This window comes from Anomaloglossus baeobatrachus, chromosome 5 (assembly GCF_048569485.1).
Source record: "Anomaloglossus baeobatrachus isolate aAnoBae1 chromosome 5, aAnoBae1.hap1, whole genome shotgun sequence".
Lineage (NCBI taxonomy): Eukaryota > Metazoa > Chordata > Amphibia > Anura > Aromobatidae > Anomaloglossus > Anomaloglossus baeobatrachus.
Window position 1 is genome coordinate 323677322 of NC_134357.1, and position 144179 is coordinate 323821500.

The 144179-nt window shown below is 47.8% G+C and overlaps 1 protein-coding gene across 2 annotated transcripts; it reads right to left on the reverse strand.

Annotated features, from left to right (window-relative positions):
- Nucleotides 1-3893: 3893 nt before the first annotated feature.
- Nucleotides 3894-98326, reverse strand: ELMO2 (engulfment and cell motility 2). 2 transcript variants are annotated; one of them, XM_075349773.1, is made up of 22 exons: nt 98257-98326; nt 68698-68826; nt 68321-68361; nt 66947-67019; nt 66738-66788; nt 66041-66222; nt 61490-61589; nt 60302-60453; nt 60137-60215; nt 59948-59983; nt 59702-59752; nt 59197-59319; nt 56983-57117; nt 37505-37609; nt 33873-33981; nt 19620-19756; nt 15021-15184; nt 14048-14160; nt 13855-13962; nt 13696-13778; nt 13528-13605; nt 3894-4833 (listed from the first exon to the last, which is right to left on the reverse strand). In XM_075349773.1, the coding sequence occupies exons 2-22, from the start codon at nt 68773-68775 to the stop codon at nt 4633-4635; spliced, it is 2199 nt and encodes a 732-aa protein (XP_075205888.1). In that variant the 5' UTR covers nt 68776-68826; nt 98257-98326; the 3' UTR covers nt 3894-4632. The 2 variants fall into 2 exon arrangements, with proteins under 2 accessions (XP_075205888.1, XP_075205889.1); XM_075349774.1 differs by lacking the exon at nt 59948-59983.
- Nucleotides 98327-144179: the final 45853 nt, after the last annotated feature.

Genomic DNA, 144179 nt, shown 5'->3' on the forward strand with positions numbered 1-144179 from the left:
GACCATGTGTACACATGAGTATTTGGAGACTTTTTACCTCAGTATTTGTAGTCAAAACCAGGGTCGGGTAGTAAACACAGAAGTGGTGACGTGTTTCTATTATACTTTTGCTCTGTTCGTTCCACTCCTGGTTTTGGCTTACAAATACTGAGGTAAAAAACTCACCAAATACTCAAAGTGTGCACATGGCCCAAGACGTTACTGCCCCATACAGAGGCATACAGTTAAAGTATATGGTGCACGTGGGCCTGAGGTTCATGATGAAAATAGCCCATGTGCATTAGGTAACATTGGTCCGTTTTACATACGAAAAGAACGTGAACTGAAAATGTTCATGTTAATTTAGTCCAAGGCAGGTTAGTCCAAGAAGGAACCTATCAAGATGTTTGCATCAGTGTTTGGTAACAAGTCACAACTTTAGTCGTTGGCCACTTTCGAACAAAACTAGTTGTGACTAGTGCGTGTAATCTTAACCTGGTTAGCCATGCTAGGAAGCTCCAGGTCAGATTATAGAATTGTAACTTTATAAAAATCTGCAGTTACTCAATTAGACTGGTGATGTAAAGTTCTAGACAGAAGAGTTCCATCTAAAGGTGTGCCCAAAGTATCAAACATGTTTGAGAAATGACGGCAAAATGGATTTCATACATTCCTCTAATGATGCCACCTTCCCTCCCCAAAAATGTGCACTGTCCAATTACTCCGGACTTGTAAATCCACCCCGTAGAGTCATAAAGTTCTGAAATAATATTGTCGTACTCTGCACAAAGTGTTTTTTTTCTTGCCAGCATTTTTTTTTTAATTTTTACTTGTGGTTTCCATCTATTTGTTGAGAACTACAAAGTTTTTTCAAGCAAAAACGCCTAGAAAATGCTCAAAAAGATAAACATTTGGTGTCTTTGAAACCCAGAAGTGTTCAGAAGATGGTCAAACATATGGAAAGAAAATCGTCTTTACAAACAAAGGAATGGGCCAATTCTAGCGGTTTTTACACCATTTTTATGAGCGGACCCACCAGTGGGGTTTTTTTTTTTTATCCTAAAGCGTCTTTTCGGTCATCTCCTACTTCTTTCAATGTCTTTGGCAAAGAGATGGTTTTTTTTTAGTTCTTATAAAAACTAGTGGGCGACTTCCAAGTGGCAGGCGCCTGAAGAATGGTCGGATCCTTCTTTTATCTTCTTTGCATTTATTTGGAAAGACTGAATATACATAGGAAGTTGTTTTTACATTTGTGCATATGTTCATTTTTTGAGCCCTTATCGCTTTTTCAGGTGGATCACAGAGCGTACATATAAAAAATGATGTAGCATTCAATCTTCCTGAAGAAAATAAGTACCTGGAAAGCTTCAGGATAGGTCAGAAAAACACATCTGTGTCGCTGTCCGTTCTGGTATGCACAGAATGGCTACGGGTCTCCTGATGCTGTAGAGAGGAGTTTGTGAGACCCACGGCTGGTCCGGGAATTTAAGGACTGATACACAGATGTGAGGGGTCGTGGCTTTTTAGACCTCATCTGGAAGTTTATTCTGCATAACAATAGCCACAGTACAGGAGCAATCAAAGCAGACACCAAGGTTAGGGGTAACAATCATTAAATATAGGTAGTAGCGTACATGAGGTGCTAGATATCGGGCTCTTGGTTTTATAACTGTCAGGAATCAGACAATAGTGATTATTCTGATACACAAAAAACTGTCCAATTTTCATCAGTGTTTTAGATCAGATTTTCATCAGTGTTCGCTCAGATTGTTAGTTTTTACTATTCCTGATTCATCAGTTATTTTCTCGTAATAATAAAATATACAGATTTCTGAATGAGGCCTTATTTGCATTTTTTGCTAAGACTGTAACTGTATTTCATTCGGCTGAGTATTCATGTGTTTTTAATAGAGAGAGAAAGCCATACCCCTCTGTGCCCTACAGACCTCTCTGTGCCCCTCTGTGCCCTGCAGACCTTTCTGTGCTCCTCTGTGCCCTGCAGACCTCTTAATGCCCCTCTGTGCCCTGCAGACATCTCTGTGCTCTGCAGATCTCTGTGCCCTGCAGACCTCTTGTTGCCCCTCTGTGCCCTGCAGACCTCTCTGTGCCCCTCTGTGCCCTGCAGACCTCTGTGCCCTGCAGACCTCTCTGTGCCCCTCTGTGCCCTGCAGACGTCTCCGTGTCCCTCTGTGCCCTGCAGACCTCTTGTTGCCCCTCTGTGCCCTGCAGACCTCTGTGTCCCTTTGTGCCCTGCAGACCTCTGTGTCCCTCTGTGCCCTGCAGACCTCTGTGCCCCTCTGTGCCCTGCAGACCTCGCTGTGCCCCTCTGTGCCCTGCAGACCTCGCTGTGCCCCTCTGTGCCCTGCAGACCTCGCTGTGCCCCTCTGTGCCCTGCAGACCTCGCTGTGCCCCTCTGTGCCCTGCAGACCTCGTTGCCCCTCTGTGCCCTGCAGACCTCTTGTTGCCCCTCTGTGCCCTGCAGACCTCTCTGTGCTCTGCAGATCTCTGTGCCCTGCAGACCTCTTGTTGCCCCTTTGTGCCCTGCAGACCTCTCTGTGCCCCTCTGTGCCCTGCAGACCTCTGTGCCCTGCAGACCTCTCTGTGTCCCTCTGTGCCCTGCAGACTTCTCCGTGTCCCTCTGTGCCCTGCAGACCTCTTGTTGCCCCTCTGTGCCCTGCAGACCTCTGTGTCCCTCTGTGCCCTGCAGACCTCTGTGTCCCTCTGTGCCCTGCAGACCTCTGTGTCCCTCTGTGCCCTGCAGACCTCTGTGTCCCTCTGTGCCCTGCAGACCTCTGTGTCCCTCTGTGCCCTGCAGACCTCTGTGTCCCTCTGTGCCCTGCAGACCTCTTGTTGCCCCTCTGTGCCCTGCAGACCTCGCTGTGCCCCTCTGTGCCCTGCAGACCTCGCTGTGCCCTGCAGACCTCTCTGTGCCCCTCTGTGCCCTGCAGACCTCGTTGCCCCTCTGTGCCCTGCAGACCTCTTGTTGCCCCTCTGTGCCCTGAAGACCTATGTGCCCTGCAGACCTCTGTGTCCCTCTGTGCCCTGCAGACCTCTCTGTGCCCCGTAGACCTGTCTGTGCCCCTCTGCGCCCTGCAGACCTGTAGGCACTCTGTAGACCTCTCTGCACCTTGCAGATCTCTCTGCGCTTCTCTGTGCCCTGCAGATATTTCTGTGCACAGGAGACCACTGAAGACTGTTGCTGAGGCTCACGTAGAGTTTTTATTTGCTGGTACCAGGTTTGCAACTGTAAATATTCAATTAGATGGATCCATGCTTCATTGAACAAGATGTACTACAATGGGTCCAGATGGCCGTCTATGATCATATTCAGTGACCAGTTGCAATACTCCAAACATTTCGGTTTATCTCCCTCCTTCACCTACTCTATAGCTGACACTAAAGGCCCTGTGGCAGATCTGTGGTTGCAGTGAAATTGTGGACAATCAGTGCCAGGTTTGTGGCTGTGTACAAATGGAACAATATGTCCATGATTTCACTGCAACCACAGATCTGCCAAAGATTTATCTGTGTGTGTGACGGGGCCTTTAGGCCGCTCTTCTACTATACAATTACCAAGAACCAGTGTTCCTGGGATCACACATTACCTGACAATCGGGCAGTGTGAACAGGCTGCCAGTCACCTGATGAATGAGCAAAATGCTTGTTTGTCAGGTGAAATAATTTTTAAGCTTGCTTAAAAATCATCATTCTTGGCAGCACATTCCAAGGAGAAATTACAGAAATTTTCCATATCGCTTCTAGGAATATATCTTTATCTACTGTCCACATTTCCAGAACACATCTCTTCCTAAAGCAACCGATATAGTCTTATTTCTATACATAACAGTACAGGGATTTTCCCGGAAGTGTACTTCTGAGAGACTTACAACGCATCAATAACATGGAGACCCGCATGTCAGTCAATCATTTATTAGTAACTTTACATTACATATTATTTTGGATGTCAGCGTCCGGTACCTTGACATATCCCCCAACATTCAAATGCCCCTTCCCAGTGGTCATTTACAGTTTTATGGGATGAGATTCGTACCTCGTCAAGAAGGCTTTTGTACATAAATGATAAAGTCCTCCTCTTTTGCACCAACTTCTTAACAAAGAGGAAGGTATGAGAATAAAATGAAAGGCTTGCTAAAATCCTGTTACAAGACAGAATGCCTCACTGGCAAAATAAAAGAGAACCGATTGTGCTTTTATGTAGCGCGTTGTGCACAAATGCCTGTGATTGTGCCGCTCTCCATTATGGAGGGGATGGAAGGAAGCAGCAATCTGATTGGATAAGCAATTTCTAATATTAAGGCAAATATGGAATTGAACCAATTTGGACCCTATAGATCTACTGACCATGGAATAAGCAGCATCCTTCAGTACCTAGTAGGAAATGAAGCTGGAGAAAGAGGGCAGCTGGTAGGTGGGAACTGTAGCCCAGAATATCATGGAAGACCCTCACCGCTCTTCTGCAGACATCTGTCCATTAGGAGCTCTTCTGAGGACTGGGCCTGTAGCAGGGTGGTGGGCATGGATCTGTAATACATAAGCCCCCCTCCCTCAGGGCAGACCTGGTTTGTTACACAGCTTGTTAATGAGAGGTGTCTCCCCACATGGGTGTGCACGTCCTCCATGCTGTGGGCCAGATCAGCCATAGTGGTAGACAAAGTCATAACTGCTGGGCTCTTTGGGGATCGGAGGAGGCACCTCAGGAATCTGTATGTTCTCCAGATCCAGCAGACGAAGCTTCATCTCCATACTGAGCAAAGTGTCCATGTCACTGCGGGTCAGCTCACTGCTCATCTCTCTGCCCAGGAGAGCATTTACTCCATCAATCCAAATGCAGTACTAGAGAGAGCGAGAGGTAAAAGGTCATGTAAATATCACAAAACAATTCTAAAAATGGACATAAAGAGGCCAGCCTAATTGTGGGAAAAACGAGTTTCTGGACCCTAAGAGGTCCTCCATCCTGTCCGCAGATATAAAGAGAGGTGGACAAACATATGAGCACCTCTCTCCAAGTCTATGGAGGACACTGGAACAGCTAGGCATCTACAAGGGCGGCCAGCAGCAGCAGAGGAGACAAGGTGAAATGACACATTCTATGACTACTAAAAAATCAGCTGAGAAAGCCAGAAGATCTCAGGGTCTCCATCGGTTTGACATAGCTTATGAATATGGTGGAAAAATCTCATTAACTCCTTTCCTCTGTAGACTATTTTCATTTTTGCACTTTATCTCCTCCACATTAGTGATGTGCGAGCACTACTCACGACTCGAGTACCCGAGTATAATGGAAGACAATGGGAAATATGAGCATTTTTCTGGGAAAACGTAAAAAAAAAAAAATGTTTGAGTTCCCCATTGCTTCCATTATACTCATCACGACCATCTGAGCGTAACAAGTATGGAGCACCCGAGTATGGTAGTGCTGTCACATCACCACTCATCATGAGTACCAAGCACCCGAGTATGGTAGTGCTGTCACATCACCACTCATCATGAGTACCAAGCACTCGAGTATGGTAGTGTTCGCTCATCACTACTCCCCATCTTCCAAGAGCCGTAACAATTTTTTGTTGACTTAGCCGTATGAGGGCTTGATTTTGAGGGACAAAGTGTAGTTTTAAATGGCACTATTTGTTTTAACATTCAATGTACTGGAAAATGTGGAAAAAAAAAAAATTCAAGAACAGTGAAATTGTAAAAATTCAATTCCACCATATTTTTTTGCATACTGTTTTTAAGGCATGCTTTCTATATAGATTTTTTTAAAGTGGAGAAAGAAAAAGCTTTTCTGAGACCCGTATTATTTTTATGTCAATTAAGTTGTAGATGATTTTGCTTTGCGTAATGAGCTGACGGTTTTATAGTATTTTTTTAAGGCTAGATTGGTGACTGAAAAACTGCAATTCGGGAGCTGATTGGGTTAATTTATTTTTATTTTGATAAATCAGACCTATGTGTATATATTATCTATATCCCCCCCCCCTTTATATTTAATAGAGAGATAGGAGGGTGATTGGAACTTCCAGATTTAAAAAAAAAATATTTTAAAAATTTGTAGAAACTTTTTTCTCTTAAAGGGAATCTGTCACCACTTTGGTCTTTTTAAACTGTTAATATGGGCATACAGGATATAGAAAGCTGAAAGAATCCATACCTTTATGACTCATATCAGATGCCTTATTATTGATATATCATCTGTTATCACTTTATGTAAATGAGCTCTTCCAGGCTATGGGGTGAATGCTGCCTGGAAGATTACTCCGCCTCCAGAGCTTATTATAAATAAAAGGGGTGCTACCAGTGTGACAAGTACCTGACACAGAAGAATATTGTAGCACTGTCTGCCTACAAGCTGGAGGCTGAATGTGAGAGGAACCCGCAGATGTGTCAGTTAGGGTGTACTCACACAAGCGTATGACTCGTGCGAGTCTCGCATCGCATCACCTGGCGCGGCCACACACTCTCTACGAACAGGAGTGTCTCAGCTGCACAGAAATACATGCAGCTGCCCGCTGTCAGGAGAGTGTGCGGCCGCACCAGGTGACACAATGCGAGACTCGCACGAGTCATACGCTTGTGTGAGCGCACCCTTATAATCACATACAGCTCTGCAGTGAGATCAGGAGAGCATCCGTCACAAATCACACTGGTAACACCCCTTTTGTTTAAAATAAGCACTGAAGGCGGAGTTATCTTGCAGGCAGCATCCGTTCCATAGCCTGGAAGAGCTCATTCACATAATGTGATAAGAGACTTTGACATGTGATCATCCGTTCACTTATACTATATCTTGCATTACCAGAGTATTATGCTATATAGTGAAATTCGCAGTCTGGTTTGAAACTCAGGACATGGCAGGGTTTTATATGAACGGATAAAAAAAAATCTATCCCACTCTCATCCAGAAAAGAGTTATGATTTTTTCTCAGTTGTCATCTGTGTGCGGTCAGTATGCAATCTGCTTTTTACTTAGCGGCTATTAATCTTTTACAGGACCTTTTACAGTTTCCTATCTTAGGGAATTGTAATGTATCCGTAAAGATCGGATGCCATACTGATGGTCCATGTGGTATCCGATTTTATTTTTCTTGCACTGTACTGATAATGGAGTCAAATTTCAGAATTTTTATTTCTCATTCTGAATACAACTAATAAAAACTTGCAGATCTGCTCTGCCTCATTGAAAAGAAGGGAATTTTGTTACTTACCGTAAATTCCTTTTCTTCTAGCTCTTATTGGGAGACCCAGACGATTGGGTGTACAGCACTGCCTCCGGAGGCCACACAAAGCAATTACACTAAAAAGTGTAAGGCCCCTCCCCTTCTGGCTATACACCCCCTAAGGGATCACTGGCTCACCAGTTTTAGTGCAAAAGCAAGAAGGAGGAAAGCCAATAACTGGTTTAAACAAATTCTCTCCGAGTAACATCGGAGAACTGAAAACCGTTCAACATGAACAACATGTGTACCCGCAAACAAACCAAAAATCCCGAAGGACAACAGGGCGGGTGCTGGGTCTCCCAATAAGAGCTAGAAGAAAAGGAATTTACGGTAAGTAACAAAATTCCCTTCTTCTTCGGCGCTCTATTGGGAGACCCAGACGATTGGGACGTCCAAAAGCTGTCCCTGGGTGGGTAAAGAAATACCTCATGTTAGAGCTGCAAGACAGCCCTCCCCTACGGGGAGGCAACTGCCGCCTGCAGGACTCTTCTACCTAGGCTGGCGTCCGCCGAAGCATAGGTATGCACCTGATAATGTTTGGTGAAAGTGTGCAGACTCGACCAGGTAGCTGCCTGGCACACCTGTTGAGCCGTAGCCTGGTGTCGTAATGCCCAAGATGCACCCACGGCTCTGGTAGAATGGGCCTTCAGCCCAGATGGAACCGGAAGCCCAGCAGAACGGTAGGCTTCAAGAATTGGTTCTTTGATCCATCGAGCCAGGGTGGCCTTAGAAGCCTGCGACCCCTTGCGCTTACCAGCGACAAGGACAAAGAGTGCATCCGAACGGCGCAAAGGCGCCGTGCGGGAAATGTAGATTCTGAGTGCTCTCACCAGATCTAACAAATGTAAATCCTTCTCATACCGATGAACTGCATGAGGACAAAACGAAGGCAAAGAGATATCCTGATTAAGATGAAAAGAGGATACCACCTTCGGGAGAAACTCCTGAATGGGGCGCAGCACAACCTTGTCCTGGTGGAAGACCAGGAAGGGAGCCTTGGATGATAGTGCTGCCAGCTCAGACACTCTCCGAAGAGATGTGATCGCTACCAGAAAAGCCACTTTCTGTGATAGTCTAGAAAGTGAAACCTCCCTCAGAGGCTCGAAGGGCGGCTTCTGGAGGGCAACTAGTACCCTGTTCAGATCCCATGGATCTAACGGCCGCTTGTACGGGGGTACGATATGGCAAACCCCCTGTAGGAACGTGCGCACCTTAGGAAGGCGTGCCAAACGCCTCTGAAAAAAGACGGATAGCGCCGAGACCTGACCTTTAAGGGAGCCGAGCGACAAACCTTTTTCTAACCCAGATTGCAGGAAAGAAAGAAAGGTAGGCAATGCAAATGGCCAGGGAGACACTCCCTGAGCAGAGGACCAGGATAAGAATATCTTCCACGTTCTGTGGTAGATCTTAGCGGACGTGGGCTTCCTAGCCTGTCTCATGGTAGCAACGACCCCTTGGGACAATCCTGAAGACGCTAGGATCCAGGACTCAATGGCCACACAGTCAGGTTCAGGGCCGCAGAATTCCGATGGAAAAACGGCCCTTGGGACAGTAAGTCTGGTCGGTCTGGGAGTGCCCACGGTTGGCCGACCGTGAGCTGCCACAGATCCGGATACCACGCCCTCCTCGGCCAGTCTGGGGCGACAAGTATGACGCGGCTGCAATCGGATCTGATCTTGCGTAGCACTCTGGGCAAGAGTGCCAGAGGTGGAAACACATAAGGGAGCCGGAACTGCGACCAATCTTGCACTAGGGCGTCTGCCGCCAGCGCTCTTTGATCGCGAGACCGTGCCATGAAGGTTGGGACCTTGTTGTTGTGCCGTGATGCCATTAGGTCGACGTCCGGCACCCCCCAGCGGCGACAGATTTCCTGAAACACGTCTGGGTGAAGGGACCATTCCCCTGCGTCCATGCCCTGGCGACTGAGGAAGTCTGCTTCCCAGTTTTCTACGCCGGGGATGTGAACTGCGGATATGGTGGAGGCTGTGGCTTCCACCCACATCAGAATCCGCTGGACTTCCTGGAAGGCTTGCCGACTGCGTGTCCCCCCTTGGTGGTTGATGTATGCCACCGCTGTGGAGTTGTCCGACTGAATTCGGATCTGCCTTCCTTCCAGCCACTGCTGGAAGGCTAGTAGGGCAAGATACACTGCTCTGATTTCCAGAACATTGATCTGAAGGGTGGACTCCTGCTGAGTCCACGTACCCTGAGCCCTGTGGTGGAGAAAGACTGCTCCCCACCCTGACAGACTCGCGTCTGTCGTGACCACCGCCCAAGACGGTGGTAGGAAGGCTCTTCCCTGTGATAATGAGGTGGGAAGAAGCCACCACTGCAGAGAGTCTTTGGCCCTCTGTGAAAGGGAGACTTTCCTGTCCAGGGATGTTGACTTCCCGTCCCATTGGCGGAGAATGTCCCATTGAAGTGGACGCAGATGAAACTGCGCAAACGGAACCGCCTCTATTGCCGCCACCATCTTCCCGAGGAAGTGCATGAGGCGTCTTAAGGAGTGCGACTGACTGTGAAGGAGAGCCTGCACCCCAGTCTGTAGTGACCTCTGCTTGTCCAGCGGAAGCTTCACTATCGCTGAGAGAGTATTAAACTCCATGCCAAGATACGTTAGTGATTGGGTCGGTGACAGATTTGACTTTGGGAAGTTGATGATCCACCCGAACGCCTGGAGAGTCTCCAGTGCAACACTCAGGCTGAGTTGGCATGCCTCTTGAGAGGGTGCCTTGACCAGTAGATCGTCCAAGTAAGGGATCACAGAGTGTCCGTGAGAGTGCAAGACTGCTACCACTGCTGCCATGACCTTGGTGAACACCCGAGGGGCTGTCGCCAGACCAAATGGCAGAGCTACGAACTGAAGATGGTCGTCTCCTATCACGAAGCGTAGAAAGCGTTGGTGCTCTGTAGCAATCGGCACGTGGAGATAAGCATCTTTGATGTCTATTGATGCTAGAAAATCTCCTTGAGACATTGAGGCAATGACTGAGCGGAGGGATTCCATCCGGAACCGCCTGGCGTTCACATGCTTGTTGAGCAGTTTTAGGTCCAGAACAGGACGGAAGGAGCCGTCCTTTTTTGGAACCACAAAGAGATTGGAGTAAAATCCTCGCCCCCGTTCCTGAGGGGGGACAGGGATCACGACTCCTTCTGCTCTTAGAGAGTCCACCGCCTGCAGCAGGGCATCTGCTCGGTTGGGGTGTGGGGAGGTTCTGAAGAACCGAAGTGGAGGCCGAGAACTGAACTCGATTCTGTACCCGCGAGACAAAATGTCTGTTACCCACCGGTCTTTGACCTGTGACAGCCAAATGTCGCAAAAGCGGGAGAGCCTGCCTCCGACCGAGGATGCGGAGGGAGGAGGCCGAAAGTCATGAGGTAGCCGCTTTGGAAGCGGTTCCTCCATTTGCTTTCCTGGGGCGTGAGTGAGCCCGCCAGGAATCTGAGCTCCCTTGTTCTTTCTGAGTCCTTTTGGACGAGGAGAATTGGGCCTTGCCCGAGCCTCGAAAGGACCGAAACCTCGACTGCCACTTTTTCTGTTGAGGTTTACTTGCTCTGGGCTGTGGTAAGGAAGAGTCCTTACCCTTGGACTGTTTTATGATTTCAGCCAATGGCTCACCAAACAGTCTGTCTCTAGATAATGGCAAGCTGGTTAAGCATTTTTTGGAACCAGCATCTGCTTTCCAGTCCTTTAACCACAAGGCTCTGCGCAAAACAACAGAATTGGCGGACGCCATAGCGGTACGGCTCGTAGATTCTAGGACAGCATTGATAGCATAGGTCGCAAACGCAGACATTTGCGAAGTTAGGGACGCCACTTGCGGTACTGCTGGATGTATGATAGCATCCACCTGTGCTAAACCAGCTGAAATAGCTTGGAGTGCCCACACGGCCGCGAATGCTGGAGCAAACGACGCGCCGATAGCTTCATAGACAGATTTCAACCAAAGGTCCATCTGTCTGTCGTTGGCATCTTTAAGTGAAGCGCCATCCTCTACTGCGACTATGGATCTAGCCGCAAGCTTGGAAATTGGGGGATCCACCTTTGGACACTGGGTCCAGCGTTTGGCCACGTCAGAGGGAAAAGGATAACGGGTATCCTTAGAACGTTTAGAGAAACGCTTGTCTGGATGAGCGTCGTGTTTCTGGATCGATTCTCTGAAGTCAGAGTGGTCCAAAAAAGCACTTAATTTACGCTTGGGATACAGGAAATGGAACTTCTCCTGCTGTGCAGCTGCCTCCTCTGCAGAAGGGGCTGGGGGAGAAATATCCAACAGTCTATTAATTGCCGATATAAGGTCATTAACCATGGCGTCCCCATCAGGAGCATCCAGATTGAGAGGGGCCTCAGGATTAGAATCCTGATCACCGTCCTCAGTCTCATCACAGAGAGACTCTTCTCGCTGAGACCCTGAGCAGTGTGATGACGTGGAGGGTCTTTCCCAGCGAGCACGCTTAGGCTGCCTGGGACTGTCATCTGAGTCAGAGACGTCAGCCTGTGATGCTTGAGACCCCCTTGAAGTACGGATTAGTTCCAACTGAGGGGGACCGGAGAGCATAGACACAGCAGTGTCCACGGTCTGAATAGCTGGCCTGGACTGCAAGGTCTCCAGGATTTTAGTCATAGTCACAGACATTTTATCAGCAAAAACTGCAAAGTCTGTCCCCGTCACCGGGGCAGGGTTCACAGGCGTCTCTGCCTGGGCCACTACCACCATAGGCTCTGGCTGCCGAAGTGCCACTGGGACTGAACATTGCACACAATGTGAGTCATTGGAGCCTGCCGGTAGATTAGCCCCACATGCAGTACAAGCAGTGTACACAGCCTTTGCCTTGGCACCCTTGCGTTTTGCGGATGACATGTTGCTGCCTCCTCAGAGCAGTACAGGGTGTCCAGCCAAGAAGCGACCTTACAGTGCAACTATATATATATATGGTACCAAGAAAAAAGTACACTAATATAACACTGAGGCACAAGTGGGGCCAGCACTAAAGTGCAGCTTACCGCCCGCTTAGGAGCGGGTGTGTGGTCGCCGAAATCCCTTTAGTCTGGGTCTCCCAGAGCCTGCTGCCTTTCCCCAGCCAGACCGCATGTGTAATGGCTGCCGGCGTCCTTGTGGAGAGGGGGGGCGGGCCCTGGGCGTATACAGACGAAAAGCGGGAAGCCTGCTTCCCACTGTGCCTAGTGAGAGGGCTGGAGCATGTAAATAAAGCTCCAGCCCTCGGCGCTGCCAATTGAGCAGCGTCTCTCCCCTACCCTGATTGACAGGGTGGGGGCGGGAACGAAGCGGCGCTAGGCCGCAGAAGCCGGGGGCTAAAGTTAGAAGCGCCGCCGCCGTAAAAGCGCGGTCGGCGCAAAGTCCCCGGCGCACCACAAGTCGCAGCTGCGCCGCCGCTCCAGTAGCGGTCGGCGCAGTAGTTCCCAACATATAACGTCACTCAGCAAAGCTGCAGTGACCTAACCCCAGCGCACAGCGCTACTGTCCCCGGCGCACTATAACGCTCAGCAAGCCTTGAGAGTGTCCGTGCCTGCCGGGGACACAGAGTACCTGAGAGTTGCAGGGCCTTGTCCCTGAACGGCACTCCCGCTCCCAATCCAGCAGGTTCTCTGGGTCTGTGGATGGAGCCCGGCCTCAGGGCTTGGAGGCCGGCAAGATCCCACTTCCACAGAGCCCCTCAGGGGGATGTGGAAGGAAAACAGCATGTGGGCTCCAGCCTCTGTACCAGCAATAGGTACCTCAACCTTACAAGCACCACCACGGGTGAGAAGGGAGCATGCTGGGGGCCCCATATGGGCCCTCTTTTCTTCCATCCGATATAGCCAGCAGCTACTGCTGACTACAAACAGTGGAGCTATGCGTGGATGTCTGACCTCCTTCGCACAAAGCAGAAAACTGGTGAGCCAGTGATCCCACTGGGGGTGTATAGCCAGAAGGGGAGGGGCCTTACACTTTTTAGTGTAATTGCTTTGTGTGGCCTCCGGAGGCAGTGCTGTACACCCAATCGTCTGGGTCTCCCAATAGAGCGCCGAAGAAACATTGGTCTGAGTGTAATCCCTTTTTCTTGTTGTATTGTATATGTCCGATTTATACGCTCATGTGAGCGCACCACATAGCGAAGCTGCAGAGGAGGACCAAGATGGCAGTGACCGGGACCTTTAGCCAACAGCCAACTGTCACAGTATCTCACTGGTACCAATGGGAGTCAGTACGCACAAGCACCGATATGTGTTCCATTGAAATGCCACAGTCAGAAACTGAAATGTGATATTACGCTATTGGATTAATAGAATAGTCAAGACACAGCTAATTACCTCATATTTATTTGGTGCAATGAAGTTTAAGGTCTCGTCCGGATCGTACAATATGGAGAAGGCCAATTCCAACACCTCCTACATAAAGGGAATAAAGTGACGTAGCAAAAATGTGTGAGAACGTGAAAGCAAGAAAGTAGAAATATCTGAATGTACATGAACAGCCACCTTATTCTGCTTCAGGGCACTCTTTTCCTTCATGTGCGGGCAGTCCTTTCCAGTGAGCACAGCCTTAATATCCGCGACTGGGACTGCAAGGAAAACCGTATTAGTGAGCACATGATGTGTACCTCTGATGTCAGCTCACCAGCCGTCAGGTATACTTACTCTTCTCCTGCAGGGATTCATATGGCACCTCGCCTTGTGCATTCTCCTCCAAGTCTCCGTAGTGCAGAACCTTATGATTTAAGGCCAAACGGCAGAACCAAAACCTCTCTGGAAGAAAAGAAGCCATTAGCTAATTGCCCCAAAACCCTTCAAATATGGCCGTAATAAATCCGGATTTGACACTTTCAATCACCTTGCCTCCGGCGGTTGCCAATTTTGCGGAAGCTGCTTCCTTCACATAAACGGTTTAGTCGCTGCTGTTTGATTAATTCCAGAATTTCTGGTTGGATTTTCTCCCGTAACTCACTAAATGAGGAAAGAGAAATTTGGATCCCGTCCCTGAGTAACTCTGGAGATATGCGGAATTACATTTGTTGCATTGTGCTTGAGTTAAAGGGGTTGTCCATCACTGCTCACTCCACATTGGAGGGGCACTGGTAACATTGTACCTGCATAACCCCACCAGGATAAATGTACAGTATGGTGCATGTGCCCTTATAGGCATCAGCATTACAGAACAGGACAGCGGACGCCAGGTCACATCACCAATGCATTACAGGACGTGGATTATGAGTGTGCGCATTTTGGTTAAAATATTGACCAATACCTACATCTATTTCATTGCATATTTTTCCATTTCTATGCAGGAAGCAGTCAGGACCTTCAGTGTGGGCTTGGGGAATTGAGGTGTCTGTTCCTATAGGGAGCACTTATACAGTGCTGGGCACTAACCAGATACTGTGCACTATATCTGAGTGTCTGGCGCCCTATACAAGCCTTATCTGTACTCATTTATACTACTAGGCGACCACCTCCTACCATGAATGGTAGGTTGTGAGTGGTTATTTCATCAGTATTTTGCAGCCGTGCTGTCCCCGCCTTTATCATGGAGGCCTGCTGTGCTTTGGTATTGTGACCTGGTGTTGTAAGGCTGCCTTTATTCTGTGATTTTTTTATTTGATGTCCTTTTTGGGGAGTCTATAGGTAGGAGTAGATGCAACATTACCAATGCCAGTAACCCCCTATAATGTCTGTAATGTAGTCAAAGCTGCATTCCCAATTCTACAGGCTTCACAGATGAGATCTGCCAACAGTCTGTGATCTGCTAATCAGATTGGAATACCTGTGAACTGGTAGGAGAACAGCAGAAGTGATCTGTTACTCACATGATGGGTGGAGACTGGAAGTCATCCTGGCTCAGCCGCTCAGACTGGCGTAGGCGAAGAATTTCAGTGTAACTCAAGCCACGAAGCTTGTTTTTCAGTTGCTCCAAAGAGTTGGGTTTTGAGGGCAGAGCACGGGTTATCTGCTCCCTTACTACCTGCATCACCTGAAACAAGCAGTGGGTGTTATCAGACTGTAGTAACGAGGGTTTAAGGTTACCCACTTAAAGGGAATCGGTCAGCAGGTTTTTGCTATGTAAGCCTGCTGCAAGGGTTAACCCAGAGAATTCAGGGAAGCCTGTATTGTCAAGGACCGATCTGTTGTTTACTTAATATATTTATTTAAGCAGCAGGACTCATCATTCCTCGACTGCAATGTCATGCGCACGGCATTCCAACATGCACCTTCTGCTCCTGCTTCTCTATAGAAAGCCTGGTGTGGGTGGGGACAGCACTCCCAGCTATGCTACATGGTTAATGCTAAAAATGCAGTTTGTGTCAGAACAGCTGCACCCAGTAATCTAAGTGATAAAACGTTGGATTTAGGGTCTCTTTGCCTACAACATGCTACTCTCAGATGAGATAGCAAAAAGCTGCTGACAGATTCCCTTTAATTACCAGGAGACGGACAATGACTAATTTCAAATAGGACAACGGTTTCTAAAGAGTGAAAATAAAGCGTGCACTTTTACCCGTTCATTGGCATTTTAGAGCATTTAATCAGCGCTACTGTACCGCTACTTCAACTTTGGCGTTACATAGTACACATCTTTATATTCAAGGAAATTGTCCAAATTTTTACTTAGAGCAAGTTATATATTAAAAGGGAACCTGTCACCAGATTTGGGGCCTATAAGCTGCGGCCACCACCAGTGGGCTCTTATATACATTACTAGAAGGTGGCCCGATTCTACGCATCGGGTATTCTAGAATTTACGTATTGTGTAGTTAATGTATGATTTTTGTTATATATATATATATATATATATATATATATATATATATATATATAGATAGATAGATGTTGTTGTGTGTAGTTACCAAGTGTTTGTGTAGGGCGCTGTACATGTTCTGGGTGTTGTCTGGGTGTGACGGGGGGTGAGAGCGGTGTTGTATGTGTGTTGCGTGTGTTGCGTTGTTTGTGGAGCGCTGTGTGTCTGTAGCGTTGTGTGTGTGTGTTGCGCGGTTTGTGTGGGTGTGGTGTGTTTTGGGGGGAGGTATGTTTTGTGCAATGTGTGTGTGTTGCGTGGTATGTGCGTATATTTATGTATGCCGCGGTGTTTGTGTGTTGGGTGTTGTGTGTGTGCAGCGTTGTCTGTGTGTGTGGGTGTCTGTGTACGGCAGTGTTTGTGGTTCCCAGTGTGTGTGTGTGGTGTGTTGTGTGTGTGTGTGTGTTGGGGGGAGGTGTGCACCTCCCATCGTGCTCCATCCCCCATGCTGCGCACCCCCCATCGTGCTCCATCCGCCATGCTGCGCACTCCCAAACGTGCTCCATCCGCCATGCTGCGCACTCCCAAACGTGCTCCATCCGCCATGCTGCGCACTCCCAAATGTGCTCCATCCGCCATGCTGCGCACTCCCAAACGTGCTCCATCCGCCATGCTGCGCACTCCCAAACGTGCTCCATCCGCCATGCTGCGCACTCCCAAATGTGCTCCATCCGCCATGCTGCGCACTCCCAAACATGCTCCATCCGCCATGCTGCGCACTCCCAAACGTGCTCCATCCGCCATGCTGCGCACTCCCAAACGTGCTCCATCCGCCATGCTGCGCACTCCCAAACATGTTCCATCCGCCATGCTGCGCACTCCCAAACGTGGTCCATCCGCCATGCTGCGCAGTCCCAAACGTGTTCCATCCGTCATGCTGCGCACTCCCAAACGTGCTCCATCCGCCATGCTGCGCACTCCCAAACGTGCTCCATCCGCCATGCTGCGCACTCCCAAACGTGCTCCATCCGCCATGCTGCGCACTCCCAAACATGCTCCATCCGCCATGCTGCGCACTCCCAAACGTGGTCCATCCGCCATGCTGCGCAGTCCCAAATGTGCTCCATCCGCCATGCTGCGCACTCCCAAACGTGCTCCATCCCCCATGCTGCGCACCCCCCATCGTGCTCCCAGCCTCCCCCAGCATCAGCCTCCCCCTCCCAGCCTCCCCCAGCATCAACCTCCCCCAGCATCAGCCTCTCTCCTCCCAGCCTCCCCCAGCATCAGCCTCCCCCAGCATCAGCCTCTCTCCTCCCAGCCTCCCCCAGCATCAGCCTCCCCCAGCATCAGCCTCCCCCAGCATCAGCCTCTCTCCTTCCAGCCTCCCCCAGCATCAGCCTCCCCCAGCATCAGCCTCTCTCCTCCCAGCCTCCCCCAGCATCAGCCTCCCCCTCCCAGCCTCCCCCAGCATCAGCCTCCCCCAGCAGCAGCCTCTCTCCTCCAAGCCTCCCCCAGCATCAGCCTCTCTCCTTCCAGCCTCCCCCAGCATCAGCCTCCCCCTCCCAGCCTTCCCCAGGATCAGCCTCTCTCCTCCCAGCCTCCCTCCTCCCAGCCTCCCTCAGCATCAGCCTTCCCCTCCCAGCCTCCCTCAGCATCAGCCTTCCCCAGCATCAGCCTCTCTCCTCCCAGCCTCCCCCAGCATCAGCCTCTCTCCTTCCAGCCTCCCCCAGCATCAGCCTCCCCCTCCCAGCCTTCCCCAGGATCAGCCTCTCTCCTACCAGCCTCCCCCTCCCAGCCTTCCTCAGCATCAGCCTTCCCCTCCCAGTCTCCCCCAGCATCAGCCTCCCCCTCCCAGCCTTCCCCAAGATCAGCCTCTCTCCTCCCAGCCTCCTCCAGCACGCCGTTCTCCTCTGCCGACACTCACAGATCCGATCGCATACACTCACACACACCCAATCGCATACACTCACACACACCCGATCGCATACACTCACACACACCCAATCGCATACACTCACACACACCCAATCGCATACACTCACACACACACACACACTGACGATATCGCACATCCACGCTCACACTCACAACATCCGGAGATACCACATGCTTCTGGCCATGTGATCCTCCGGCAGGTCCTGGAAGGTCACAACAGCACAGTATCGAGGCCGAGAAGCAAGCGATATCTCCGGATGCTGTGAGTATGTGGATGCGATGTGATGTGTGTGTGAGGTGTGTGTGAGAGTGAGTGTGAGCCGGTGTACACTGGTAACTATGATACACATCGGGTAACCAAGGGACCTTAGTTACCCGATGTGTATAATGTTTACCAGCGTTCACGGCCTCCGTCAAGATCCCAGCATCGCAAGGTTATGTCTGGCGCTGCTGGGATCGTGACGGAGCCGGTGTACACTGGTAACTATGATACACATCGGGTAACCAAGGGACCTTAGTTACCCGATGTGTATAATGGTTACCAGCGTTCACGGGCTCCGTCAAGATCCCAGCATCGCAAGGTTATGTCTGCGATATCCCAGGATGTTGTGAGTGTGTGGATGTGATGTGTGAGGTGTGTGTGAGAGTGAGTGTGAGAGTGAGTGTGATCTGATGTGTGTGTGTGTGTGTACTCACCTGGGAGTCGGAGCTCCGTGTCAGTTGGGCCAGAGCGAGCGTGCATTGCGTGAGGGGGGCGGGGCCTGCAGAGAGCCAGGGCGAGAGGCCAATCCGTGTGGGGGGGCGGGGCCATGGCGAGCCCAGCGGCCAATCAGCTTTGTGTCACCGCAAGGACACAATTTTGGAGCATGACAGACAGACAGACAGACAGAATAAGGCAATTATATATATAGATATACAGCATTCTAACATGCTGTATATAAGAGCCCAGGCCACTGTGTAGAATGGAAAAATGACTTTATAATACTTACCTAAACGGTCGTTTGGTGCTGACGAATCAAATGGGTGTCTCCGTTCTCCGGGTGCGGCGCCTCCTCTTTCAGCCATCTTGCTCTTCCTTCTTCTGAAGCTGGGGTGCATGACGCGCCCTACGTGATCCACAAGTTCCGGCATTAAGGTCCTGCGCAAGCGCAGTACAATGCTTTGACATGCTGTGCTCAGGGCAGATCAAAATGCGCCTGTGCAGGACCTCAATGCTGGAACTTGTGAATGACATAGTACGCGTCATGCACCCCGGCTTGAGAAGAAGAAAGACCAAGATGGCTCAAAGAGAAGGCGCCGGCACCGAAGAACGGAGACACCCATCTGACTCGTCAGCACCAAACAACCATTTAAGTATTATACTGTAAAGTGATTGTTCTATTCTACACAGCGGCCTGGGCTCTTATATACAGCATGTTAGAGTGCTGTATATAAGAGCCCACTGGTGGTGGCCGCAGCTTATAGGCCCCAAATCTGATGACAGGTTCCCTTTAAAAACTGTTAATGAAGTTGTGATCCAAGACAAGTAACACAAGAAATGAGCTGGATTGACTGGCCCAACTATATGATTATTGTGGTTGATCTAATATTACTTCTGTACATCACACGTCTTATAAAGACCTGCTTTCCTCTAAAAGTAAGAAAACAGCCTCTCCAGGTCACCACCCTGTACCTCAATATCTGACCCACTAATTAGCCTTAACATGACTGGAGATAAGAGCTGCACAGGGCACCCTACCTTATTGAAGTCCTCCGCGGTGGCTCTCATCTCCTTCCAGGTCTTGTTAAGTAACTGAATGCAGATACAGAAAAACTCCTCAAATGCCCTCTCATGTGTAAAGAACATGGGGTGATAATCATTACGGCCTTCATTGGCTGTATAACAAAGAAAAAAGAATAAGGCAAAAGAGTTAAGGATATATTGTGCATAGCCACACATATCAATGATATAACCACATTCAGCTGCTGAGCTTGTAAATCCTGGAAAGAACATGAGGGCGGCTAGATACAGGCAGTCATACACTTATATACATGCAACATACGTATGACCCCCTAGTTACAAATGTTGGATGTTAAAAAAAAACAAAAAAAAAAAATAAAAGCTCACCTCACCGGCTGCCAAATTTGGTCCTATTCTTCCCACCATGGAGTCTCCTGCCTCTTGACTACGGGCCAGGACTCCCAGCAGCGTCTAGGCTGGAACTCAGTGCACGATGGAAAGAAGAGGACCGGACGGTGAGGTGAGCAAAACAAAAACCTAACAAACTCACCTCACCGCTGCCCTCTCTGGCTGCCATCTGGTACTATTCTTTTCGCCATTGTGTGCTGCGTCTCCTGCCTTTTGACTATAGGCCTGGACTCCGGGCCGCAGGTAGGCCGGAGCTCACTGCACGACGACGGAAAAAAAGAGGACCAGACGGTGAGGTGAACATTGGTTTACAAAAACCTAATAAACTCACCTCACCACTGACCTCACTGCCTGCTGTCCGGTACTATTATTTCTGCATTTGTGCGCTACGTCTCCTGCCTATTGAGTATAGGCCAGGACTATGTGATATGTCTAGGCCTGCACAACGGAAAGAAGAGGACCGGACGGTGAGGTGAACATTGGTTTTCAGACTGTATGTCTGCGAAAACTTAACAGTGACATGTCTGCTCTTTTTTCTTAACCATAGAACAAGATAACCCATAAAGTCTATGGGTCTGTGAAAATCATGGAGAACACAAACAGTAGTGATGGCATCCATGTACATTCTGTGTACGGTCCATGATTACCATTGTAATGTATAGGAGAAGCTTTGCAGTGTTTTTTGTTTGCATACAAGAAAATCACTGACACACTGACCTTATGAAAAAAATCACATAAGTGGAAAAAAAGGAAAGTCTGAATGAAGCCCTAGATACACAGTTATCCATCATCATTACCAAGGGTGATCCAAAAACATCCAACCTCTCATATCAAACTTGTCTAATGGGAAAACTTGCCTTGCTGCTTTTAACAGTCATTCGTGGGTCAGTTTTATTTTGGTCCTTAAAAAACTAAAAAATAAAGTAAAAATACAAAAAAAAAGTTTTAAAAATGTTAAAATAAAAATATTGTACAAGTTCAAGTCACCCTACTTTTCCCAATAAAAAAAAGAAAGAAATCTATGAAAATATACCATTTTTTAATCAGAATGCTAAACTCTAAAAACAAAAAAAAAACAAAACACAAAATTAGTCTTTAAATTGAAATGCCAGAATTGCTGATCTTTAGATGCTACATTTACCCCAGAAGAATGCAATAAAAAGTGATCAAGATGTTAACTGTACCCGAAAATGGCACAATAAAAACAACAGCTCACTACTTAGATAATCAGCTCTCACACAGCTGGATCGACGAAAAAAAAAGATCAGGTCTCAGAAAATGGGGACGAAACAATATTTTACAATGCTCTGAATTGTATTTAATTGCTTATTTATTTATTTTATATATATATATATATATATATATATATATATATATATATATATATACTAGAAGGTGGCCCGATTCTACGCATCGGGTATTCTAGAATTTACGTATTGTGTAGTTAATGTATGATTTTTGTTTTATATATATATATATATATATATATATATATGTTGTTGTGTGTAGTTACCAAGTGTTTGTGTAGGGCGCTGTACATGTTCTGGGTGTTGTCTGGGTGTGACGGGGGGTGAGAGCGGTGTTGTATGTGTGTTGCGTGTTTGTGGAGCGTTGTGTGTGTGTTGCGCGGTTTGTGTGGGTGTGGTGTGTTTTGGGGGGAGGTATGTTTTGTGCAATGTGTGTGTTGTGCGGTATGTGCGTATATTTATGTATGCCGCGGTGTTCGTGTGTTGGGTGTTGTGTGTGTGTAGCGATGTCTGTGTGTGTGGGTGTCTGTGTATGGCAGTGTTTGTGGTTCCCAGTGTGTGTGTGGTGTGTTGTGTGTGTGTGTGTGTGTTGGGGGGAGGTGTGCACCTCCCATCGTGCTCCATCTCCCATGCTGCGCACCCCCCATCATGCCCCATCCCCCATGCTGTGCACCCCCCATTGTGCCCCATCCCCCATGCTGCGCACTCCCCATCGTGCTACATCCCCCATGCTGCGCACTCCCCATCGTGCTACATCCCCCATGCTGCGCACCCCCCATCGTGCTACATCCCCCATGCTGCGCACCCCCCATCGTGCTACATCCCCCCATCGTGCTCCATCCGCCATGCTGCGCACTCCCCATCGTGCTCCATCCGCCATGCTGCGCACCCGCCATCGTGCTCCATCCGCCATGCTGCGCACTCCCCATCGTGCTCCATCCCCCATGCTGCGCACATCCCCATCGTGCTACATCCCCCATGCTGCGCACTCCCCATCGTGCTCCATCCGCCATGCTGCGCACTCCCCATCGTGCTACATCCCCCATGCTGCGCACTCCCCATCGTGCTACATCCCCCATGCTGCGCACTCCCCATCGTGCTACATCCCCCATGCTGCGCACTCTCCATCGTGCTACATCCCCTATGCTGCGCACTTCCCATCGTGCTACATCCCCCATGCTGCGCACTCCCCATCGTGCTACATCCCCCATGCTGCGCACTCCCCATCGTGCTACATCCCCCATGCTGCGCACTCCCCATCGTGCTACATCCCCCATCCTGCGCACTCCCCATCGTGCTACATCCCCCATGCTGCGCACTCCCCATCGTGCTACATCCCCCATGCTGCGCACTCCCCATCGTGCTACATCCCCCATGCTGCGCACTCCCCATCGTGCTACATCCCCCATGCTGCGCACCCCCCATCGTGCTACATCTCCCATGCTATAATAGTTCTCCTATTATACTCAGAGAGGAGTATAATAGGAGGACTGTAATAGGAGGAGTAGTCCTGGGGGGAGAGGAGTATAATGCCGGCTCCCTGCACATGTGTACCGGGAGCCGGTGTACGCTGGTAACTATGATACACATCGGGTAACTAAGGGACCTTAGTTACCCGATGTGTATAATGTTACCAGCGTTCACCGGCTCCGTCACGATCCCAGCATCGCAAGTTTATGTCTGGCGAGGCGTGCGGAGGGCCGGGGCGAGCAGCCAATCCATGCGGAGGGCGGGGCCAGGTCGAGGTGAGCGACCAATCCGTGGGGGGGGGCGGAGCCGAGGTGAGGCGAGCAGCCAATCCATGCGGGGGGGGCGGGGCCATGGCGAGCCAAGCGGCCAATCAGCTTTGTGTCACCGTAAGGACACAATTTTGGAGCAAGACAGACAGACTCCTTCGTCCCAGCCTCCCCCAGCATCAGCCTCCCCCTCCCAGCCTCCCCCAGCATCAGCCTCTCTCCTCCCAGCATCAGCCTCTCTCATCCCAGCATCAGCCTCTCTCCTCCCAGCATCAGCCTCTCCTCTCTGTCCCCAACATCAGCCTCTCTCCTCCCAGCCTTCCCCAGCATCAGCCTCTCTCCTCCCAGCCTTCCCCAGCATCAGCCTCTCTCATCCCAGCCTTCCCCAGCATCAGCCTCTCTCATCCCAGCCTATCTCCTCCCAGCCTCCCCCAGCATCAGCCTCCCCCAGCATCAGCCTCTCTCCTTCCAGCCTCCCCCAGCATCAGCCTCCCCCAGCATCAGCCTCTCTCCTTCCAGCCTCCCCCATCATCAGCCTCTCTCCTTCCAGCCTCCCTCAGCATCAGCCTCCCTATCCCAGCCTTCCCCAGGATCAGCCTCTCTCCTCCCAGCCTCCGTCCTCCCAGCCTTCCCCAGCATCAGCTTTCCCCTTCCAGCCTCCCTCAGCATCAGCCTTCCCCAGCATCAGCCTCTCTCCTCCCAGCCTCAGCCTCTCTCCTTCCAGCCTCCCCCAGCATCAGCCTCTCTCCTTCCAGTCTCCCTCAGCATCAGCCTCCCTCAGCATCAGCCTTCCCCAGCATCAGCCTCTCTCCTCCCAGCCTCAGCCTCTCTCCTTCCAGCCTCCCCCAGCATCAGCCTCTCTCCTTCCAGCCTCCCTCAGCATCAGCCTCCACTTCCAAGCCTTCCCCAGGATCAGCCTCTCTCCTCCCAGCCTCCTTCCTCCCAGCCTCCCCCTCTCAGCCTCCCTCAGCATCAGCCTTCCCCTCCCAGTCTCCCCCAGCATCAGCGTCACCTCCCAGCCTTCCCCAAGATCAGCCTCTCTGCTCCGTGCCTCCTCCAGCACGCCGTGCTCCTCTGCCGACACTCACACACCCGATCCCGACACTCACACACACCCGACCGATCGCATACACTCACACACACCCGACCGATCGCATACACTCACACACACCCGATCGCATACACTCACACACACAGACACTGACGATATCGCACACACGCGCTCACAGTCACAACATCCGGAGATATCACATGCTTCTGGCCATGTGATCCTCCGTCAGGTCCTGGAAGGTCACAACAGCACAGTATCGAGGCCGAGAAGCAAGCGATATCGCCGGATGCTGTGTGTGGATGCGATGTGATGTGTGTGTGAGGTGTGTGTGTGTGAGAGTGAGTGTGATCTGATGTGTGTGTCTGTGTGTGCTGTTATGTGTGTGCGTGTGTGTATTTTCCGCCGCTGCAGGACCTTGATGTGTGGATGCGATGTGATGTGTGTGTGAGGTGTGTATGAGAGTGAGTGTGAGCCGGTGTACACTGGTAACTATGATACACATCGGGTAACTAAGGGACCTTAGTTACCCGATGTGTATAATGGTTACCAGCTTTCACGGCCTCCGTCAAGATCCCAGCATCGCAAGGTTATGTCTGGCGCTGCTGGGATCCTGATGGAGCCGGTGTAGAAGCAAGCGATATCCCAGGATGTTGTGAGTGTGTGGATGTGATGTGTGAGGTGTGTGTGAGAGTGAGTGTGATCTGATGTGTGTGTGTGTACTCACCTGGGAGTCGCAGCTCCGTGTCAGTTGGGCCAGAGCGAGCGTGCATTGCGTGAGGGGGGCGGGGCCTGCAGAGAGCCGGGGCGAGAGGCCAATCCGTGTGGGGGGGCGGGGCCATGGCGAGCCCAGCGGCCAATCAGCTTTGTGTCACCGTAAGGACACAATTTCGGAGCATGACAGACAGACAGACAGACAGAATAAGGCAATTATATATATAGATATATAGACAGACACACACACACCCCATATTTTTTGGACTATAAGACGCACCCTAGTTTTAGAGAAGGAGAATAGGAAAATAAAATTGTAAGAAAAAAATGTGGTCATGACACACTTATGGGGTGAGGATCTGCTGCTGACACTTTTTATGGGGGTAATGTCCCCAAATTCTCTACTAAGGTACCCCATCCTGGTAATGATCCTCCTGCCTTGTATATATATGTCCCTCATCCTGGTATAGCCCCCATCCTGCTATATACTGCCATCTCAGTATGTGCTCCCATACTGCTATATACCCCATCCTGGTATATGGCAGCATCCTGCTATATACCCCATCCTGGTGTATGGCCGCATCCTGTGGCACACAAAAGAAGGGAATTTTGTTTACTTACCGTAAATTCCTTTTCTTCTAGCTCCAATTGGGAGACCCAGACAATTGGGTGTATAGCTACTGCCTCCGGAGGCCACACAAAGTATTACACTTAAAAGTGTAGACCCCTCCCCTCTGCTATACACCCTCCCGTGCATCACGGGCTCCTCAGTTTTGGTGCAAAAGCAGGAAGGAGGAAACTTATAAATTGGTCTAAGGTAAATTCAATCCGAAGGATGTTCGGAGAACTGAAACCATGACCAAGAACAATTCAATCTGAACAACATGTGTACACAAAGAAATAACAGCCCGAAGGGAACAGGGGCGGGTGCTGGGTCTCCCAATTGGAGCTAGAAGAAAAGGAATTTACGGTAAGTAAACAAAATTCCCTTCTTCTTTGTCGCTCCATTGGGAGACCCAGACAATTGGGACGTCCAAAAGCAGTCCCTGGGTGGGTAAAAGAATACCTCGGTAAAAGAGCCGTAAAACGGCTCCTTCCTACAGGTGGGCAACCGCCGCCTGAAGGACTCGCCTACCTAAGCTGGCATCTGCCGAGCGTAGGTATGCACTAGATAGTGCTCCGTGAAAGCGTGCAGACTCAACCAGGTAGTCGCCTGACACACCTGCTGAGCCGTAGCCTGGTGCAGCAACGCCCAGGACGCACCCACGGCTCTGGGAGAATGGGCCTTCAGCCTTGAAGGAACCGGAAGCCCAGCAGAACGGTAGGCTTCAAGAATTGGTTCCTTGATATGTGGAGTCGGTAAGCCAAACCTTCGACTCCGACTCCGACTCCTCAAATTCTCTTGCACCGACTCCGACTCCGGCTCCGACTCCGGCTCCGACTCCGACTCCTACATATATTGCTTATAGTTAGGTGAAAAATTTATTGTAGTACATGAATATGTGTATGTGAACATCAGACATTTAATAATTTTTATGATACAATAATCAAGATATTTGGATAGAACATAAAATATATTTATTGGAATACAACTTTAGAACACAAAAAACTGTAATAAATTGTAAATATGTAATACACTATGTAATATACAGTAGATTACATATATATCTTGTGTGTGTGTATATACACTGTATATATATATATTATATATATTACATATTTACAATTTATTAGTTTTTTTGTGTTCTAAAGTTGTATTCCAATAAATATTTTATGTTCTATCCAAATATCTTGATTATTGTATCATAAAAACAATTAAATGTCTGATGTTCACATTGTACTACAATAAATTTTTCACTTAAATATAAGCATTATACTAAATGTTGTTATTTAGTAAAATATTCAGCACATTCTGCATTGCACTCCTGTCCCCAATTTATTATATATTTTAGGAGTCGGAGTCGGTGCATTTTATACCGACTCCGACTCCGACTCCACCAAAATGAGCTCCGACTCCGACTCCACGACTCCGACTCCGACTCCACAGCCCTGCTTGATACACCGAGCCAAGTTGACTTGGGAGCTTGCGACCCTTTACGCTGGTCAGCGACAAGGACAAAGAGCGCATCCGAGCGGCGCAGGGGCGCCGTACGAGAAATGTAGAGTCTGAGTGCTCTCACCAGACTTAACAAGTGCAAATCCTTTTCACGTTGGTGAACCGGATGAGACAAAAAGAAGGTAAGAAGATATCCTGATTGAGATGAACAGAGGATACCACCTTCGGGAGAAATTCCAGAACCGAACGCAGAACCAGCTTGTCCTGGTGAAACACCAGGAAGGGGGACTTTACATGACAGCGCTGCTATGTCAGACACTCTGCGGAGTGACGTGACTGCCACTAGGAAGACCACCCTCTGCGAAAGGCGTGAAAGAGAATATCCCTCATTGGCTCGAAGGGTGGTTTCTGAAGAGCCGGTATCACCCTGTTCCGATCCCAGGGTTCTAGCCGACGCTTGTAAGGAGTGACTATGTGGCAAACCCCCTGCAGGAACGTGCGTACCTGAGGGAGTTTGGCTAGACGCTTCTGAAAAAAAAAACACAGAAAGCGCCGAAACTTGTCCCTTAAGGGAACCGAGAGACAACCCCTTTTCCATTCCGGATTGAAGGAAGGACAGAAAGTGGGCAAGGTGAATGGCCAGAGAGTAAAACTCTGATCAGAGCACCAGGATAAGAAGATCTTCCACGTCCTGTGGTAGATCTTGTTGGACGTTGGTTTCCTGGCCTGTCTCATAGTGGCAATGACCTCTTGAGATAACCCTGAAGACGCTAGGATCCAGGACTCAATGGCTACGCAGTCAAGTTGAGGGCCGCAGAATTCAGATGGAAAAAACGACCCTTGAGACAGCAAGTCTGGCCGGTCTGGTAGTGTCCACGTTTGGCCTACCGTGAGATGCCACAGATCCGGGTACCACGACCTCCTCGGCCAGTCTGGAGCGACGAGGATGGCGCGGTGGCAGTCGGATCTGATCCTGCGTAACACTCTGGGCAGCAGTGCCAGAGGAGGAATACGTGAGGCAGTGGAAACTGCGACCAATCCTGAACTAATGCGTCTGCCGCCAGAGCTCTGTGATCTTGAGAACGTGCCATGAATGCCGGGACCTTGTTGTTGTGCCGGGACGCCAATAGGTCGACGTCCGGCTTCCCCCAGCGGCAACAAATCTCTTGAAACACGTCCGGTCGAAGAGACCATTCCCCTGCGTCCATGTCGACAAGAGTGGGAAGAAGCCACCACTGAAGGGAGGCCATGGCTGCCCGAGAAGGAGCAACGTTCTTGTCGAGGGACGTCGATTTGCTGTCCCATTTGCGGAGAAAGTCCCATTAAAGTGGGCGCAGATGAATCTGCGCAAACGGAGCTGCCTCTATTGCTGCCACCAACTTCTCTAGGAAGTGCATGAGGCGCCTCAAAGGGTGTGACTGGGCTCGAAGGAACGATTGCACCCCTGTCTGTAGTGAACGCTGTTTGTCCAGCGGAAGCTTCACTATCGCTGAGAGAGTATGAAACTCCATTGTCAGTGATTGGGCCGGTGTCAATTTTGACTTTAGGAAAAATTGATGAACCACCCGAATCTCTGGAGAGTCTCTAGAGCAATGTTCAGGCTGTGTTGGCATGCCACCCGAGAGGGGGCCTTGACCAGCAGATTGCCTGAGAGAGTAGGACCACTACCACCGTTGTCATGACCTTGGTGAAGGCCCGTAGGGCTGTCACCAGGCCGAAAGTTAGTGCCACGAACTGAAGGTGTTCGCCTATGGCGAAGCGCAGGAAGCGCTGATATTCTGGTACAATCGGCACGTGGAGATACGCATCCCTGATGTCGATTGATGCTAGGAAGCCTCCTTGGGCCATCAAAGGCGATGGCAAGCGGAGAGATTCCATCCGGAACCGTCAGGTTCTCTGTCCCTTGAGCCGTGTGAAGTCCAGAACGGGGCGGAGTGATCCGTCCTATCTGGTACCACGAACAAGCTGGAGTAAAAAGCCGCGACTACGTTCTTGAAGGGGAACGAGGATCGCAACTCCTCCTGCCTTCGGAGTGTTCACCGACTGGACACGTGCATCGGCTCGCTCGGGGGACGGAGATGCTGTGAAGCAACGAGTCGGAGGACGAGAACTGAGCTCTATCCTGTGACCGTAAGACAGAATGTCTCCTACATCGGTCTTGGACATGTGGGGACCACTCCCCTGACCTGGACCGCCATGCAGAAAAGGTTCTCTGTGCACGGCGGAGGATGAAAATACCACCGCCTGAGACGTCAAAGACGCTAATTGCGGAGCACAGGATGATCGCATTGATCTGAGACAGAGCAGCTGAGATAGCCTGGAGTGCCCACCCCTGCAAAGGCTGGGGCAACGGACGCGCCTATGGCTTCATAGATGGATCCCATTAGGAGTTCTATCTGTCTGTCCGTGGCATTCTTGAGCGTGGACCCGCCAGCCACTGCTGCTACTGATCTAGCCGCCAGTCCGAGACTGGAGGGCACCTTATGACACTGAGCCGAAACCTTAACAACGTCAGAGGGGAAGGGACAACGTGTGTTATAAGGCGTTCAGTAAAACGCTTGTCCGGGAAGGTGTGCTTCTGGACAGAATCTGTGAAGCCTTGAGAGCCACGTCTGGACAGAGTCCTGGGTTGCGACCTCCGCCCCATCCTCTAGAGGGTCCTCAAGCTGAGACCCTTGAAGAAGTCGGGGAAGATTCCAAGCAAGGCTGCTTAGCCGGACTGGGACTGCGGTTCGTGCTGGAGTTTACCACGTAATAACTAGAGGCCACCCCAGGAACACGCTTCGTCGCAGACCGATAGGGGCCTGGGGCGATCCCGCAGTGCCCGGGGCCTGTGTAAGGGGCCGGTCTGGACTGCAAACTCCTAGTCTCTTAGCCGACCATTTGTCCATAGCCTGAGACATGGATAGTGAAAATGACCCAGAGAGTTTCTCAGCAAAGCTGTAACTCTGTCCCTGCCGCCTGGACAGGGAACGCCGGCGAAGCTCAACCAGTGCCCCCGTCACCGGCTGAGCGAGTATGTTCGCAGTGATCACTGAGGATACATATGTACAGCCAAACTGTGAAACTGCATACAAACATTATATAGCCATATATACAGTGTATCACATATACAGTTCCTCACTCTAGGGGGCCCAGCATCGAGAAGAAGCCCCCTGGTGTACCGACCCTGAAGCAGTATGTGCTGCTGAAAACATGGCTGTCGGCGTGTACAGTGGAGGGGGGAGCCGTGGGCGTAACCCCAAAAGTGCGGGAATCTGGTGCCCTGAGTGAAACGTGAGGGAGGCGGAGGACAGCCAAGTGTGCTCCGGCCGTCACTGATAGCCTCCGACTGACCGTCCCGCCCTTCCCCCTGACTGGCAGGGCCAGGGGCGGGAGTTTAAGGCGCTAGGCCGCAAAAGCCGGGAGCTAAAGTTACAGACCGCGGCCGGCAAGCAGGCGCGGTCGGCGCGGTAGTCGCCAAGTCTGAGGCGAAGCTGCTCTCTGCACCGTCCCCAAGGGGACACTGAGTACCTTGAGGGGATCAGTTCCGTAGCGTGATTAGTGAGGGGGGCGGAGGACAGCGAAGTGTGCTCCGGCCCTCACTGTCGGCGTCAGCCCGACTGTCCCGCCCTTCCCCCTGACTGGCAGGTCCGGGGGTGGTATAATGATTGAACAGTGCCCGGGGCTGGACTGTAAGGCTTCTCCAGGAGTAGCCAAAAATCAACAGTGCGACCATACAAACAAGCATATATATATATATATGAACACTTCGGCACTCAGTGGGGCCAGCACCTCAGGTGCTGCTTACCGACCGCTCACAGCGGTTGTGTGATCACCAGAATCCGTGCCCGGGCCTCCTTGATGTTGTCTCTCCTCTCCAGCGTCAGAAGTGCTGACAGGAATGGCTGCCGGCGTTCTGTGGGGAGGAGGGGGCCGTGGGCGTGCCCTAGAAATTGCGGGAATCTAGTGCCCCACTGTGCTGAGTGAGGGGGGAGGAGGATACAGAGTATGCTCCAGCCCTCAGTGCTGCCGTCCTGTGCAGCGTCCCGCTCTTCCCCTGACTGGCAGGCCTGTGGGCGGGAATAAGCGAAACTAGGCCGCAAAAGCCGGGGACTAAAGTTATAAGCGAGGCCGGCAAATAAGCACGGCCGGCGCGGTAGTCCCCGGCGCACTAACACACCCAGCAGTGCTGCAGTGTGTATGGCACAAGCGCTCTATGCGCGGTCCCCACGGGGACACAGAGTACCTCACAGTAGCAGGGCCTTGTCCCTGACGATACTCGGCTCCTATCCGGCAGATTCCCCAGGGGCTGCGGAGGGAGCACGGTCCCAGTGCCTGGAGACCGATTAGGATCCCACTTCACCCAGAGCCCTAAAGGGATGGGGAAGGAAAACAGCATGTGGCTCCTGCCTATGTACCCGCAATGGGTACCTCAACCTTAACAACACCGCCGACCAGAGTGGGGTGAGAAGGGAGCATGCTGGGGGCCCTGATATGGGCCCTCTTTTCTTCCATCCGACCTAGTCAGCAGCTGCTGCTAACTAAGATGTGGAGCTATGCGTGGATGTCAGCCTCCTTCGCACAAAGCATAAAAACTGAGGAGCCCGTGATGCACGGGAGGGTGTATAGCAGAGGGGAGGGGTTTACACTTTTAAGTGTAATACTTTGTGTGGCCTCCGGAGGCAGTAGCTATACACCCAATTGTCTGGGTCTCCCAATGGAGCGACAAAGAAATATAAACATTCATACTCACCTTTCCTCACTGCCAGCAGCATCACTCCTCCTCCCGTCTGCACCAGCAGCAGCGCCGCTGACCTGTGTGAAGCCGGCCACGATCCCTGCAGCATCGCAATGTCCTCCTGTCTATGCCGGCCACGGCTGTGTGTGGACACGTGCGCACAGCGATGACGTCATCACTGTGTGCACCGCTAATCTCCACACACAGCCGCGGCCGGCAGAAAGGAGGACATCGCGATGCTGCAGGGATCATGGCCGGTGAGTATACTGATTCACTGCACCCGCACTGATAATGATGGGCGTGCATATGAAATGAGCAGGCCCACGTGGTCACAGTAGGCGCTGCTGCAGCCTGCTCGTGCCCCCGATGACCCGCGCCACCGCAGCACCCTCATTCCCCGCAGCCATGCCCTACATTCAGACTAGAAGATACACCCCCCACTTTACCCCAACAAAAAAAGTGCTTCTTATAGTCTGAAAAATATGGTGTATATATATATATATATATATATATATATATAATTACTGTGATCTAGCTGTAATCATACCGATTTTGAGATTCATACTGTCGTTATTTTTACCTCACAATGAACGTCGTAAAAATAAACCCCCAAAATAGTAATCATGTAATTGCACTTTTATTTAACCTTTTCACAAGTACATTGTATAGTAACTGTCACATAGCCGCATGTATTAACGGGAATCCATCAGCAGTTGTTTCCTGTTTATAGAGCAGTGTTACATCGTCTGAGCTCCCCCCAGGGCACTGACGTTCTCGTGGTCACCCACTCATCTTCCGGCCTGTCCTGCAGTCCCAGGGTATCATCCTGCCCCCGTCGGCACCCCCATTTTCCGTGTGTCAGAGGCACCGACGCTCTGTCACCATGGCTCTCTACATGCCAGTCCCATCCTCTGGCTCCCGAGGCCTATGCATGTACAACAGGGCTGTCAGGAGCGTGCTTACGGGGCTTCCACGCTGCTGTTCCTTTCTTTAAAGGGCAGTGCGACCTAACTCAGAAGTGCCTCAGCCTGTGGCTGAGAGGCACTGTGTACATAAGGCATCCTCCCTCATTGGGAGGTGCCTGTTCAACGTATCCCTGGAGTTAGTCTGCTCATGCTAGTTGTTAGATCCCTGTGTCTATATTGTCTTGTGACTCTATTTCTGTTTCTGCCTGGTATTGATGGTGAACCTGCCGATACCCCTTCTGTGTGCGCCAGTCCCTGCAAGCATTCATCCTCCTGCTGATGTCCTCTAGAACCAGCCTGCACCGGTCCACACCATCACCAACCTTAGCCATACCGTTCTATGGTCCCCGTCCTGTGGTGCCAGCTAGCGAGAAACCGGAACCACCCGGGGCTGTCTCCTGGCGGTTACCTACTAGCGTTCTATTTGCTTCCACCTCTTGTGGTTGTGGTGAAGTCTCAGTCCCCGCTCAGATCCGCTAGTCCGGGTCAGTGAACGGTATCTTGGACCAGCGGATCCACTTCCTCCTCGTCCGGTTTGCCGCGTGTGACAAGTAGCATGATTCAGGAGCAGGGATCCTCATTACAGTGATGTCACTTAATTGGCTGCTCGTTATAGTTTCAATAAAATCAGTGTTTTATCAGCAGGAGATTTTAACTACAGGACTAGGCATCTCGTGCCATGTAGTCCTCTTTCTATATATAACCCCGCCCCTACTAATAATTGGCAGCTTTCTGGCAACTTACAATATAAAAAGAAACCTGCCAATCGGTGGAGTTATACAGAGCTCAGCATTTAGAGAGCTGCTAAATCTGCAGTAGATAAAACATTATACTGATCTCTGATTACATAGCAAAAAAAAAAAAAAACCTGCAAAGGAAAATGTTCCAGGCAGCACTCAATTGTTGGTCGACTCCAGGGAAGGCATCCACAGAATATAGCAAATATAGCAGAAAAACGGACCGGCACTCCATATCTTCAAATATGGGAAATTTATTCCATAAATTCATGGAACAAAGCACAAATAAGCGTTTCGGCTAATGTGCCCTGAGATGTGTTGAAAAAGACTCATTAGCCGAAACACGTATTTGTGCTTTGTTCTGCGAATCCATGGAATACATTTCTCATATTTGAAGATTTGTTGTGCCGTTCCGTTTTCTGCTATAGCAAAAAACCTGGTGATGAATTCCCTATAAATATTGTTATGTCCCCATCAATTTGTCTTCTCCTTTGTAACCCGGCCATTAAACGAGCACCAATTGACTTGTACATAGATAATCAAGTCTTGTTAATGGACAAAATCAGTCGATGTAAATGGCGCTTACCAAAGGAGAGACCGTGCAGAGAAAAAAATGCTCCAGAATTGTTATTTTACTTACGTAGTTCTCCAACCTGCAGAATTTCACATAACATTTTGGTCAGTTCTATGGCGCTGCGTCCAAATGGGCACTCATGCTTATCTTCTCTACTGCTGTTCTCCAGGACTATCTGCACAATACAGAATAGGATAATATGACTAAGTATATGTAGAAAAGAAAGTTAGACAACAGTATGAAATACAACAAAATGTGTAAAGCTCAAGAGTCCACAATGTTTGCCCCTCGATATGTTCTTTCCCTTCTCATTTGTCTGAATGGTCCTTAAACAAATTGGACCTGGTCAGAGCTGTGCTCCTCTATTGGTTTAGGACAGGGTCTTGCTGCCTCTAAGGCTACTATTGCCTGTTGGATCCGCTCTGTGATTCTGGAGGCATAGCAGGCAAAAGACAGAGGTCCCATTTGGGGTATAACACACTCCACCCGTGCACTGGGGTTCCTCCAGGGCCTTTGTGGACTGCTTTGGGACGTTCCTTCGTTTCCTGTGTCCCCCAATGAAGCGTTAGAGATAAGAAGATTTCGGGTACTCACCATAAAATCATCACTTTCTCAGAGCCTTCATTCGGGACACATCACCCGCCCTTATTTGCTCCTGAGTTGGGCCACTCTGTGGTTATTTTAGGTTGCTTCTACTGCTCTCTCATTAACGGATTCAAGGGAGCTAATCACGAGGATTTTCGTATATAAGCTAAACCCGGTGCTATACTGGCACTATCAGGCTGATTCTATACATACCTGTAGTGGTCAGCTAGACGTTTAGGTTTTGAAATCTAAGAAAGTGAAGTTTGTAAAATGAGCAGCTTCTTGAGTGACAGCTGCACTGGAGCAGATCATATATTCATAGTTATCCCCTCCTCCTGTTAGAATTAGCATAAGCATTATTATACAAGCGACTCACTTTGTCTAGCAGGACCTGTGTGAGGTCATACCCATGTGATCAGAAGGGGCGGGGCCTCAGCCACCAAAGCTGGATACCAGGTCCCATGGGTATGACCTCACACAGGTCCTGCAAGAGACAAAGTGAATTGTTTGTATAATGCTTATGCTAATTCTAACAGGGGGAGGGGATAACTATGAATATATTATCTGCTCCTTTGCTGCTGCCACTCATCAAGCAGATAATTTTATAAACTTTACTTTTTTGGATTTCAAAACCCAAACATCCGAGCTGACCACTGCAGGTATGCATAGAAACAGCCTGATAGTGCCAGTATAGCAGTGGGTTTAGGTTATATACGAAAATGCTGTTGATTAGTTCCCTTTAACTTGGTTCCAGTTGGCGGGTGAATCCTACTAGGGAGGAGCTAACTTTTGTGCATAGTGTCAGCCTCCTATAGCCAGCAGCAAACACCCATGGTTTCCTGTGTCCCCCATTGAATCAATAGAGAAAAGGGTTTGCTGGTGTATACATTTCCTCTAGGTTCTGGCTGAAGCCTTATTCAGATGTCCATGTTACACTTATGTGTTATATGTTTTTCCACTGATATAACACGTACCCATTATAATCTATGCTGCTATTCACGTCACCTTTTCATGGAACCCTGTGTCTGTGCAAAAATACATGGACACGTCTAGAATTTTTTCCGGCAGCATGGATAAAAAGTGTCAATACAAGTCGGTGAAAACCGCGTACAGCACACGAATGGCACCATTGTACGGTCCATATTTAACATTGCAGTTAATAAGGAAGTTTCATAAATTAATTTATTCATAAATGAAAACCACTGACGAAAGACGGCGACACACTGAATGAGGCCTTAGGCTATGTGCCCACAGGACTATGTACCCGCGGATATATCCGCAGGTACGTCCGCAGGTTTCCCGCAGCTGATCCCCGGAATCCGCAGCTATATATACAGTACAGACCACAAGTTTTGACACACCTCATTCAAAGAGTTTTCTTTATTTTCATGACTCTGGAAATTGTAGATTCACATTGAAGGCTTCAAAACTATGAATTAACACATGTGGAATTAAGTATTTAACAAAAAAAGTGTGAAACAACTGAAAATATTTTTTATATTCTAGGTTCTTCAAAGTAGCCACCTTTTGCTTTGATTACTGCTTTGCACACTCTTGGCATTCTCTTGATGAGCTTAAAGAGGTAGTTACTGGAAATGGTCTTCCAACAGTCTTGGAGGAGTTCCCCTGAGATGCTTAGAACTTGTTGGCCCTTTTGCCTTCACTCTGCGGTCCAGCTCACCCCAAACCATCTCGATTGGGTTCAGGTCTGGTGACTGTGGAGGCCAGATCATCTGGTGTAGCACCCCATCACTCTCCTTCTTAGTCAAATAGCCCTTACATAGCCTGGAGGTGTGTTTGGGGTCTTTGTCCTGTTGAAAAATAAATGATGGTCCAACTAAACACAAACCAAATGGAATAGCATGCCGCTGCAAGATGCTGTGGTAGCCATGCTGGTTTAGTATGCCTTCAATTTTGACTAAATCCCCAACAGTGTAACCAGCAAAGCACCCCCACATCACACCTCATCCTCCATGCTTAACCGTGGGAACCAGGCATGTAGAGTCCATCCGTTCACCTTTTCTGCATCGCACAAAGACATGGTGGTTGGATCCAAAGATCTTAAGTTTGGATTCATCAGACCATCAGATTTCCACTGGTGTAATGTCAATTCCTTCTGTTCTTTAGCCCAAACAAGTCTCTTCTGCTTGTTGCCTGTCCTTAGCAGTGGCTTCCTAGCAGCTATTTTACCATGAAGGCCTGCTGCACAAAGTCTCCTCTTAACAGTTGTTCTAGAGAAGTGTCTGCTGCTAGAGCTCTGTGTGGCATTGACCTGGTCTCTAATCTGAGCTGCTGTTAACCTGCGATTTCTGAGGCTGGTGACTCGGATAAACTTATCCTCCGCAGCAGAGGTGACCCTTGGTCTCGCTTTCCTGGGGTGGTCCTCATGTGAGCCAGTTTCTTTGTAGCGTTTCATGGTTTTTGCCACTGCACTTGGGGATGCTTTCATTTCTTAAAGTAATGATGGTCACTCGTTTTTCTTTACTTAGCTGCTTTTTTCTTGCCATAATACAAATTCTAACAGTCTATTCGGTAGGACTATTAGCTGTGTATCCACCAGATGTCTGCACAACACAACTGATGGTCCCAACCCCATGTATAAGGCAAGAAATCCCACTTATTAAACCTGACAGGGCACACCTGTGAAGTGAAAACCATTTCCGGTGACTACTTCTTGAAGCTCATCAAGAGAATGCCAAGAGTGTGCAAAGCAGTAATCAAAGCAAAAGGTGGCTACTTTGAAGAACCTAAAATATAAGACATATTTTCAGTTGTTTCACATTTTTTTAAGTATTTCATTCCACATGTGTTAATTCATAGTTTTGATGCCTTCAATGTGAATCTACAATTTTCAGAGTCATGTAAATAAAGAAAACTCTTTGAATGAGAAGGTGTGTCCAAACTTTTGGTCTGTACTGTACATATATGCGTGTGTGTGAGTGAATGCACAAACGTTTATGGCATATTAGAAAACTAATAAGTAATTGGTAAGTGAGCTTCCTCTTCAATGCATTCAAGGTTTACGGCATACTGGAAATTTGCTGGAAAAGTAGTCAACCTCTTTGGTGACCATCTTTCCACTATGCTGGGGTTTTCTCAAAGAGGGAACTTACCCTAACATAGGTGTCCTGATGAAACTTTGCCAGATAGCGCATGTTGTCCAGGGCCAGCATGCCAGGGGGCGTCTGAATGAAATCCATGGCTGGGTTGACGTGATTCTGAAATAACAGCATTTATATATCTCAGAAAGTTAACATTTGAGAACACAAAATATGCAATGTTGATCTGAACTAGGCCTCATTAAAATGGAAATCAGCCAGTGCCATTTCACTCCAAGAAGCAAAACTAAATTATACTTTCAAATCACCTGACAAAATAGTCTGCTATTCTGAGGACGTCTTGTCTGCACGATCCGGAGCGTGGAAACAGCGCAGAATACTAAATGGTCTCAAGAATCTGGGAGAAGAACTAATCAAGGGGTGTCTAGCTCTGGACAATTAAAGTTGTGTTATAAATGAGATAAGAGGATATCCTGCTGCAGGGACCCCCAGAAATCCGTTGTGAACTGTGGGGAAAATGTCATGAATACTGGAATACATTAAGGGGAGTTGTGGAAGAAGTGTGAAGGATAAATCATGTAGAAAGTAAATGCTCAGGAGGACCCATAGCGCACAAAGAAGTAGTGAAGAACACGGAAGGACAAGGTGCAGGGCTGAATGCACCCATCAGTGACAATTATGTGGAATAACTGGAAAGTTGTGTATAGTACTTATATCGGGCTTAACAAAACTGATTGAAGGTTGTGATAGCTTGATTCATCTAAAACTGTATTTTTGAGATGGATCTCACATGGTTTTTACATATTGCAAATTCTAGTAAAGAAAATATGACTGTGTATATCCTGATCAACAGTCTCCAACTCTAGGACATGGCCAGCAAGTGAGGATCAGGTCTCTGGTGGCAGAGCAATCTCAAAAGCACATGAGCAACTAGCTAGAGACAGTGTGGGCAATACGGGGGGCTGGGAGATAGCATCTTGTTAAAACTTTGAAGTCAGTTTTGATATAAAGGTATTGAGAATCTCCTTGGAGGAGGAGGTCCAAGTGTGGATCCACGAAAGGGACTAAAAGGATGGGCCTCAAATCCAATTCCCATTTAGTAATGTATAGGAGCAGAAAAAAGAGTGAATTATGCGAGCGTCACTCGAGACGAGCGATTGTGCGATGCATCGTCGGGTTCACGGTTTTCGTGACGCACATCCAGCATCGTTTGCGACGTCGTTTCGTGTGACACCTCTGAGCGACGCTGAATCGGTCACAAATAGTGAGTCGTGTACACGTCGCTTATTTTTAAAAAATTGTTTATTTTTCATGGCACCGGTTGTTCATCGTAACCGGGGCAGCACACATCGCTCCGTGTGACACCCCGAGAACGATGAACAGATCTTACCTGCATCCCGCGGCACCCGCCGGCTGTGCGGAAGGAAGGAGGTGGGCGGGATGTTTATGTCCAGCTCATCTCCGCCCCTCCGCTTCTATTGGCCGGCGGCTGTGTGACGTCGCTGTGACATCGAACGTCCCTCCCCCTTCAGGAAGAGGATGTTTGCCGCCCACAGCGAGGTCGCTCAGCAGGTAAGTACGTGTGACGGCGGTTTAACGACTTTGTGCGACACGGGCAGCGATTTGCCCGTGACGCACAAACGAAGGGGGCGGGTACGATCGTACCGTGTGACGCCCGCATTAGGCAGGAATACATCTATACAAGACCTGGGGAGCAGGGGAATGATCTGAATCAGTGTGTACGTAATTGAGGTTTGGAAGTCAAATGACATGGAGGTTATATTGAAAGGTTCCTGGGAAAAAAAAGACTTTTTAATACCAGCTGTGGTCAGGAGGTGGTAGAGCTTGGTTCTACCCACCATAGACCATTTCTGAGAAGCTGATGGATTCTTGATACCAAAGGAAACAGCAGGTTGATAATTAAGAATGCAATGCACCCTGCTGCTCCACTCAGAGGACAAAAAAAGTGATCAGTAAACGTCTGACAGGTTGGACCGCCACCAGAATAGTTCATGGCCGAGAACATCTTCGGTTCCTCTTCAATCCTAGGAAATGAGCGCTGCCAAAACAAAACTGCAACTAGAAGAACCCTAGACTTTACTCAGCCAAGAGTACTGAAATTTCCCCCAGCTTTCAAAACTTGTTGTTATTAGAAGAGGAGATAGCTAGCTCCGTACAAGGACGAACAGAAGAGGTGGGACTGAGACAGTCAGGGGTTCCAAGGCAAATATAACAAGAGAGGTAAAAGCAGGTATCCCTCTGGATTTCAAAATGAGTGGAAAACTCAAGGTGGACTGGTAAGGAATGAAAGAAAAGAATGACCTAAAAGAGAACTGAATGCCCTCCTAATGTCCTGTAATTGATGGGGTGGATGGGCAGCCTGCCTGGTCTGGACGGGTCATAACCATCTTGGTCTTTGCGCAATAAGATCCTCACACATTAGATCAGATTTTAGGGATTTTTTTTGTTTCAGAAAACCCTTCCCCCACTGCAGTTTAAAAAAGCACTATCCCTCCATCGCTGATCTTTTGCTGTTTGCAGTGCTGAAGTCATGATAGCAGTGTTGCAGCCAAAAACGAACACAGCGGCTCTGCGTGAGCTGAAGGTATTAGCAGTTGAGCTGACTGACTGGCTGCAGCGCTGTTGGCGTGATGTCAGCACCACAAGCAATAATGACCAACGATCTATCACTTAGTTTATTGGGTGCAGTGATTCTGACACATAGTTTTTAGATATAACAATGCAGTAGTGCTGAGAAAGCTGAACCCGCCCACACCAGGCTCTTAATATACAGAGTCTATAGGCAGTGAGCTGCTAATCACAGCAGGTGGCGAGCCACACTAGCTGACCTAGTCTGGCAATGATAATCTCCTGAAGCGAAAATAAACATTGCAGGTAAACAATAGCATAATAGTGTGATAAGAGACATCACTGAAATCTATGTTCTAAAGGCCACTTTACACGCAACAACATCGCTAACGAGATGTCGTTGGGGGTCACGGAATTCGTGACGCACATCCGGCCTCGTTAGCGACGTCGTTGCGTGTGAAACACACGAACGACCATTAATGATCAAAATTACCTACCTTATTGTTGATCGTTGACGCGTTGTTCTAATCCCAATTATCGTTGCTGTTGCAGGACGCAGGTTGTTCGTCGTTCCTGCGGCAGCACACATCGCTACGTGTGACACCGCAGGAACGAGAAAAATCACTGTCGCTGCGGCCGCCCGCAATGAGGAAGGAAGAAGGTGGGCGGGATGTTACACCCGCTCATCTCCGCCCCATCACTTCTATTGGGCGGCCGCTTAGTGACGACGCTGTGATGCCGCATGAACCGTCCTCTAAGAAAGAAGACGGTTCGCCGGCCACAGCGACGTCGCTAGGCAGGTAAGTAGTGTGACCGTTGCTAGCAATGTTGTGCGCCACGGGCAGCGATTTGCCAGTGACGGGGGCGGGTGCTTTCTCCAGTGACATCACTAGCGATGTTGCTGTGTGTAAAGTGGCCTTTACACCTGCAGCATGAGGTCTTCAAATCACATAGCAAAAACCTGCAGACAGCTTCCCTGTAATGACACAAGGGGAGATCCCGCTGTTCCCCTGAAGGAATGCGTTTGCACTTTTTAGAAAGGTTTGCATTGTCGTACTGCGTATATTTATGTCTATATCAGCTACATTTCTGCTGGAAGTAACCATAGAAACTGTGTTAGAATGACGGAAGCAATCTGACATTTTCAATATATGGCAGCAAAAATAGGAAGTTACAGGGCACAAGATAATTAATCCATAGAGATATATAACCATATTGACAAGTGATAAGTGGAAAGAAGGGAATTTTGTTTACTTACCGTAAATTCCTTTTCTTCTAGCTCCTATTGGGAGACCCAGACAATTGGGTGTATAGCTTCTGCCTCCGGAGGCCACACAAAGTATTACACTTAAAAGTGTAAACCCCTCCCCTCTGCCTATACACCCCCCCGTGCATCACGGGCTCCTCAGTTTTGGTGCAAAAGCAGGAAGGAGGAAACTTATAAATTGGTCTAAGGTAAATTCAATCCGAAGGATGTTCGGAGAACTGAAAACCATGAACCAAGAACAATTCAACATGAACAACATGTGTACACAAAAGAACAACAGCCCGAAGGGAACAGGGGCGGGTGCTGGGTCTCCCAATAGGAGCTAGAAGAAAAGGAATTTACGGTAAGTAAACAAAATTCCCTTCTTCTTTGTCGCTCCATTGGGAGACCCAGACAATTGGGACGTCCAAAAGCAGTCCCTGGGTGGGTAAAGAATACCTCGGTAAAAGAGCCGTAAAACGGCCCCTTCCTACAGGTGGGCAACCGCCGCCTGAAGGACTCGCCTACCTAGGCTGGCATCTGCCGAAGCGTAGGTATGCACCTGATAGTGTTTCGTGAAAGTGTGCAGACTCGACCAGGTAGCCGCCTGACACACCTGCTGAGCCGTAGCCTGGTGCCGCAATGCCCAGGACGCACCCACGGCTCTGGTAGAATGGGCTTTCAGCCCTGAAGGAACCGGAAGCCCAGAAGAACGGTAGGCTTCAAGAATTGGTTCCTTGATCCACCGAGCCAAGGTTGACTTGGAAGCCTGCGACCCTTTACGCTGGCCAGCGACAAGGACAAAGAGAGCATCCGAGCGGCGCAGGGGCGCCGTACGAGAAATGTAGAGCCTGAGTGCTCTCACAAGATCTAACAAGTGCAAATCCTTTTCACATTGGTGAACTGGATGAGGACAAAAAGAAGGTAAGGAGATATCCTGATTGAGATGAAAAGGGGATACCACCTTAGGGAGAAATTCCGGAACCGGACGCAGAACCACCTTGTCCTGGTGAAACACCAGGAAGGGGGCTTTGCATGACAGCGCTGCTAGCTCAGACACTCTCCGAAGTGATGTGACTGCCACTAGGAAGACCACCTTCTGCGAAAGGCGTGAAAGAGAAATATCCCTCATTGGCTCGAAAGGTGGTTTCTGAAGAGCCGTTAGCACCCTGTTCAGATCCCAGGGTTCTAGCGGACGCTTGTAAGGAGGGACTATGTGGCAAACCCCCTGCAGGAACGTGCGTACCTGTGGAAGCCTGGCTAGACGCTTTTGAAAAAACACAGAGAGCGCCGAGACTTGTCCCTTAAGGGAGCCGAGAGACAAACCCTTTTCCATTCCGGATTGAAGGAAGGACAGAAAAGTGGGCAAGGCAAATGGCCAGGGAGTAAAACCCTGATCAGAGCACCAGGATAAGAAGATCTTCCATGTCCTGTGGTAGATCTTGGCGGACGTTGGTTTCCTGGCCTGTCTCATAGTGGCAATGACCTCTTGAGATAACCCTGAAGACGCTAGGATCCAGGACTCAATGGCCACACAGTCAGGTTGAGGGCAGCAGAATTCAGATGGAAAAATGGCCCTTGAGACAGCAGGTCTGGTCGGTCTGGTAGTGCCCACGGTTGGCCCACCGTGAGATGCCACAGATCCGGGTACCACGACCTCCTCGGCCAGTCTGGAGCGACGAGGATGGCGCGGCGGCAGTCGGACCTGATCTTGCGTAACACTCTGGGCAGCAGTGCCAGAGGAGGAAATACATAAGGCAGTCGAAACTGCGACCAATCCTGAACTAATGCGTCTGCCGCCAGAGCCCTGTGATCTTGAGACCGTGCCATGAATGCCGGGACCTTGTTGTTGTGCCGTGACGCCATTAGGTCGACGTCCGGCTTCCCCCAGCGGCAACAGATCTCTTGAAACACGTCCGGGTGAAGAGACCATTCCCCTGCGTCCATGCCCTGGCGACTGAGAAAGTCTGCTTCCCAGTTTTCTACGCCCGGGATGTGAACTGCGGAGATGGTGGAGGCTGTGGCTTCCACCCACAGCAGAATCCGCCGAACTTCCTGGAAGGCTTGCCGACTGCGTGTGCCGCCTTGGTGGTTGATGTATGCCACCGCCGTGGCGTTGTCCGACTGAATTCGGATCTGCCTGCCTTCCAGCCACGGCTGGAACGCCTTTAGGGCTAGATACACTGCCCTTATCTCCAGAACATTGATCTGAAGGGAGGACTCTGGCTGAGTCCAGGTACCCTGAGCCCTGTGGTGGAGGAAGACCGCTCCCCACCCTGACAGACTCGCGTCCGTCGTGACCACAGCCCAGGATGGGGGCAGGAAGGATTTCCCCTTCGACAAAGAAGTGGGAAGGAGCCACCACTGAAGGGAGGCCTTGGCTGCCCGAGAAAGGGAGACGTTCCTGTCGAGGGACGTCGACTTCCTGTCCCATTTGCGGAGAATGTCCCATTGAAGTGGACGCAGATGAAACTGCGCAAATGGAACTGCCTCCATTGCTGCCACCATCTTCCCTAGGAAGTGCATGAGGCGCCTCAAGGGGTGCGACTGGGCTCGAAGGAGAGATTGCACCCCTGTCTGTAGTGAACGCTGTTTGTCCAGCGGAAGTTTCACTATCGCTGAGAGAGTATGAAACTCCATGCCGAGATATGTCAGCGATTGGGTCGGTGTCAATTTTGACTTTGGGAAATTGATGATCCACCCGAATCTCTGGAGAGTCTCCAGAGCAATGTTCAGGCTGTGTTGGCATGCCACCCGAGAGGGGGCCTTGACAAGAAGATCGTCTAAGTAAGGGATCACCGAGTGTCCCGGAGAGTGTAGGACTGCTACCACTGTTGCCATGACCTTGGTGAAGACCCGTGGGGCTGTCGCCAGGCCGAAAGGCAGTGCCACGAACTGAAGATGTTCGTCCCCGATGGCGAAACGCAGGAAGCGCTGATGCTCTGGTGCAATCGGCACGTGGAGATAAGCATACCTGATGTCGATAGATGCTAGGAAGTCTCCTTGGGACATCGAGGCGATGACGGAGCGGAGAGATTCCATCCGGAACCGCCTGGTTTTCACGTGTCTGTTGAGCAGTTTGAGGTCCAGAACGGGACGAAAAGATCCGTCCTTTTTTGGCACCACAAACAAGTTGGAGTAAAAACCGTGACCCCATTGCTGAAGGGGAACAGGGATCACCACTCCTTCTGCCTTCAGAGTGCTCACCGCCTGAAGAAGAGCATCGGCTCGCTCGGGGGGCGGAGATGTTCTGAAGAAACGAGTCGGAGGACGAGAGCTGAACTCTATCCTGTAACCGTGAGACAGAATGTCTCTCACCCATCGGTCTTGGACATGTGGCAACCAGGCGTCGCAAAAGCGGGAGAGCCTGCCACCGACCGAGGATGCGGTTTGGGGAGGCCGAAAGTCATGAGGAGGCCGCTTTGGGAGCGGTTCCTCCGGCGGTCTTTTTAGGACGTGACTTAGACCGCCATGAATCAGAGTTCCTCTGACCCTTCTGTGGCCTGTTGGACGAGGAGAATTGAGACCTGGCTGAGGGCCGAAAGGACCGAAACCTCGATTGTACCTTCCGTTGTTGAGGTCTGTTTGGTTTGGACTGGGGTAAGGACGAGTCCTTTCCCTTGGATTGTTTAATGATTTCATCCAATTTCTCGCCAAACAGGCGGTCGCCATAAAATGGCAAACCGGTTAAGAACTTTTTGGAAGCAGAGTCTGCCTTCCATTCACGAAGCCACATGGCCCTGCGGACTGCCACTGAATTGGCGGATGCTACCGCCGTACGGCTCGCAGAGTCCAGGACAGCATTCATGGCGTAGGACGCAAAAGCCGACGCCTGAGAGGTTAAAGACACAACCTGCGGAGTAGAGGCACGTGTGACTGCATTAATCTCAGACTGACAAGCTGAGATAGCTTGGAGTGCCCATACGGCTGCGAATGCCGGAGCAAAAGACGCGCCTATAGCTTCATAGATGGATTTCATCAGGAGCTCTATCTGCCTGTCAGTGGCATCCTTGAGTGATGCACCATCTGCCACTGCAACTATGGATCTAGCAGCCAGTCTGGAGACTGGAGGATCCACCTTGGGACACTGAGCCCAACCCTTGACTACGTCAGGGGGGAAGGGATAACGTGTGTCATTAAGGCGCTTAGTAAAGCGCTTATCCGGAAAAGCTCGGTGTTTCTGGACTGTATCTCTGAAGTTGGAGTGATCAAGAAACGCACTCCGTGTACGTTTGGGAAACCTAAATTGGAATTTCTCCTGCTGAGAAGCTGACTCCTCAATCGGAGGAGTTGGAGGAGAAAGTTCTAACACCTGATTGATGGACGCTATAAGGTCGTTTACTATGGCGTCCCCTTCAGGTGTATCAAGGTTGAGCGCGGCGTCAGGCTCAGAGCCCTGATCTGCCACCTCCGCTTCATCCTCCAGAGAGTCCTCATGCTGAGACCCTGAGCAGTGTGATGAAGTCGAGGGAAGCTCCCAGCGGGCCCGCTTAGCCGGTCTGGGACTGCGGTCCGTGTCGGAGTCCTCACCGTGGGACCTATGAGTCGCCCCAGGAGCACTTTGCTGCTCCAACCGAGGGGGGCCTGGGGACAATGATTCAACAGTGCCCGGGGCCTGTGTTACCGGTCTGGACTGCAAAGCTTCTAGTATCTTAGCAGACCATCTATCCATAGACTCAGAAAGTTTGTCAGCGAATACTGCAAACTCTGTCCCTGTCACCTGGACAGTGGCAGCAGGTGGTTCCACTGGGGCCAAGGGTCCCACCAGTGGCTGAGGCTCCGGCTGAGTGAGTGTCACAGGGGCCGAGCATTGCACACAATGAGGGTAGGTGGAACCTGCAGGTAGCATAGCCGCACATGAGGTACAGGTTGCAAAATAAGCCTGTGCCTTGGCACCCTTGCTTTTTGCGGACGACATGCTGTTGTCTCCTCTTAGAGCAATCAGTGAGGGTATATAGCCAAAAGCAAATAGTGCGGCCGTACAGAGTAAATGTATACAATATAAGCATATAAATATACACTTCGGCACCCAGGGGGGCCAGCACCTAGTAACAGGTGCGGCTTACCGACCGCCCGCAGCGGTTGTGTGACCACCAGATTCCCTGCCTGGGCCTCCCAGAGCTGTGGAGCTCGGTGTTGTCTCCCCTCTGAAGTTCTCCAGCGTCAGAAGTGCTGATAGGAATGGCTGCCAGCGTTCTGAGAGGAGGAGGGAGCCGTGGGCGTGCCTCAGAAAGTGCGGGAATCTGGTGCCCCGCAGTGCTCAGTGAGGGGGGAGGAGGATACCTCCGTATGCTCCAGCCCTCACCGCTGACATGCAGTCTAGCGTCCCGCCCTCACCCCTGACTGGCAGGCCCGGGGGCGGGAGTTTGCGGTACTAGGCCGCAAAAGCCGGGGACTAAATTTATTAGCGCGGCCGGCAAACAAGCGCGGTCGGCGCGGTAGTCCCGGCGACGCAAAACACCCAGCTGGTGCTGCAGCGTCCGTTACACAGGCGCTCTATGCGCCGTCCCCAAGGGGACACAGAGTACCTCAGAGGAGCAGGGCCTGTCCCTGACGATACCCGGTCTCCTGTCCAGCAGATTCCCCCAGGGGCTGCGGAGGGAGCGCGGTCCCATGCATGGTGACCGGTTAGGATCCCACTTCACCCAGAGCCCCTAAGGGATGGGGAAGGAAAACAGCATGTGGCTCCAGCCTTTGTACCCGCAATGGGTACCTCAACCTTAACAGCACCGCCGACCAGAGTGGGGTGAGAAGGGAGCATGCCGGGGGCCCTGTTATGGGCCCTCTTTTCTTCCATCCGATATAGTCAGCAGCTGCTGCTGACTAAATTGTGGAGCTTGCGTGCATGTGTGCCTCCTTCAACACAAAGCATAAAAACTGAGGAGCCCGTGATGCACGGGAGGGTGTATAGTCAGAGGGGAGGGGTGACACTTTTTAAAGTGTAATACTTTGTGTGGCCTCCGGAGGCAGAAGCTATACACCCAATTGTCTGGGTCTCCCAATGGAGCGACAAAGAAAAGACTACGGCTGGCCGAATATGAAAGGATCTAATAGTAAACACAGTCGCCCACATTTTCCAAGAGGTTTACACCCGTTTGACAAAAAACGCAGCTCCAAAAAGTCACAATTTGGGCAAAAACTTGAAAAGTACACACAATTTTAGATATCCGCACTAAACCATAAGGTGAAAAAGTGACCACGGAAAAACAGGGGGGTACGGACAACAACCTTTAGACAATCATTGGTGTGGAATAACAGGGGGGTTCGGCCAACAACCTTTAGACAATCATTGGTGTGGAATAACAGGGGGGTGCGGGCCAACAACCTTTAGACAATCACTGGTGTGAAATAACAGGGGGGTGCGGCCAACAACCTTTAGACAATCACTGGTGTGGAATAACAGGGGGGTGCGGCCAACAACCTTTAGACAATCACTGGTGTGGAATAACAGGGGGGTGCGGCCAACAACCTTTAGACAATCATTGGTGTGGAACAACAGGGGGGTGCGGCCAACAACCTATAGACAATCATTGGTGTGGAATAATATGGGGATGCGGCCAACAACCTTTAGACAATCATTGGTGTGGAATAATATGGGGATGCGGCCAACAACCTTTAGACAATCACTGGTGTGAAATAACAGGGGGGTGCGGCCAACAACCTTTAGACAATAATTAGTGTGGAATAACAGGGGGGTGCGGCCAACAACCTTTAGACAATCATTAGTGTGGAATAACAGGAGGGTGCGGCCAACAACCTTTAGACAATCACTGGTGTGGAATAACAGGGGGGTGCGGCCAACAACCTTTAGACAATCATTGGTGTGGAATAACAGGGGGGTGCGGGCCAACAACCTTTAGACAATCACTGGTGTGAAATAACAGGGGGGTGCGGCCAACAACCTTTAGACAATCACTGGTGTGGAATAACAGGGGGGTGCGGCCAACAACCTTTAGACAATCACTGGTGTGGAATAACAGGGGGGTGCGGCCAACAACCTTTAGACAATCATTGGTGTGGAACAACAGGGGGGTGCGGCCAACAACCTATAGACAATCATTGGTGTGGAATAATATGGGGATGCGGCCAACAACCTTTAGACAATCATTGGTGTGGAATAATATGGGGATGCGGCCAACAACCTTTAGACAATCACTGGTGTGGAATAACAGGGGGGTGCGGCCAACAACCTTTAGACAATCATTAGTGTGGAATAACAGGGAGGTGCGGCCAACAACCTTTAGACAATCATTAGTGTGGAATAACAGGGGGGTGCGGCCAACAACCTTTAGACAATCACTGGTGTGGAATAACAGGGGGGTGCAGCCAACAACCTTTAGACAATCATTGGTGTGGAATAACAGGGGGGTGCGGCCAACTACCTTTAGACAATCATTAGTGTGGAATAACAGGGGGGTGCGGCCAACAACCTTTAGACAATCATTGGTGTGGAATAACAGGGGGGTGCAGCCAACAACCTTTAGACAATCATTGGTGTGGAATAACAGGGGGGTGCGGCCAACAACCTTTAGACAATCACTGGTGTGGAATAACAGGGGGGTGCGGCCAACAACCTTTAGACAATCATTGGTGTGGAATAACGGGGTGTGTGGACCAACAACCTTTAGACAATTATTGGTGTGGAATAACAGGGGGGTGCGGGCCAACAACCTTTAGACAATCATTGGTGTGGAATAACAGGGGGGTTCGGCCAACAACCTTTAGACAATCAATGGTGTGGAATAACAGGGGGGTGCGGCCAACAACCTTTAGACAATCATTGGTGTGGAATAACAGGGGGGTGCGGCCAACAACCTTTAGACAATCAATGGTGTGAAATAACAGGGGGGTGCGGACAACAACCTTTAGACAATCATTGGTGTGGAATAACAGGGGGGTGCGGCCAACAACCTTTAGACAATCACTGCTGTGGAATAACAGGGGGGTGCGGCCAACAACCTTTAGACAATCATTGGTGTGGAATAACAGGGGGGTGCGGCCAACAACCTTTAGACAATCATTGGTGTGGAATAATATGGGGATGCGGCCAACAACCTTTAGACAATCATTGGTGTGGAATAACAAGGGGGTGCGGCCAACAACCTTTAGACAATCATTGGTGTGAAATAACAGGGGGGTGCGGCCAACAACCTTTAGACAATCATTGGTGTGGAATAACAGGGGGGTGCGGCCAACAACCTTTAGACAATCACTGGTGTGGAATAACAGGGGGGTGCGGCCAACAACCTTTAGACAATCATTGGTGTGGAATAATATGGGGATGCGGCCAACAACCTTTAGACAATCATTGGTGTGGAATAACAGGGGGGTTCGGCCAACAACCTTTAGACAATCAATGGTGTGGAATAACAGGGGGGTGCGGCCAACAACCTTTAGACAATCACTGGTGTGAAATAACAGGGGGGTGTGGCCAACAACCTTTAGACAATCACTGGTGTGGAATAACAGGGGGGTGCGGCCAATAACCTTTGCACAATCATTGGTGTGGAATAACAGGGGGGTGCGGCCAACAACCTTTAGACAATCATTGGTGTGGAATAACAGAGGGGTGCGGCCAACAACCTTTAGACAATCATTGGTGTGGAATAACAGGGGGGTGTGGCCAACAACCTTTAGACAATCATTGGTGTGGAATAATATGGGGATGCGGCCAACAACCTTTAGACAATCATTGGTGTGGAATAACAAGGGGGTGCGGCCAACAACCTTTAGACAATCATTGGTGTGAAATAACAGGGGGGTGCGGCCAACAACCTTTAGACAATCATTGGTGTGGAATAACAGAGGGGTGCGGCCAACAACCTTTAGACAATCATTGGTGTGGAATAACAGGGGGGTGCGGCCAATAACCTTTAGACAATCATTGGTGTGGAATAACAGGGGGGTGCGGCCAACAACCTTTAGACAATCATTGGTGTGGAATAACAGAGGGGTGCGGCCAACAACCTTTAGACAATCATTGGTGTGGAATAACAGGGGGGTGCGGCCAATAACCTTTAGACAATCATTGGTGTGGAATAACAGGGGGGTGCGGCCAACAACCTTTAGACAATCAATGGTGTGGAATAACAGGGGGGTGCGGCCAACAACCTTTAGACAATCATTGGTGTGGAATAACAGGGGATGCGGCCAACAACCTTTAGACAATCATTGGTGTGCAATAATGGGGTGTGTGGACCAACAACCTTTAGACAATTATTGGTGTGGAATAACAGGGGGGTGCGGCCAATAACCTTTAGACAATCATTGGTGTGGAATAACAGGGGGGTGCGGCCAACAACCTTTAGACAATCAATGGTGTGGAATAACAGGGGGGTGCGGCCAACAACCTTTAGACAATCATTGGTGTGGAATAACAGGGGATGCGGCCAACAACCTTTAGACAATCATTGGTGTGGAATAATGGGGTGTGTGGACCAACAACCTTTAGACAATTATTGGTGTGGAATAACAGGGGGGTGCGGCCAATAACCTTTACACAATCATTGGTGTGGAATAACAGGGGGGTGCGGCCAACAACCTTTAGACAATCATTGGTGTGGAATAACAGGGGGTGCGGCCAACAACCTTTAGACAATCATTGGTGTGGAATAACAGAGGGGTGCGGCCAACAACCTTTAGACAATCATTGGTGTGGAATAACAGGGGGGTGCGGCCAATAACCTTTACACAATCATTGGTGTGGAATAACAGGGGGGTGCGGCCAACAACCTTTAGACAATCATTGGTGTGGAATAACAGGGGGTGCGGCCAACAACCTTTAGACAATCATTGGTGTGGAATAACAGAGGGGTGCGGCCAACAACCTTTAGACAATCATTGGTGTGAAATAACAGGGGGGTGCGGCCAACAACCTTTAGACAATCATTGGTGTGGAATAACAGGGGGGTGCGGCCAACAACCTTTAGACAATCGTTGGTGTGGAATAACAGGGGGGTTCGGCCAACAACCTTTAGACAATCAATGGTGTGGAATAACAGGGGGGTGCGGCCAACAACCTTTAGACAATCACTGGTGTGAAATAACAAGGGGGTGTGGCCAACAACCTTTAGACAATCACTGGTGTGGAATAACAGGGGGGTGCGGCCAATAACCTTTGCCCAATCATTGGTGTGGAATAACAGGGGGGTGCGGCCAACAACCTTTAGACAATCATTGGTGTGGAATAACAGGGGGTGCGGCCAACAACCTTTAGACAATCATTGGTGTGGAATAACAGAGGGGTGCGGCCAACAACCTTTAGACAATCATTGGTGTGGAATAACAGGGGGGTGTGGCCAACAACCTTTAGACAATCATTGGTGTGGAATAATATGGGGATGCGGCCAACAACCTTTAGACAATCATTGGTGTGGAATAACAAGGGGGTGCGGCCAACAACCTTTAGACAATCATTGGTGTGAAATAACAGGGGGGTGCGGCCAACAACCTTTAGACAATCATTGGTGTGGAATAACAGAGGGGTGCGGCCAACAACCTTTAGACAATCATTGGTGTGGAATAACAGGGGGGTGCGGCCAATAACCTTTAGACAATCATTGGTGTGGAATAACAGGGGGGTGCGGCCAACAACCTTTAGACAATCATTGGTGTGGAATAACAGAGGTGTGCGGCCAACAACCTTTAGACAATCATTGGTGTGGAATAACAGGGGGGTGCGGCCAATAACCTTTAGACAATCATTGGTGTGGAATAACAGGGGGGTGCGGCCAACAACCTTTAGACAATCAATGGTGTGGAATAACAGGGGGGTGCGGCCAACAACCTTTAGACAATCATTGGTGTGGAATAACAGGGGATGCGGCCAACAACCTTTAGACAATCATTGGTGTGCAATAATGGGGTGTGTGGACCAACAACCTTTAGACAATTATTGGTGTGGAATAACAGGGGGGTGCAGCCAACAACCTTTAGACAATCATTGGTGTGGAATAACAGGGGGGTGCGGCCAACAACCTTTAGACAATCAATGGTGTGGAATAACAGGGGGGTGCGGCCAACAACCTTTAGACAATCATTGGTGTGGAATAACAGGGGATGCGGCCAACAACCTTTAGACAATCATTGGTGTGGAATAATGGGGTGTGTGGACCAACAACCTTTAGACAATTATTGGTGTGGAATAACAGGGGGGTGCGGCCAATAACCTTTACACAATCATTGGTGTGGAATAACAGGGGGGTGCGGCCAACAACCTTTAGACAATCATTGGTGTGGAATAACAGGGGGTGCGGCCAACAACCTTTAGACAATCATTGGTGTGGAATAACAGAGGGGTGCGGCCAACAACCTTTAGACAATCATTGGTGTGGAATAACAGGGGGGTGCGGCCAATAACCTTTACACAATCATTGGTGTGGAATAACAGGGGGGTGCGGCCAACAACCTTTAGACAATCATTGGTGTGGAATAACAGGGGGTGCGGCCAACAACCTTTAGACAATCATTGGTGTGGAATAACAGAGGGGTGCGGCCAACAACCTTTAGACAATCATTGGTGTGAAATAACAGGGGGGTGCGGCCAACAACCTTTAGACAATCATTGGTGTGGAATAACAGGGGGGTGCGGCCAACAACCTTTAGACAATCGTTGGTGTGGAATAACAGGGGGGTTCGGCCAACAACCTTTAGACAATCAATGGTGTGGAATAACAGGGGGGTGCGGCCAACAACCTTTAGACAATCACTGGTGTGAAATAACAGGGGGGTGTGGCCAACAACCTTTAGACAATCACTGGTGTGGAATAACAGGGGGGTGCGGCCAATAACCTTTGCACAATCATTGGTGTGGAATAACAGGGGGGTGCGGCCAACAACCTTTAGACAATCATTGGTGTGGAATAACAGGGGGTGCGGCCAACAACCTTTAGACAATCATTGGTGTGGAATAACAGAGGGGTGCGGCCAACAACCTTTAGACAATCATTGGTGTGGAATAACAGGGGGGTGTGGCCAACAACCTTTAGACAATCATTGGTGTGGAATAATATGGGGATGCGGCCAACAACCTTTAGACAATCATTGGTGTGGAATAACAAGGGGGTGCGGCCAACAACCTTTAGACAATCATTGGTGTGAAATAACAGGGGGGTGCGGCCAACAACCTTTAGACAATCATTGGTGTGGAATAACAGAGGGGTGCGGCCAACAACCTTTAGACAATCATTGGTGTGGAATAACAGGGGGGTGCGGCCAATAACCTTTAGACAATCATTGGTGTGGAATAACAGGGGGGTGCGGCCAACAACCTTTAGACAATCATTGGTGTGGAATAACAGAGGGGTGCGGCCAACAACCTTTAGACAATCATTGGTGTGGAATAACAGGGGGGTGCGGCCAATAACCTTTAGACAATCATTGGTGTGGAATAACAGGGGGGTGCGGCCAACAACCTTTAGACAATCAATGGTGTGGAATAACAGGGGGGTGCGGCCAACAACCTTTAGACAATCATTGGTGTGGAATAACAGGGGATGCGGCCAACAACCTTTAGACAATCATTGGTGTGCAATAATGGGGTGTGTGGACCAACAACCTTTAGACAATTATTGGTGTGGAATAACAGGGGGGTGCGGCCAATAACCTTTAGACAATCATTGGTGTGGAATAACAGGGGGGTGCGGCCAACAACCTTTAGACAATCAATGGTGTGGAATAACAGGGGGGTGCGGCCAACAACCTTTAGACAATCATTGGTGTGGAATAACAGGGGATGCGGCCAACAACCTTTAGACAATCATTGGTGTGGAATAATGGGGTGTGTGGACCAACAACCTTTAGACAATTATTGGTGTGGAATAACAGGGGGGTGCGGCCAATAACCTTTACACAATCATTGGTGTGGAATAACAGGGGGTGCGGCCAACAACCTTTAGACAATCATTGGTGTGGAATAACAGAGGGGTGCGGCCAACAACCTTTAGACAATCATTGGTGTGGAATAACAGGGGGGTGCGGCCAATAACCTTTACACAATCATTGGTGTGGAATAACAGGGGGGTGCGGCCAACAACCTTTAGACAATCATTGGTGTGGAATAACAGGGGGGTGCGGCCAACAACCTTTAGACAATCATTGGTGTGGAATAACAGGGGGTGCGGCCAACAACCTTTAGACAATCATTGGTGTGGAATAACAGAGGGGTGCGGCCAACAACCTTTAGACAATCATTGGTGTGGAATAACAGGGGGGTGCGGCCAATAACCTTTAGACAATCATTGGTGTGGAATAACAGGGGGGTGCGGCCAACAACCTATAGACAATCACTGGTGTGGAATAATATGGGGATGCGGCCAACAACCTTTAGACAATCATTGGTGTGGAATAACAGGGGGTGCGGCCAACAACCTTTAGACAATCATTGGTGTGGAATAACAGAGGGGTGCGGCCAACAACCTTTAGACAATCATTGGTGTGGCATAACAGGGGGGTGCAGCCAATAACCTTTAGACAATCATTGGTGTGGAATAACAGGGGGGTGCGGCCAACAACCTTTAGACAATCATTGGTGTGGAATAACAGGGGGGTGCGGCCAATAACCTTTAGACAATCATTGGTGTGGAATAATGGGGTGTGTGGACCAACAACCTTTAGACAATTATTGGTGTGGAATAACAGGGGGGTGCGGCCAACAACCTTTAGAATGTTATTGGTGTGGAATAATGGGGGTGTGGCCAAAAACCTTTAGACTGTTATTGGTGTGGAATAATAGGAGGGGGCGTGGCCAACAACTTTAAGCCTTATTAGGCATTACGCCAGAAAATGTTTCAAGTATTGGTGTGCACTTCTTTTTCTGACGTTAGGACAGTCTGAAACGAAACCCGATTTATTGAGTAATTTGGCACAATTTACTCTACTGAGCTTGATAAATCTGCTCCACTATTTTTCTAATGCACAAATTTGTTAAAAAGTAACACTTTTTTTATTAGAAAGAAACTTACTCTGGTTCCTTTTTGTAATAGAGGTAATTACACTACTTTACTGCCTTTGTGCAGAAAATAACTGCTGAAGTGTGCTTTACCAAGTGCATAGATCTGTATTCCATATCTTGTGTACAGATCTGCAAACTACGAGTGTGGAGGAAGCCTACACAATGTGCACCCTGTCTCCTTGTATGCAAGTCACAGGAAGGGCGGGCAGGAGCTGGGTCTGCTCAGCGCGTTTTCCCTATATACAGCCTTGTATAGGAGAGAACACGCTACAATCACGCTGCTCACCAGGGCCAGAGACTGCTGGTCTGCCTTTCCTATAACGACACCCAAAACAGGGCTCTGACTGTGGTGATGCAGCCACAGTGAGAGAACCGTGGAAGAGTCCTATAGAGATTGTGGGGGAAGTAGACATGTAATCCATAGTCCTGGTTGTTAGCACTACTATAGCGCATTTTCTCCTATACAAGTCTGTATAGATGGAGAACATGCAGCAGTCACACATGCCTTAGAGGAGATCTCATTTGTTATGTATAAATACAGCTAGCTGTACTACACGGCTTCGCCCGGGTTAATACTGTTGTTAACAAAATAGAATGTATTAACGCCCGGGATAGTAACTGTCTCTCTGTTTCTCTCCCATTCTCTGTCTGTCTCACCCGCTGTATATATCTCTCTGTCTCTCTCTCTTTGTCTGTCTGTCTCTTTCCCTGCCTGTCTTTTTCCCTCTCTTTCCCTGTCTGTCTCTTTCCCTGTGTCTGTCACTTTGTCTGTCTTTGTCTGTCTCTTTCCCGGTCTGTTTCCCTGTGTCTGTCTCTTTGTCGGTGTCTGTCTCTTTACCTGTCTGTGTCTGTCTCTTAACCTGTCTCTCTCTTTCCCTGTCTGTCTCTTTCCCTGTCAGTCTGTCTCTTTGTCTGTCTCTGTCTCTTACCCTGTCTATGTCTGTTTCTTACCCTGTGTGTGCCTCTTTCCCGGTCTGTGTTTGTCTCCTTCCCTGGCTGCATTGTGACACGCCAACATCCATATAAGGGCGTGGCTGCGCATTCTTCTGAAGTTCTGAAGGCTGCACTGTGGCTCCCAGCTCCATTTGCTTTAATGAAGGCAGGTTTTTTGGTGAATAACTGTAAAGCACGGGGTTAAAATTTCCCCTCAAAACATAGCCTATGACGCTCTCGAGGTCCAGAAGTGTGAGTATGCAAAATTTTGTGGCTGTAGCTGCGACGGTGCAGATGCCAATCCCGGACACACACACACACACACACACACATACACACAGCTTTATATATTAGAATGTCTGGTCAATACAGAGGACTGGCAATTGATTTATTCCTTACAAAAAAAAAAAAACCAGGAGACATTCACTGTATGTGGCACACAGGCAATTCCAGCAGCTATACAGGAAAGGGTTCTTTACAGCTGCAGCAGTCAATTTACAGAAAGCCCGACTGCAAGAAGTAGTATTTTATGCATAAATGTAGCAAAACAGGATAATTACCTCTATTACAAAATGTATCCAAGTTACATTTCCAGTTTAGGAAAAAAATAAATTTTTTTTTTTTTTTTTACAAAACCAGTATATTTGTAATTAAGCAGTCCCCTTGTATATTTCTAGATTTACATGTAAGACGACACTATAAATTCAGGGATTACAATAGTAAACCCTACCGCAGAATGGCCAATTCCATCACTTTATATGGTGGCAATGGCCAAGGCCTTCAGTAACAAACACATTGACAGATTATACTCACAGTGAAGCCCAGCATCTTGTAGTCCTTACTGTACATAGCTTTGCGTTTTTCCGTACCGGTGCCAGACACCCCACTCCCATCGGATTCTGCATCAAACGCAATTCGTCTCAGCTCAAATATTATGTCTCTCTGAGCCTAAAGAAATAGGTCAGAAACCATTATTATATAAGTAACCTCAGGCGTGGCCCTTCGTTAAATATATTTTTGCATCAATTTACAATACATTAAAGCACAATATACAATACAACTAAAGCCAGTGCTAAATTGGCACTATCATGCTGATTCTATATATACCTTTATTTGTGAGATCAGATGTATAGTTTCTGAAATATAGGCAAGTAAAGTTTGTGAAATATACTGTTATTTGTTTGATAGCAGCTACAGACTGTCTACTAGGTGAGTCGGGCTTTGCTAGTTATTCCAGCCCCTGTCTGCTGCCTGTCCTTCCTCCCCCTGTCCTTCCTCCCCTTTAATAGTAGAGACAGGGGGAGGAAAGGCAGGCAGACAGGGGAATAACTAGCCAATCTCGACCCACCTATTAGATATTCTGTAGCTGCTATCAATCAAATAACAGTGCATGTCACAAACTTTACTTGCCTATATTTTAGAAAGTATACATGCAATCTCACAACTAATTGTATGTATAGAATCAGCATCTTAGCGCCAGGTTAGCACTGGCTTTAGTTTATATATGAAAGTCCTGGTGGTTGGCACTCTTTAAGAAAAAAAATTACACAGATTGGGAAAATGGCAGAATATTGCTGCTAAGATGCTTCTCATCTCCGGATACAGTGCCCGTACAGATGTAAGTCATGTCTTATTAATATGCTTACAAGGAATCAGGCAAGATACAGTGTCAATCCAGCTGGGAAGGGGGTTAGTGCCATAATATTTTCTTAAACTGGGGGTCGGGCAACGTACAGTGCTAATCCAGCTCTGAGAGTTACTGAGGATCAGGTAAGATGCAGTGCCACGCCACATGGGGGAGGCGAGGGGAGTTAGTGCCATATTTTATTAATCCGGGGATTGGGCAAGATACAGTGCTAATCCAGGTCTGAGAGTTACTGAGGATCAGGTAAGATGCAGTGCCAAGCCACATGGGGAAAGGAGGGGGGGGTCAGTGCTGTATTCTATTAATCTGGGGGATCAGGCAAGGTGTAGTGCTAATCCAGATCTGAGAGTTACTGAGGATCCGGTAAGATGCAGTGCTAAGCCAGGTGTGATAGACTTGTCTTCTAGGTTTGTGCGTTTTTTTAATACTTAATTCAGGATTACTTCTGTACATCAGAGAGCTCAAAGTTGTCTTGATCCTGTGTGGGCAAAAATTATATAGGAACTTTTTGGTAAAAAAAAAAAATAAATAAAATTGCTGCAGTAGGAGTTGATAAATACAGAATTTTAGATCATTTTGATGTTTGTTCCTTGAGTTTAATGGCCAGTCGACCTCAGTGATTGACAGATATCATTCTATGCATGCCTGCATGGGGGGCTATAAGAATAAAAAAAGAGTCAGGTTCAATGCTGCGCTAGAAACCATATGAATCCAAGGATGTGTATTAAAAACCTTTTCTTTATTTCTGCAGGTCAACGCGTTTCAAAGACATATCCGTCTTCTTCATCAGGACACAAGAAACAAAGGTATTCTTTCTTGTGTCCTGATGAAGAAGACGGATATGTCTTTGAAACGCGTTGACCTGCAGAAATAAATACACATCCTTGGATTCATGTGGTTTCTAGCGCAGCATTGAACCTGATTCTTTTTTTATCCTTATTTTTCACCATTTTTTTCTGGGCTGCTGCTGACCACTTTTGATATATGTGCTTCAAGGAGTTGTGCCTGTCACAACTTCAGCAGGTGAGTGTGCCTTTGGCACCTTATTTGTAAAATCTCATACCTGGTAAGACCCTATGTGTGCTTTCTTTTCCACAGACAAATACATTTGCATGGGGGGGGGGGGCTGTCAGTCACTGAGCGGCTCCACCCACTGGACTCATGCCCACAATGAGCAGTTATTTCAGCCGATAAATTACAAGTTATGCTTCATCACAAAATCTATATAAACCTACGGAGCGCCTTTTGCTCTAGAACATGGTACCCTTAAGTTTGTCCACACAATTAAACAGACAGGTTCCCGATTAGGATCCCAGAGTGGATTGCTTGCTCCAAACATTCAAGTGTAATGGCAAGGTAGAAATGGGTGTCATTTGCGTCACCTGGTCATTGGGGTCCATTTTAGTCATCATCCGTTCCTCCAGAAGGTTAAAGGTTAGCACCTGCAGCACATAAAGCTGATGTGCCATCTCGGTTTTGATTGGTCGATTTCCTCGGATAATATGCTGGATGAAGCAAAAAATATATATATTATTGAGCCAGAGGCTCGTGCTGGCAATGCCCGATATTCCGATCTGCCACAATAGGTACAATCTCAAGAACAATTCTTCATTCACCCCTGCGCTTGTAAGATCATTGTAAATTGATACTGGACATTTATATCCCCATTCATGGCAAAGGTGGACACTAAGAAAGAAGACAGAAGAACAAGCCAGTTGGTCAGGTGTCCTAATGGGATGTGAATGAAGAAGAGGTCCTTGTTAATGAAGTTGGTAACCAGCACTGGAAGAATGGACATCAGGATGTCCATTTTTGCTCTGCGGTCCTCACTGATCTATTCTGGGTCAGCATTCATCCTACACATGGCTGTAGTTTCCTATTACTTACATTAAGAATAATAGATCGGAGGTGCTTCTGTACAAAGACGTTTGCCATTTCCTAAACAAGAAAAAAAAAGGAAAAACAATTATCTAAGTGTCACACTTGCTCAGACAAAAAAAGTTAAAAAAAAGTGTCACGAGGAAGAGAATAAAGCTTGGAATAACTGAGGAACATCACTAACAGTAAAGATGGAAGGAGTATCCATGGGTGAGGAACAGGAGGACAACAGAAACTCCCACGCGTGGTACTCACACTAACGGGAACTTCCATGAGATTCTGGGGCTTCTCCTGAGTGCACCACGCACACAAACAGAAGCAGAGATGGGAGTTAAGAGCAGACAGCAACCAAAAGGACGCCACGGGATCATTACACGAGAAACATACAAGCACATAGAGCGCCGCTTGTCACATGCTTGCAGAAAGTGAGCAGCGGACACCCACCTGCCGCTTCTCCTCCGGTGCCTTCAGAAACAGAGCATTGATGAGTGCAATGGCGTACGTCTGGATTTCCTGGTTACAGCTGCACAAAAGATAAAAAAGGTCGAATATAAAGCTGCACATGCTTTTTATGAGAAGGCCATGCCAGGGCACAGGTGTAACACTTACACTTGCAAGTGGCATATAAGTTGGCCCACGGTGATTTCCTCTGCGATTTTATGGTACAGAGCCTGGCTGTTTAACACCATACTCTCTAATATAGCTAAAGACCGCTGAAGAATAGAGACATCCACAGACTGCTGGGATACATAGCCACAAATCTGGAGAAATAGGAAATGAATGAATACAGGCCCAAATAGACAGAACACAATATTCCTTTATTAAATTAGACCTATGATCTCCATGGTAACAGACTACAAACCTTGTGTAGTCTGAGGCTGCAGTTACATCGGTAGGATTTGGAGACAGATGTTGTATGACTGCAGGATTAGACTAGAATAGGTCTGCAAACTCTACAATTTGTTTTTTTCCAGGCCGATGTCCAGCCCAAAGTTTAAGCGGGCTTTACACGCTACGAGATCGCTACAGCGATCTCGGTGGGGTCACGGATTTTGTGACGCACATCCGGCCGCTGTAGCGATCTCGTTGTGTGTGACTCCTAGGAGCGATTTTGGATCGTTGCAAAAACGAAACGTCCAAAATCGCTCCTCGTTGACATGGGGGTCCTCTCCCAATTATCGCTGCTGTCGCTTGGGCGAAGTTGATCCTCGTCCCAGCGGCAGCACACATCGCTACGTGTGACGCCGCAGGAACGAGGAACCTCTCCTTACCTGTCACACGCCAGCAATGAGGAAGGAAGGAGGTTGACGGGATTTTCGTCCCGACTGATTGGGCGGCTGCTTAGTGACAACGCCGTGACGCCGAACGAACTGCCCTCTTAGAAAGGAAGCGGTTCGCCGGTCACAGTGACGTCGCCGAGCAGGTAAGTACGTGTGACGCTTCACATATCAGCATAACGATAGGGGCGGGTGCTATCACGCTCGCCATCACTAGCATCGGCTAGCGATGTCACAGCGTGTAAAGCCACCCTTAGTCAACAATGGTTCAGCAGGATTAGTCATTTGCCATCTGGCTAACACCGCCCCTTCTCGATCACAGTAACAGTGTCTAACATAATATTACTGGTCTACAATACAGAGAGGTAATTCCTATATAAAAGATGTAGCTACAAGGCACTCAGCTCAATACATAGCACGTAGTGCCTCGTATAAATAAACAGGAGACATCTCCAATCTAAAGAGTATAAATCTTTTCATTTCCGTTCACTAAAATCTGCTATTCTAGCATTAGACTCACCTGTTTTATAAAGATTAGAGAGACCATGTCCCATGACACTATGCCATGATCCATCAACTCCAAGAAAGCGGTCAATGTGAAGGCCAACATCTCACTGTAACTGAGAGGAGAGAGTGGTCACACCAGGTGCACAGAAATTGCACAACATACATATATAAAGTACATCAACCAGGGGTCAGCAGGGATGCATTAAAAACACTATGGTTCAGAAGTCTATCATACATCTTTTATAACCATGGAGATATCCTAAAGGTACAGTGGTCGTCCCTCAAAATCTATGAAGTACGTTACTAACCTAACTGTGGACAGATGTGTCCTGCCTTTTTAAAATATACCTCCATTAAAGAGGCTGTCCACTACTTTTACAGTGATGGCCTATTCTTAAGATAGGTCATCAATGTCTGATTGGCCGGGGTCCGACACCCCACACCCCCTCCGATGAGCTGTTCCCGATGCCGGCGGCAGGAAAGGCTCAGACCAGAGCTGCCCCGTCTTCTGAAAGTGGCCACAGCCTCCTTTTGCATGTTCGCCTCCTATTAATTAGAATGGGAGGTGGACGTACCGTACCAGGCTGCGGCCGCTATAAGTTGACAGGGCAGCTCTGGAACACAGCATTTCCTGCCGCCGGCACCGAGAACAGCTGATCGGCAGGGGTGCCCGGTGTCGTGCCCCAGCCAATCAGATATTGATAACCTATCCTAAGGATAGAAAAAAAAAAAAAAATTGAAAGAAATCCAGCACTCAAAGCATTCAACTGAAATTGTTTTATATTTTATTCATTGATCTGTGTAATTATTAAAGACGTTTCGGTCATCCGACCTTCATCAGTTTACACTACAATAAAAAGATACATGAAAAATTTTTTAGTGTACAGAAATAATGGCATTATACAATCATGGTAACAAAAAAGGGCAGAAATATTCACCACATTATAATGCATGAACCATAAACTATGATATACAAAAAATGTCAACAAAAAGACAAAAATGAAGAATCTGTCAGTTGAGCCGCTTCACTAGCAGATATACTGTCCACCTAAAGATATAATTGAAATACAGATAAAATGTAGCATAATAGAACCATTATACAACAAAAAAAAGGGGAACCAAACAGGAAACCCAAAATTTTATCCAAAAAATGTATATCTTGCTAATATGGAAGGACAAAGAGCCTAAGCACCAGCACTGAGACACTATTCTAATCTAATAAAACAGACAATACACAGAAATGCCATGTAATGAACACTCACCAGAAAGGGCTCTGTAGAAATATATGGAAAAGCTGGACCAGAGGAAAAAGCTGCCCATCCGGGTCTGCAGTCAATGTAATCTGACAGTCCAATGTCCAGATTTAAATAGACCGCTCAATTAGCTCATTAACAAGTTACAGAGCGTCACTTCCGGTCCGAAGACCGGAAGTGACGTCACGGAGCGTCACTTCCGGTCCGAAAACCGGAAGTGACGTCACCGGCTGGCAAAGTGTAAATCCTGATGGTTGGCAACTGTAGACATACACAGACAGCCACTCCTCACCGCAGGACGTCACTCCCGGTCCGCAAACCGGAAGTGACAATCCTGGTTGGCAAAATGTAAACCAGATGGTTGGCAATTTAAAGACAAATTACCTAAAAGATCAAATAAAAGAAAAAATAGAAGAAATAAGACAAGAGGACTAAGGGAATGGTGTATTTATTCAGAATCAATTTAATGATTCTTTAATTTTTTATCAACTATAATCAACCCTAGTAAAAAAAGGAAAAAAAGAAAAAAAAGAAAAAAAGAAAAGAGAAAAAAGAAAAACTAAGAGGGATATACGTCAGGAAATGAAGGGGGGGGGGGAAGGGGGGAAGGGAAGGGAAAGGAAAAGGGGGTGGGCATTGGGAAGGGAAGAGGGGGGGGGGAGGGTAAAGGGAAAGGAGAGACTATGGAAAAAAGGGAACAAGGGAAAATGAGTAATGCGTAGAAAAAACTAAAACTAGGGAAAAAGCAGAAAAAAGGATTATGTTAAGAAAGAAACAGGAGGTGATAGGGTTAAAAAATTGAAACAAAGGGAGGCGTATTGGATTTTTACTCTTCAGACTTTGGAGCCCAAAGGCCTTAATCGTGATTTCGATACTTCTAGTTTCTTATAGCTTTTCATTCATTTATGCCTACTTATTATTATCTTTTTCAGAGGAGTTGATCACTGATTTGATGATGGCCGGTCCCTTTAGGTATTGTCTTATAATCTTTTTCCTGTTTCTTTCTTAACATAATCCTTTTTTCTGCTTTTTCCCTAGTTTTAGTTTTTTCTACGCATTACTCATTTTCCCTTGTTCCCTTTTTTCCATAGTCTCTCCTTTCCCTTTCCCCTCCCCCCCCCCCTCTTCCCTTCCCAATGCCCACCCCCTTTTCCTTTCCCTTCCCTTCCCCCCTTCCCCCCCCCCCCTTCATTTCCTGACGTATATCCCTCTTAGTTTTTCTTTTTTCTCTTTTCTTTTTTTCCTTTTTTTACTAGGGTTGATTATAGTTGATAAAAAATTAAAGAATCATTAAATTGATTCTGAATAAATACACCATTCCCTTAGTCCTCTTGTCTTATTTCTTCTATTTTTTCTTTTATTTGATCTTTTAGGTAATTTGTCTTTAAATTGCCAACCATCTGGTTTACATTTTGCCAACCAGGATTGTCACTTCCGGTTTGCGGACCGGGAGTGACGTCCTGCGGTGAGGAGTGGCTGTCTGTGTATGTCTACAGTTGCCAACCATCAGGATTTACACTTTGCCAGCCGGTGACGTCACTTCCGGTTTTCGGACCGGAAGTGACGCTCTGTAACTTGTTAATGAGCTAATTGAGCGGTCTATTTAAATCTGGACATTGGACTGTCAGATTACATTGACTGCAGACCCGGATGGGCAGCTTTTTCCTCTGGTCCAGCTTTTCCATATATTTCTACAGAGCCCTTTCTGGTGAGTGTTCATTACATGGCATTTCTGTGTATTGTCTGTTTTATTAGATTAGAATAGTGTCTCAGTGCTGGTGCTTAGGCTCTTTGTCCTTCCATATTAGCAAGATATACATTTTTTGGATAAATTTTTGGGTTTCCTGTTTGGTTCCCCTTTTTTTTGTTGTATAATGGTTCTATTATGCTACATTTTATCTGTATTTCAATTATATCTTTAGGTGGACAGTATATCTGCTAGTGAAGCGGCTCAACTGACAGATTCTTCATTTTTGTCTTTTTGTTGACATTTTTTGTATATCATAGTTTATGGTTCATGCATTATAATGTGGTGAATATTTCTGCCCTTTTTTGTTACCATGATTGTATAATGCCATTATTTCTGTACACTAAAAAATTTTTCATGTATCTTTTTATTGTAGTGTAAACTGATGAAGGTCGGATGACCGAAACGTCTTTAATAATTACACAGATCAATGAATAAAATATAAAACAATTTCAGTTGAATGCTTTGAGTGCTGGATTTCTTTCAATTTTTTGATCTGGGGTGGGACCCTATCCAAGCACCAGCGACTATAGAAGGAGTGCCACATTTCTATATTCTATATAGTCTATCCTAAGGATAGGCCATCAATATAAAAGTAGTGGACAACCTCTCTAATGGAGCTATACTTTAAAAAGGCAGGACACATCAGTCCAGAGTTAGCTTAGTAACGTACTAACAGATTTTGGTACCTACAGGAGATCCCCATGCTTATTAAAAATGTATAATAGAATTCTGAACCATAGGATTTTGTAATGCATCACTGCCAACCACCGCTAGATAGAAAAGTACAAATGTAGATATTTATTTGCACAATTAATAATCATGTAGTCCTTTGTATAATTCATTTACTGTTTTCCAGCCTACGTTTTCATTAATGATGAATATCACAACAAGTAACCGTGATGCATATGCCTGAATACAGGGTGACGTGTGCCTGAAGCCTAAGCTGACTTACCCGCCTCCAGTAAACTTGGCACCGTTATGTGCAGCAGCAAGATCCTCCAATAAGAGGAATCAATAGCCGAGAAAGGATTTACGAAGCCAATGCGTCTACGGCTATGTGAACAGTGTTGTAATATTCTGAACACTTTGACATTTCTCCTAAGGTGCCCAAAATGTATGACTGCTGCCTTCCTGATCTCCAGGGGTCCCTAAAGCCAGACCAGTGGAGATCATTTCATGGCTGGGGCAGCGTCAATCTCAGGTAGAGCTGTCGGCACAGGTAGAAGAATACATTATATTCTTCTATTTCCATCACTGTAGGATTAAACTTTATTTATAATAATATTTGTCTTTTTTCCCCTGTTTCACTGAACCTTTATAACAATTCTTGGGTATTTGAAGCCAAAGGCTAAAAGGTATATATTTTTTTATTTATTTATTTTTTTGCAAATCTAGGTGTTGTGCATAAGGATAATGGTATAAGTGATTAACATTGTTAAGTGTAGAGAATGTTTATTAGAGCTGAAGCCTTAATTCAGTGGCAGGAAGCCCAGAAAGCCGAATGTGAAGATCATGTGTATGACTTCGTAAGAAAGCTAGAGCCATTATACAAGGTACTGACTGTGACAAGAGCTTTGTGCCTCCTTCAACCAGTCGGGTGAGAACAGTCACTCCATCCATATTAATGAACTCCGTAGCAAAAGTAGTGTCTGCAGATAGCTTAGCCAGTTCCTTCATCGCATCTAGCCTGGAATCCATGCTGGAGCACTGTATCCTCTCCAAAAGCTGGCGGGCTGCACGGGACTGATAAAAAGAGGAACCGTTTGAGTAATAGCAATATGGAAGAAAATACAGTATATGTGTATATGTAGGGGCAGACATCCTGATTCCAGTGATGTATCATTTCCTGGTCTGCTTGTTGCAGTTTTGAAACAATCACTGTAATATTTGCTGTAGATTTACCAGTTCTCTGAATGCTGAGCTCTGTATAACACCATCCAAACCACTAATTGACAGCTTTCTGTGTACTGTGCATTGGCAGAAAGCTGCCAATCAGTGATGGGGACAGGTTTATACCAATCAGTGATCAGGACAGGGTTATAGAACACCCAGGACTACATGGCAGCAGTGTTAATAGTCCTCTAATGATAATCTCCTGCTGATAAAACAGATTTTATCAAAACTACACTAAGCAGTCCAGTAAGTGACACATCACTGATATCTGGGTCTCTGTCTCTACATTAAGCTGCTCTCAGCTTAGATGGCAAAATCTGATTCCCTTTAATCAATCTAAGTTCACGAGTTCATATATTACTCACCGGTGACACAGCCAGGCGTAAAATGGTTCCATTCTTTATGTCTCCACGTGTCTGAAATACTACAGAGAGTCAATACAGAGAAATGGCGCAGAACACAATGACACAAAGAGGTACAACAGAGTCAGATCTGTCAGAGTCCCCCACCTGTGCCATTATTTATCTAGGGTCTTCTTTTTTCAGAGGTTTCGTGGTAGTGCACAGCGACTCACCTGCTCAGTGATGTACAGCTGGGGTCCATCCGCATAGCGGAAGGCGTAAAATTCTGGATTTGGCAAGGACCACCTGAAAAGAAATGAAAACCAAGAAGGTTAGTATAGTGACGTATACATCTAAATAATAGTCATTTATTATGATTTGTAGCCTTACTGTGCTCTACCTTTTAAAATCATTGCTTCTCATTTGTAATGGATCTATGTATAAAGCTGCTGCTTTATGGTATCAGCCACTCCAGACTGGGCCTCTACGTATAGACAGATTCCACTGTCTTTCACCTTTGTGACCGGCTGTCATTTTGCTAGGTTACTGAGCCACCACCACAGAACTCACCCACCTCCCTCCCTGCTTTTCTCATTCATCCCTCTTTCCACTCTTCTCGTACAACTCTGCTGTGTCAGTCCCTCTTTTGCCAAATACCTAGTGAATTCATTTCAAGACCCTGATAAGACTTATAAAACCTGGCACCTCCATTCATTCCTTCGCTGTTGCTCAAACACTTGTCTTCTGCTCTCATCAGCAGTTTCTATTCATGATTCTTTTAAAGCCAGCCCAAGAAACTGTCCGCAACTCTAGCTGCAGCCTGCTGTAAAAGCTCCGTTCTTCACATTTGCTGCATTATTACCCAATCAGACAAGGTGCACAGTTTCCACCACTTCTGATTTGTACCACAGATGCCTTAGATTCTATATTCTTTGCTACGCTGTATAGCTAAGCAGCGGCATAAGGCCGGGGCCACACGGGGCACTAGTGCGATGCTCGCATGACAGGCTGGCAGCACAGCAGGAGCAGACTGTCATGTGACTGTCACTGCGACTGCGATCCGACTGTGCGTGCGGACCTCAGCTGCGGGGGGTGGCCCGGTTGTCCAGAGGGGCGGGTTGGCACTGAGGAGCGGAGGGAGGGATTTCTCTCCCTCTCTCCTCCGTAGCCGGCTATTGTGATTCTCGCTCTGCATGCGTGGTACATTTTTCTCTCGCACCATTCACTTGAATGGGTGCGAGAGAAATGAGTCTCGCATTACAATCGCCGCATGCTGCAATTGTTTTCTCGGTCCGATTAGGGCTGAGAAAATAATCGCTCATGTGTGCTGACACACAGGCTAATATTGGTCCGAGTGGAATGCGATGTTTTATCGCACTCCACTCGCACCTATTTTCTCGCCGTGTGGCTTAGGCCTAAGACAGAGCCTTCTGTCAGAGGTGTATGTCAGGATTTATGAAGTATTCCTGACGTCTAAGTCCGATGTAATGTCGCGCGTGTGTGTGTGTGTGTGTGTGTGTGTGTGTGTGTGTGTGTGTGTGTGTGTGTGTGTGTGTGTGAAGTATTTGCAACATCAAACCAATGTGAATATTAAGCGCAGTACTAACCCGTCACACACCTCCTTGATAATTGATGCCAAAGGCCGTTTCTGAAAGAGAAATATCAATCAGGTGAAGCAAAAAAAAATCATCCGACTTGTGGTTACTACTATGGAGTGATCACCATTGGTGTCTCTTTCACTGACTATGTAATAGTAATCAAAGGCCACAACTAAACAAATATGGCCGCCCACAGCTGAGCACCAGTAGATGCCTCCACTGGGCCCCAACGGAAGAACTGATCACCAGCAGGTCCTCATTCATAGTAGGTGATGTCTGGGTGTGTATATCTAGGAGTAGGGGGAAGACTATTCTCCTTGCGTAGACCTGACAAACCAGTCTAGTTGCCAGAGAGGGCAGAGGAGGGGATCATTTGTGTTTCTTACCTGATCTATTTCAATCAGCTGGGCATTTGCTCCAGGCCACTCAATGGCTACCTTTACTATATCCGGAGGTGGAGGCATATTGCCTGGTGGCTTTGCTGGCCAGCCTTCCGCTGGAGCTCTCACTCAGCTCTGAAAAAGAAAAGAAAGAAAAAATACAATAAAAGTCACACAACTGGGGAAGCCATGAAATGAAGCTTCTAAAAAAGTCTGACAAAAGCCAGCTCATCACAGACGGCTGTAGATGAAATGGCTGAGGAGAGGATTGAAGGACATTGCTGCTCATCCTCATGCCAGGAATTAACAGATGCCAGGAGAGAGACAGCTGCCAAACCTCATGGAGTCATCCCTACTGATTCCCTGTTACTAGTGATGAGCGAGCACTACCATGCTCAGGTGCTCAGTATTCGTTAAGAGCAGTTGGGCGCAACTCGAGCACCTGAGTATAATGGAAGTCAATGGGGAACTTGAGCATTTTTCTGGGAAATCTTTCGGAAAAATGCTTTAGTCCCCCACTGACTTCCATTACACTCCGGTGCTTGAGTCGCGCCCATCCAAGCATCCAACTGCTCTTAAAGCGTACTAAACACCCGAGCATGGTAGTGCCCACTCATCACTACCTGCTAATAGAAGAATCCTGCAGTCAAGGTAATAGTCACTCTATTATCCCACTCCATCTCAAACTAGATGTGGCAGTGGTAATGGCAACAATATTACTCATCAAGTTGTCCTTAAAAGACAGAAACCAAAGAAAACCTGCAAAGAGGTCTCATGAGGATGACGTCAGATCATGTACCCACTTAGCACATATGGACATCATATAAAGGGCGATAACCCACTCAGGCCTACTCTCTATAACCCACAATGGGTATGTCAAGATTGGTCACATCAATGGGTTACAAGGTGGATACCTTCCCTCCACCGTGTCTGCCTTTAACTTTTCTTTCTCTACCGCCACACGGTGTTCTCTCGTTTCTTTTTTATCTTTTCTTTCTCTACCTCCACACAGTGTTCTCTAGTTTCTTTTTTATCTTTTCTTTCTCTACCTCCACCGGTGTTCTCTCGTTTCTTTTTTATCTTTTCTTTCTCTACCTCCACACGGTGTTCTCTCGTTTCTTTTTTATCTTTTCTTTCTCTACCTCCACACGGTGTTCTCTCGTTTCTTTTTTATCTTTTCTTTCTCTACCTCCACACAGTGTTCTCTAGTTTCTTTTTTATCTTTTCTTTCTCTACCTCCACCGGTGTTCTCTCGTTTCTTTTTTAGCTTATCTTTCTCCATCTCCACACGGTGTTCTCTCGTTTCTTTTTTATCTTTTCTTTCTGTACCTCCACCGGTGTTCTCTCGTTTCTTTTTTATCTTTTCTTTCTCTACCTCCACACGGTGTTCTCTCGTTTCTTTTTTATCTTTTCTTTCTCTACCTCCACACGGTGTTCTCTCGTTTCTTTTTTATCTTTTCTTTCTCTACCTCCACACGGTGTTCTCTCGTTTCTTTTTTATCTTTTCTTTCTCTACCTCCACCGGTGTTTTCTCGTTTCTTTTTTAGCTTATCTTTCTCCATCTCCACACGGTGTTCTCTCGTTTCTTTTTTATCTTTTCTTTCTCTACCTCCACACGGTGTTCTCTCGTTTCTTTTTTATCTTTTCTTTCTCTACCGCCACACGGTGTTCTCTAGTTTCTTTTTTATCTTTTCTTTCTCTACCTCCACCGGTGTTTTCTCGTTTCTTTTTTAGCTTATCTTTCTCCATCTCCACACGGTGTTCTCTCGTTTCTTTTTTATCTTTTCTTTCTGTACCTCCACCGGTGTTCTCTCGTTTCTTTTTTATCTTTTCTTTCTCTACCTCCACACGGTGTTCTCTCGTTTCTTTTTTATCTTTTCTTTCTCTACCGCCACACGGTGTTCTCTAGTTTCTTTTTTATCTTTTCTTTCTCTACCTCCACACGGTGTTCTCTCGTTTCTTTTTTATCTTTTCTTTCTCTACCGCCACACGGTGTTCTCTAGTTTCTTTTTTATCTTTTCTTTCTCTACCTCCACCGGTGTTTTCTCGTTTCTTTTTTAGCTTATCTTTCTCCATCTCCACACGGTGTTCTCTCGTTTCTTTTTTATCTTTTCTTTCTGTACCTCCACCGGTGTTCTCTCGTTTCTTTTTTATCTTTTCTTTCTCTACCTTCAGACGGTTTTCTCTCGTTTCTTTTTCCATTTTTTCCCCTCCTTTCAAATATATAGGATATATCAAGAGAAAGACCTTTTCTCTAACACCACGTACAGGTGTCACCACTATAGATGAGTATCGCTGTGGAAGTTCTGGTTCTGCGGGTTCAGCCGCACTTCAGATAAAGTTCTGTTTTGGACCTGACCCCCATTGGAAGTCACTAATTGGGCAGTTCGGCTCTCCTTCCACATAGAGCCAGCCATAAACAGATCACTTCCAGGGAAAGGAGGGAGTTTTTTTTTGTACACACTACATCTCATGCTGTTGATACCTCCAGTGCGAGGCGTGCAAACACTGCAGGTGGCTCACACTGGGCCGAGCACCGAGTGTACCTGAGCACAGCGATGTTTGCTCTAGTGGTCAGGATATGTAAAAGCACCCAAACGCCAAATTTTTTTTTTTTAATTTAAAGTCTGTATTCAATATGATCCGCTCATCTCTAGTCCCCACCCAGCTTTCCAGGTTTCTGACAAACTTCCTGTGTATACAGTGGTACATATACCTCCGCCGCACAGGTATAGCCAGATTAATAGCCATAAATGTCATAATAATGGTTACTTCCTGAATAACCTGTTTATTGCCGGCCCTAGCCAGCTCAGCCAGGACGGAGCATGTTAAAGCCTCCCAGTCCAATTCATCATAATATGACCCACAAAAGTGGCACAAATTATTCCACAAAAGGACGTAAGCCCCTGGCAGGAGTAAGATCTCTGATGGAGGCACACCCCAATTGTAAGATGAGCCAAATTCATTAAAAGTGTGTCTATCAATTATATTCCTGCACTTTTTAACAACATTGGGATGCTAAATTAATTGGGGGGGGGCTAGGTGTTTAATTTGACAAAAGAGGACAAGTTAAGGACTATCTCATATTACTTTGGTGAAACATGATGTAAAATATAAAATGTGATAAGTAAATATAAAAAAAAAAAAAATTCAACTCCTCAAAAAGGCTTTTCAGGTATGGGATGTTGCAGAATAGCTGTGCCACACCTGTGCCAGGCGAGGTGCGGCCCAGCTCAGAGTGCCACCGAACACACTTCCCCTGAAATAAACAAGACTGCGGTGCTGATGAGAGAGAATGTCGCCCACACGCTGCTCCTTCCTCACACACTTCCCGTACATCCACACAAAGGGGAGTATGACTATGGAGACGCTTACACTGTAGTCATGTATGTGCAGGGCACATATGGGCGCTGATTAGGAGCTATGGGATACAGACTGCTGTTACTATGGCGATTCTCACGGACCATATCAATCAGTATAAAGCCAGCAACCGGAGTCACCGCCATACAACAAAACCTTCCCATCCTCCAGTTACACGATAACTTAATATCTATAGAAAACCCGTCTAGACCCAAACACCATTCTCTACACTTTGGCACAGATTCCTCATTTATATTTTTCTCTTTTAGCACTTTTCTTTATCTTGTGTCATTTTTGGGTGACATTCTTCAAAATAGTACATATGGTTCATTAATTTTGCGCACAGTAGAAGAAAAGGGTCTTTACGGTGGCTCAGTGGTTAGCACTGCTGTCTTGCAGCGCTGGGGTCCTGGGTTCAAATCCCACCAAGGACACCACCTGCAAGGAGTTTGTATTTTCTCCCCGTGTTTGCGTGGGTTTCCTCCGGGTTCTCCGGTTTCCTCCCATACTCGAAAGACATACAGAAAGGGACCTTAGATTGTGAGCCCCAATGGGGACAGAGTTGACAATGTATGTAAAGCGCTGTGAAATAACCAGCTCTATATAAATTAATAATAATATTATTATATTAATCTTTAACCTTTTGTGACTTTTTAGTGGGAAAAAAATGGCATATTTTCCAAAAAATTCCCTCAAAAATTGCTCTTTGGCATCCATAGAATCAGTCTGAAGGGAACTCGCGTACATGTGTGTCAAATTACATTTCGACAAATCACAAGTGATGGATCAGGTAAAAATGTATGGAAACCCTAAACGCTACCTACAGAGGCAAAAAAAAACAAAAAACACAAAACAAAACCTTTATAAAAAAAAAGGGCACAATTGGGAAGTTGATTATAGCACAAACAACAAAAAAAACAAAGAAAACAGGCACAAATGCAACGATGAATTGGGCACTTTATTAATAATTTTCCCAGCTGTGAAGCTGCATAACAAAAAAGTACAGTGGTAATTGGAAGTTTGTGAACCCTTCAGCATTTTTTTATATTTTTCCATACATTTGACCTAAAACTACATTAGATTTTCACACAAGTCCTAAAAGTAAAGCGAACCATATCAAACAGATGAGTCAAAGATATTAGACTTTGTTATTTTTTTATTGACGAAAATGATACAGATGTCTGAGAGTGGAAAAGTATATGAACCTTTAGGATTGGAAGATACGTTGAAGGAGAAATTAGAGTCTATTTCTTTCAATCAATGGGATGATAATCCGATGTGAGTGGGCGACCTGTTTTATGTCAAGAACAGAGATTTATCAAAGTCTGGCACAAACAAAAGAGATATCTGAGGACAATAAGAAGAGATGTTCATGCTCATCAGGCTGGAAAAGGCTACAATATCATCTCTAAAGAGTTTGGACTCCACCGATCCACAGTCTGATAATTATGTAGAAAGAAGACCATTACTACCCTCCTTGAAGTGGTGTACCAGCAAAGATCCCTCCAAAGAAGGGAATTTTGTTACTTACCGTAAATTCCTTTTCTTCTAGCTCCTATTGGGAGACCCAGACGATTGGGTGTATAGCTACTGCCTCCGGAGGCCACACAAAGCATTACACTAAAAAGTGTAAGGCCCCTCCCCTTCTGGCTATACACCCCCAGTGGGATCACTGGCTCACCAGTTTTAGTGCAAAAGCAAGAAGGAGGAAAGCCAATAACTGGTTTAAACAAATTCACTCCGAAGTAACGTCGGAGAATTGAAAACCGTTCAACATGAACAACATGTGTACCCGAAAAACAACCAAAAATCCCGAAGGACAACAGGGCGGGTGCTGGGTCTCCCAATAGGAGCTAGAAGAAAAGGAATTTACGGTAAGTAACAAAATTCCCTTCTTCTTCGGCGCTCCATTGGGAGACCCAGACGATTGGGACGTCCAAAAGCTGTCCCTGGGTGGGTAAAGAATACCTCATGTTAGAGCTGCAAGACAGCCCTCCCCTATAGGGAGGCAACTGCCGCCTGCAGGACTCTTCTACCTAGGCTGGCGTCCGCCGAAGCATAGGTATGCACCTGATAATGTTTGGTGAAAGTGTGCAGACTCGACCAGGTAGCTGCCTGGCACACCTGTTGAGCCGTAGCCTGGTGTCGCAATGCCCAGGACGCACCCACGGCTCTGGTAGAATGGGCCTTCAGCCCTGATGGAACCGGAAGCCCAGCAGAACGGTAGGCTTCAAGAATTGGTTCTTTGATCCATCGAGCCAGGGTGGCCTTAGAAGCCTGCGACCCTTTGCGCTTACCAGCGACAAGGACAAAGAGTGCATCCGAACGGCGCAAGGGCGCCGTGCGGGAAATGTAGATTCTGAGTGCTCTCACCAGATCTAACAAATGTAAATCCTTCTCATACCGATGAACTGCATGAGGACAAAACGAAGGCAAAGAGATATCCTGATTAAGATGAAAAGAGGATACCACCTTCGGGAGAAACTCCTGAATGGGGCGCAGCACTACCTTGTCCTGGTGGAAGACCAGGAAGGGAGCCTTGGATGACAGCGCTGCCAGCTCAGACACTCTCCGAAGAGATGTGATCGCTACCAGAAAAGCCACTTTCTGTGATAGTCTAGAAAGTGAAACCTCCCTCAGAGGCTCGAAGGGCGGCTTCTGGAGGGCAACTAGTACCCTGTTCAGATCCCATGGATCTAACGGCCGTTTGTACGGGGGTACGATATGGCAAACCCCCTGTAGGAACGTGCGCACCTTAGGGAGGCGTGCCAAACGCCTCTGAAAAAAGACGGATAGCGCCGAGACCTGACCTTTAAGGGAGCCGAGCGACAAACCTTTTTCTAACCCAGCTTGCAGGAAAGAAAGAAAGGTAGGCAATGCAAATGGCCAGGGAGACACTCCCTGAGCAGAGCACCAGGATAAGAATATCCTCCACGTTCTGTGGTAGATCTTAGCGGACGTGGGCTTCCTAGCCTGTCTCATGGTGGCAACGACCCCTTGGGATAATCCTGAAGACGCTAGGATCCAGGACTCAATGGCCACACAGTCAGGTTCAGGGCCGCAGAATTCCGATGGAAAAACGGCCCTTGGGACAGTAAGTCTGGTCGGTCTGGTAGTGCCCACGGTTGGCCGACCGTGAGTTGCCACAGATCCGGATACCACGCCCTCCTCGGCCAGTCTGGGGCGACGAGTATGACGCGGCTGCAGTCGGATCTGATCTTGCGTAGCACTCTGGGCAAGAGTGCCAGAGGTGGAAACACATAAGGGAGCCGGAACTGCGACCAATCTTGCACTAAGGCGTCTGCCGCCAGAGCTCTGTGATCGCGAGACCGTGCTATGAAGGTTGTTGTGCCTGGACGCCATTAGGTCGACGTCCGGCCTTCCCCAGCGGCTACAGATTTCCTGAAACCCGTCCGGGTGAAGGGACCATTCCCCTGCGTCCATGCCCTGGCGGCTGAGGAAGTCTGCTTCCCAGTTTTCTACGCCGGGGATGTGAACTGCGGATACGGTGGAGGCCGTGGCTTCCACCCACATCAGAATCCGCCGGACTTCCTGGAAGGCTTGCCGACTGCGTGTCCCTCCTTGGTGATTGATGTATGCCACCGCTGTGGAGTTGTCCGACTGAATTCGGATCTGCTTTCCTTCCAGCCACTGCTGGAAGGCTAGTAGGGCAAGATACACTGCTCTGATTTCCAGAACATGGATCTGAAGGGTGGACTCCTGCTGAGTCCACGTACCCTGAGCCCTGTGGTGGAGAAAAACTGCTCCCCACCCTGACAGACTCGCGTCTGTCGTGACTACCGCCCAAGACGGTGGTAGGAAGGATCTTCCCTGTGATAATGAGGTGGGAAGAAGCCACCATTGCAGAGAGTCCTTGGCCGTCTGTGAAAGGGATACTTTCCTGTTCAGGGATGTTGACTTCCCGTCCCATTGGCGGAGAATGTCCCAATAAAGAGGACGCAGATGAAACTGCGCAAACGGAACCGCCTCCATTGCCGCCACCATCTTCCCGAGGAAGTGCATGAGGCGTCTTAAGGAGTGCGACTGACCTTGACGGAGAGTCTGCACCCCAGTCTGTAGTGACCGCTGCTTGTCCAGCAGAAGCTTCACTAGCGCTGAGAGGGTATGAAACTCCATGCCAAGATACGTTAGTGATTGGGTCGGTGACAGGTTTGACTTTGAGAAGTTGATGATCCACCCGAACGTCTGGAGAGTCTCCAGCGCAACATTCAGGCTGAGTTGGCATGCCTCTTGAGAGGGTGCCTTGACAAGTAGATCGTCCAAGTAAGGGATCACAGAGTGTCCCTGTGAGTGCAAGACTGCTACCACTGCCGCCATGACCTTGGTGAACACCCGTGGGGCTGTCGCCAGACCGAATGGCAGAGCTACGAACTGAAGATGGTCGTCTCCCATCACGAAACGTAGAAAACATTGGTGCTCTGTAGCAATCGGCACGTGGAGATAAGCATCTTTGATGTCTATTGATGCTAGGAAATATCCTTGAGACCTTGAGGCAATGACGGAGCGGAGGGTTTCATCCGGAACCGCCTGGCCTCCACGTGCTTGTTGAGCAGTTTTAGGTCCAGAACGGAACGGAAAGAGCCATCCTTTTTTGGCACCACAACCAGATTGGAGGAAAACCGTGTCTTGTTCCTGAAGAGGAACAGGGATTACCACTCCTTCTGCCTGCAGAAGAGCATCGGCTCGGTGGGGAAGTGGGGACGTTCTGAAGAATCGAGTCGGAGGACGAGAACAGAACTCTGTCCTGTGCACGTGGGCACAATGTCCCTCACCCACCGGTCTGTGACCTGTGGCAGCTAAATGTCGCCAAAGGCGAGCGAGTCTGCCATCAACCGCGGATGCGGAGAGATGAGAGAGATGAGAGTCATGAGGAGACCGCCTTGGTAGCGGTTCCTCCGGCTGCCTTCCTTGGGCGTGATTGAGCCCCCGGAAGCTGAGCCCCTCTGAGGCTTTTCAGCTCTTTTGGACGAGGACAATTGGGACCTGCCCGAGCTTGGGAAGGACCGAAACCTCGACTGTCCTTCCAGGACAGCATTAATAGGGTAAGTCGCAATGCAGACATTGCGAGGTTACGGACGCCCCTGCGGCACAAATGTACATATGCTCAAGACCAGCTGTGCAAGAACAGCTGAAAAGCTTAGGGTGCCCATACGGCTGTAAATGCCGGAGCAACCGACACGCCGATAGCCTCATAGACAGATTTCAACCAGAGTCCATCTGTCTGGCATCTTTAAGTGAAGTCCCATCTCCACTGCAACTATGGCTCTAGCCGCAAGCCTGGAGATTGGAGAATCCACCTTTGGACCCTGGGTCCCGCGCTTGACCACGTCAGGGGAAAAAGGATAACGTGTATCCTTAATACGTTTGGAGAAAACGCTTATCTGGTAAGCGTGGTGTTCCTGGACTGCTTCTCTGAAGTCAGCGTGGCCAGAAAAATACTCAATATACGTTTGAGCTACTGAAATGGGACTTCTCCTGCTGTGAAGCTGACTCCTCCGCTGGGGGAGCTGAGGGAGAAAGATCCAACATTCCATTGATGGACGCTATAGGATCATTCCTTATGGCGTCACCATCCGGTGTATCCGGATTGAGAGCGGTGTCAGGATCAAAGTCCTGATGAGCTACGTCTGCCTCATCAAACAGAGAGCCTTCTGGGACCCCCCCGGAGCACCGATTTTATTCCCAATGAGGGTGGCCAGGGAGCAATGATCCAGATTGCCCATGGCCTGTCCGGACTGCAAGTCTCTATCCCATTGCAACTCCAACCCTGTCCTTGGACAGGGTTGACAGGTGGCTCCTTTGGCCACGTCTAGTAGAGACCCCGGCTGACCAAGTGCTACAGGGGAGCATTGCACACAATGGGGTTCAGTGCTGTGGAACAGTATCACATGCAGTAAAAACAGCATCGAAAGCCTGTGTTGCTTATATGCTGCTGCCGACTAGCCATCTAGGATATAGAGCCAAGAATGGCGACCGTACAGTGCAATGTATAGCATACAAGCATAAAGTACAAATGAACACTGCAGCACATGCAATACAAGCAGCATAGAAAGCCTGTGCCTTGGCACCCCTGCTTTTCTGCTGCTGTAGACTAGCCATCTAGGGGAATATAGCCCAGAATATCGACCATACAGTGCAATGTATAGGATACAAGCATAAGTACAAATGAACACTGCAACCCCTGCAATACAAGCAGCATAGAAAAAACCTGTGCCTCAGCACCCTTGCTTTTCTGCTGCTGTAGTCTAGTCATTCTAGGCGAAAATAGCCCAGACTAGCGACCGTACAGTGCAGTGTATAGCATACAAGCATAAATACACATGAACACTTCAGTACATGCAATACAAGCAGCATAGAAAGCCTGTGCCTTAGCACCCCTGCTTTCCTGCTGCTGATGTGTCGCCATCTAAGAGGGCATATAGCCAAAAATAGCGACCTATGCAGTGTAAGCATAAAAATACAAATGGACAACTGCGGTATTTAGTGGGGTCAGCACTTCAGGTGCCGCTTACCGCCCGCCTATAAGCGGGTGTGTGGTCCCCTAGTCCTGTGCCTGGTTGCCCAGAGTCCGATCTCTCAGCTCGGACTGCAGGAATGGCTGCCGGCGTCCTTCTCCAGCTCGTGTGAGTAGGGGCGGGCCGTGGGCGTGCCCCCAAGTCAGAGCGGGAAACCGGCGTCCCACAGTGTCCAGTGAGAGGGCTGGAGCATGTAAATAAGGCTCCAGCCCTCGGCGCTGCTGATTGTACAGCGTCTCTCCCCTACCCTGATTGACAGGGTGGGGGCGGGAACGAAGCGGAGCTAGGCCGCAAAAGCCGGGGACTGGATTTATAAGCGCCGCCGCCGTAAAAGCGCGGTCGGCGCTAAGTCCCCGGCGCACTACAAGTCCCAGCCGCGCCGCCGCTCCCGGAGCGTCCGGCGCGGTAGTTCCCCATACATAAAGTCACTCAGCTAGGCTGCAGTGACTGTAACCCTTTACTGTCCCCGGCGCACTAGCACACCCAGCAAGTCTGGAGTGTGCTGTGCCTGTGTGTACGGGGACACAGAGTACCTGAATGGTGCAGGGCCATGTCCCTGAACGGTACCCAGCTCCGTATCCAGCAGGTTCAATGGGTCTGTGGATGGAGCCCGGCCTCAGGGCTTTGGGGCCGGTAAGATCCCACTTCCTCAGAGCCCCTCAGGGGGATGGGGAAGGAAAACAGCATGTGGGCTCCAGCCGCCGTACCAGCAATAGGTACCTCAACCTTACAAACCACAAGCGGGGTGAGAAGGGAGCATGCTGGGGGCCCTATATGGGCCCTCTTTTCTTCCATCCGATATAGTCAGCAGCTACTGCTGACTAAACAGTGGAGCTATGCGTGGATGTCTGACCTCCTTCGCACAAAGCAGAAAACTGGTGAGCCAGTGATCCCACTGGGGGTGTATAGCCAGAAGGGGAGGGGCCTTACACTTTTTAGTGTAATGCTTTGTGTGGCCTCCGGAGGCAGTAGCTATACACCCAATCGTCTGGGTCTCCCAATGGAGCGCCGAAGAAATGAAGGTGTATAATAGTTTGTGATGAAATAAAGGAGCCCAAGGTACCCTTCAAGCAACTAAAGGCCTCTCACACATTAGCTAAATGTTCATGATACCACCTTCAGGCTAGTGGACAATAGTGTGCAAGGCAGGATTGCAAGGAGATAGCCAATGCTGCCTACCATTATTGAAGGAATAATTAATTCTGAGTTATATCAGCAAATTCTAAAGGAAACTGTCAGCACATCTGTCCATGAGCCGAATCTCAAGAGCACGAGTCATTAAAAAAATGACAGTCTAACATTGATGAATCATTTGGTTCCTTATATGGTATCTACTTTTATGACTTTTGTGAAAAACAAGTTCTAATTTATGCAAAAATATGGAGAATTCTGAAGGGTTCACAAACTTTCAAGTACTACTGTAGCTGTCAGCTTTCCTTTGTACCACATTCTGGAATTGTAATGCCTATGTAATACTGGTAGCAGCCATCAACTTTCTTCCATATTTGAAGGTTGCAGAAGGAATAAGGACTTCCGATTGGAGACATTTTAATAAATCAGTGGGATATGCCATTAATGATAATAGGTTTTCATAACTCCATAGACTACATAGTCGCATGCGGTGCAACCTCTTTATTAACAATGGGGGACCTGATTGTCCAGTTCTTTTTGGTCTTGGCGATTAGACCACCATGGTACAGCAGATGAGAACAATTCTTGAATTTAGAAATGATAGGTCAGAGAAACCAGATTACATATGTCATGCGCAATACAGGTTACATAAAATGGAAGCAATCAGCTAGTATTGTAAAGTGACCACCATGATATATGACTAATACGAAGATGTAAAAAGGCCAGGAGATTTTTCCAGTCACCAAAATCCCCAAGCCATTATAAAGGGTTTGGGAGCTCTATAGATTGCTGCAGACTTCATTTAAAAAAATAGGCAGGGGTCTGATAGGCTGGGGTCAGACGGCCATAAGTGAGGAGCAGATGGAGGGCTTAGGTTCTCCATCGTCTGTGTCGGAATAAATCGGACTGTAAGCTGGAGTCAGACGGCCAGAAGTGAGGAGCTAATGGAGGACTTAGGTTCTCCATCGTCAGTAGGCTGGGGTAAGACGTCCATAAGTGAGGAGCAGATGGAGGGCTTAGGTTCTCCACTGTCTGTGTCAGCATAAATCGGACTGTAGGCTGTGGTAAGACAGCCATAAGTGAGAAGCAGATGGAGGGCTTAGGTTCTCCACTGTAGGTGTCAGCATAAATTGGACTGTAGGCTGGGGTCAGACGGCCATAAGTGAGGAGCAGATGGAGGGCTTAGGTTCTCCATCGTCTGTGTCGGAATAAATCGGACTGTAAGCTGGAGTCAGACGGCCAGAAGTGAGGAGCTAATGGAGGACTTAGGTTCTCCATCGTCAGTAGGCTGGGGTAAGACGTCCATAAGTGAGGAGCAGATGGAGGGCTTAGGTTCTCCACTGTCTGTGTCAGCATAAATCGGACTGTAGGCTGGGGTAAGACAGCCATAAGTGAGAAGCAGATGGAGGGCTTAGGTTCTCCACTGTCTGTGTCAGCATAAATTGGACTGTAGGCTGGGGTAAGACGTCCATAAGTGAGGAGCAGATGGAGGGCTTAGGTTCTCCACTGTCTGTGTCAGCATAAATCGGACTGTAGGCTGGGGTAAGACAGCCATAAGTGAGGAGCAGATGGAGGGCTTAGGCTACTTTCACACATCCGGCTTGAGCTCTGCGGCTCAATCCGGCTGTGGAAGCTATGCAACGGATGCGGTGAAAACACCGCATCCTTTGCATAAGTTTTTCCTTTGCGGCCAGTCCGGTTTTTGCCGCTTGCGGCATGCTACTGAGCATGCGCAGTGGCAAAAAACGCATGCAGCGGCCGGATGCGGTTTTTGCCGCATCGCGCCGCATCCGGCCGCCATAGGCATGCATTGAAAAATGCGCCGCATCGGCCGAATGCGGCGCAATGCGGTTTTTTTTGCCGCACGAAAAAACGTGCCAGGCAACGTTCCATCCGGCCGCCGCATCGGCTAAATCTGCCGCATTCGGCAAAAACCGGATGGAACGCAAGGCCATGCGGCACAATGCGGCACTAATTAAAGTCTATGCAGGAAAATCGCAACCGGCAGCAAAAAAAAAACGGTTGCGATTTTCCTGCAAAGTGCCGGATTGTGCCGCAGAAGAAAAACCGGATGTGTGAAAGCAGCCTTAGGTTCTCCATCATGTGTGTCGGCGTCAATCGGACTGCACTCGGATGTCATCAATGCAATCCAATGTTTTCCCGGTCTAATATGCACTGCCATTCACAGCATGCTGCCATTTTTTCTCATGCCGTATCAGCATTAGAAAAAAACATTGATCGGCACTACCCCATAATATAACATTGGGCTGAGGGCCATCCGATAAAACATCGCATAGCACCCCGCCATGTTATACGCCAGTGTGAGCGAGTCCGCATAGATCATCACAATGAAACCTATTTGTGTTACTATTAATGTTATTTTCCGTGGTTTTGTGGTGAAGTTAATAGTCATTATGTGTGTGAGAAGCTGCATAAAGACAGACGCTGACAAGCAATGCATTCAGATGTCCGGTTTTTATTACTATGCCCACACGCCCGCCTGGATAGGGAGACGGTGCTGACCGTGCTGACTATGAAGCTGTGGCTTCAGGCCAAATTCAAGAGCGGACTCATCAAAGTACAAGATCCTGGCAGGAATAATCTGCTCTGCACCAGCGTCTGTCACATCAGTGTCCTCTGGCTGCTGGGACACGACAAGTCCTGCGGTGACAGCCACCGAGTGCTGCAAACCAGCTATGACAATCACACTTTACTTTCACAGATGTCTGAATTGGGCTGAAGGCCTTATGCAGACGTCCCTTTTCCCCAGGACCGAGCGCAGTGTGATTGTAGAGACGTTTTTTAATAAAATGGCGCTGGTTTCGGAGCATGCCCAGATCGAGATTTGTTTAATAGAGGTCATTGCGCTTAAATCCCAGTCTGCGCATGCGCCGCGTTCGGCGCCATTTTATTGAAGACCACCCTCAGAATCACACTGTCTACCGCAATCATGGCGGTGGCATGGAATTTCAAAAATGAGAAAGAGGCGCCGGTGGGGGGTGGGGGTTTGAGAAGAAGACCCTAGTCCCAAGTCCCACCACGATGTACAGATGATGTCAACATGAAAACTTTAGAGGAAGACTATTCAGCAACCACAGATTGGATTCCTTCACTGCAGGTATCCATTTACTCAGCATTACAGCGTCATTATAGCCATGGCTTAGTGGTAGAAAACAAAGAGTGGTTATTAATGGCGCATACTCAGATTGGGCCAGGGTTACTAGTGGGGTGCCACAGGGGTCTGTATTGGGCCCCCTACTATTTAATATATTTATTAATGATCTGGTGGATGGTTTACAGAGTAAAATATCAGTATTTGCAGATGATACAAAACTATGTAAGGTAGTTAACACAAAGGAGGACAGTTTGCAACTACAGATGGATTTGAGTAAATTGGAGAATTGGGCTGAAAAATGGCAAATGAGGTTTAACACAGATAAGTGTAAGGTTATGCACATGGGAAGGAGAAACAGATGCTACGATTACTTACTAAATGGGAAACTGCTGGGGAAATCAGACATGGAAAAAGACTTAGGCATCTTAGTCAATAAGAATCTAAATTGGAGTGCCCAGTGTCAGGCAGCTGCCACCAAAGCAAATATGGTGATGGGATGCATTAGAAGAGGTCTGGGGGCACGAGATGAAAACATCATTCTCCCTCTGTACAAATCACTCGTCAGACCACACTTGGAGTATTGTGTGCAATTTTGGGTGCCGGTGCTCAAGAAAGACATTACTGAACTTGAACGGGTTCAGAGGCGGGCTACTAAAATAATAAATGGAATGGGTGCATTACAATACACGGAAAGGTTATCAAAATTAGGTCTATTTACTCCAGAAAAGAGAAGACTTAGGGGAGACCTAATAAATATGTACAAATATATCAGAGGGCCATATAGAGATCTCTCCCATGATCTGTTTGTACCAAGGACTATGACAAGAACAAGGGGGCATTCTCTTCGATTGGAGGAAAGAAAATTCCTACATCAGCATAGAAGAGGGTTCTTCACGGTAAGAGCAGTGAGGCTCTGGAACTCTCTTCCTGAGGAAGTGGTGATGGCCAACTCACGGAATGAATTTGAGAGGAATGATGCTTTTCTTGATAGCAAAAGTATAGAAGGTTATAAATAGCATAATCTTACAGGTAGATAGAAGAGCGACCAAGATTATTAGAGGAATGGGGGGGGCTGCAATACCAAGACAGGTTATTAAACTTGGGGTTATTTAGTTTGGAAAAACAAAGGCTTAGGGGGATCTGATCATAATGTATAAATATATGAGGGGACAGTACAGAGACCTTTCCAAAGATCTCTTTACACCTAGGCCTGCGACTGGAACACGGGGGCATCCGCTACGTCTCGAGGAAAGAAGGTTTAATCATAACCACAGACGAGGATTCTTTACTGTACGAGCAGTGAGACTATGGAACTCTCTGCCGCATGATGTTGTAATGAGTGATTCACTACTAACATTTAAGCAGAGCCTGGACGCCTTTCTTGAAAAATATAATATTACCAGTTATGTATATTAGGTTTTATGACAGGGTGTTGATCCAGGGAACTAGTCTGATTGCCGTATGTGGAGTCAGAAAGGAATTTTTTTCCCCATTGGAGCTGTTTGACACATTGGGTTTTTTGCCTTCCTCTGGATCAACATGTTAGGCTACGGGTTGAACTAGATGGACTTAAGGCCCCGTGACACTAAGCAACATCGCTAGCAACATCGCTGCTAATGAACAACTTTTGTGACGTAACAGCGATGTTGCTAGCGATGTTGCTGTGTGTGACATCCAGCAACAACCTGGCCCCTGCTGTGAGGTCGTTGGTTGTTGCTGAATGTCCTGGGCCATTTTTTAGTTGTTGCTGTCTTGCTGTGAAGCGCACATCGCTGTGTGTGACAGCGAGACAGCAACAACTAAATGTGCAGGCAGCAGGAGCCGGCTTCTGCGGAGGCTGGTAACCAATGTAAACATCGGGTAACCAAGAAGCCCTGTCCTTGGTTACCCGATATTTACCTTTGTTACCAGCCTCCGCCGCTCTCACTGTCAGTGCCGGCTCCTGCTCTGTGCACATGTAGCTGCACGACACATCGGGTTAATTAACCCGATGTGTGCTGTAGCTAGGAGAGCAGGGAGCCAGCGCTAAGCATTGTGCGCTGCTCCCTGCTCTGTGCACATTTAGCTGCAGCACACATCGGGTAATTAACCCGATGTGTGCTGTAACTAGGAGAGCAGGGAGCCAGCGCTAAGCATTGTGCGCTGCTCCCTGCACGTGTAGCTGCAGCACACATCGGGTAATTAACCCAATGTGTGCTGTAACTAGGAGAGCAAGGAGCCAGCGCTAAGCGGTGTGCGCTGCTCCCTGCTCTCTGCACGTGTAGCTGCGTGCGCTGGTAACCAAGGTAAATATCGGGTTGGTTACCCGATATTTACCTTAGTTACCAAGCGCAGCATCTTCCACGTGGCGCTGGGGGCTGGTCACTGGTTGCTGGTGATCTCACCAGCAACTCGTGTAGCGACGCTCCAGCGATCCCTGCCAGGTCAGGTTGCTGGTTGGATCGCTGGAGCGTCGCAGTGTGACATCTCACCAGCAACCTCCTAGCAACTTACCAGCGATCTCTATCGTTGTTGGGATCGCTGGTAAGTTGTTTAGTGTGACTGGACCTTTAGAGTCTCCCTTCAACCTTAAAAACTATGAAACTATGACTTTACTTTATAGTACTAAATCCTGCTGACGGGTTCTCTTTATAGGTCCGTAAATAATCACATACAGCACACCTATCATTTGTTTAATGTTGCAATGAGAAGGAATTTGCAATTATTATTTATTTTTTTTTTTTAAAATGACACTTTGATGGTAAAAATGGACTTTGACCAAATACGGATGGATCTCAGATGCAGGACAGTGATGGAGAAAAGTCACCGAGGTCTGAAGTGTGTGTGCCTGACATGGCGGCATTTCCTAAAAATGATATCACTTCTATATATGTGTTCCTTCCTACTTTTCAGACCCGTTTCTCTCTCCACTGCCCGGATCATGCACTGTGTGAAACCGACTTCTCTTCTTCATTACAGTAGGAAGCGAAAGTCCATGGTGTGGAGCCGAAATCGCCTCTTTTCTCTATAGGTCTGCAAACTTCAGACATCTCTTGTTTAGTCGTTTCCTAAGTGTTTTCCAACCTCTTTTCCAGCATTTTCTGGATGCTTTTTTAAATCAGTTACTCAATGAAGAAAACACTAGCATTTATTAAAGCAAAAAAAAACTTGCCAAAACACTCAAACTGCATTTTAGCCATCCCCTTGACTTGTAAAGTGTTGAGCGTCTTCTTTATAGACGACACCAGAAGAAGGGACGTGTCACTCCTTTTTGTCGCTTGTCATCTTTCGAATATGGAAGAGTTTGAAAGGTGTTCAAAAGCCTGACAATATGAACACCAAGTGGGTTTTCCACTGAAACCAATAGCTACAATCTGCTGAGTGTTTTTAGAATGGAAAAGATGCAGTGTGAACTAAGACCACACTCACATCAGCGGTATTTTGCCGCAAAACTGGATCCGTCACAAATGCGTTTCAGTTCCATTCATTTCCAATGGAATCGCGGCAAGATGCGGTCACATGTGGTTGCATCCGGTTTTATGGCAAAATATCACTGATGTGAGCGCGGCCTAACCCTTAAGCCCCCAACACACGCTTCAATATAGCTCACAATCCGTCGTTGGGGTCAAGTTGTAAGTGACGCACATCCGGCATCGTTTGTGAGGTATCTGCGTGTGACATCTACGTGCGATCAGGATTGAACGCAAAACCGTTGATCGCAAACACATCGTATCTGTGTCTAGAATTGAGCGTTTTGTTGCACGAACCTAGTCAATTGAAACGTGTGACATCCCTCATACGATTTTGGTGTCTGATGCAATGTGCGCAGGTGTGCGCTCTGCACCGCAGCTTAAAAAAGGTCCGCTTCAGAGCGCAGCTGAAAAGCTGCGTTCTGAAGCGCCTCACAATGTCTGTCATTCACTAATCTCTGTCAGTCGGTCACTATCTCTGTCCCTCACTCTCTGTCCATGTCAGTCTATCCCCCTCTCTCATATACTCACCGATCCCCGATGCGGCGCTGCACGGCGTTCACACTGCTCCGGCGGCTTTTACTGTTTTGAAAAAGCCGGCCGCTCATTAAACAATCTCGTATTCCCTGCTTTCCCCGCCCACCGGCGACTATGATTGGTTACAGTGAGACACGCCCCCACGCTGAGTGACAGCTGTCTCACTGCACCCAATCACAGCAGCCGGTGGGCATGTCTATACTGTGTAGTGAAATAAATAATTAAATAATTTAAAAAAAAGGCGTGCGGGACCCCCCAATTTTAAAACCAGCCAGATAAAGCCATACGGCTGAAGGCTGGTATTCTCAGGATGGGGAGCTCCACGTTATGGGGAGCCCCCCAGCCTAACAATATCAGCCAACAGCCGCCCAGAATTGCCGCATACATTATATGCGACAGTTCTGGGACTGTACCCGGCTCTTCCCGATTTGCCCTGGTGCGTTGGCAAATCGGGGTAATAAGGAGTTATTGGCAGCCCATAGCTGCCAATAAGTCCTAGATTAATCATGTCAGGCATCTATGAGACACCTGCCATGATTAATCTGTAAATTACAGTAAATAAACACAAAGCCCTCCATGTCCGGCGGAATCCAGGATGATCCAGCGTCGCTTCCAGCGCTGCTGCATGGAGGTGCCCGGAGCTGCAGCAGGCACAGCCGGGTACAGTCCCAGAACTGTCGCATCTAATGTATGCGGCAATTCTGGGCGGCTGCTGACTGATATTGTTAGGCTGGGGGGCTCCCCATAACGTGGAGCTCCCCATCCTGAGAATACCAGCCTTCAGCCGTATGGCTTTATCTGGCTGGTTTTAAAATTGGGGGGACCGCACGCCGGTTTTTTAAATTATTTAATTATTTATTTCACTACACAGTATAGACACGCCCACCGGCTGCTGTGATTGGGTGCAGTGTGACACCTGTCACTCAGCGTGGGGGCGTGTCTCACTGTAACCAATCATAGGCGCCGGTGGGCGGGGAAAGCAGGGAATACAAGATTGTTTAATGGGCGGCCGGCTTTTTCAAAATAGTAAAAGCCGCCGGAGCAGTGTGAATGCCGTGCAGCGCCGGAGATCGGGGATCGGTGAGTATATGAAAGAGGGCTGCTCAATTCAGTTACTCAGGAGTTTAGCGGTCACCGGTGGGTCCTTCACCGGTGACCGCTAATCAGGACGCGGCACAGACAGAGCCACAGCATGACAATGAAGTCGGGGGAAGTTCACCCGAGTTCATTCTGACAGTGCGGCTCTGTCTGTGTCTGCTGTCATCTGCCATTCAGCTCTGCTACATGGCTGTCTGTGGCTGCTGTCAGCGGCCATGTAGCAGAGCTGAATGGCAGATGACATAGTAAAAACGCATCCCTACACATTACACACGCTTGTCAAGTCAATAAATAAAAAAAAAAAAGGTGCCCAATGCATACGTCACAGAACACATGATCTAAAGGATCACACACAAAATTGATCAATTTAACATAGACTACTAACGCTCGTGTGACAGCAAATGAACGACCTACGTGCAATCTCATAAGATCCCGTATGCAACCTGGGCGTGTCACATCGCACATGCGATTGTACAACTAATTGCAACGTGTAAAGCAGGCTTTAGGCCTCGACCCACGAGTGTATAAATCTGATTTTTATGGAAAACCACACTGAGCCCTGTTATTCAATAAGGTAGTGTAGATGACTGATTTTATTCAGTGAATCCGCCTGTGAAAAATCACAACATGCTGCGATCTGGCTCTGAAATCGGATGAAACTCACCCATTCAAGTCTATGGGTGCGAGAAAAAAAAATAAAAATGGATGTCACAGTATAGCATCTGATTTTTACAGATACATTATAATTCTGGTACATAGGAAACTAAATGGTCCTGTAACAGATTAATAAATGCTACAATAAAAAACAAAAAAACATTACATATGGACTATAAGAGCAAAAAAACATCCCGCTTTTTTGGATGAAACAGAGTCTTTATACTGTAATGTGAACCTGGACTTAGGGTATTTTAGATGCTAGCGTACCCCCTACAGAAGATGCTGCAAGAACACACCGGTTGTGCTATTCCTGGAGAGTCGTCCTTGGCTGCTCCTTGACCACTTATGCAGTGGCTTTGCCGCCAGTGTTATTTTTTGGTGTTTTTTATCTGTATATACTAACTAGTGAGCAGGTTTCAAATGGAAGGTGCCTGAAGAACAGACAGGTCACTTCGTTACAAAGTTGCACAGCTTTCTAAGCCTTAAAGGGGTTGTCCACTACTAGGACAACCCCTTCTGATTCCATGTTTCCTATACTCATCACCCACACCGGCGCTGTTCCAGTGGTTGCCGGGGCTCACGTGACGTTATGTGAACCCTGCGTCCAATCAGCACTGACTTCCGTGTCCCCACCTTTGGATACAGGAGCAATCAACAGGAAGTGGGCGGCAGCTGCAGCACTCACTTACTGTTGACTAACATGTTTGCTCCGAAGGCGGGAAGAAGGAAGCTGGCACTGATTGGACGGGAGGCTCACGTGACGTCACATGAGCCCCTGCACCGCCAACCCAGACAACTACTGGAGGGGCGCAGGTAGGGGAGGTAAGTATAGGCTTTATTATTTTATCTCCGTGGAATCAGACAGGGTTGTCCTAGTAGAGGACAACCCCTTTAAGTGTTTAAAAGAAGCTCAAAAACACTAACCATGAGCAAAGTAAGTCAATTTGGTGTTTCAGTCAGTATGTTCATACTTTTTTGCATTTTTTTATAAACGTACCCTAAGGGTCCACTATCACAATGATAGGACTGGCGTCAGATACCGTACATTAGGGCTGATATTAGGTTGACACCCCAATGTCCCCTCATGCACCTCCTCACACGGCCTGTCATGGATTGTCTAAACCTCAGGCATGTATACAGGCTCCATTTTACCCAATTCGGTATTACTAATGAAATTCCCCTCCAAAAAAAAGAGAAATAAGCGTGCCACAGTGATAAGAAAGTGTGGCCGTACATGTGACGGGCTATCGGAAGCCATTGTGGGTTACAGATAATGACCCACAAGCAGATAAGCCGTCATCTCTTCTGCTGCTGCTCACATTTGGTGCCGGTCCAGGTTCTTGCTCTTATCAGAGTGTGTCACATTTGATTGCTCACATGTACCAGCCCGCAGTCACAAAATCTGAGCCGTCTAATTAGCTAAATGTCTCATACGGGGAGCACAGATGAACAATCTGCTCCCTGCACAATGGGATCTGTTTCCTTCTTACAAAAAGACGTTTTTAGATGCACATTTAACCATTTAATCTCTCGTGGCATCAGTGCCAGTGACACTATCCATAGTACGAGCCTGGCATGGCCGAAGTGAGCCCTCAGGTCTCCACTGGGGAAGGCTCTGAGAAGGATTTTTCTCGAGAAATTTCACTTGCGGTCAAAAAACGCACCAATAACGCACCGAAAACCGCATGTGTTTTTATCACGGTTTTGGTGCGTTTTTTTCACAGGTTGGTCCCTGCGTTATTTTATCATTATCTATGGCAAAAAACGCAGATACCTGCAGAAAAGAAGTGACATGCACATTCTTTTTCTCAAGAAATTCTGCAGAAAGAATGTTGGAGAAAAAAAACGAAGTGTGCGCAGAGCTATTTTTTTTCCATTGGTTTTGGTGGGGAATGTCTGCAGAAAGGTTACAACCATTTTCTCAAGAAATTTCTGCAGCAATAACGCAAAAAAAAAACAAAACGTAGGTAAAAACAGAGTGTGAACAAGGCCTAAGTCTGTTGAAGCGTTCTCCATTAGGGAATTTTTGTTGAGTTTTTCTTCTGAATAGTTAGGCTAAGTTCACACAGGACATCTTTTGCTGCGCTTTTGAGGTCACAAAGATGCATGTATTTCCTTCTCCCAGCAAAGTCTATGAGATTTCTATTTTGCTGTCCACACTGGGCATCTTTTTTTTTGGCTGCGTTTTTGAAGATGTAGCATGTCAATTCTTTTTACGCTTTTGCCAGTGTTTTTGAGCCTTCCAGTCTATAGATTTGACTTAAAAACTCATTGGGCAAAACTTAGTAAAAACGCATCAAAAACAATGCTTTTTTGCAGCAGTGCATTTTTAGTGCGTTTTTTGGGACAAAGACGTTGCATCTTTGTGGTAAAAAAAAAGATGCCACGTGTGAACATACCCTTAGAAAAACACTTTTTTTTTTTTACCTGATGCTTTTTGTGCCTAGCTCAAGATCTGCACTTTTCACAACCTCTTCAAATATTTTAAAAAAATCTTAATATGAACAGGCTTCCCATAAGAATGAATAGGAAGAGTCTTCCAACTGATTTTAGGGGATGTGCTCTTAAAGCAGAAACTCTCCAAGTCCTCCTCCAAATCTCAAAACTTTGACTTTTCACTCAATGGCTATTTGCATACGGAGTATTTAGAGCGAAAACTGAGGACACACTACAAATCCTTCTCAAAAAAGCAAACTTCCTTAACACTGAGGCCAGAGTCACACTTGCGAGTGCCTCGTGTGTAACTCGAGCGAGTCTCTCATTCAATCACCCGGCACGGACTCGCACTCTCCGGACACGAGCGTCTCAGCTGCCTAGACATACATGCAACCGACCCGCTCCTGTCAGGAGAGTGCGAGTCCATGCCGGGTGATTGAATGAGAGACTCGCGCGAGATAGACGCGAGGCACTCGCAAGTGTGACTCTGGCCTTAAAGGGGAGGTTCACTATTTACTTTTGCAAGCCACATTGATATTATGTTGAGAAACAAGGTTTCCCTCAAATACCTTGTGTTGCCAGTAGTGCCTGTGAGCTACGCTATTGTGCTCTGTTCATCCACTTCTTGTGACTCCAGGCTCCGTGACCTCTGAGATCCGGTGATGTCATGTAAACTTCCAGTTGACCTGACGTCACCGTGGCCGGTCCCAGTCTTCCTCAGTGACTGGGCTGTGGGTGGAGTTTCACCGCTCATCACAGCCCAGTGTCTATCATACTTGCGGCACTCTGCAGTGAAGGAGAGAACATGCGAGACGCTGGGTTGTGATGAGGGGTGAAACGCCACCAACAGCCCAGTCACTCAGGAAGACTGACGTCAGGTCAATTGGAAGTTTACGTGACGTCAACGGACATCACAGGTCACAGACCCCTGGGGGTCATGAGTGGGGCTGAACGGTCTGCAATAGCGCCGCTCACAGGCACTATTGGAAACACAAGGTATCTGAGAGAAGTCTTGTTTCTCAACATTATATCCATGTGGCTTGGAAAAATAAGTAGTGAACCTCCCCTTTAACACTAGAACTACTGAACTCGTGACACCTATATAGAAATACATAGTGCAAAGTAGTCAAAATGACTACCTCAGTAGTTCTAGTGTTAAGAGATTCTACTTTGTTTCCTCTCAAAAACTCGGCAAAAAACATACAGAGGTGCTGGTAATCTCTGCTCTGAAAACTTTGGATAAAGATCTCAGGCCCAAAAAGCTTTCAAGCAAAAAAAGCTTCGAAAAGTCGCAAAATGTATTCACAATGTGGGGTTGAGCCTAAATTTTGTAAGTTTAGCATTTTACCACCAGTTGTGACAATGTGAGCGGAGCTGGGGTGGGACCGGGGCACCGCTGCACGTCTAGTTCATGAGGAGATGGCGTCCGCTCACCATTATCACCGTACCGGACTGCAGTGATATCTCTGGAGTGGAGCACAGAGGCATCGACCACTCATTCATGACTCTACAAAACCCCATCAGCAAGACTGGCGAGAACAAGACCAGTATGGAGAAATACGGCCCTTCATGTGTACCCTTAAAAAGTGATTATTTAGGGGAATTTTGGAGCGGACCCACTACAAAAAAAAAAAAAAAAAAAAAAAAAAAAAGATGGGCTAAGGTTAATTCCCACAATAATTATTTTATGTTTTTTCTGCTGTGCATTTCCATACAGAAACCGCAGTTTCTTACGGTTTCACCAAAGTATATGGAATCTCAGGCCCACTGAGTTGGTTTTTTTTGTTTTTTTACATAAATGCTGCAAAAAACTGCAATGCAATTTTGAAAGATGCAATATGTCCATTTCTCTTGTCGTGAATGTGGGGTTTTTTTTTGGGGGGGGGGGATTTTCCTTATAGACTTGAATGAAAAAAACACATACACTGTGTGCAGGATTATTAGGCAAATGAGTATTTTGATCACATGATACTTTTTATACATGTTGTCCTACTCCAAGCTGTATAGGCTTGAGAGCCAACTACCAATTAAGTAAAGCAGGTGATGTGCATCTCTGTAATGAGGAGGGGTGCGGTGTAATGACATCAACACCCTATATAAGGTGTGCTTAATTATTAGGCAACTTCCTTTCCTTTGGCAAAATGGGTCAGAAGAGAGATTTGACGGGCTCTGAAAAGTCCAAAATTGTGAGATGTTTTGCAGAGGGATGCAGCAGTCTTGAAATTGCCAAACTTTTGAAGCGTGATTACCGAACAATCAAGCGTTTCATGGCAAATAGCCAACAGGGTAACAAGAAGTGTGTTGGGCAAAAAGGCGCAAAATAACTGCCCATGAATTTAGGAAAATCAAGCGTGAAGCTGCAAGATGCCATTTGCCACCAGTTTGGCCATATTTCAGAGCTGCAACGTTACTGGAGTATCAAAAAGCACAAGCTGTGCCATACTCTGGGACATGGCCAAGGTAAGGAAGGTTGAAAAACATCCACCTCTGAACAAGAAAAATAAGATAAAACGTCAAGACTGGGCCAAGAAATATCTTAAGACTGATTTTTCAAAGGTTTTATGGACTGATGAAATGAGAGTGACTCTTGATGGGCCAGAGGCTGGATCAGTAAAGGGCAGAGAGCTCCACTCCAACTCAGATGTCAGCAAGGTGGAGGTGGGGTACTGGTATGGGCTGGTATCATCAAAGATGAACTTGTGGGACCTTTTCGGGTTGAGGATGGAGTGAAGCTCAACTCCCAGACCTACTGCCAGTTTCTGGAAGACAACTTCTTCAAGCAGTGGTACAGGAAGAAGTCGGTATCGTTCAAGAAAAACGTGATTTTCATGCAAGACAATGCTCCATCACATGCATCCAACTACTCCACAGCGTGGCTGGCCAGTAAAGGTCTAAAATATGAAAAAATAATGACATGGCCCCCTTGTTCACCTGATCTGAACCCCATAGAGAACCTGTGGTCCCTCATAAAAAGAGGGATCTACAGGGAGGGAAAACAGTGCACCTCTCGGAACAGTATCTGGAGGCTGTGATGGCAGCTGCACGCAATGTTGATCGTAAACAGATCAAGCAACTGACAGAATCTATGGATGGTAGGCTGTTGAGTGTCATCAGAAAGAAAGGTGGCTATATTGGTCACTAATTTTTTTGGGTTTTGTTTTTGCATGTCAGAAATGAATATTTTCTAAATTTTGTGCGGTTATATTGGTTTACCTGCTGAAAATAAACAAGTGAGATGGGAATATATTTGGTTTTTAGTAAGTTGCCTAATAATTCTGCACAGTAATAGTTACCTGCAAAACAGATATCCTCCTTAAGATAGTCAAATCTAAAAAACCCACTCCAACTTCCAAAAATATTAAGCTTTGATATTTATGAGTCTTTTGGGTTGATTGAGAACATAGTTGTTGATCAAAAATAAAAATCCTCTAAAATACAACTTGCCTAATAATTCTGCACACGGTGTATATACATTTTTATTGAGTTAACATGCAGAGATGATGTCAAAGCCATCATTCATGGCTGCTGCAGCCGATTGTAGTACCGGTGTAGGGGGGACCGTCAGAGTTCTAGCACTGCCGCGTAGCTTCTGGTTATTAGAACACACTTCCTTTTCTAAGTCTGGTTCAAAAACAAAAGTGCAACTCAGCAATCAAAAGCAGAAACTTATCTGCCCAGGCTGGTTTCACACTGTTTTTTTTAACATGCATCATGAACGTTTTTTTAACGCAAAAACGGATCCAGTGCAAATGCTTTTACATTTCAATGCATTTGCAATGGACTCGCGTTCACATGCGTTTGCGTGCGTTATAGTGAGGATCCAGCGACTTGCAGTGTTTTAACTTTTTTCAAAAACGCTATTTGTAGCGTTTTTGAGCTGTGTCCAAATACTGCAAATTGCTGGATCCTGACTATACTGCACGCAAACGCATGTGAACGCTGGCATGCTGATAGACAGGATCCTGCTTGCTCTACTGAGCATGCACAGAAACCAGCCTCGGGTGATCAGTCTCTCTCTCCCCCTCCCTCTCTCCACCTCCCTCCTCCCTCCTCCCTCTCTCTCTCACCCCCTCCCTCTCTCTCCCCCCCGCCTGAGAGCGGAGAACGCTCGTAACCAAGGTAAATATTAGGTAACCGTGGGCTTAGTTACCCGATGTTTACCTTGGTTACGTGTGCAGGGAACCCAGCTCCTAGCAGCTGCAGACGCTCGTAACCAAGGTAAATATCGGGTATCCAAGCAAGTTACCCGATGTTTACCTTGGTTACGAGCCTCCGCAGCTGTCAGATGTTGGCTCCCAGTCTATCACGTTCATTTCCCCGCACTCCCGATGACATGACTCCAATGCCCGCCCATAAACTTAAAGTGACAGGATCCTGCAAAATAACACATGCGTTTTTCTTTGCAAAAACAGGATCCGCTTTTGCAGCAAAAAAAGTTCATGACTCATGCTAAAAAAACGTAGTGTGAAAGCAGCCTCAGCGCTACACTCCAGGTATACTACTACCATACGGCTGTGATCTCTGTGGTATCCATCGCCAATAACCGTGACTGACACCGGACTACTCTGTTATGGCCTCTCCTCAGGAGCTGCGTGGTTCAGTGTCCCCCAACGCTAATGGAGGACAGGTCACAATTAGGACCAGTACTGGGGACCAAGACCCTCTGACCCAGAGGACCACTCAAGAATTAGGCAGTGGATTAACAGGAACTGGAAGGAGATTGCAGAATTCCAATTCCCTTAATCCGTGATCAGGTCTGTGCGCCTCTATGAGCTTCTCAGGAGCAGACAGGAGGAAGCACTGACAAAAAAACACTCAAGGGGAAAATCTCAATCTCTGCACAAAATCAGAAGCAAAGTCAGTCATGCCAGAACCGTTTCCCCTCCCCCTCCATATCATGCACTGACACCACCGGATCAATCTATTGACCACTACACGTCCAGCCACCAGTGACAATACGCTGGCACGCAACGTCTATACATGAGATCATTGCCCCCGTCTGATCTGCAAACAGTTTCTACACTACATTTCTCAGAACTGCACGTGTGATTTCAAGAAAAAAGCCTAGTCTCTGGTGTAAAACAAGCGTCCGGTGACTGGCTGCAGCGCTCACACTTCCCTTGGGCGCAACTCTGATATCTGGCGAAGTTGTGACCACTGCAGCCCCCGATTTATGGCTATACTGGAGCGGAGCATGGGTATACGGGATCTTTATTCTACATGGAGGGCTACAACTTACAAATAGAGGGTCCCCGAGTAGTGGACAGCCAATTTTATTGTACCCACGTATACTGGAACAGAGCATGGGTATAGGGGGTCTTCATTCTACATGGAGGGCTACAGTTTTTAATTAGGGGTTCCCTGAGTGGTGTACAGTCCCTTTACAGTGCCCCAGATACACTGGAGTATGGGTATAGGGGGTCTTCATTCTCTATGGAGGGCTACAGCTTATAATTAGGGGGTCCCCGAGTGGTGGGCAGCCCCTTTACTGTGCCCAGGATACACTGGAGTGGAGCATGAGTATAGGGGGTCTTCATTCTCCATGGAGGACTAAAGGTTATAGATAGGGGTCCACAAGTTGTGTGCAGCCCCTTTACTGTGCCCCAGGGTGAGTATAGGGGGTCTTCATTCTACATGGAGGGCTACAGCTTATAGATAAGGGGTCCACAAGTTGTGTGCAGCCCCTTTACTGTGCCCCAGGGTGAGTATAGGGGGTCTTCATTCTACATGGAGGGCTACAGCTTATAGATAAGGGGTCGCTGAGTGGTGGGCAGCCCTTTTAATGTTCCCCGGGTATACTGGAGCAGAGCATGGGTATAGGGGGGTCTTCTTTCTACATGGCGGGCTACAGCTTATAGATAGGGGGTCGCTGAGTGGTGTGCAGCCCCTTTAATGTTCCCCGGGTATTCTGGAGCAGAGCATGGGTATGGGTATGGGGGGGGATCTTCATTCTCTATGGAGGGCTACAGCTTATAGATAGGGGGTCACTGAGTGGTGTGCAGCCCCTTTAATGCTCCCCTGGTATTCTGGAGCAGAGCATGGGTATAGGGGGTCTTCATTCTACATGGAGGGCTACAGCTTATAGATAAGGGGTCGCTGAGTGGTGGGCAGCCCCTTTAATGTTCCCCTGGTACACTGGAGCAGAGCATGGGTAGGGGGGTCTTCTTTCTACATGGAGGGCTACAGCTTATAGATAGGGGGTCATTGAGTGGTGGCCAGCCCCTTTAATGTTCCCCGGGTATACTGGAGCAGAGCATGGGTATAGGGGGGTCTTCTTTCTACATGCAAGGCTACAGCTTATAGATAGGGGGTCGCTGAGTGGTTTGCAGCCCCTTTAATGTTCCCCTGGTACACTGGAGCAGAGCATGAGTATAGGGGGGAGGTCTTCTTTCTACATGGAGGGCTACAGCTTATACCGTAGATAGGGTCCCTGAGTGGTGGGCAGCCCCTTTAATGTTCCCCTGGTATACTGGAGCAGAGCATGGGTATAGGGGGTCTTCATTCTACATGGAGGGCTACAGCTTATAGATAGGGGGTCATTGAGTGGTGGCCGGCCCCTTTAATGTTCCCCGGGTATTCTGGAGCAGAGCATGGGTATAGGGGGTCTTCATTCTACATGGAGGGCTACAGCTTATAGATAGGGGGTCATTGAGTGGTGGCCGGCCCCTTTAATGTTCCCCGGGTATTCTGGAGCAGAGCATGGGTATAGGGGGGGGGGGTCTTCTTTCTACATGGAGGGCTACAGCTTATACCGTAGATAGGGTCGCTGAGTGGTGGGCAGCCCCTTTAATGTTCCCCTGGTACACTGGCGCAGAGCATGGGTAGGGGGGTCTTCTTTCTACATGGAGGGCTACTATAGATCGGGTCCCTGAGTATTGTGCTCTTCCCTGGCAGAGCACAGTGACAGCCGGCGGCCATTACCCTGGTGGCCAGGGGTCGCCCGGGGACCGGTCCTCTGCACAGACTTTCCTACACTTCCTATGTGCTCGTCTGTTAACCCTTGCACTGCCCCGCCGTACCTGCGCCCGGTCACTCCGCGGATACGGAGCCCTAGTACCGCAGACTGCGCTAATCATAGAGCGGACACCACACGACTCGTCCTGGCCATGCTCCATCCTCGCAGCCCGCACCTGGAGGCCGGCCTCCTCTCCCCCGCCCGCCAGGACATCTGTGCCCCAGTATGCCGCTGCACCCCAGTAAGTGACCCGGATTTAACCCGTTCCTGCATCCCCAGGCCCTCTCTCACCTCTTCCCGGCTCCGCCGCTCCCTTCAGTCTTGTTGCCTTGGTAACGCCCAGGGGGCGGGCTTTCCCAGATCGAGTGTTCATTGATGCGATGAATCTGTCACTCAAGATGTAAAGCTGGGAAGCTCCTGGCAGATGGGGCGTGGCTAGTCATGTTCTCAGCGCCTGATTGGCTAATTTCACTGTCACACACAGAACGAGTTGTCCCGTTCTCTGACTTTTATTAGTGGTAGAGCGGAGTTGTCCCATAATGCAAAGCGAGAGTGACCCTGCCGGGGTGGGCTACAGGGGGCTGGAGTGGTGGCAGGACGTGTGCCAGCTCCACTCAGTGCGAGTGCGGTCCGGAGCCTGTATGGACTGGGCACTGCCAGGGCCTGCAGCTTCATGTGGGTATCAGGGCTCCTACCAGGACACCAGAGGACCTGGGACCACCCGGGCCCACCGCACAGGGACACATGGCCGAGAGACTGCGGCTGATTATTGGTTTCTTATTGGTCAAATAAAATTCTGGTTTTTTTTACAGGTTTAACAACAAAAGTCTGAATGATAAAATACAATGTAGCGAGGCGCCTGATGTGTATACACTGAGCAGCAGCTACAAGAAGGGTAAAGTGGGCATCGTTATTGAAAGGGTTAAACGACCTTGGGCCACTGAACTCACATCACCAATACACAGATGCCCCGCATGATACACAGGTCACTCCAGCCTGGCCCAAACAGGTCCTGGGCATCAGAGCTGGCATCAAAGTGGGCAAATAGCACTTTTCACCCTATATTTTCCGGGGTTAAATGACCTTGGGCCACTGATCTCGCACCACCATTACATGACTGCAATAGCTCTTTCCGGTAAGTTTCACCTCACTGGGATCCCCTGCTCCCCACATTCTTGTATGACCTTGTATACACTGCATATGTCCTGGACACAGCAAGTGCTCTCCTGAGGGGCAGTGAGTGCTGTCCGCAGGAGCCCGCAGCGGCCCGTGCCCACGATCAGGGTTCAGCCGCTGCGGTCTTTTGCTCTGTTCTCCCTGCGAACGCTCGCAGCTCCGCAGCAATAAAGTGACATACTGCAACTCGAGAAGCCGCACCGCAGGTCAGTTTACGCTGCAGGAAAAACAAGCACAGTGGGCAGGAGATTTCTAGAAATACATCCACTGTGCTTGTATTGCACAATGCAGCGTTTTGGACACAGCAACATACTCTGCGTCATGTGCATGCAGCCTAATAAGACTAGTCTGCATCATCTAAGTGTGCATCATACAAGTGTACTGCAATGAGTTAGACCAGAAAGTACAGTCATATGAAAAAGTTTGGGCACCCCTATTAATGTTAACCTTTTTCTAACAATTTGGGTATTTGCAACAGCTATTTCAGTTTCATATATCTAATAACTGATGGACTCAGTAATATTTCTGGATTGAAATGAGGTTTATTGTACTAACAGAAAATGTGCAATCCGCATTTAAACAAAATTTGACCGGTGCAAAAGTATGGGCACCCTTATCAATTTCTTGATTTGAACACTCCTAACTACTTTTTACTGACTTACTAAAGCACTAAAAATCTACCAATATCTCACAATGTCTGTCTGCTACAGGGGGCTGCTGATAAGTCTTTGGCTTTGTGATCTTTTTTGTTTCTATGGTAACAAATGTTACATCACATAAAAGCCTTATGTGTCTAATATGTTTTCAAAATTTTGTGTTTGTTGCTTATGGCAACAGTGTTCTACGCAGGCGGGAAAACAAAATGGCGGAGTCTAATGCAATATTCACAGCAACTGAGAGCAGAGGAGTGATAAAATTCTTGTTTCTGCAAGGAAAGTCCATGAAGGATATTCATGGTGATATGTCGCAGACATTGGGGGATCAATGCCCTTCATTTTACACAGTTAAGAACTAAGTTGCCAAATTTAAACCGGACCACTTCAGCACCAATGATGAGGAACGTCCTGGACGACAGAGAGTGGTTGTTGTTCCGGAGCTCGTCGATGCTGTGCACAACCTCATACTGGAGAATCAATGAATTTCAGCCAAAACGATAGCAGACATCATGGGGATTTCCTGTGATCGTGTTTGTGTCATTATCCATGAACATTTGGACATGAGGAAGCTATCTGCAAAGTGGGTCCCCAAATGTTTGACAACAGATTAGAGAAGCATGCAAGTGAAAACTTCCCAATCCATTTGTCATAGTTTCCAGACTGATAAGAACTTCCTGGATCGACTGGTCACTATGGATGAGACTTGGATTTATTTATATCACCCTCAAAACAAGGAGGAGTCAAAAGAGTGGCGGCACAGTGGTTCTCCTCATCCAAAGAAGTTCAGGGTGCAAAAATCAGCCACAAAGCTGATGGCATCTGTGTTTTGGGATAAGGAGGGCGTGCTGCTAGTGGACTACCTTAAAAAAGGTTCCACCATCTATGCAAGGTATTGAATTGAACTTTTGGACCAATTGAAGGCAGCTCTGAAGGCCAAAAGGTGCAGCAAGCTGTCCAAAGGAATCTTGTTCCTCCAAGACAACGCCTCCGCTCACACTGCACAAGCGACCACGGTAAAACTGTCAGAGCGGGGCTTCCAGCTGGTTGACCACCCACCTTATTCACCAGATCTAGCTCCCTCAGACTGTCATCTGTTTCCAAACCAGAAGAAACACCTCAAGGGTACCAAATTTCACACCATTTCTGATGCCATGGCTGCTACAGATGCCTGGTTTGAGGCACAACTGAAATCCTTCTTTATGCTAGGCTTACAGAACTTGGAATACCAATGTAAGAAGTGTGCTAACATCAGTGGACAGTATGTGGAATAAATGTAAAGTTTCATCATCCTGTCTCGTTTCTTTCTGGGTAAAGCCAAAGACTTATCAGCAGCCCCTCATATTTCATCCTTCTTTTCTGCTCGATTTCTAAAAATGAACATACACAAAAAACAATTCATCATCTTTCCCCATCTTAAGGCTACTTTACACACTGCGATATCGGTCCCGATATCGCTAGTGTGCGTACCCGCCCCCATCTGTTGCGCGACACGGGCATATCGCTGCCCGTGCCGCACAACATCGCCCAGAGCCGTCACACATACTTACCTGTCCGGCGACGTCGCTGTGACCGGCGAACCGCCTCCTTTCTAAGGGGGCGGTCCGTGCGACGTCACAGCGACGTCACTGAACCGCCGCCCAATCGCAGCGGAGGGGCGGAGATGAGCGGGACGTAACATCCCGCCCACCTCCTTCCTTCCGCATAGCGGGCGGGAGGCAGGTAGGGAGACGTTCCTCGCTCCTGCGGCGTCACACGCAGCGATGTGTGATGCCGCAGGAACGAGGAACAACCTCGTTACTGCTGAAGTAACGATAATTGGGAATGGACCCCCGTGTCGCCGATTAGCGATTTTTCACTGTTTTGCAACGATGCAAAATCGCTAATCGATGTCACACGCAACGGCATCGCTAATGCGGCCGGATGTGCGTCACGAATTCCGTGACCCCAACGACTCCGCATTAGCGATGTCGTAGCGTGTAAAGCCCGCTTTACTCTACCACTCCACCTAATATAGCCATCAAAGTCAATGGCAGCTCACTCTCCCCAGTCCCACACCCTCACAGCCTGAGGGTAACCCTCGACTCTGCTCTCTCCTTCAAGCCACATATCCAAGCCCTTTCCACTTCTTGACAACTCCAACTCAAAAATGTTTCCCCTCATCATCTCCTGCCTCAACCATTGTAACATCCTTCTTTCTGGCCTCCCTTCTAAGGCTAAGTACACACTTCCGTCGTTTTGCATCAGTCACAATCCGTCACCTAGAGGAATTACGGTATCCTGCAAAATATTTTGCAGGAATCCTGTTTTTCCCCATAGACTTCTATTAGTGACGGATTGTGACTGTTGATGCTGCGTTGCATCCGCTGCGTCGCGGTCAGTCATTTTTTAACTGACCGCCGGGCGGGAGCAACGCAGCCTGTAACGTTTATTGAGCAGCGCGATCCGTAGGATTTTGCTGCGCATGCTCTCTCTGGCTCCCTGCCCCCGTAACTAGGATAAACACCAGGTAACCAAGCAATGCGCTTTGGTTAGTTACCCGATATTTACAGTGGTTATGGGTGCAGGGAGCCAGCGCTAAGCGGTGTATGCTGGTAACCAACATAAATATCGGGTAACCAAGCAAAAAGTGCTTTGCTTTTAGTTACCCGATATTTACCCTCGATACAGTGTGCAAGGAGGCCGACACTTCACCACTCGGCTCCGCCCCCTCCCGCACTCCGCATGTGTACACACACACACACTCACTTGCCCCCAGCCCTGCAGTCCCCGCGGCACTGACGTCCTCAGCTCCACTGCCCCGCTCGGCTCCGCCCCCCGCGCTCCGCCCCCTCCCGCACTCCGCATGTACACACGCATGTAGACACACACACACACACTCACTCACCTGTCCCCAGCCATGCAGACCGCGGCACTGACATCCTCAGCTCCGCGCCCCGAACTCCTCCCCCCGAACTCCGCCCCCCGCACTCCGCTCCCCGCACACAACGGAGTCTGACAATGAAATTCTTTTCTTTGTCATCCGTTGTCATCCGTTGTACAACGCATCAGTCACATGCGTCAAGCAACGCATGTGACTGATGCAAAACAACGGAAATGTGAACTTAGCCTAACACTTTCGAACCTCCTACAATCTGTTTTAAACTCTGCTGCCAGACTAATCCACCTCCCCCCTGCTATTCCTCGGCCTCTCTGCTCTGCCAATCTCTTCACTGGCTTCCCATTGTCCAAAGACTGTTTCAAAACACTTACCATGACATACAAAGCCATCCACAACCTATCTCCTCCATACATCTATGACCTAGTTTCCTGGTACCTACCTGTACACAACCTCCGATTGTCACTAGATCTCCTTGTAAACTCTCCCTTTATCTCCCCTTCTCACAATCGCATACAAGATTTCTCCTGCGCCTCACCCATACTCTGGAACTTTCGGCCCAACATATCAGACTCTCCCTGCCGTGGAAACCTTCAAAAGGAATCTGAAGACCCACCTCTTCCGACAAGCCTACAACCTCCAGTAACCCGCAGTCGACTGCACCACCACATGGCCAGCTCTGTCCTCACCTACTGTCCCCTCACCTATCCCCTGTAGACTGTGAGCCCTCACTCACGAGCAGAGTCCTTTTTCCTCCTGTATCAGTCTGTGCCTTGTATTGTTTATGATTATTGTACTTGTCTATGTATGCCCCTTTTCAAATGTAAAGCGCCGTTGAATAAATGGCGCTACAATAATACTAAATAATAATAGTGATGCCCCACATCAAATTGAGGTCACTTCAGCCTGGGACAAATGGATTCTGGGCATCAAAACAGACATCTAAGTGGGCAAATAGCTTGGGCACCAGTTTGTTTGGGTTTTTTTTTCAGGCTGACAAAGTGATTATTCATTACTCATGAGAAAAGCTGGCATAAAAGTGAGCAAATTGCAGTTTTGGACTGCTTTAAATAAGTTACTAATTTGTTTTAAGGGTAAAAGGGGTTGTCCTGTCTTCTTCTACAGACTTGTCATGGTCATGTGAGGTCAGTTGCCCAAAGTCACATACTTGCGGTCACGCCTGCCGCTCCTAGCACCGGAGAATGCTCACAGCGCACAGTGTCTGCGATGTGAGGAATCACAGGTCTGCAGTTACATAGAGTGACATATACAGTGACTGTAGACTTGTAGCTTAAGTTCAGACAACCCATTTAACCCTTAAAACAAACCAGTAACTAAATCAAATCAGTATAAAGTTGCGACTTGTTCACTTTGATAACAGCTTTTTTGATCGGTAACCACTAACCAGTCGGTCAACCTGGAAAAGAATCTAATTTTGATGTGGATCTTCCTGTTTTCAGCTGGTGCTGTAAGATCATTACCCAATGTTATTTAACCCTTTAAAGCACCAGCTACTTCTTTGCTCACTTTGATTCCAGTTCTGATGTGCAGAATCCATATGGGCCAAGCTGGACTGACCTGAAAAACTGTAGGTGTGGTGCATCACCATCTCTTTGTCTGCATTGTGATATCAGTGATCCAAAGTCATTTAACCCTTTCAATATTGCACTTCTGTGCCCGCTTCGATGCCCATTTTTGTGCCGGTTTTATAATTTTTGTAGCTGCTTTTAACTGTATTCACATCAGGGCACCGCACTGCATTTTATTAATCTGATTTTTTTGCTGTTAAACCTAAAAAACACAGAAAAAAACTTTGTCGATTAAGAAACCAATTTCAGCCCCAAATAAGAAACTGGACGCTTACTGGACATTATTAATACATATATCCTCTTTTATGGCCCCACTCAGTTGTAATATCTGTGTGCTCAAATGCAATAGTAATGCCCCCTCTCTACTGGTAACAATACAAAAGTAACATTTAACATCATAATACACTATTCCATCTGCCTTGTAGGTGGAAATGGGCACCCTTAATTCTTGGGCCCCTATGGGGCTGGACAAGTTGCACCAATAATATGTCCACCCCCGGAATAGTGTCTACCTTTTATACCTCAATACAGTTGGAATGTCCCATTTTGTGGCTCCATAATGTTAAGGCAGTGTCCTAGCTTACGGCACAAGTCTGTAGTCTCTCTATGTGACTATAGACTTGTAAATCTTCACAATGCGCACAGTGTGTGCTGTCAGGATTCTATGTTGCCGGAGCTAGAGGACGCATTACCATAAATATGCGACTTGCATAAATGCTGTCCTGTGATGAATAGATGTGTGCTACCCCACTCAATACAAGTAAATTGGCAAGGCCTGATACATCTAGTTGGAATACGGCCTGAAGTATGCAAATCATAGATTTGTGGTAACATGACGCACAAACACACACACACACACACACATATTATGCTCACCTTACCTTCCGTTCCCTCGCCAGCCACCTGGTTCTTGTAGTCCGGCAGTACAGGATGTGTATCGGCTAATCATTGCAACCGATGCCGGAGCTTCCGCTGCCAGCGTGCTGACATCAAAGGCAGGAGCCTCTTGCCTCTGATTGGTCAGTGCACTGCCTTTGAGAAGCAGCTGACATCGGAAGTTCCTCCATCGTCGCGATGGTTACCCGATACATATCCTGTACCGGCGAACTACAAGAACCAGGAGGCCGGCGAGGGAACGGAAGGTAAGGTGAGCATAATATGTGTGTGTGCGTGTGTGTTTTTGCGTGTTTGTGTGTGTTTGATGGTCAGAGCGCGGAGAAAGTACGGAACCGGAGGTGTGTGCGGTGAGTATTTGCTCATACAGCAAAGCTTGCTCGCAAACCGAGTTACAAATTTACAGCAAGGTTTGTTCGTATAGCGAAATACTCGCAAACGGGTTACTCGTAAAGCGAGGTTCCACTGTATTTTCATCTTTTACACTTATAAAACAAAAAAAAAGGTCCAATGCAAAGGTTTAGGCACCCCGCATGGTTAGTACCTAGTAGCACCCCCTTTGGCAAGTATCACAGCTTGTAAATTCTTTTTGTAGCCAACCAGGAGTTTTTCAACTCTTGTTTGAGGAATTTATATCCATTCTTCCTTGGAAAAGTCTTCCAGTCTATGAGATTCCTGGGTCGTCTTACATGCACTGCTCTTTTGAGGTCTAGCCACAGATTTTCAATGATGCTCAGATCAGGGGACTGTGAGGGCCATTGTAAAACCTTCAGTTTACGCCTTTTGAGGTAGTCTACTATGGATTTTGCGATCATTATCCATTTTATAAGCCATCCTCTTTTGCACTTCAGCTTTTTTACAGACAGTGTTATGTTTGCATCAATAATTTGTTGACATTTCACTGAATCCATTCTTTCCTCTACTTGTGAAATGTTCCTTGCACCATTGGCTGCAGTACAACCCCAAAGCATGATTGATCCACTCCCATTCATAGTGGTTGGCGAGATATTCTTTTCCTTCTGTGCCCTTTTTTCTCCACACATACCTCTGATTATTGTGGCCAAAGAGTTCTATTTTAGTCTCATCAGCCGACAGGACTTGTTTCCAAAATACGTCAGGCTTGTTTAGATGTTCTTTTGCGTACTGCTGGCGTTGAATTTTATGGTGAAGACGCAGGAGAGGTTTTCTTCTGATGACTCTTCCATGAAGGCTATATTTGTGCAGTTGTCTCTGAACAGTAGAACAATGTACGACAACTCCAGAGTCTGCTAAATATTCCTGAAGGTCTTTTGCAGTCAAGCTCTGATTTGCCTTTTTAGCAACCCTATGAGTAGCTCTCGCAGAAATAGCTTCTTCAAAAGGATAATGATCCTAAACACATGTCAAAATGCACACTAGACTACCTCAAAAGATGCAAGCTGAAGGTTTTACATTGGTTCTCATAGTAATTTTTAAGTCCAAGTGGGCGTTGTCAGACAGTTATCACTCTGGGCGTGTTCTTCTTCCTCCTGTATGATGCTGACCAATCATAAACAGGCAAAAGTATTTGAAAAAAAAATCACATCCCCACCTTAGCTTAGAGCCGGTTTCTCAGTATATGATATGTAAGGATCCAGTCTGAGCTCCTGAACTTCCTGCATTCAGGATCTCTTACGGCTATGTGGATGGAAGAATCACAAAAATATGTCTCTGGGAAGGAGAAGAGTAAAAAACCAAAAGCACAAAAATGAACAAGAGGTTAAAGGGGATCTGACAGGAGGATCACCACTCCTAGGGTTGCTTTCACACTTGCGTTGTGAGGCATCCGTCACAGTGCGTTGTGTGAGGCATGTGACGGATGCGTTGCAAATAGTGTGCTAATAAAGGTAACGGATTCCTGTGAAAGAATGTTTTGCGTTGTTTTTTTTGTTTTTTTGTTTTTTTAATGTTTTGCTGGGAAAGGAGATTTGCGGTCGGGAGGAGAGAGAGGTGACCGCAAATCCCCTGAGTGACCGCAGTGAGCCACGCGATCAGCGGTGCCATCACTCAGGTGACCCGCGGCCACAGCTAAAGTCCTCCACCTGAGAGCGGTGGCCGCGGGTAACCTGAATGAGGGCACAGCTGATCACGCGGCTCATTTCAGTTTCTGCGTGGAGCTGATAGAGAGCAGTCGTGTTCTACGGCCGCTCCTGTCAGCGTCATGTAGCAGAGCTGGATGCGTCGTGAGACATCTTGTGGATTACGCCAGACCTGGAGGGGTATTTGGGGATTAATAAAGTGGTGAAAGAGGGTGTTTTTTTTTTGTCTTTTATTCTAAATAAAGGATTTTTTCGGGTGTTTGTGTTTATTTACTTTCACTTACAGGTTAATCATGGGGGGTTGTCTCATAGACGCCTGTCATGATCAACCTAGGACTTAGTGGCAGCTATGGGCTGCTGCCACTAACTCCTTATTACCCCGAATGCCAACGCACCAGGGCAATTTGGGATGAGCCGGGTAGAGTCCCAGGTCTGTCGCATCTAATGGATGCATCCAGTGTGTGTGCAGTGATAATGGGGGCGGTAATGTCAGTGTGTGTGCAGTGATGATGGGGGTGGTAATGTCAGTGTATGTGCGGTGATGATGGGGGCGGTAGTGCCGGTGAGTGTGCGGTAATGATGGGGGCGGTAGTGCCGGTGTGTGTGCGTTGATGATGGGGGCGGTAGTGCCGGTGTGTGTGCGGTGATGATGGGGGCGGTAGTGCCGGTGTGTGTGCGGTGATGATGGGGGCGGTAGTGCCGGTGTGTGTGCCGTGATGATGGGGGCGGTAGTGCCGGTGTGTGTGCCATGATGATGGGGGCGGTAGTGCCGGTGTGTGTGCCGTGATGATGGGGGCGGTAGTGCCGGTGTGTGTGCCATGATGATGGGGGCGGTAGTGCTGGTGTGTGTGCCATGATGATGGGGGCGGTAGTGCCGGCGTGTGTGCCATGATGATGGGGCGGTAGTGCCAGTGTGTGTGCGCGGTAATGATGGGGGAGGTAGTGCCGGTGTGTGTGCGGTGATGATGGGGGCGGTAGTGCCTGTGTGTGTGGTGATGATGGGGGCTCTCTCTCTCTCCTTTGCCAGGTAACGGATTAGTCCCATCAGGTGTACCACAATCTGTAACGCATCAGTCACATCAGTCACAAAACTAATGCAAAACAACGGAAGTGTGAACTTAGCCTAAAAGAGCGATCACGTGGCCGAGCCTGTTACTTCATTCCGCAGCCAGTAATATACAGTGCACAGAGGCAAACAATGCAAAATTTCTAATGAAACCCAATTGCAAAACTGACTTATTACATGTATTTAAATAAGAAAAAAAAATATCCCCAAAGGTAAACAACCCCTTTAAGATTGCCGAGCATGGATATCTGGGCCCAGAGCTTGAAAATTGATCTCCAGTCTTGAAGATTGTAGCTTCTTGACCAAGTCAGAAAGAATTCCAACTTTTTGCACACAGACAAAATCTGTGGCTTTGTGATGTGGGTATTGACAAGACATTCTGAAATGTACGGAAATGTGTTTTGCCTATAAATAACACATGGTTAATAGCAGCACAAACCTCGTAAAACTTATTCGGTCATAATATGTGCTTCTTAGAGACTTGGTACACTACCACAACATGGAACCCAGCCGTAAAAAGCCCTGCACACAGAAAAGTAAAAAGAAACATACGCAGAGATCTGTTGCTTTTGTCACGGCAAGGAATGGAGGTAAGGCTGCTTTCACACTTGCGTTGAATGGCATCCGTTGCTATCCGCCGCCTTGAGGAATTACGGTAACAGTTGCAGGAAACCGTTTATTCCTCATAGGCTTCTATTAAGGGCGGATTGCAACGGATGGTCTTGCATTGCATACGTCTTGGGGCACATCAGTTGTTTTGTCGGTGACCGTCAGTGACCGTCAGGCGGAAGGAACGCTGAATGTAGCGTTTTTTGTTGCTGTAAAAAAACGCACTCCACAGGATTCCGTTGGGATCCGTTAGGAGGCATAATGAATGTTTATAGTGCTGGATTCCGTCGCCATGTGTTTGGCGACGGATTCCAGTGCAGGATTCCGTCACGTTGTACTGAGCATGCTCAGTATGTCCAGCAGGACGTCTAAATCATTTAAAAGCACTCCTGGTCTCTCTCTCTGTCTGTCGGTCAGTCTCTCTCTGTCTCTATCTCTCTCTGTCGGTCTATCTCTCTCTGTCAATGTCGGTCTTTCTCTCTCTCTGTTGGTCTGTCTCTCCCTCTCTCCCCCTTTCTCATACTCACCGATCACTGACCGATCATCGGCCCAGCACTGCATAGCTGTCACACTGCTCTGGCGGCTTCTCCTCTTTTGATAATGCCGGCCACTCATTATTCCATCTCGTATTCCCTGCTTCCCCCGACCACCGGCGCCTATGATTAGTTGCAGTCAGACGCGCCCCCACGGTGAGTGACAGCTGTCTCACTGCAACCAATCACAGCTGCCAGTGGGCGGGTCTATATCGTGCAGTACAATAAAAAAATAATTAAAAAAAAACAACATGCGGTCCTTTCCAAACTGGATACCAGCCAAGATAAAGTCACACGGCTGAAGGCTGGTATTCTCAGGATGGGGAGCCCCACGTTATGGGGAGCCCCTCAGCCTAAACATAGCCAGTAGCCGCCCGTAATTGCCGCATCAATTAGATGCGACAGTCCTGGGACTCTACCCGACTCATCCCGAATTACCCTGGTGCAGTGGCAATCGGGGTAATAAGAAGTTAATGGCAGCACATAGCTGCCACTAAGTCCTAGGTTAAACATGGCAGGTGTCTATGAGACACCCCCAATGAGTAACCTGTATGTGAAAGTAAATAAAACACATACACCCCAAAAAATATTTTATTTGGAATAAAAGACAAAACCCCACCCTCTTTCACCACTTCATTAATCCCCAAATACCCCTCCAGGTCCGACGTAATCCAAACATGGTCCCACGACGCTTTCAGCTCTGCTACATCGGAAGCTGACAGGAGCGGCCGTGGAACACCACCGCTCTTGTGAGCTCCACGCAGAAACTGAAGTGAGTCTCACGGTCAGCGGGGATGTCACTGAGGTAGTGCCGGTGTGTGTGCGGTGATGATGAGTGTGGTAGTGCCGGTGTGTGTGCAGTGATGATGGGTGCGGTAGTGCCAGTGTATGTGCGGTGATGATGGGGGCGGTAGTGCCGGTGTGTGTGCGGTGATGATGAGTGTGGTAGTGCCTGCGTATGTGCAGTGATGATGGGTGCGGTAGTGCCAGTGTGTGCAGTGATGATGGGTGCGGTAGTGCCTGCGTGTGTGGGTGATGATGGGTGCGGTAGTGCCTGCGATGATGATAGGGGGGATAGTGCCTGGGTGTGTGCGGTGATGATGGGTGCAGTAGTGCCGATGTGTGCGCGGTTATGATGGGGGCGGTAGTGTCGGGGGGTGTGCGGTGATGATGGGTGCAGTAGTGCCGGTGTGTGCAGTGATGATGATGGAGGCGGTAGTGCCGGTGTGTGCAGTGATGATGATGGGGGCGGTAGTGCAGGTGTATGCGGTGATGATGGGGGAGGTAGTGCCGGGGTATGTGCGGTGATGATGGGGGCTCGATCTCTCTCTCTCAGCTATAACGCAACACGTTAATTCACAGGAATCCATTACCTTTATTATGACATTATTTACAACACATCAGTCACATGCGTAACACAACGCATTGTGACGGATGCCGTTCAATGCAAGTGTGAAAGTAGCCTAACCGGGGAATAAGGGCTCCTGGACTGACCCTCAGGCTAGGGGGGCCCTAGCTATCCCTGATCCTAGAATTACCTCTGAAGGCGTATGGGCCGCCACACTAATCAGCCCTGATCTAGTACCCCTTCTCCCCCCACCAAAAGGGGAGTATCGGGATCAGAGAGGTAACCCCACAGTGAATAAACAAACGGGGGGGGGATCAAAACGTAGTCACGCTGCAACAAAACACAGACGTATAAGACAAGGAATGGTAAAGGGGGAAACCAAAGCAGGGAAGATAATACAAGACAAGAGGTAACTACACAACAGTATCAAGCATACAGCAAGACTTGTACCAGCAGCTGCAAACCAACTCCCTCTCTCCACAGCAGAACTTGGTAGAGTGTGACTCTATCAACTGCAACGAAGAGGTGGCTGATGGGTCTTTTTAAGGAGGAGGGGAGTAGCCACAAAAGGTTACAGCTGAGCCCCAATTAAGCAACTTGCAGCAAGGGAAAACTGACATTTTACCCTTGCTGCACCAACAGAAAGTAACATACATTTAATATAGACTCCAGCGTAGGGAGAAAGCTCAAAAAACAAAATCATCATAAATCTCTCAATGCCAAGAGATAAACATGACAGCCAGTAGCTAATGTCGGAGTAAGTGGGTGCACATGACAGTGACATCATGCGCTGCTTACACGCTTGGGTCAGTTGACGGCATGACAGTATCGGAGAACACTAAGGATGCAGAGGGAAGGTGAGTATAATAGTTTCTTTTTTTACTGTGTACGGTGTGATGGCGGATCATATGTACCAGGATGCGGCCGGATGGGGCCATGATGGGGACATATACCAAAATGGAGACATATACCAGGATGGAGCTATAATGTGGACAAAAATACCAAGATGGGGCTATGATGGGGAGATATACCAGGATGGAGCCAGAATGTGGACATATATACCAGGACGGGGCCATGATAAGGACATATATACCAGGATGGGGAAATATATACCAGGATGGGGCCAGGATGGGGACATACAGTGCCTACAAGTAGTATTCAACCCCCTGCAGATTTAGCAGGTTTACACATTCGGAATTAACTTGGCATTGTGACATTTGGATTGTAGATCAGCCTGGAAGTGTGAAATGTACTGCAGCAAAAAAGAATGTTATTTCCTTTTTTTTTTTTTTTTTTAAATTGTGAAAAGTTTATTCAGAGTGTCATTTATTATTCATCCCCTCAATCTACCAGAATTCTGTTTGGCTCCCCTAAAGTATTAAGAAGTATTTCAGGCACAAAGAACAATGAGCTTCACATGTTTGGATTAATTATCTCTTTTTCCAGCCTTTTCTGACTAATTAAGACCCTCCTCAAACTTGTGAACAGCACTCATACTTGGTCAACATGGGAAAGACAAAGGAGCATTCCAAGGCCATCGGAGACAAGATCGTGGAGGGTCACAAGGCTGGCAAGGGGTAAAAAACCCTTTCCAAGGAGTTGGGCCTACCTGTCTCCACTGTTGGGAGCATCATCCGGAAGTGGAAGGCTTATGGAACTACTGTTAGCCTTCCACGGCCTGGACAGCCTTTGAAAGTTTCCACCCGTGCCGAGGCCAGGCTTGTCCGAAGAGTCAAGGCTAACCCAAGGACAACAAGGAAGGATCTCCGGGAATATCTTATGGCAGTGGGGACATTGGTTTCAGTCAATACCATAAGTAACGCACTCCACCGCAATGGTCTCCGTTCCAGACGAGCCCGTAAGGTACCTTTACTTTCAAAGCGTCATGTCAAGGCTCGTCTACAGTTTGCTCATGATCACTTGGAGGACTCTGAGACAGACTGGTTCAAGGTTCTCTGGTCTGATGAGACCATGATCGAGATCTTTGGTGCCAACCACACACGTGACGTTTGGAGACTGGATGGCACTGCATACGACCCCAAGAATACCATCCCTACAGTCAAGCATGGTGGTGGCAGCATCATGCTGTGGGGCTGTTTCTCAGCCAAGGGGCCTGGCCATCTGGTCCGCATCCATGGGAAGATGGATAGCACGGCCTACCTGGAGATTTTGGCCAAGAACCTTCGCTCCTCCATCAAGGATCTTAAGATGGGTCGTCATTTCATCTTCCAACAAGACAACGACCCAAAGCACACAGCCAAGAAAACCAAGGCCTGGTTCAAGAGGGAAAAAATCAAGGTGTTGCAGTGGCCTAGTCAGTCTCCTGACCTTAACCCAATTGAAAACTTGTGGAAGGAGCTCAAGATTAAAGTCCACATGAGACACCCAAAGAACCTAGATAACTTGGAGAAGATCTGCATGGAGGAGTGGGCCAAGATAACTCCAGAGACCTGTGCCGGCCTGATCAGGTCTTATAAAAGACGATAATTAGCTGTAATTGCAAACAAGGGTTATTCCACAAAATATTAAACCTAGGGGTTGAATAATAATTGACCCACACTTTTATGTTGAAAATTTATTAAAATTTAACTGAGCAACATAACTTGTTGGTTTGTAAGATTTATGCATCTGTTAATAAATCCTGCTCTTGTTTGAAGTTTGCAGGCTCTAACTTATTTGCATCTTATCAAACCTGCTAAATCTGCAGGGGGTTGAATACTACTTGTAGGCACTGTATATAGCAGTATGGGGCCATATATACCAGCATATAGCCATGATGGGGGTCATACAGTAGGATGGGGCTATATACTAGGATAGGACCATGATGGGACATATATAGCAGAATGGGGTCATGATTGGCACATAAAGATGGGGCCATATTTACCAGGATGGGTGATATATTTACCAGGCAGTGGCCCAGGATGGGGGACATTAGTACAGGATGGGGGTTATTAGTACACAATGAAGAGGGAGGGGGGCATGTCTTTTTAGAATGATGCAATGGCCCATACATCTGACCAAACTGCAGGGGGAGGCCTGGCTCAAACTTTGCACTGGAACCCATCAGACTCTACTTATGCCACTAATTCTACTCTCTAAAGAAACTATCTTCACCAAAGTCTGAAACAAACTACTATAGCAAAGTCAAGTGGCAATAACTTTTATCCTTCTAGATCTCGTGGGAGCATTTTACACCATAGATCAGTGTTTCCCAGACTTCAGTCTTCATGGCCTCCAACAGATTATGTTTTCAGGATTCCTTAGTATTGCACAGGTGATGGGAGTATTACCAAGGAATAAGAAATTGACACAGGTTCTCTCACCAGTACAATACTAGGAGGATCCTGGAAACATAATGTATTGCTGGTTTTTTAGTATAGAGGTTGAGGAACATTGTAGATAGATTACCAGCTTCTACAAAGCATGCTCCACTCGCTTGGCCATATAGGAGTTTCAATCATTAAAGAAGGCATACTTTGCCTTAGAGTACTCTCTCCACCCAAAGACTGCAACTTTTAACTATGCAGGACTGGAAGAGTTGATGATTGGACAATCAGTGGCCAAAGAGGTCAGATGATTGGTGGTCATGATGTTATCTTCTTGGCAAAGCAAAATCTATTTCTTGCTTTCTTTACCTTGCTGTCTTGATCCCCAGGGTTCAGTCTTAAGTCACATTCCCTTTTCTCTCAGCATAGTCCCTATTGGGTAAACTGTTTGCAGATGACAGCTGATAATATACTTCTTGTGACGTAATTTCTATACTACTAGAAGACATCAGTGATTGTCAGTCGGCTGTCTCTAAAATCTGTAATGCCGGCATCAGAATGCCTGCGTGGTTCCTCTCTCTCCATGCAGCAGGGATGCTGACTCACCACCGTTCTGCACAGCTCTCTCCTGTGCCCCGTCTGTAGCTTCCCCTCCCGGAACCTGCGCATGCCATACTGGTCTCCTGGGAGCACGCTAGGTGCTCCCCGCCTCGCCTCTTACAGGGACAGCACGCTTAATCTGGAAGTGCCTCCAAGCTATGGCTGAGAGGCTCTAGGTACTAAAGGCATCCTGCCCCTTAGGTAGGTGCCTGAGCAACACGTGCAGAATAGCTAATCAGCTTTTCTGCATGTACTGTTAGTTGTCACGTCCCCGTTATCCTATACCTGTCCCGTGAACCTGAACCCATGATCCAGTGCCAGAACCAGTCTTACAAACCCATTCCAATTTATACCTGCGGTCCTATCTGATACTATGAGGACGAACCTACATTCCTGACCCCTGGGGTCAGCTACTGCAGAGTCAGGGACTGCCCTGAAGTGGTACCTGGGGGCTACCTACAGCACAAGCCTAACCACGCCATCATTGGTGCTAGTGAAGAACCAGCTAGTCACTTAATCACGCCCCTCTAAGGTAAGCCAAGCCCTGGGGCACAGTAGGTCCACACCCACCAGCGTGACTACATCATACCTCACCTCCTTCTATCCGAACTTACAAAAGCTGAGCCTTTTGTGTTCCCTTATTCTATGTTTGACTCTGATCTTTCCTTTATTCTCTATATATAAACACATGCTCATTCATGTCACCTGCACTCAAAAACATATCAAGTTACCATACGAAGTAAAAAAAACTCTTCGGGTCCTCTCACACAGGTGTATAAAACAGACAATTGCAATGTGACAAAATATTTATTTGCACTCGAACCAATGTTAGTCAATGAGGCAGAGGAGATATGCGAGTCTCAAATCAGACTGAAGAAAATAATGGCAGCATGCTGCGATTACACTCAACTATCAGACACGACTTGTCAATGCATGCAAGAAAAAAATCGGACATTACACGCATGTTAATGTGACGTCTGTTTTTTATGCATACATTACCATTCTGTAGCACAGAACACTGTAAATGGTCGTGTAAATGACTGTGGAATAAATCGTGATGAGAAAAAAAAGACGCATGTAATACAGATGCTAGGCGAGAAAAAAACTTGCACACTTACATTACATATGGAATACCAAACGGACTTCACTCGGCCCACTTTTCTGGGTGAGAATGTGACTGATTTTTTATATGCCAGTTTGAGAGTACCCTAAAGGCGGCTTTGCACACTACGACATCGCAGGTGCGATGTCGGTGGGGTCAAATCGAAAGTGACGCACATCCGGCGTCACTTGCGATGTCATAGTGTGTAAATCCTAGATGATACGATTAACGAGCGCAAAAGCGTCGTTATCGTATCATCGGTGCAGGCTCCGACATTTCCATAATGCCGGTGCTGCGACAGGTACGATGTTGTTCCTCGTTCCTGCGGTAGCACACATCGCTGTGTGAGAAGCCACAGGAGCGAGGAACATCTCCTACCTGGCGCCGGCCACAATGCGGAAGGAAGGAGGTGGGCGGGATGTTTACATCCTGCTCATCTCCGCCCCTCCGTCGCTATTGGCCGCCTGCCGTGTGACTTCGCTATGACGCCGCACGACCCGCCCCCTTAGGAAGGAGGCGGGTCGCCGGCCAGAGCGACGGTCGCAGGGCAGGTGAGTGCATGTGAAGCTGGTGTAGCGATAATTTTCGCTACGCCAGCTATCACAAGATATCGTACCTGCGACAGGGGTGGGGACTATTGCGTGCGACATCGCAGCATCGGCTTGCGATGTCGCAACGTGCAAAGCCCGCCTAACTGTCGCTCACATTCATTCTCACTTTTGCAAGTACTACTCACAGACTAAAGGGGGCTTTACACGCTGCGACATCACTAATGCGGAGTCGTTGGGGTCACGGAATTTGTGACGCACATCCGGCCGCATTAGCGATGTTGCTGCGTGTGACACCGATGAGCGATTTTGCATTGTTGCAAAAACATGCAAAATCGCTCATCGGTGACATGGGGGTCCATTCTCGATTATCGTTACTGCAGCAGTAACGATGTAGTTCGTCGCTCCTGCGGCAGCACACATCGCTATGTGTGACGCCGCAGGAACGAGGACCCTCTCCTTACCTGCCTCCCGGCCGCTATGAGGAAGTAAGGAGGTGGGCGGGATGTTCCGGCCACTCATCTCCGCCCCTCCACTTCTATTGGGCGGCCGCTCAGTGACGTCGCTGTGACGCCGCACGGACCGCCCCCTTAGAAAGGAGGCGGTTCGCCGGTCACAGCGACGTCGCCGGGCAGGTAAGTATGTGTGACGGGTCTGCGCGATGTTGTGCGGCACGGGCAGCGATTTGCCCGTGTCGCACAACAGATGGGGGCGGGTACCCACGCTAGCGATATCGGGACCGATATCGCAGCGTGTAAAGTAGCCTTAAGCTCACCGAACTCACTGCACTGTCCCCTCCATCCGGAATGCAGCACTCAGATACATATTTCTGTCCAACCATTACTCTGATGCCCCCAACCTGTTCCAGTCAAATCACTGGTTGCCCAGGCAAAACAGAATACATCATTAACTTATCACATTTACCCACAAAGCTCCTCATATCTCTGCATTGCCAGCATCGCCTCCATCTTTTCTGTCTACCACCCTAACCATGCCCACCATTTTGCTAAAGATATAAGACTAACATCCTCCATAGTCTGAACATCCCACTCCCATTTCCAAGACTTTTCTCATGCTGCACAATTTCTCTGGAATGCTCTATACAAGACAATCTGGTAAATTACCAACATCATGTAGACAGGAGTCTGATGGAGATCAATGCTGTCAAGTTCATGTGCAATCAGCAGGAGCTTGATAAAGGGTTTGTCTTCTGTATGCCAAAATGTCTTGTCTATATGATACACATTTCTGTCTGGATAACTAAGTACAGTAAAGAGCATTAGAACTGTAATGATGTATTTGCCTTACAATATTGGTTAGTTTGGCTACTCAGATTCGCAGTAAACCAGGGTTTACACGCTGCGACATCGCTATGTCGAGTGCGATAGCACCCGCCCCCGTCGTACGTGCGATATTGTGTGATCGCTGCCGTAGCGAACATTATAGCTACGGCAGCGTCACACGCACATACCTGTCCTGCGACGTCGCTCTGGCCGGCGAACCGGTTCATGCGGCGTCATAGTGACGACACACGGCAGGCGTCCAATAGAAGCGGAGGGGCGGAGATGAGCGGGACGTAACATCCCGCCCACCTACTTCCTTCTGCATTGCCAGTGGAGGCAGGTAAGGAGATGTTCGTCACTCCTGCGGCTTCACACACAGCGATGTGTTGTGCCGCAGGAACGAGGAACAACATCGCTAATAAGCATTAAACGATTTTTTGTTTCAGGAAACCTCTCCGTGGCAAATGGTTTTGACCGCTTTTGCGAAGGTCGTTCAAAAGTGTCACACGCTGCGATATCGTTAATGAAGCCGGATGTGCGTCACTAACGACGTGACCCCGACGATAATTCATTAACGATATTGTAGCATGTAAACCCCGCTTAAGACACAGATTTGTATCAGTAACTTGGGTGCGGAAATTATCCCGTATTACATAATACGAACATAAAGGGATGGCTCTTTTTGAATTAGGGTATCATCATATTACTATGGGTCTATAAAAAATGTTTCAAGAGTTTAAATGATCCTGAGAACAGAGCTATGGATCCCTGGAACTAGGATCTACAGAGCCACATCTTAAAGTCTTGAATGGAGAAATAGTGTGCATGCTCAACCTCAACTTTCTTCATTATCTGTGGGACTATGAGAGAAACCAAATTTGGCACTCAGCTATTTCTGTTTGACTGGTTTCCCCCAGCAATCGGTGGATTATATGCATAGAAGATTGCTATTCATTCTCGGAATAACCCTTAAATATGAAAAATGATCACCTCCCCTGCACCATGATTGCTTTACTGACCAGGTAGCAGAGCTCAAGTGATCCCCTAAGATATGCGATAACTTTATTATCATTACGGATCTGATTGTCAACGCGATTCTCTTCTCCCACTCTTGACAGACCAAGAGCAATACTGCAGAAGAAATGCTACCACAGGCCTCCTGTATCCGTTGTTTTAGGTGCCCCACATCCTGTATCCGGGATCCACGGTATTGCTCTTGGTGTGTCAAGAGTGTAAGAAGAGAATCGTGTTGACAATTCAACACAATGGGCAGCACTTTGAACACATCCTTTAGTGGGTTATTGTCGTTATTCCATGTCACAAGCGTGTCAATAACTCGATAATGAATAAAGCTACTTAAAAATGAGCACACCATTGTTTTTCTTGTGCAATTCTCTATGTGTTTGATGTGTCACATGACCCCCTTCCCATTGAAAAAAATTAAAGTTGAATTCAAAATGGCGGCTTTGCAGATGGCCGCCGTGGGCGTCATCCGGCCTCAGATGTTTGGCCCCTCCCATGTACTAATATGCCACAAACGGTAAGGTGATATCAGCAACCACTTCCATTTTATCAGGGTGTATCCATACTTATGGCACACCTTGTATAGTGTCTGCAAGTAAACGTACCGCCCCCACGTCAGCAGCCGGGCTGCTCGGATCCAGATCCGCGGTGGCTTGAGGGGACGTCCGGACCCGGGTGGAGGTATCGTGCAAGCCCTTCAATAAAAAGGGGTATATTTACAGGGGATGGTGTAATGAATAGTTTGTGACGCCACCCGTAGTGCGTGGTAAAGTGGAGTACCACCGCTGCAGCTGGGAGTACCCTGTGGCGATGGAGTGGGCAGCTAGGTGTTTAACCCCTCCACGGGTAGGGGGAATGCCCCGGGACTCAGTTATGGTGAGGGAGATGCCGTTGGGGAGGTATGGGCCACTTGCGTACTCACTCAGTCCAATTACGCTGACACCGACAACTTTAGTAAACCAAAGTTCTGGACACCGCTGCCGCTGAGAGGGAGCATGTCTGGGTCCTGTTTCCATTGGTGTTGCCTGTTGATCTGTGACCTTTCCCTTGGCACCTTGTTTCTCTCTGGTTGGTCCCTGTAGCCTGAAACTAGTCGGGTCCCGCTCCCCAGTATGGCTACCTGAGGGAGCTTGCGCTCACGGTTCACGCTTGGGATTTTCTGGACCGTATGTGTGGAAAGTCCTATCCCCCTCGTTACGCTAGTACCCCGATTTTGGAGCGAGTGGAGAGCGGATCTTGAAGGCTCCGTTCTCATCGGGTAAATTGTCAGGTTGCCTGAAGCTACTCCCTGACCTAGGGTCCACGTACCCCGTCGTGCCCTGGCCCCTGCCCGGTGATGGTACAAGGCTGCCGGCTTTCCTTCACGAAAATACCGTGCCCCTTGTCACGATCCCCTGCGACCGGGGTTACAGCTCCTACCAGGCCCAGACCAACGTCTGCTACCTAGTAGTTCCAAGGAGCCCAGCTCCTGACCTCCTCTCACTTCCAACTCCAACACTACACTCTCCCTGACTCCAACCGACTGTCTCCTGACCTCCCCTTCACCAACCCCCCAAGTGGGTAACCCTATTCCAATCAGGCCGTCCACTGGTGTGTCTGGTGGGTGTGGTGCAGAGTGTTCCTAGGATTTTGACTAGCTGGTTTGGCAACACCATTTAGTTAGGGACCGATAACCAAGGAGGAGGTGGATATTGCACAGAAGGGCAGATTGCACAATATCCTGTGACGACCTGATAGGCCAGGTCGTCACAGAAATGTCGCCATCTAGTGGCCGGACATTATAAGTGTCACGCTCCCCGGGTCCGGCGCCATCTGTCACTCACCGCTCCGGTTCCTGGTCCTTCTGCCCGCGGCTGCCCCCTCACTCTCCCTCCTCTGCATCCTCCGTGCCTCCTGCCCGCCGGTCCCGGCGTCTCCCTGCGACCCAGGACACTCTGTCTGGTCCCCCTGCATCTCCTGCACCGCTTCCTGCTCTGGTCTCTGGCACACGAGCCTCGCGCGTGCGCATTAGGGCGCGTGCGCGTTCACTCACCTCTTCTTAAAGGGCCAGCATCCCGGAAACAGGATATGGTAAATTACAGGTACAGGGTATATTAGGACTTCCTTTTCATGTGGGCGGTGCCTGATCAACGTGTTTCCATAGCTAGGTGTTCAGGTTCCTTTGTGCCTCTTCTCCCTATTAACACTGTCTCCTCCGTAGAGTCCGTTTGCGCCCTGACCTGGTCCTGACTGCTGGTTCCCCAGGAAGTGTCCCGGTGACTGTCTGCTGAGGATCCTGCCATCTTCTGTCAGCCTGTACCTGTCACCGATCCCTGACTCTATCTGGTATCATCAGCCTGCACGTCTCGCTGGACCCGGACCCCGTGTGCTGTTCCTACCTGGCACTTGAACCCGGTTCCAGTCATCCGTCCTGCCTACGGTGCTCTTGGACTCAGAGACATTCCTGTGCAGATCCCTGAAGGACTCGTACCCCGCACCCCTAGTGTTCCGGCTACCGTGCATCTAGGCCCTCTGGTGGGGTGACCGGACAGTCCCTGTATAGGGGTTAGCTCCGGGTTACCTCTCTGGGGGAGTCCGGTGCACGGCCCAGTGAATCCAACACCAGAACGTTACAATAAGCATGTAGGTAAAACGTTATGTAGGATGTTTTGGTAAGTAACTGACTGCAGGGCAAGAAACAGTTAAGCTGTGGGACTAGCCCACAGGTGGACGAGCCATTCCCTAGGGAAAGGACAGACTCCATCTTAGAATTCAGATAGAGAATGTCTAGTGAGTAGGATGGACGTACAGTCTTTCGTGTTGTGTTTTGGTCGGATTCTGTGGGTGACTTGTGGAGGCTGAAAATTTGAAACCAAACAAAAATAGCGTGAGAGAATGAACAGACACTGGATGGAGGTTGTAGCCCAGAACAGAGATCAGCAACTAAACCGAAAGCGGCTCCTATGGGTAGGGTCTAGAGATGGATGCTTAGTAGTAGGCACTGAGTATCTTTTAGCTGAGAAGTAACAGACCGGATCTGTGTTGGACACAAAATGATAATGCAGTCCTGGGCAGGAGATCTGAGAGGGTTGTTACTCCCTGTTGCTGGGAGGACACAGAACCACAGGTGGACAAGCATGACTTTCTCATGCCTTTCTATTATGCTAAGCTGGGTGGTGATAGAAGGTCAACCAGGACAGTAAGGCTATGCGCCCACGGGGACAGTGTCCTGCGGATATATCTGCAGGACATTCCGCAGGAGCTCCCAGAAAACCGCAGCACAACTTTGTCTGTTTACATGCTGCGGTTTTATTGCGGAATGTCCTGCGGATATGGTGCAGGCATTCTGCATTGAGGATACAGTGCCATGGCTTCGGCACTGCATCCTCAATGTAGAACATGTGCTGCAGTGATCGGGAGTTCATACTCACCTCCATCACGCAGCACCTCGCTTTCCGGCGGCCGGGTCACTCTGTCAGCGTCTGCAGGAGAAGGTGGGCGGGCCTGAACTAGCTCCGGCTGTCACATGACCGGAGCTCGTGCAGGCCCCGCCCACCTCTTCCTTCCTGTACCTGGATCTACCGCGCTGCTGTACACCGGACGGAGAAAGTGACTCGGATGTCTGCTATGGCAGATGGAGAAATCCGCAGGAATAATTGACATGCTGCTGATTTTTCCGTAGGGAAATCCGCATTATTTCCACTGCGGAAAAATCCGCAGCGTGGGCACAGCAGTTCCCAAATGTCATAGAAATGGCTGGGGAGTAGCTGTGTTGCAGATTTATGAAAAATCCGCGGAATTTCCGCGAAAAATCCGCGGCAAATTCCGCGCATTTTCTGCAGCGTGGGCACATAGCCTAACAACTGAGGTGAACTTGGAAGAAGTGTGTTTGTTGGCCCTCTGTGCTAAAGGAATGTCGAATAAGAAATATACCTGCTACATCTTGTGTATAACGGTAATCTAGACACTGCATAGTAAAGAATAGTGTTGTTTAAAAAGAATTATCAGCCTCCGTGTCAGTTTGCCTCCACGATCCGGTCCTGCCTTGTCCAAAACAGCGGCGTCATGCGGCTTCTTGAAAGGTATGAACAGCACTGCATCTATCTGCACACCCAGCAAGGACCACAACACTTTTCCTGTGAAGTGGGGCCAGGGCGAGAGAATCCCTCACCCGCGCGACTACCACCCTGTGGCCTCACTTTACATACACAAGAGCCTTCTGCACGGCTCCAATCCTCTACAGGCTGCAGGTCCTCCACAGTAGGTGGCCTAGGGTGTAGCTGTGCATTAGTTTCTATACACTTCTCCCATGGTCACATAAGAACTAGGAAGTAAAAGCCAATAAGGCTTGGTCTGCACACCCCTGAAGTGAGAAAACCACACGCAAAATGCAGAAGCCTTGTGGTCTGTTTTTATTCAGTCACCAGACCCATAGTCGTTTTTATTTACAGCAGCATGTTACTTTTGAAGAGAATGAAAACTATCCATTGACCTGCCCATACCACATCATAGACTAGATTGACCAGTATTGGATTTTTTTCGGCCATAAAGCAATCCAAGCTAAACATTGTCTGAAAAAATTTGACAGGCCCTACTGATGTTTTTAACTCCCTTCACCCCCGGGCGATTTTCTGTTTTTGTTTTTTACTTCTCTTCTTCCGAGAGCCGTAACTTTTATTTTTCTGTCAATCTTGCCATATAAGGGCTTGTTTTCTGCGGGACAAGTTGTACTTTTAAATGAAACCATGAGTTTTAGCATTCAGTCTATTGTAAAATGACAAAAAAATTCCAAGTGCGCAAAAATTGCAATAAAAGTGTAATTGCACAATTACAAATCACTATATGGTAAAACTGATATGTCGGTGTGATGCCTGAGGTTGGTACAAGTTCGTAGATACCAAACATGTATAGGTTTACTTTTATCTAAGGGGTTAAAAAAAATTCAGACGTTTTTTCCGCACTTTTTGCGCCATATTCTGCGGCCCGTAGCGTTCTCAGTTTTCATGATCTGGGGGTTAGTGATTGTTTATTTTTTGCATCTTGAGCTGTTTTTACAACCCCTGGCAAAAATTATGGACTCACCTGGCTCTAAAGATGCTCATTCAGTTCTTTACTTTTGCTTAAAAAAAGCAGATCACAGGCATGGCACAAAACTAAAGTCATTTCTAATGGCAACTTTCTAGCTTTAAGAAACACTAAAAAAAAACCATGAAAACATAATGTGCTATCCAGTAATGGTTACTTTTCAAGACCAAACGGGGAAAAATTATGGAGCCATGATGTACCCAGTACATCCAATGTCAGTAAGAGGTTAATAATTCTGACCAATTGTTGAATGATTGTCAGTCGCAGCAACTAAGGGCTCGTGCACACATGTGCGTATTGCATGCATTTACACTGTGTTCAGCACTGCAGCGTAAATGCATGCGTCCTGCGTCCCCAGCACACTCTATGTAGATTGTGCATGATTCGTGCGCACATTGCTTTTTGAACACAGCGATTTGCATGCTGAAATTTTGATCCAAATCCGAGCGTTCAGAAATGCAGCATGTCACTTCTTCCGTGCGCTTTGGATGCTGCTCCCACTCTGTCTATGGGAGAGGCAGCATCATTCCCGAGCGCATGAAATCGGCATCTATTCTGCAGACACACTGCATCCATTATGCAGTGTTTCTGCAGTGATTTGAAGCGCACATGTGCTGACAAATCGCTGCAGAAATTTCAGCAGGTACGTGCGCACACAGCCTAAGGCCCCCTTCACACGCACGTGTCTCCGGTACGTGTTAGGTCCATTCCTGCACGTACCAGAGACCCGGGCACACGTAGACCCATTAAAATCAATGGGTCTGCGCACACGTGAGTATTTTGCCATGGAACGTGTGTACAGTTAGGTCCAGAAATATTTGGACAGTGACACAAGTTTTGTTATTTTAGCTGTTTACAAAAACATGTTCAGAAATACAATTATATATATAATATGGGCTGAAAGTGCACACTCCCAGCTGCAATATGAGAGTTTTCACATCCAAATCGGAGAAAGGGTTTAGGAATCATAGCTCTGTAATGCATAGCCTCCTCTTTTTCAAGGGACCAAAAGTAATTGGACAAGGGACTCTAAGGGCTGCAATTAACTCTGAAGGCGTCTCCCTCGTTAACCTGTAATCAATGAAGTAGTTAAAAGGTCTGGGGTTGATTACAGGTGTGTGGTTTTGCATTTGGAAGCTGTTGCTGTGACCAGACAACATGCGGTCTAAGGAACTCTCAATTGAGGTGAAGCAGAACATCCTGAGGCTGAAAAAAAGAAAAAATCCATCAGAGAGATAGCAGACATGCTTGGAGTAGCAAAATCAACAGTCGGGTACATTCTGAGAAAAAAGGAATTGACTGGTGAGCTTGGGAACTCAAAAAGGCCTGGGCGTCCACGGATGACAACAGTGGTGGATGATCGCCGCATACTTTCTTTGGTGAAGAAGAACCCGTTCACAACATCAACTGAAGTCCAGAACACTCTCAGTGAAGTAGGTGTATCTGTCTCTAAGTCAACAGTAAAGAGAAGACTCCATGAAAGTAAATACAAAGGGTTCACATCTAGATGCAAACCATTCATCAATTCCAAAAATAGACAGGCCAGAGTTAAATTTGCTGAAAAACACCTCATGAAGCCAGCTCAGTTCTGGAAAAGTATTCTATGGACAGATGAGACAAAGATCAACCTGTACCAGAATGATGGAAAGAAAAAAGTTTGGAGAAGAAAGGGAACGGCACATGATCCAAGGCACACCACATCCTCTGTAAAACATGGTGGAGGCAACGTGATGGCATGGGCATGCATGGCTTTCAATGGCACTGGGTCACTTGTGTTTATTGATGACATAACAGCAGACAAGAGTAGCCGGATGAATTCTGAAGTGTACCGGGATATACTTTCAGCCCAGATTCAGCCAAATGCCGCAAAGTTGATTGGACGGCGCTTCATAGTACAGATGGACAATGACCCCAAGCATATAGCCAAAGCTACCCAGGAGTTCATGAGTGCAAAAAAGTGGAACATTCTGCAATGGCCAAGTCAATCACCAGATCTTAACCCAATTGAGCATGCATTTCACTTGCTCAAATCCAGACTTAAGACGGAAAGACCCACAAACAAGCAAAACCTGAAGGCTGCGGCTGTAAAGGCCTGGCAAAGCATTAAGAAGGAGGAAACCCAGCGTTTGGTGATGTCCATGGGTTCCAGACTTAAGGCAGTGATTGCCTCCAAAGGATTCGCAACAAAATATTGAAAATAAAAATATTTTGTTTGGGTTTGGTTTATTTGTCCAATTACTTTTGACCTCCTAAAATGTGGAGTGTTTGTAAAGAAATGTGTACAATTCCTACAATTTCTATCAGATATTTTTGTTCAAACCTTCAAATGAAACGTTACAATCTGCACTTGAATTCTGTTGTAGAGGTTTCATTTCAAATCCAATGTGGTGGCATGCAGAGCCCAACTCGCGAAAATTGTGTCACTGTCCAAATATTTCTGGACCTAACTGTATGTGTGGAGCATACGCGTGTCCATGTGTTCCACACGAAGACATGTCCACGTTTTCTCTGGCATCACGGGTGTCACACAGCCCGAAAATGGACCACACGGATGTAGTATGGATGAGGTCCCATGTGACACGCACCGGAGAAAACTCATGTGTCAGAGAAAAAAACCCAAATCTTTACACACGTTCTCCAGCGCTGCTGTCTCTGCCGCTGCTGTCACTTGCTGCCGACCGTTGCTCATTTAATATTCACTTCACTGCGGCCGGAAGCAGCAGCAGCGGGGAGTCGGCAGGACCGGAGACCGAAGATCAGCACCACGGACAGCAACGCCAGGGACAGGTGAGCAGAAAGTTCCCGTTCTCCGTGTGTTATCATGGATAACACACGGAGAACACACGTAGTGCCATAAACACGGCTCACGGAGGGGAAAATGCACCTTTGACACGTCCGTGAAACACGTGCGTGATTTTCTCGGACGTGTGAAGGGGGCCTAAGGGCTCATGCGCACGTTGTGTAATTGCATGCATTTATGCTCTGTATTGCACTGCAGCTTAAATACATGCGTCCTTCGTCCTCTGCACAATCTATGCAGCGATTTGGGTGCTAAAATTTTGACCCAAATCAGTGCGTTAATAAAAGCAGCGTGTCAATTATTCCGTGCGCTATGGATGCAGCTATGAAAACTGTGTTTTCTTAATATCCTCTGAAGAGTCTACAGAGTGTTGTCTACACGACTCTATTGTCTATTGTATATAAATCTGTTTAATGTGTCTGACAACTTGTTGATTGTTGTCTTTAATTCTATCACTGCAGTGGGAGGAGTCTCCCCCCCCCCCATGTGAAGTTTGTCCTTCCTTGGTGATACTAGGAGCTCTACATCTGCTCCAATTTATTGGGTTGTTTTCTACAACCGTAATTGTTGTGTGGTTTGATATTTTTAACTATTAACCAATAAAGGTTATATTTTAATTGTTACCACAGTTCATACACTACAATTGCTTGGCTGTATATATATATATTTTGTGAAGCAAACGACACTTTTCAACTTACCATGTCTCTGGTACCCAAAAAATTATATAGGATACAGACAATAAACCTCATTTCAATCCAGAAATATTACTCAGTCCATCAGTTATTAGATATATGAAACTGAAATAGTTGTTGCAAAAACCCAAATTGTTATAAAGAAAAAAGCTTAACATTAATAGGGGTGCCCAAACTTTTTCATATGACTGTATATATATATATATATATATATATATATATATACGGTATAGGAAAATTTTTAACCAAGACAAACACAATAATTACTTAAATAGTGAGAATTTAAGAGGGTATCTGTACCACTTTACTCGACACAGTTGGGAGGAAATTAATTGCAATATTTTCAAGCAATCTACATCAAAGCTGGAGGGAGACAGGTGGAAAAAATGGCCATGTCCTTAATCTTACCCTCATTGGGACTTTCCCTGCCTGTCAATGGAGCACATCATCACTTGACCGATGCCCCCATTCCTCGACGGCTCTTCCCTATTTTTCCCTATTTTCTCCCTTTTAGAAAATAACGAAAAGTGTCTCTCTAGTGATAAGAACTACCCATGTCTCTGATACCCAAAAAATTATATAGGATACAGACTTATATTATTTCAGAAAGGAGCTATCCCTCAATAATCTTGCTCCTGCCTGGCAATGGAGTACACCCTTATTTTTACGGTGCCCCCATTCCTCGGCGGCTAGCCCTGAAAGGAGCCCTAAAGTCCTGGTTAGTAACTACCAGGTATTAGTCAAAAGGGACCTTGTTTCAAAATTATCAACATTAGGGCTTTTCATTTATCTGAAAATAACTGCATCAAGGGCGCCTAGAGAACATCCTAATATTTCACATCATATTCTCATTGATAAGAACTACCCATGTCTCTGGCATCCAAATACAAATAAAATACAGATTTATATTATCTCAGAAAAGGAGCTCTCCCTTAATAATCTCACTCCTGCCTGGCAATGGAGCACACCCTTATTTTTTCGGTGCCCCCATTCCTCGGCGGCTAGCCCTGAATAAGGCCCTACAATCCTGGTTAGTAACTACCCAGTATTAGATAGAAGGGACCTTCTTTCAAAATTAACAACAATAGGGCTTTTCACTTATCTGAGAGTACTGTATCAAGGGTGCCTAGAGAAAATCTCGGTTTTTACATCAAAATTTACATGGGATCTCAACGCGTTTCGCTCCATATAAATGACCAATGGAGCTCATCAGGAGATTTTCATTTTTCAAGATGGCATAGTAACCTACCATAAGAAACCATTGTCAAAGTTAGAAAAATCCTTCAAATATGGATATTTGCCAAAAATACTTTTTATATATACGTTATATTATACAAAAGTCATCCCCCAAGGTATCTCCAGTCTATATATAATACCCCCCTATCATATTGTATTTCTTTAAAAAAGAAACATAGAGCAGCACAAAGAATAGAGTTTACATTAGGTGTTGTAGTCTCCAAGGATCAGAGCGGTGTGACACACCATATCTCAAATGCTGAGGTTTAAATAGGACAAGACCCTCCCCTTCAGCACATATGATCCTTTTCAAGCTATTTCATTGGTTAAAAAACGTTCACCTAAAGTAGCTGCTAAAACTTAGTTGGAGTTCATAAGCAAAGTTGATTCAGCTTTTAATATCTTAATCGCTGTATTTAATACATTTTAAGTTCATCAGAATCGCTAATATAGTTTTAAATACTTTATTCCCGATAACCGGAAGTGTCAGTACGTTCCACGCATGCGCAATACATTATTATTATTATTATTATTTATTATTATAGCGCCATTTATTCCATGGCGCTTTACAAGTGAGAGAGGGTATACGTACAACAATCATTAACAGTACAAGACAGACTGGTATAAGAGGAGAGAGGACCCTGCCCGCGAGGGCTCACAGTCTACAGGGAATGGGTGATGGTACAATAGGTGAGGACAGAGCTGGTTGCGCAGTGGTCTACTGGACTGAGGGCTATTGTAGGTTGTAGGCTTGTTGGAAGAGGTGGGTCTTGAGGTTCCTCTTGAAGCTTTCCACAGTAGTGGAGAGTCTGATGTGCTGAGGTAGAGCGTTCCAGAGTATGGGGGAGGCACGGGAGAAATTTGTACGCGATTGTGGGAAGAGGAGATAAGAGAGGAGTAGAGAAGGACATCTTGTGAGGATCTGAGGTTGCGTGCAGGTAGGTACCGGGAGACTAGGTCACAGATGTAGGGAGGATACAGGTTGTGCATGGCTTTGTATGTCATGGTTAATGTTTTGAACTGGAGTCGTTGGGCGATAGGAAGCCAGTGAAGGGATTGGCAGAGTGGCGAGGCTGGGGAGTAGCGAGGGGAGAGGTGGATTAAGTGGGCCGCAGAGTTTAGGATAGATTGGAGGGGTGCAAGAGTGTTGGAAAGGAGGCCAGAGAGCAGGAGGTTGCAGTAGTCGAGGCTGGAGATGATGAGGGCATGCACTAATGTTTTTGCTGATTCTTGGTTAAGGAAAGCACGGATCCGGGAGATATTTTTGAGTTGTAATCGACATGAGTTGAAAAGTGCTTGGATGTGTGGCTTGAAGGATAGAGCAGAGTCGAGGGTTACTCCAAGGCAATGAGCTTGTGAGACTGGGGTGAGTGAGCAACCATCAAGTTTGATGGAAAGGCTTGTTGGAGGAGATGAGTGAGGAGGAGGAAAGACAATGAACTCTGTTTTGTCCATGTTAAGCTTTAGGAATCGCGCAGAGAAGAAGGATGAAATAGCAGACAGACATTGTGGAATTTTGGTTAGTAGAGAGGTAATGTCAGGTCCAGAGAGGTAGATCTGTGTGTCATCGGCGTAGAGATGATACTGGAAGCCGTGGGACTCTATGAGCTGTCCCAGGCCGAAGGTGTAGATGGAGAACAGCAGGGGTCCAAGAACTGAGCCTTGGGGGACACCGACAGATAGGGGGCGAGATGAGGAAGTGGTGTGAGAATGGGAGACGCTGAAAGTTCGGTCGGTTAGGTATAAGGAGATCCAAGATAGGGCCAAGTCTGTGATGCCCAGAGATGAGAGAATCTGTAGTAGGAGGGAATGGTCTACTGTGTACGAAGGCAGAGGACAGGTCCAGGAGGAGGAGGATAGAGTAGTGTCGCTTGCAGGGCCGGATTATAGGCGGGGCAGGCGGGGCTTCAGCCCCGGGGCCCCCACCAAAAGAGCTTCCAAGGGGGCCCCCACCACCAGGGCCATACTTGCCACCCGTCAGCAATTTTTTTTTTCTTTTCTTCACACCCGCTCCCCCTCCGTTAAGACAGTCTAAATCAGCTGTGTTTTCGGGGGGGGGCACCTACATTTATTTGTATCTGCGTCTCTAAGACGCAAAAACAAGCTGCGGGCACAGGACGCTGATTGACCTCGGAAGTACCATCGTTTGTACTTCCGGGGTCAGAGGTGTGCCTGCTCCCTGCTCTGCTGCGGCGTCCAATGCTGCGGACGTCACAGCAGGACGCCGCGGACATCACAGCAGGACGCCGCCGCGGACGTCACAGCAGGACGCCGCCGCGGAGAAGACCCACGCGCGCGGCCGGCTGGCCGGCCGCGGAGGAGAGGACCCACGCGGGCGGCCGGCTGCGGAGGAGAGGACCCACGCGGGCGGCCGGCTGCGGAGGAGAGGACCCACGCGGGCGGCCGGCTGCGGAGGAGAGGACCCACGCGGGCGGCCGGCTGGCTGGCCGGCCGCGGAGGAGAGGACCCACGCGCGCAGCCGGCCGCGGAGGAGAGGACCCACGCGCGCGGCCGGCCGCGGAGAAGACCCACGCCGCGGCCAGGAGAGGAGACTAACCGGAGCAGGAGAATGGCCGCGGCACCGGAACAGCAGCAGGACGATGGCGGCCTATACCGGACCAGCAGGAGGATGGCATCAGAGCAGGTAGGGACAGAGCTGAAGAAAGATGTGTGGTGTGATGCAGAGCTGTGTGGTGTGATGCAGAGCTGTGTGTGTGATGCAGAGCTGTGTGTGTGAAGCAGAGCTGTGTGTGTGATGCAGAGCTGTGTGTGTGAAGCAGAGCTGTGTGTGTGAGTGTGTGTGTGAAAGAGAGCTGTGTGTGTGTGAAGCAGAGCTGTGTGTGAAGCAGAGCTGAAGAAATATGTGAGGTGTGAAGCAGAGCTGTGTGTGTGTGTGAAGCAGAGCTGTGTGTGTGAGTGTGAAAGAGAGCTGTGTGTGAAGCAGAGCTGTGTGTGAAGCAGAGCTGAAGAAATGTGTGGTGTGAAGCAGAGCTGTGTGTGTGTCTGTGTGTGAAGCAGAGCTGTGTGTGTGTCTGTGAAAGAGAGCTGTGTGTGTGTGAAGCAGAGCTGTGTGTGAAGCAGAGCTGAAGAAATGTGTGGTGTGAAGCAGAGCTGTGTGTGTGTCTGTGTGTGAAGCAGAGCTGTGTGTGTGAGTGTGTGTGTGAAAGAGAGCTGTGTGTGTGTGAAGCAGAGCTGTGTGTGAAGCAGAGCTGAAGAAATGTGTGGTGTGAAGCAGAGCTGTGTGTGTGTCTGTGAAAGAGAGCTGTGTGTGTGAAGCAGAGCTGTGTGTGAAGCAGAGCTGAAGAAATATGTGTGGTGTGAAGCAGAGCTGTGTGTGTGTGTCTGTGTGTGAAGCAGAGCTGTGTGTGAGTGTGTGTGAAAGAGAGCTGTGTGTGTGTGAAGCAGAGCTGAAGAAATGTGTGGTGTGAAGCAGAGCTGTGTGTCTGTGTGTGAAGCAGAGCTGTGTGTGTGTGAGAGAAGCAGAGCTGAAGAAAGATGTGTGGTGTGAAGCAGAGCTGTGTGTGTGTGAGAGAAGCAGAGCTGAAGAAAGATGTGTGGTGTGAAGCAGAGCTGTGTGTGTGTGAGAGAAGCAGAGCTGAAGAAAGATGTGTGGTGTGAAGCAGAGCTGTGTGTGTGTGAGAGAAGCAGAGCTGAAGAAAGATGTGTGGTGTGAAGCAGAGCTGTGTGTGTGTGAGAGAAGCAGAGCTGAAGAAAGATGTGTGGTGTGAAGCAGAGCTGTGTGTGTGTGAGAGAAGCAGAGCTGAAGAAAGATGTGTGGTGTGAAGCAGAGCTGTGTGTGAAGCAGAGCTGAAGAAAGATGTGTGGTGTGAAGCAGAGCTATGTGTGAAGCAGAGCTGAAGAAAGATTTGTGGTGTGAAGCAGAGCTGTGTGTGTGTGTGAAGCAGAGCTGTGTGTGTGTGTGAAGCAGAGCTGTGTGTGTGTGTGAAGCAGAGCTGAAGAAAGATGTGTGGTGTGAAGCAGAGCTGTGAGTGAAGCAGAGCTGAAGAAAGATTTGTGGTGTGAAGCAGAGCTGTGTGTGTGAAGCAGAGCTGTGTGTGTGTGAAGCAGAGCTGAAGAAAGATGTGTGGTGTGAAGCAGAGCTGTGTGTGTGAAGCAGAGCTGTGTGTTTGAAGCAGAGCTGTGTGTGTGTATATATGAATCAGAGCAGTCTATGCGGCACCCCAGAACTATATGGGTCCCCCAGAGCGCTAAGCCACCCATCCCAGTAATGTGTACGCCACCAGCGCGGTTTGCCACTCCAGTAACGTCTATGCCCCCCCCAGTAATGTCTATGCCCCCTGCCCCTCCTGTAATGTATTTATTGTAGGCCCCAGCCCCTCCTGTGATGTATATACATCAGTGCTGTGTCAGTGTGCATGGTGTGCAGTCATGCCTGTTATTGATGGCCATCATGCAACACAGCCATATGTCCTGGAGGAGCTGGATACAAGCGGGAGAGGTGAGTGAGGCTGCTTGTGACTTCTCCATATTAACACCTGTAATGCGTCTGTGTCTGTATGTGTGTCAGTGTATATGACTGTGCATATATTTGTCTGTTTAAATGTATTTTTGTGAATTTGTCTTCAAATATGTATATGTACGTATGCCTGTATGTGTATGTGTGTGTCTGTGTGTGGATGGGGCCCACTGAGACTCAACCGGGGACCACAAAAACCTGGAGCCGGCCCTGGCTGCCTTAACATTGGGATCAATTAAAAATATGTGAGTAAAGGCCGCTTTACACGCTGCGATATCGGTCCCGATATCGCTAGCGTGCGTACCCGCCCCCATCTGTTGCGCGACACGGGCAAATCGCTGCCCGTGCCGCACAACATCGCCCAGAGCCGTCACACATACTTACCTGTCCGGCGACGTCGCTGTGACCGGCGAACCGCCTCCTTTCTAAGGGGGCGGTCCATGCGGCGTCACAGCGACGCCACTGAAGCGTCACTTAACCGCCGCCCAATAGCAGCGGAGGGGTGGAGATGAGCGGGATGTAACATCCCGCCCACCTCCTTCCTTCTGCATAGCGGCCGGGAGGCAGGTAAGGGAAGCTTCCTCGTTCCTGCGGTGTCACACGGAGCGATGTGTGCTGCCACAGGAACGAGGAACAACTTCGTTACTACTGCAGCAACGATATTAGAGAATGGACCCCCATGTCACCGATTAGCGATTTTGCACGTTATTGCAACGATGCAAAATCGCTTATCGGTGTCACACGAAACGGCATCGCTAATGCGGCCGAATGTGCGTCACGAATTCCGTGACCCCAACGACTCCGCATTAGCGATGTCGCAGCGTGTAAAGCCCCCTTTACTCTACTTTCTTTGTATAAGTGACGGCTGTGAGTGATCCTGGACTGTATCTGTATTGTACTGTGTGTATAAGTGACGGCTGTGAGTTATCCTGGACTGTATCTGTATTGTAGTCCTGTAAATCTGAATATGGCAGATCAGGGTAAAGGTCCAGTCACACTAAGCAACTTACCAGCGATCCCAACAACGATGGGGATCGCTGGTAAGTTGCTAGGAGGTTGCTGGTGAGATGTCACACTGCGACGCTCCAGCGATCCCACCAGCAACCTGACCTGGCAGGGATCGCTGGAGCGTCGCTACACAAGTTGCTGGTGAGCTCACCAGCAACCAGTGACAAGCCCCCAGCGCCGCGTGGAAGATGCTGCGCTTGGTAACTAAGGTAAATATCGGGTAACCAACCCGATATTTACCTTGGTTACCAGCGCACGCAGCTACACGTGCAGAGAGCAGGAAGCAGCGCACACTGAGCGCTGGCTCCCTGCTCTCCTAGTTACAGCACACATCGGGTTAATTACCCGATGTGTGCTGCAGCTAAATGTGCACAGAGCAGGGAGCAGCGCACAATGCTTAGCGCTGGCTCCTTGCTCTCCTAGTTACAGCACACATCGGGTTAATTAACCCGATGTGTCCTGCAGCTACATGTGCACAGAGCAGGAGCCGGCACTGACAGTGAGAGCAGCGGAGGCTGGTATCAAAGGTAAATATCGGGTAACCAAGGACAGGGCTTCTTGGTTACCCGATGTTTACATTGGTTACCAGCCTCCGCAGAAGCCGGCTCCTGCTCCTGCACATTTAGTTGTTGCTGTCTCGCTGTCACACACAGCGATCTGTGCTTCACAGCGGGACAGCAACAACTAAAAAATGGCCCAGGACATTCAGCAACAACCAACGACCTCACAGCAGGGGCCGGGTTGTTGCTGGATGTCACACACAGCAACATCGCTAGCAACATCACTAGCAACGTCACAAAAGTTGTTCGTTAGCAGCGATGTTGCTAGCGATGTTGCTTAGTGTGACGGGGCCTTAAGATACATGTTTATTGGATTTCTATCTAAATGCTACAGTTCGTGCTCTACTGTTATGGCTAAAAATGTTAACGTTTATGGGGCCCCCACCAGATTTTCTGCCCAGGGGCCCCCACCAACCTTAATCCGGCCCTGGTCGCTTGGCTTTGGCGGTTACTAGATCATTGGTGACTTTGGTTAGGGCAGTTTCAGTAGAGTGATGAGGTCGGAAGCCAGATTGAAGCCGGTCAAAGAGGGAGCAGGAGGAGAGGTATGAGGACAATTCAAGATGGACATGCTGTTCCAGTAGTTTTAAGGCGTAGGGGAGAAGGGATATGGGGCGATAGTTTGACTACCACGCATGCGTTAGAGTGTAACATAGCGTTACAGATACAGCGCCCACATCTAAGTTCATTTGTATTGCGATTATGCAAAAAACGGGGACATAATTTCCTGGGCGCGCTTGTTTACTAATATTACAGCTAGGAGGAGCAAGAAAATAGATATTAATATTTTTATTGTTCTATTTAAGATTAACCCATAGTCACTCCATTTCTCTGCAGTTCCTACAAGCATCCAGTAGGTGTCATCAGTGTACACAACACAGTTCTTATGGGGAGATGCAAACACTAAAAGCTGAATGGAAAGCACTTCATCCAATGCATTATTACAGAATATTTTTTATATATTTTTACAATCAGATAAACTCTTAAAAATGATGCGCATTTTTTATATATATATATATATATATATATATATATATATATAGATAGATAGATATAGATATATATATATATATATATATATATATATACTAGAAGGTGGCCCGATTCTACGCATCGGGTATTCTAGAATTTACGTATTGTGTAGTTCATGTATGATTTTTGTTATATATATATATATATAGAGATGTTGTTGTGTGTAGTTACCAAGTGTTTGTGTAGGCGCTGTACATGTTCTGGGTGTTGTCTGGGTGTGACGGGGGGTGAGAGCGGTGTTGTATGTGTGTTGCGTGTGTTGCGTTGTTTGTGGAGCGCTGTGTGTCTGTAGCGTTGTGTGTGTGTGTTGCGCGGTTTGTGTGTGTGTGGTGTGTTTTGGGGGGAGGTATGTTTTGTGCAATGTGTGTGTTGTGCGGTATGTGCGTATATTTGTGTGTGCCGCGGTGTTTGTGTGTTGGGTGTTGTGTGTGTGCAGCGTTGTCTGTGTGTGTGGGTGTCTGTGTAGGGCAGTTGTTTGTGGTTCCCAGTGTGTGTGTGTGTGTGTGGTGTGTTGTGCAGTGCGCGCGCGTGTGTGTGTGTGTGTGTGTGTGTGTGTGCATCAGCCTCTCTTCTCTCAGCCTACCTCTCCCAGCCTCCCTCCTCCCAGCCTCCCTCAGCATCAGCCTCCCTCTCCCAGCCTCCCCAAGCATCAGCCTCCACCAGCATCAGCCTCTCTCCTTCCAGCCTCCCCCAGCATCAGCCTCCGCCAGCATCAGCCTCTCTCCTTCCAGCCTCCTCCAGCATCAGCCTCCCTCTCCCAGCCTTCCCCAGGATCAGCCTCTCTCCTCCCAGCCTCCGTCCTCCCAGCCTTCCCCAGCATCAGCTTTCCCCTCCCAGCCTCCCTCAGCATCAGCCTTCCCCAGCATCAGCCTCTCTCCTCCCAGCCTCAGCCTCTCTCCTTCCAGCCTCCCCCAGCATCAGCCTCTCTCCTTCCAGCTTCCCTCAGCATCAGCCTCCCCTTCCCAGCCTTCCCCAGGATCAGCCTCTCTCCTCCCAGCCTCCTTCCTCCCAGCCTCCCCCTCCCAGCCTCCCTCAGCATCAGCCTTCCGCTCCCAGTCTCCCCCAGCATCAGCCTCCCCATGCATCAGCCTCCACCAGCATCAGCCTCTCTCCTTCCAGCCTCCCCCAGCATCAGCCTCCCCTTCCCAGCCTTCCCCAGGATCAGCCTCTCTCCTCCCAGCCTCCTTCCTCCCAGCCTCCCCCTCCCAGCCTCCCTCAGCATCAGCCTTCCGCTCCCAGTCTCCCCCAGCATCAGCCTCCCCAAGCATCAGCCTCCACCAGCATCAACCTCTCTCCTTCCAGCCTCCCCCAGCATCAGCCTCTCTCCTTCCAGCCTCCCTCAGCATCAGCCTCCCGTTCCCAGCCTTCCCCAGGATCAGCCTCTCTCCTCCCAGCCTCCTTCCTCCCAGCCTCCCTCAGCATCAGCCTTCCCCTCCCAGTCTCCCCCAGCATCAGCCTCCCCAAGCATCAGCCTCCACCAGCATTAGCCTCTCTCCTTCCAGCCTCCCCCAGCATCAGCCTCCCCAAGCATCAGCCTCCACCAGCATCAGCCTCCCTCGTCCCAGCCTCTCCCTCCCAGCCTCCCCCAGCATCAGCCTCTCTCCTCCCAGCCTTCCCCATGATCAGCCTCTCTGCTCCCAGCCTCCTCCAGCACGCCGTGCTCCTCTGCCGACACTCACACACCCGATCGCATCCACTCACACACACCCGATCGCATCCACTCACACACACCCGATCGCATCCACTCACACACACCCGATCGCATCCACTCACACACACCCGATCGCATCCACTCACACACACAGACACTGACGATATCGCACATACGCGCTTATACTCACAACATCCGGAGGTATCACATGCTTCTGGCCATGTGATCCTCCCGCAGGTCCTGGAAGCTCACAACAGCACCGTATCGAGGCCGAGAAGCAAGCGATATCCCAGGATGTTGTGAGTATGTGGATGCGATGTGATGTGTGTGTGAGAGTGAGTGTGATCTGATTTGTGTGTGTGTATGTGTGTGCTGTTATGTGTGTGTGCTGTTATGTGTCTGTATTTTCCGCCGCTGCAGGACCTTGATGTGTGGATGCGATGTGATGTGTGTGTGTGAGTGTGATCTGATTTGTGTGTGTGTATGTGTGTGCTGTTATGTGTGTGCTGTTATGTGTGTGCTGTTATGTGTGTGCTGTTATGTGTGTGTGCTGTTATGTGTCTGTATTTTCCGCCGCTGCAGGACCTTGATGTGTGGATGCGATGTGATGTGTGTGTGAGGTGTGTGTGAGAGTGAGTGTGAGCCGGTGTACACTGGTAACTATGATACACATCGGGTAACTAAGGGACCTTAGTTACCCGATGTTTATAATGGTTACCAGCTTTCACGGCCTCCGTCAAGATCCCAGCATCGCAAGGTTATGTCTGGCGCTGCTGGGATCCTGACGGAGCCGGTGTAGAAGCAAGCGATATCCCAGGATGTTGTGAGTGTGTGGATGTGATGTGTGAGGTGTGTGTGAGAGTGAGTGTGATCTAATGTGTGTGTGTATACTCACCTGGGAGTCGCGGCTCCGTGTCAGTTGGGCCAGAGCGAGCGTGCATTGCGTGAGGGGGCGGGGCCTGCAGAGAGCCGGGGCGAGAGGCCAATCCGTGTGGGGGGGCGGGGCCATGGCGAGCCCAGCGGCCAATCAGCATTGTGTCACCGTAAGGACACAATTTCGGAGCATGACAGACAGACAGACAGACAGACAGACAGACAGAATAAGGCAATTATATATATAGATATTGTGATATAATCACTGTGCTGAGAGGGTTAAGGTGTGTTACCTGGGCCGGCTCTGTTGTGGATAGCTAATGAGATAGGTGGGACGGCTGTTCACCATATCTCCACCTCGGGGTGTGGTCCCAGGAATGAAAGTCAGGCCTCTGGACACACTCAGGGCCCTGCACTGAAGTTCCTGTGCTGGAGGAAGTAGCTGGGTGTATTGGTGGGTGGAGGTAAGGAAACAGCATCTGAGAAGGCTCTGCAGGGACTTGTGGACTGAACATAACCTGAAGGGCTGAGGTTTGGGAATGTACCTGTTTTCCTGCCTGCACATGCCATGTGATGTCCGTACCAGCGCGGTGTTTTATGAAGTGGAATAAAGCAGGCTGTGATCTTAAGAAGCTGTGCCTCCTGTGTCTACCTGAAGCCCTCATGCTGAGCGAGTAACCCCCTATGTTGCAAGGTGCAACGTCACAATATATATATATATATATATATATAGATATATATACATATGTTTTTAATGTATGCCTTAAATTTATGTGATGGGGAATAGTCTGGGTCTTAGTTGGGAGACAACTTCAAAATACTTCAAAATACATATATGGGATGACCTATCCTGGTCAGTAGAACCCAGGCAGGAAATTCAAAACCACCCTCAGCCTATGTGTCAAAAGCAGAGATTTCCCCCCCCCCTGGGTACACCACCAAAATCACAGAAAGCAGTTATAAACCAGCTGTTCGTTCAGACCATCAGGACTCACGGATCTGAACCGAAAAATCCACTTGCATTCCTTTTGAAGCAAGACTTTATTCCAATCACCTCTCCTTAGTGATGGGGACACCTGTTCAGTTGCAGTAAAATTTATACTCTGTAGGCCTCCCTCATGAACAGATCTTACGTGCCTAGACACTGGGGTATCTCTAGCATTTCGGATATCCCCCAGGTGTTCCCCTATCCGCCTACAAAATTCCCTCTTTGTTTTCCCTATATAATTCATAGGGCATTTACAGGTTATCAGGTATATCACTCCCTCAGAGCCACAATTTACAAATTCCCGTACTTGATAGATCTTTCCAGTACTAGCACTTAACCCCTTCAGCCCCCGGGCACTTTCCGTTTTTGCGTTTTTGTTTTTTGCTCCCCTTCTTCCGAGAGGCGTAATTTTTTTATTTTTCCATCAATCTTGCCATATGAGGGCTTGTTTTTTGCGGGACGAGTTGTACTTTTAAATTAAACCATACGTTTTACCATATATTGTACTGGAAAACAGCACAAAAATTCCAAGTGTGGAAAAATTGCAAAAAAAGTGTGATCGTACAATAGTTTTTGGGATATTTTATTCACTGTGTTCACTATATGGTAAAACTGAGGTATCTATGTGATGCCTCAGGTCAGTGCGAGTTTGTAGACACCAAACATGTATAGGTTTACTTGTATCTAAGGGGTTAAAAAAAATTCACAAGCTTGTCCAAAAAAAGTGGCGCACGTTTTGCGCCATTTTCCAAAACCCGTAGCGTTCTCATTTTTCGGGATCTGAGGCTCAGTGATAGCTTATTTTTTGCGTCTCGACCTGACGTTTTTAACGGTACCATTTTTGCGCATATGCTACGTTTTGATCGCGTGTTATTGCATTTTGCGCAAAATTTGCGGCGACCAAAAAACGTAATTTTGGCGTTTGGAATTTTTTTGCCGCTACGCCGTTTACTGATCAGATTCATTGATTTTATATTTTGATAGATCGGGCATTTCTGAACGCGGCGATAATAATATGTGTATTTTTTATTTTTTTTAACCCTTTAATTTTCAATTGGGTGAAAGGGGGGGTGATTTGAACTTTTAGGTTTTTTTATTTTTTTTTAGTTTTTTAAAACTTTTTGTTTTACTTTTTTTTTTTTATTTTACTAGTCTACAGAGCTGAGAACTGCAGATTTGCTGCTTTACTTTCAATTGTGGCTGTATTCCGGCATTGAGAGGAAGTGAGTCATGTTAGCTACAGGCGTCATCACATGACCTTGTGCTACCATGGCAACCACCGAAAGTCACATGATCATGTCACGTGACTTCCGGTGGGGGCGGGGTAAGTGACTGTCATGGCGGCGCCCATATACATATCGCTGCCAGATTTTGGCAGCGAAATGTAAGGGGTTAATGGCCGCGGGTGGAAGCGATTCCACCCGCGGCTAGCAGGCACACATGTCAGCTGTTGATAACAGCTGATATGTGCGCGGATCGCCGCCGCCTGCCGGCGGCAGGGGGCGGGGCTTACCGGCACACGATCCATGACGTACCCAGTACGTCATGGGTCGTTAAGGGGTTAATACTTCTTTTTTTTTTATGCAATCCACTTGCAAAATTTGCAATGTCCACACCTAAAGGTCCCCGTTGTTTTCCTATCTAGCCACGTTCCCACAGCTTTTGGGGCCTCATAGAAGCTATGTACTAGCCGGTCTTTAAGCGCTCTTCCTTTTCTGAACGTTACTGCTTGTTTTAGGTGGAACATAATCCTGTAAACTTGGGTCAGCCCTAAGGATACCCCAGTGTCTGCGCAAAATTGTCAGTACTTCCTAATTACAGTTATCAAAAGTACCGATCAAGCGGACTATCTGTTCAGAATTTTCTTTCTCTTTAGGGATAAGGAGCTCATGTCTATCCCTCTCAATTGCTCCCTTATATGCTCTGGTTAGAACATCTGAGGGGTATCCTCAGAGAATCTGGCACGTAGATCTTTTGCTTGATTATGGAACACGGCATTTGATGAACAATTTCTCCTCAATCTGAGGTATTGTCCCCTCGGTATCCCTCTTTTTAACGGAACTGGATGACTCGTCCAGTGCAGCAGATTGTTGGATACGGTGGGTTTACGGTGAACCTTGGTCTGTATAAAGCCCCGTTCATCTTTACTTAACACAACATCAAGGAAAGGTAATTCGTCTCTCTGGAACTCTGATGTAAAAAACAGCCCTATAGTATTTTTATTTAACTCTTGTACAAATTCTCCAAATAAATCCCGGGGGCCGGTCCATAGAATCAATATATCATCTATGAACCGGCCCCAGAACAGCAGGTGATCAGTCCATTTTGACAGAGGTTCTTGGAAGACTATAGTGTCTTCCCACCAGCCCAGGAACAAGTTGGCATAAGATGGGGCACAAGAGCACCCCATCGCTGTGCCCCTGAGCTAGTGGTAATATTTCTTGTCAAAGATGAAAAAATTATGGGTCAACACATATTCTAGGAGATCCAATACAAAGAGGTTGTGTTTCTCAAACTGTATCCCCCTTGTCTCCAACAAGTATCTGACTGCCCTTAGCCCTTGATCATGAGGAATTGAGCTATAGATAGACTCTACATCTATGGATGCAAAGAATGTATCATCATCCATGATGATTCCATCGACCTTACTTAAAAGATTGCTAGTGTCTCTCAAATATGAAGATAAAGACATCACAAAGGGCCTTAAAATTGTGTCAAGATAGATACCTGCGTTCTGTGTCAAGGAATTGATCCCAGCCACAATTGGGTGTCCCTTTAACGGGGACGTCTCCTTGTGGACTTTTGGGAGTGCGTAAAATGTAGGCGTAGTTGGAAATTTGTGAGTCGTAAAATCCAGTTCGTTTTTGGATATAAGTTTATCTTCAAAGGCTGTTTTAATTAGTAAATTCAGAGATCCAGAGAAGGCTTAAATGGGATCCTTATTCAATATGCAGTAATTGTCCCTCTGCCTCAAGATGTTGGAACACATAGATAAATACCTTTCGTGGTCCAGGAGGACAATATTTCCTCCTTTATCTGAAGGTTTGAGTATGAAGCTATTCTTTGTTAGGGCCACCAGCGCATCCATTTCTTGTTTGTTGAGATTCGCCACACCAGTCAGTTTTGACAAGCATAGTTGTGAGAGCTCCTCATTCACCACTTTCATAAATATATCCACACTATCTAGATCACTTCTCGGCGGTGATCTAGTGCTTTTATTTTTAAGTGGTGTAAAAGGACCTGTTCCCGGTTCCCGGTCTCCTTCTTCTTGAAGATCACAGAGTGTGCAAAAAGTATCCCTATCTTCAGGCGTAATCCCTAGAGCCTCCATCTTGTTTTTATCAGTATCATGGAAGATTTTTTTCCATTTGAGCTTTCTTCCAAAAAGAGCCACATCCTTTGTCCAGGAAAATGCATCATAGCGCTCAGTAGGAACAAATGAAAGACCTCTACTTAGGACTCTTATATCTCCTTCTGTCAGTGAATAGGAGGAAAGATTTATTATCTGGTTTTTTACCTCTTTCTCTATCCCACCGGTGTGAATTTTGGTCTTAAGTCGTACCGGGGGACCCCCTGTTCTAAAAAAGAATGCGCATCATTTTTAAGAGTTTATCTGATTGTAAAAATATATAAAAAATATTCTGTAGTAATGCATTGGATGAAGTGCTTCCATTCAGTTTTTAGTGTTTGCCTCTCCCCATAAGAACTGTGTGGTGTACACTGATGACACCTACTGGATGCCTGTAGGAACTGCAGTGAAATGGAGTGACTAGGGGTTAATCTTAAATAGAACAATAAAAATATTAATATCTATTTTCTTGTTAATTTTGAAAGAAGGTCCCTTCTATCTAATACTGGGTAGTTACTAGCCAGGATTGTAGGGCCTTATTCAGGGCTAGCTGCCGAGGAATGGGGGCACCGAAAAAATAAGGGTGTGCTCCATTGCCAGGCAGCAGTGAGATTATTAAGGGAGAGCTCCTTTTCTGAGAATATAAATCTGTATTTTATTTGTATTTGGATGCCAGAGACATGGGTAGTCCTTATCAATGAGAATATGATGTGAAATATTAGGATGTTCTCTAGGCGCCCTTGATGCAGTTATTTTCAGATAAATGAAAAGCCCTAATGTTGATAATTTTGAAACAAGGTCCCTTTTGACTAATACCTGGTAGTTACTAACCAGGACTTTAGGGCTCCTTTCAGGGCTAGCCGCCGAGGAATGGGGGCACCGTAAAAATAAGGGTGTACTCCATTGCCAGGCAGGAGCAAGATTATTGAGGGATAGCTCCTTTCTGAAATAATATAAGTCTGTATCCTATATAATTTTTTGGGTATCAGAGACATGGGTAGTTCTTATCACTAGAGAGACACTTTTCGTTATTTTCTAAAAGGGAGAAAATAGGGAAAAATAGGGAAGAGCCGTCGAGGAATGGGGGCAACGGTCAAGTGATGATGTGCTCCATTGACAGGCAGGGAAAGTCCCTATGAGGGTAAGATTAAGGACATGGCCATTTTTTCCACCTGTCTCCCTCCAGCTTTGATGTAGATTGCTTAAAAACATTGCAATTCATTTCCTCCCAACTGTGTCAAGTAAAGTGGTACAGATACCCTCTTAAATTCTTACTATTTAAGTAATTATTGTGTTTGTCTTGGTTAAAAATTATTTAATGCACATTAATAAAGATTTTAATATTAGTCATTAATAGTTAATGGGTATATTCTGACACAATGCACTTTGATCTGCCCTATACCGTATATATATGTATGTATATATATATATATATATATATATATATACACACAGTCATATGAAAAAGTTTGGGCACCCCTATTAATGTTAACCTTTTTTCTTTATAACAATTTGGGTTTTTGCAACAGCTTTTTCAGTTTCATATATCTAATAACTGATGGACTGAGTAATATTTCTGGATTGAAATGAGGTTTATTGTACTAACAGAAAATGTGCAATCCGCATTTAAACAAAATTTGACCGCTGCAAAAGTATGGGCACCCTTATCAATTTCTTGAGTTGAACACTCCTAACTACTTTTTACTGACTTACTAAAGCACTAAATTGGTTTTGTAACCTCATTGAGCTTTGAACTTCATAGGCAGGTGTATCCAATCATGAGAAAAGGTATTTAAGGTGGCCACTTGCAAGTTGTTCTCCTGTTTGAATCTCCTATGAAGAGTGGCATCATGGGCTCC

Bases quoted from the DNA above. Each gene is read 5' to 3' on its own strand.
- ELMO2 (XM_075349773.1), bottom strand. From the start codon at position 68,775: ATGCCTCCACCTCCGGATATAGTAAAGGTAGCCATTGAGTGGCCTGGA. The intron at 57,118-59,196 runs GTGACGCAAATG...CTATTTCTTTAG, and splicing joins AAATGGACCCCAATGACCAG to GCTCAGAGAGACATAATATT. The intron at 4,834-13,527 runs GTAATTAGCTGT...CGCTCTCTCTAG, and splicing joins TTGCACCAAATAAATATGAG to TACTGCATTTGGATTGATGG.